Raw genomic sequence first — 122944 nt, forward strand, 5'->3', positions numbered from 1 at the left:
ACTCTTTTTATGTTACTTAGTCTTTTAAACTCTTTAGTTGTTCCTGGCCCAGCCTGGTTTTACAATGTTATTTTATTGTAAATTAATTATTTTTTTGAACTCCTTGAGATTTCAGAGATTATGAGATTATTTTTAGGTGTGATCCACCTAGTCAAAATGGTCTGCTTCTCCTTTCTCTTTTATAAGACCTACTTCCCTCAACCAGGGTCAACGACACCAAGGACAAAGACCAGCAACACCTTGTTCAGATGTGTGTGCAAGCGGGTGTAGGGGAACTTTGAACCAGTATGATGGTGGGGATGTGATCGCAACGAGCTCCAATGAGAAGGGAAAATGTACTACAGCAGAAAATCTCATTTTCTAACATCTTTCCAAAAGCTAGCCTTACCACTGCCAACAACTGGAAAGATCAAATGGATGAAGCAAACAAAATCATGCCACGTTCCTAGGTACTAGGTGTAAGTACCACTAAGCCTGTAAGCTTGGAAGCTTGCAAGCCTGTGAGGCTGAGCTGGTGAGGTTTTACAGGGCGCAAAGTACAAGGCATCACTGGACAAGATAAAAAGAGATCTGTTAGATCCACTACTGAAGCCACAGAGAAAGCCACCAGGTAGGTTTGGATTAAGAAGACAGATTAAGCGCCTTTAGGCAGCTGTTGTTGTGATTTGATGTGAAATAAATAAAACTGAATTGAATCCATTGATACCTGCTGCTGGGACATAAGCTGGGGTCTGATTAGCTCCAGAAGATGGCCTGGAAAAAGTCTGATGCTGAAAGACTGCATTACTCCAGGTTACATCACTCATCATGCATCTTTGTGTATCTGTGAGATAAACCCTTCTTCCTCCATGCAAGCTTGATTGCACATTTGTAAATGCATGCAGTTCATGTTTTGTTTACCATCATCATGATATTGAGTGAGTGGACTAATCTGAACTAAATCTGCATTAGAAAACTTGTATTAGGTTATGTTTCTGGTATATTGCACTGTCACTTTTATTTATTTATTTATTTTTGTCACTGTGAGAGGACACAAATTATTCATCCGTTGCTTTATCAGTTTAATAATGCAGCAACTGAGGAATTTGTACAAGACACAAAAGCTGTCTCCTGTTATATCAAGCTAAGCGACATTGACAGTACATTTACAATATGAATGTGAATAGAAGACGGCATCCTTATCAGTGTTACTAGAAGCCTTGAAATATTGCAGTTTGATTATAAAGTAACTGTCTGTGTCTTGTGTGAACTATTTTTTTGGTAGCTGTAAAAGATTTTAAATCTGTCAATAATAAACTGCTCGGCTTATTTACTTCGCCAGCCTTCTGCCCAGTTGTGTAATATGGCACCAGACTAATTAATAATAATACTGACTTTGACCTGCCATAAAACAACAGGTCACAGCTCATCGTATTACTCCACTTTCTCATTCTATGAATGCTGAGCTCTTTATAGCTGATTAATAGTACAACTATGAAAATCAATACTTCTCTCTGATGTTGGGTCCTTGGATAAATACTTGCTTAACATTAGCAGCATACTGTAATATGAAGCGGATTTTCTGTTTTGCAACACTGTAAAGGTAATATAAACAAGGACAGATCTTATCTTCGTGCATGCTATGTAAAATCTGCATGTTCTTCTTGTAACAAAGTAGTCATTCTCTTGGATATCTTTCTTTCATTTTCAGAGGTTGTTACTGCCAGAAATTGCAGTATGTTGAGGAGAGAGGGCAAACAGATAAGGGGGAAACCACACATCTCCACAGGAAACAGGTTAGTTGTTGGTCTAATAAGAGGACTTGGTCAAGATGGATTCATTGGATAAGTTGGATAGGTCAGTAAAACATACTGACTTGAGTCCCATTAGGCGATCTGGCAGAGATGCAAGTCTATGATTAAGAGCTAGTCTATTTGTAAGCGATAGAATCACATCAAATATGTTGCAATATATTTATGTTTTAGGTCTTGCCAAGTCACGCACCAGTTACATCAGTTGAGTTATGGAGCTTCTTATTTCAACTTGCTGATTTGCAGTTACACAACAAGGTTGTTGTCTGTTACATTCTGCTATAAAGCCATGCTATGAAAGGTGTCTCTAAAGAGAGGTACACAGTTTGTTGGCTTTGCAACTAATGGTACAGCTACACTCCTGTGTAAAAAGCCCTAACATGACTGCCGTTCAATGCATTCATCACAAATTAGACCCTGCAGTCGATGCTGTAAAACATGCTCGAGAAGCCATTTTTACATATTTGCTGATGAAACTCAGAAAGTCCACATAATAATGAATAAATGGGCTTGCAGGTGTGGGTAAAAGAGGGCCACATGCCCCAGATCACCCCTCCACAGGAAGCAGAAAAAATAAATCATCAAAACAGACGATACAAGTACACCCTTAGTGCTTACATAGGAATTAAGTACCAGCCAGGTGCTGCTAATCAAATGCATTTGATTAACCGAAATATCAGCAATTGTGGCCACCTCCATAAAAGCAGAGGTTCTGGCAGTTTGCTGGTGTGAAGCATTCAGGTGTGTTTTAATGCAATGCCAAAGAGGAAAAACATCAGAAATGATATTACAGAAGCAAATGTGCTGCCCATCAATCTGGGAAGGGTTAGAAGGCCATTTCCAATTCATCATTCTACAGTGAGAAAAATTATTCACCAGTGCAAAACATTCAAGACAGCTGCCAGTCTTCCCAAAAGTGGACATCCCAGCAAATTCACCCCAAGGTCAGAAATAATATGCAGTGAAATTGCAAAAAAAAACCCAAGAGCTACATCTCAGACAGAACAGGCCTCAGTTAGAAATATTGAATGTTACATTTTATGAAGGTAAAGTTAGACAAACACAAGAAATGTGTCTGTTTGGAATGCTTACTAAGAAAAAGCCTCTCCCAAAAGAAGATGGGAGCACAGCTTGGATTTACATAGTTGGATCTCGACAAACCATAAAACTTTGGAATTAGAAGAATTATGAATTATGTACTATGGACAAAATGCATCATACTACAGCTGATGAAAACCAATCACAGGATATAAGCAAAAACACCTCATACCAAATGTGAAGCGCTGTGGTGAAGGAGTAGGTTTGTTTTGCAGCCACAGGACCTGAGCACATGCAGTCATGAAGCTGACCATGACCTCTTTTGTTTACCTGCATTGAAGATTCAAATGTGAAGCCACCTGACAGGGAAATTATGTTATACAACAGGAAAATGATCTCAAGCACAGATGCTGCAATGAGACCTTGAGTGCATAAACAAAGACCTCCAAACCTCAATGAACGAAAGCAATGTTAGAACAAAAAGTGGACCAAAATTGCTTTAAAATCATGTGAGAGACCAATAAAGTCATATATAAAAGCAATAAGAAACCACCATGAGCTATGGGGGAGTTCACACACTTATCTAGAGTGTAATTTATTAGCAAAAAACAAATATTAAAAGCAAACAAACAACTGATCGAGTAGTTTTTTTCTATTTAAATGTGAATTTTTAATTTAAAAGCTCCTTAAATTTACATGGAATCTCTTGACACTTTAAGACATTATGTATTTTATATATTTTTTTTTTCTTCAGTGAATATTAACTTCAACCTTGCTTTACATGCAGCAGTAATAGCGTTAATTATAACAATGTTTGAAATAAGTATGATGACAGTTCTTGTGATTTCGAGAGTCTGCCTCTGTGTGTGTAACTGTGCTACTGCTATAGATAATGAATGTGCATATGTTGATTCCTGCAGTGACTACTGTTCCTCTGCCAATAAAAGCGATCACAGGCTGCTACACACGGACTGGAACCAATAAGTGTTTTAATGTTAGTTTTACTTGACTTGTTTATGAGGCTCATTTTTAAATCAGTGATCATGTACAGAAACAATCATCTCAAAGATGGACAGATTAGAACAGGATCTGAAAAGGATCTTTTTTTTTCTTTTTTTTAACAAAAGCACTGACCTCTTTTCCTTTGAGACGTATCATCTGTTTACTATTATATAAACTATAATGAACCCAGATACTCACTCAGCAGCAGCAGCAGTTCCTGTGCTACTATATGGAACAGCTTGCAGAGCTGGTGATCAAGCATCGTGATTAAGCACCAACTGCGAGGAAACTCTCCGTGCATTCAGTCCAATTCAGCCCGGCACTGATTACACTCATCAGGGCCCCGTATGCTGCAGGGTTTTGAAAGAGCACCAACTGCTGTTTGAAATACAGATTTTTGTCAAAATTATTTAATTATCAGACATATGGGCTGCAATAAAAAGAGTGCTGCTTTAAAAAACAGAGAAGTTGGGCAAATTGGTACATCAAATAAAATAACACACTTCTACATCGACCTCTCTGCATTCTGTCTGTAAAATTATTTTTCTATTTAAGTGTCAGTTGAGTTTACAGGTAGCTGGCTTGCTTGCAGTACCATTCAGGGCCTGTGGGTGTCGCTGTGGAACACCACACAACACAAAGTGTAGACGAAGGAATCGGTTTCATAACAAAACGTCACATCCTCTGACCGCTAACAAAGGTAATTCATTTTTGTTTTGCAAAGGTTTCCCCAGTGTTTCTAAAATGTATACATCTTTTGTCAGCAAGAATGAATAAATATTATAATAAATGAGCTGTCAGCTGTATATTGAGACTATCTCGCATAGTTGTTAGCTCAGCTGGCACGCTCTGTACCCGGCATGACTCTTCAAATGAAAATGCTCGGGTCAGTGCAAGAAGGGTTGTATTTTGACATGGTCAAATAAATGCCGTCAGTCATACAAGCAGCCCCTGTGAAGATGTAACGAACATGTTTATTTACAGTGCTGAAATAAAAAGCTTTGAGTAATAACAGGCTGCTTTCAAAGATGCTATCTACAAATAGTCGTCAACAGTGTCAGGTAATCGAGTTGGCTCTTGCTTTCCCCCTATGAAACATATGGCAGCAGCTGTACAGAGAGGCCATTAAGTTCCGATAAAAAGCCTCTGTTATGCATGCAAAGATAGGATGAGTGACATTAACCAAAGGAGCATGAAGCAGTGGAGTCAGAGCTGGAAGATGATGGTACAAAATGAGATGAAAGATTTAAAGTGTGTCAGTTTAGAAATAATAAAGGTAGATGAATCAATACAGGTTGTGCTTTAGAAATATCCCCCAGCTCTGCGTGTCTGAACCTTGGTTTTATTCGCTTAGAATTTCTGGAGTTAGAAAAAACATTAATGTTGTTCTGTTGTCATGATGGGCAAAACCTCACAGAGCAAGGGTGACCACAAGCGTTAAATAAATGTAAGGATTGGTCTGTGTGCTCTGGTTACTTATGTAGTTTCTTTTCCTCCTTGTGTTTAGGGGATTGGTGTTAGGAATTTGCATCAATGCTGCGTTCGATCGCGACATTCCTGTGCCTCCGGTGCCAACCTGTCACAGCTCTACCTTTAAACCTCAGATCACGTGCGACACATAGTGTAGCAGAGAACCAGCAGACTGTAGAAGCTCTTTATGATCTATCTGTGGACATCCAGAAGGTCCGGAAACTTAAAGGATGGGTGCTGCTTCAGAGTCCAGCCTATACAAAAGAAGTAGCTGAACTCCTAAAGAACATGGGGGCCTCGGGCCCCATCATTGCTCATATTTTAACAAGTCATCCTGAGGCTGTCCTCTGTAATCCTGAGCAGATTTACACTCAGAAAGAGCTGTGGATGTCTGTGTGTCCAAACCAGAGGGAGCTGGTTGGTGTCATTGAGAAATTCCCAGCCTCATTTTTCACCTCCTCCAGTCACCATGACAACCAGCGAAACAACATCTCCTACTTCCAGAGTTTAAACCTGAACAAACGAGTCATCACCAAACTCATGGCCAGCGCTCCTCAAAGCTTCAGCCGGCCAGTAGAGCAGAACGAGCTGATGGTCCACACTCTCCAACATGCCTACCAGGAACTTGGAGGGGAGGAAGCTAACATGAAAATCTGGCTTCAGAAGTTGCTGAGTCAGAACCCGTTTGTTCTTCTCAAGCCTCCAGAGGTGCTGAGGGAGAACTTCCTTTTTCTGAGAGACAAGGGCTTCAGCACACCCCAGCTGCTCCACCTGCTGTCCAGGCTGAAGGGCTTTGTGGCTGAGCTGAACCCAGACAGTATGCGTCACACTCTGCTGTACTCTCAAGACACCATTGGGTGCTCTGAGACAGAGCTGCGGGGCATCATCCTCAGGTGCCCAGCTCTTCTGTACTACCCTGAATCTACTCTGGCTGAACGTTTTGAGGGTCTTCTCAGTGCTGGGATCAGCATGTGTCAAATCACAGCGACTCCAACTGTCCTAGAACTAACTACGCAAATAGTAAATTATCGCATCCAGCAACTGAAGGCTCGAGGTTATGACATAAGGACAGGTAGTCTGGAGGTGCTAAATGGCACTAAGAAGGACTTTGAGATGAGCTTTGGAAAACTACAGCTCCGTAGGGAGAGACCACTTTTTAATCCTGTCGCCCCTTTAAAGGCGGATGATTGACACGGGTTGTATGGACGAACACTAACTGGATCCATGTCGTTCTTATGGGTATTTGTACTTTGTAAAAGATTAACGTGTCTTAATTACAAATGTGCTTTCACTTCCACTTACATTATAATCATATGTTTGAATTTATTGCTTTAGTTAAATTGGATTAACTACAATGATGCCATTTAATCTGTACAGTGAATTTTGCCTGTGAAGATGCCTTAAATTTGAATCTGAATACTCTGGAAAACAATCTATTAAAGACTTGCTTCATAATTTATTTATTTTTTACTTGTATGTTTAAAACTGGGTTTTAAAAACAGCTGAAGGTACAATGGAGAGACTGTTTCATAGCCTTTCTCTTGCCAAACTCTCCAACCTCGTGGGATGTAATGTAATTAAAATCCAGTTAACAAGCTATGGTGTGAAGTGTTGTGAATGTTTTTTTTGTCAATCTATTTAGGCTGTGTGAATTTTTCCCAATTGTAAAAAAAAAAAAAAAAAAGAAGTAAAATTTTCACTTGTAGTTCAGACCAAAGAGAAGTGTGATTGCACCCCAACATTCAGTTTTTACAAGTCTGAGGTGTTACAAAGAAAAAGCAGTGCACTTTCATGTAGGTGTAAATTCACACTGGAAGAGATGAGAGCGGCTATGTGCTGATTTATCAGACTGATATCAGAAAGTGAGACAAATGCAATGGCATCTTAATGTGTCAGTTTTTAGTGAAGATGCAGTCCCTTGTCAAAAAAAACTCCTTACAATAACGTCACATAAAACTCTGCATGACATGACAGCTCGGTGACAGACGTGCTGATTGGTCTATCAGATGTATCATGGAGAACAAACAAAGCCTTTCTAACCATTTTATTTACTGTCTGTGCAAGTGTCTCATTTTCACACAATGTTCTTGGCTGCACAACTGTTACCCTCAGGGATGAAATCTAACTGCGCCTCCGATTTTTATTGTTACTCTACAGATGGAGACACTTTATTAGAAGCTATTTCACTTCTAAAATGTCACTTCATTATCATTTCAAATGAATTCAAATGCACCCACGCAAGATAAAAAAAATAAAAAAAAAAGGAACAAAAGTGATGTGCCTTTGATTTCGGACTGGACCTTTGCAACCTTTCTGGCATTCAAAAAAAATCAGTAGACTTTCATTTCATTTAGACTAAATCGATTTTCCATAAGGTTTGACTTTATTAATTAAAGGTTTTCATGTCTCTGTGTGTCACGTGGTTCTAAAAAGGCTTTTGGATAAGTGCCCATGTTAGCATAAGCCACAAAATCAATATACAATCATACTAGGCATTGTCTAAACCAAGAGAGGGGACCATAAAATGTCTCATTTTGAATGTGTCTTAATGTTTCAAAGCCAGCAAAAGCCCTTGAAACATGCTTAAGAGTGCCTTTTAATGGAAGCGAGCATCACAGCTAATGAAGTCATGACTTTATGCCTCAAGGTCCCCTCACTCTTATAATGTAGACGATGGGGGTCACAACAAAGAGACTGAGGACTTGTGTGTCTAGAGGGGCGGGGGTGTACGTTAACAACCTCCCATCTGCTGCTGTCTGAATCACTCACCATGGTCCCGTAGACATGGCCGTAGCCATTGGGCAGATGATTCAAAAAGTGAGTGCATCTGGTAAAGAATTTGAGCTCAGCAGATGGATGTTTGACTAGTTTATTTTCCAGCCATTCACAACACAGAAGCCCTGAGGGGCTGCAGCGTTACCTCGAGTAAACTGCAGCTGACAAACTAAAGGTTTCTAACTCTGCACAGCGCTGACATTTGCTTTAATTCATCATGTTGCAAGGTTACAGTGTTCGTCTTTAGCCGATGCTTAGTAATGAATACGAGGGAGTTAATCGGGACATATCAAGGCGAGGCAGATGAGACGAGGTCTCAGGTGTATAAGTGGAAGTCATCTCGATTTCTTACCCGGTGTCCTATTGTCCTCAGTGGACACCCTCATCCTCCTGTGCTGAACGCTTGAATTACACGGGCAGGCCAGAGAGGTTAATAAGTAGGAGTATAAATTGTCCTTTTTCATTTCAAACACACCAGTGGTTGAAACTCCCCGTGCTTAACATTCTGCTTTTATGGGTCATATCTCACAGGAAACAGATGACATCTGCAATTAGAAGATATGATTTCCAGCTGATGCAGGAGCTCAGACGACCACTGCTGCAGTAAATAGTCCTCATTTGAAGTCAGTGTGAGTTAAGCCCTGGCATTTTCATTTAGAAGTCTATTCTTCAAAAGCAGCGAAAGGAGGTGGAAAATGAGCTTCTTGCCACTTAAATATTCCACTAGGAATATTTAAGTGGCAAAAAAAATCAAAATGTCTTATGTTAACCAGAAAAGAGAACCAAACATTAGAATATTTAAAAAGTAATGTTTGGGTTTTATTCATACTAATGTCACTTGAGGATTTTCAGCTTTAAAAATGTGTTTGACTCCATGCTGTGAGTTGTTCTGGTGTATTTACATTTATATCATGAACTGGAGATGCTGCGTGCTCTCATCTCAGTTTCTCTTTCCCCACCTACACTAGAAAGTTTGTTTTCTGTCACCCTGATGACACCACACAAATATACTTTACATTCTGCAGGAGGGAAATAAATGTCACATTGATGGATGTTCAATAGCAAGAAGTAAATAACTTTCTATATTGAACGTTCCATCCGAGATTCAAAACTTTGAAGCAGAGAATCATCTGTCACTTGGTGAAATCTCACCTGTTGAGGGCTGTGGTCTGTTAGACAGCACCATCGTTTATTCACACATGACTGAATCTATCACTTGATCAACCACTTGAAGCAACAGTTGCCGGTGCCTAAACCTGAGACAAGTTAAAATATGCATGCCTTTAAATAGCAGTCTTTTTTTTTTACTGAGTTTTTACTGTTTCTTCAAATAACTCTTGGGCAGTATCAAAAATCAAATTTTTGAAAGCAGGAGTAGGTTCGAGTCCTATGCTTCTACTGTTCTTACTAGGGCAGCTTATGAAAGAAGATTTCAACCAATCATGTCATCAAGCCCTGTCTTTTTAGTAACATATGTTGTATATACAAAAACGTGTGCACACGTGCTTTGAAAATGAGTTCAGAGGAGAATTGCCAGACTGCTTTGAGCTAGTAGGAAGGCAACAGTAGCTTAAATAACTACTCATTACAATCAAGGTGTACAGAACAGCATCTCTGACCACACAACAGACCTTGAAGATGGGCTACAGCAGCAGAAGACCACACCAGCTCCCACTCCTGTCAGCTAAGAGCAGCAAACTCAGCTCACCAAAATCAGACAATAGAAGATTGGAAAAATATTGCCTGGTCTGAGTCTCGATTTCTGCTGCAACATTCAGATGGTACAGTCAGAATTTGGTGTAAATAACATGAAAACATGACCCATCCTGCCTGGATCAACAGAACCCCTTTCATTTAAATGCCACAGCCTACCTGAGTATTGTTGCTGGCCATATCCAACCCCAGTGTATACCCATATTCTCATGGCTGCTTTCCAGATATTGTGCTGTGTTACAAAGCTCAAATCATCTCAAGCTGATTTCTTGAACATGACGAGGTCAGTGTACCCAAATGGCCTTCAAAGTCACCAGATCTTTTTCCAATAGAGCACCTTTGGAATGTGGTTGAGCAGGAGTTTTGTTTCATGGATGTGCAGCCGACAAATCTGCAGCAACTGAAAAATGTTTTTAATGTTATAAAAACAGAAAAGAGCCGCCCTGACTGTTAAGTAGTTTTCTTATCATTTATTGTTTCTGACATGTGTAGTGAAAACTGCACACAGATCTTGTCAAAGTTTGTTACTGTGCGTAAGATGGACTCCAGGACCAGTGCTTTGTGCAAAAGGAAAACGTGAAAAGATTTTCTTCTAGAGGGATTCAACAATGAATGATCTGTCTTTTCATTTTAAAAGAGAAAAGACTTGGAAGGATGAAGACTGAATGAATGCTTGGTGACCTTTTTCTTGACCCTTTGTGACTTCCATGCAGGGGATGAGACAATCCAAAGCGTGGGTTGGTCATGCTCTTATTCAGGAATGGGCATTTTGGGCTGCAGACTGTGACATTAATACCAGTGTTAATAGCATTTCTCTTGCAACAGTAAACTAGACATGTGCCAAAAGCCTCCTGTTCTAGTTAAAAATATTTCCTTGGATAAAGACCCCTTTGTATTCCTCATTCTTTTGGGCTTTTTAGCAACAAATGTTCCTCTTGTAATTGGATTAGTGAATAACTGTGCCACTGTGTATCCTGTCCCCGTATGCTCATTTCATTGGCTCTGATTAGATATCTACTCAGGTGGTGGTTGGTTTGAGATAAAGACTGCATGAAGTCATCATAACAGAGGTCTAAGCAAAGTAGTGATGGATGCTAGACAGGAAGATAAAAACTCCCAGAAAACTCTCACTTAGGTTTGTAGTGAAACACTGATCCATGAAGTCTTTTTCATAGACAGTCATACACCCACAGACAGTCCATGGAGCTTTTTAGTGCTAAAATATATACATAGTTTACTCATAATTGAGGTGTTTTCTTGTTCTGATTAAGTTAGATTTATTTACTGAGCAAAAAAATGCACTGGCTAGAAACAAGAGGTAAAATATTGATAATTAGTTAACAGCAGCGTGCTCATAAGCTTTTGGTCTCTTGCCTCATTGATATATCTCCATCTACTGGCTAAAGGGATCACATACAGCCAGATAAGAGTAAAGTATTTTATTAATACTGAGAAAAACAAACAAACAAACAGTGTCAATTACTTCTCCATTAAAAATTCACCGTGTACTTATGGTTCCGTCTTTAAAAACATCCCAAGAAAAGCCGGTATCAACAAATACGAGTCTCACTATTTTGAACTACCATGGATTTAAGCAGTAACATTTTAAATAAGACATATTATAATGTGAAAGCACACAGGTGGAGTTATTAAATCATCACTTTCTAAACAGGCACCTGTCAAGCTGACTGAAAGGGTAATAGATCTACTGTGATACTTGGAGTACTGGCATTGATGCAGGCTGCTGACTGACTCAAGCACATTTTCTGTGCTTCATTAAAATGACTGAGTGGGAGGACGAGATAGGAACACTGCCAAACGACAGGACAACAGGAGAAAGTGACATGCCAGATCTGATTATAGTAGCTTAAAAAAGAGCAGAAACTAAAAAAAGTAAAATAGTTGAGCAGCAAGCACTGCAGCACTGTTGGAGTGTCTGTACTTAAAGTGGCTATGGACTGCAAAGACAAAGAAGTCACATTTATACTGTTTGAATTATTCATCGACTACATTACTAAAAGTCTTTTTTAAGACATTGGCATTTCTTTAATTAAAAAAGGTATTCTACACAGTGTCGGCAGTGTCTCTCTTGAATACTTGGTATTTGAACTTAATGCCGTTCTCCTCTTGAATTTCACTTGGCACACCGGGAAATCTTATTTGAAAACACGAGAGAGAAAAAAGGTTAATTAGAACAAAAACAACTGATCATAATTTAATAAAACAATCAAAATGCAAAAGGCAGATAGGCAGAGTAGAATTATCCTCACATTCATTAAATCGGATATTAAAAGGTTGATTATAAAACTCCACGATAATCTCCCCTAAGTAAACATTTGCCAGTTTACTATTTCAATTCAGTTTTATTACAGTAACAAAGCTGTTCAAACCCTTGGTAAGCAACCTGTTAAAACCAAATGTCTCAGGCTGACAGATGGTGCTGATGTTGACTTTGTAACAAAAAGCAAAAATCACTTCCTCACTGGCGTCACAGGCTGGCTGGGTGCACATAAAAAAAAAGCAAACTATTTCATAAGAATTTCAGTGCCAGCAAATTCACAAAGAGACACTGAGCCTTTGGGATCAGTGTGCCCTGCACTTCAGATGAGGTGAAAACTTACCCTTCCTGTAGTTGAAATAGATTTTTGTCAAATTCTGGGAAGAAAACATCACAGTCATAGTCAGCCATGACGTCTGTCAGGTAAAGCAGGTCACACCAAGGGTGGTTTAATGCATCCTGGTTAAAAGGAAAAGGAAGAGAAATGCTATTCACATTGAGGATACTAAAATACAGTTTTCCCCAAAGTAGATTTTAGGATGTTGTTGGTGGATCTTATTCCCTATCATATGTATGATAGCCCTGAGAAAGATACTCTAAATGTATGCAAATATCCTCTGACAACCAGAGAACACAGCTAATTGCTATAGCCACTGCAACTCTGTTAAACCACTAGAAACAAATGTGTGAAAAGCTGATCAATATATCACCCACTCAATATAATTTAACTTTAATGAGGTGCTGAAGCTTACAAAACAAGAATGCTGTGTGTTAACATGTCACTTTGGAAATAAGGCACTTTGTTATGCAATGGGAGAAAATCACCATCCACTTAGAGCTGAGTATGTGAATAATGTTCCTTGGTGCTAAAACACACCAAGGAGCCACATTTAAAGCCTCTTACTTTAAATGTGGGAAACTCTAAGCATACATTTGAATTTTTCACCTGTAACTCAGGATGTAGAGTCAGTAGTTAGTTTCCCGGCTCCTCCAGTCTGCAGACTGACATAACCTTAGGTAAGATACAGAAGCCTGAATTGCCCCCAATGCAAACGTGTGTGTGAATGTTAGGTAAAGTGCTTGGATATAGAAAAAAGCCCTGTGTGTGTGTGTGTGTGTGTGTGATACTGGGTGAATGAGGCCTCTAGAAAAAAAACACTTTGAGTACGTACTTAGACAAGAAAAGTGCCATATACATACCAGTCCATTTACAATTTATTCAAATATCACAGTAAGTTAGGACAGTTCAGACACGATCCATGTTAAAAACTAGCTGGAAGGTGGATGAATTGAGGGCTTACACCAAAGTAAATATTCTTTTTGACTCCAAATCATGCAAGTCTATTATAGTAGAGTCCAAGAATAAAAATATGGAGTCGTACATAAGCTCCAGTCTATGGTTTCTAAGTTATGGCTTCACTTCTTTACACATGAACATGTGAATAACAGGTCCTACACTTTAAATACACTGCAGTCTAGGTGGATATTGCCATACTGGTTTACCTTGTAAAGCTGCACTCCACCAACAATCCAGATGGTCTCTATTAAGTCAGCGAGGGGGGGCTCTGCAGCCAGGCGGATGGCACTGTCAAAGTCTCGACACAGGAAGTGTGCGTGATCGGGAACCGTGCTGAAATCAAGACCGCAAAAAGAAAAGATGATGAAGAGAAAACGGGGAAAAATAAAACTGATTTCTGGATGATCTGAATTTGTGTGTCTGTGTAACACTCACTCCAAGGTTTTACTCAACACCACATGCAAAATATTGGGAAGTGGAAACAAAGATTCAGGGTGGGAGTTCCAGCAGAGTCTACCCCAAACCATAAAATTCATCCTTCCTGTGTTTTACAGAATAAAACATAATTAATATCTTGGCCTTTGTAGTTTCTGTTTCTTTTTAAATTATTGAACATAATATAGGACTGGGTATCAAAAGGTTCTAATGAATTAAGCCGTCCTCACAGAATTTACACAACTACAGTAAAACATTGACAAATCCCTCAGTCCTAATGCCAAACTGAACTGAAATGTGTCCTTATTACTTGCTTTTTTATGAACGCTTCCATGATTTATTAATAATAATTATTATTTTTTGAGAGGGTGGCTGTAGGTCAGCATGTAGAGAGCTACATAGGAACCAGTCCATTTACCATTTTTTAAATGAATATTATATTTTTTTTTAAATGTGCTCATTACGTTTTGGTCCCTAAAGGCAGATGTGGTTTTGGAAGCAGTGTTTCAAAATTGTGAATGACACCCGGACCTCTATGACAAATGTATGATGGGATGTGAAGAATACCTGGTCTCGACACCGTTTTGACAGTGTTCATAAAGTACTGGAATTCAGTCCTGTGAAAGTCACATTTCCAGTGTTAAGTCAGGCAGAAAACAGTTGCATTTCACAGTAAGCTCATTATTCTGAGAAAGCTGACTGCTGCTCACAGGGTACATCTTTTATTATCCTCAAACTCTGACTTCTAGCACTGCTGCCCGCACTGTTACAACTTAATGACACTGATATTTACAGCACATACTGATTGTTACCTTTGTAACTTGCTGTTTGAACCATTATAGATAAGCAAAAGGTAAAACTCTCATCAACTGTCGCCCATGCATAGACTACTTATTCTATTTGATTTTTTAAAATTAATTTATTAAAAGCGTCACCACAGTGGTTTAACTCTTACGGTAAATCCCAGGGCAGTTTTCCATCTTTCCCGATCCCCATGTCGTTGCAGGCTGCTGCAATGAGGCGAACGGGTTTCTTTTGCAATTTTTCCCAGCTCGTTTCCATCTCCAGCAGCACTCAAGCCAAACAAATCAGAAGGGATCAAGCTCTGCATCGAGAAATGCGCCTGTGTGGGAACAATTTATTGGGGTTTGGATTCTATCGCCGCCCACCGAGTCCAAGCTCCTTATTGGACACGGTCAGTGCATCCACAAGAGGTTTGTTCGCGTTTTTCGCAGCAACGTGACTCACGAGGTGCCCTCTTCGCTAATGCACAATAATCCCCTAAAATATTCAGACCCTTGTGTTACTCTAGTGAAAACAAAGTGAACGGTTTAGTTCAAAATCTCAACACAGCTGCTGCAGACACGAAAGCTGGTAAGTAAACAAAGATGAACTTTGATTAAATTGCAAAGTAACAAAGTGTGCTGCAGGGTTCAGACAGGAAAGTCAAAAAGACAAAACAACAACAACAACAACAAAAAAACAGTCTCCAACAAAACATAATCCAACAGAAGAACAATGTGAGGCCAGAAAGACCCCAAAGCACTTTTGGATAAATGCGTAAAGGTGGATAAACGCTGAAGGAGAAGACGACTTGGAGCGAAGAACGATAGAAAGCAGAACCAATCAAATGTTCACTAATGAAACTGATCAGGAGCACACAGACAGGAAACCAAACCAACAGATATGATTGGTTAACTAACTAAAAGGGGGGTTATTCCCGCTTTGAGTTACAGGGATTCTTAATCAATTTAGAGATGTAGACTACAAAACATATTTTGCAGTCTTGAGCCACCTTTTCTTTTTCTTTTGCTTCCAAGGAGTTATGTTTTCTTCTATCTTTAAAAGTGAGCAATGGTTCTCCAGCTGTTCTAAATGTCTTTCAGTTTTTCTTTGGTTCTTTGGACAATATAGGTGGTTTTTCTGTACAGTCCTTGGACCTGACTATTTTCAAAGAAATTTCGGGTTTTTTTGTCCACTTAGCACTGACATCTCAACCATCAAGCTTAAAAAAAAAAAGGTATCCAACTCCAGGGATAAACTAGGGTTGTGTGTTGATTCCCAAATGGCTACAAGCTGAAAACATGGCGTGGTGTGCAGCACATCCAAGAAGCCCAGAAACCCATTCCTGAAGTCTCCTTGGCTAAGCTTTCTTATTCAAGTTTTCAGGCTGTGCTGGCTTATATGCCATGTATAATGTATACATACACGTTTCAACAAATCAACTATTTTCCTGTAAAATGAAGAAATGAGCCTCAGTTCTGTATTCTAAATACACACAACTGCTGGGATAGTTTCAGTCTTTCACAATATCTGTTGCAACATTTACAGCCTGAGTTTAAAGGTGGACAAACTTCATAAAGGATGCCGAGTGAACAAACTCTGGTTCAGACCAATATATAACTTCTGTTTAAATGTTTTAATGCAGGGCCTGACATCATTTCTTACTCGTAGGTTTCAGACAAGTTTAGTGCAGATTCAGTAGGTCAGTGAATAAAGGGAAGGGTCTTTTGGCTAATCTGTCACCATGTAAATTGGATCTAAATGGTGGCTGGATAACTCCAACTTGGCACCAACCACACATGACTTTTCATAGACAAGTTGAAGTTTCACAGCAGGAAAAGCAGGTGTGTTAACGACAGCTTCATTCCTCTTAGGGGGGGTGTTGCCGTTATCCATACGGTTCCCTGGGACACTTGGAAGTGAATCATCGTGGTTAAAATGCCACAAATGCTTAATTTATCAAGTCAATATGTCTGCTGTGAAACAAATTTGAGGAAGTGTCTACTTCAGGTTGGAATATTGAAGAAGGCAAACAGTGAATAAAATTAGCATGAAATGAGTTACAGGAACAAACATCTGAGGTATCATAAGAAATGAGAACGCAATAATATTTCATCCTTTATTTCAATACAATTGTAATTTGGTAATTGATACAAAAATAACAGATTTATGATCACATGGGAGAAGGGGGGAGGGGGGGCTTGCACATTTTCAGAGAACTTTTTTCCCCCAGAGTTTTTTTTGGTAGCTTTATTTACAAAGGAATTTTGAGATCCTGTTACCAAATATACAAAAGTTGGAAATTAAAAAGAAATATTTACAAAACGTATGACGCCTTTTGTATGGCCTGCTTTAACAACGTGCTAACCTTATTTACAATCAATATTGTATGGCTGTAATAATGGTGCTAAAGATACAGAGGGCTGTTAAAAAATAAAAAGAAAGTTTATCCAGGTCATTTTACTTTAAGTCAGTTTACTAAAAGTGAGTGATAGTGTCAGCTGAACACACAAAAAAAAAAAAAAAAAACTCCTACGGTTCTGTCACTCTAATGGGAATAGTTTTTTTATTCTGACATTTTTACATATAGTGTGGAAGCTGAAGCATCAGATCAGGCTGTCTGAAAATCACTGATTGTGTTTCACCTTCCAATCAGAGCCTGATCATGTTCTGACCTCATTAATGTGGAGTGTAGGGGGGGTAAAGCGCACTGGCTACTAGTTTCAGCATTTGTGCAATTACATATTGTAGTGGAAGACAATAGGTAGCTTCACAACATCCTGATGAGAAGATTTTATACTCAGCTGTATTTGCTGCTTTACCCCTTTTGCAGATTCCTTCTGTTAACTTTTCATCTGTTCCTGAGATCTATAATGTATCCGATCGAGTCAAGTCCTGATAATTTGAATGTCATGTACTAAAGAGTTTTTAAGACTAAAAGTCAAAAGATAGAAGATAAATCCAGTTCCCCCCTCCCTTTCGTGCTCTACAATGGTTGGTACTTTTAGCTATTACTGTTCGTTATTTGGGGCAATGCAGGGGGGATGCTACCCAGATGATACAGACAGACTGAGGAATCCTTGTTCTGTCTTCAGCACCCTATTTACTCTGCTTCCAGGATTTAGAGCTGCTTTCAAGGGGAGTCTCTTCATGACGACGCTTCTGCACAGACTGTGCTCGTTCTGTTTTAAAAACATAACATACAATTAATTTGCAAACAAACTGCATACATGCCTATTCGCAAAATGTACAAAAATGCTAAATGTTAATTTTTTCAGTCCACAATTTTAGCTCGGCTTTATCGGTTTCCAGTAGCTTCTCGAGAACAACAGTAATTCAGCTGTCCTCTGTAATAAAGCCTAATCCTCAGTTTCTAGTTCTCAACAGTTATCAAAAAGCCTACAGGTAGGGAATTCATATATTTAACATTACCCTTCCTACCACTGCAGTCTCATGAGTATTTATTTTAGTGTGAGTCTGATGACTCTCAGAAATTGTATTTTGCAATAAATCAAGATTTTCAATGTTGTAGGTGTGACTATAAATAAATATTCAATACGTACCTGTTTGAGACATTCCCACCTGCACAGAGGGGTCTTTAGAGGACCCTCCTGCACCTTCATTGGTCACTGTGCAGACTGCTCTGGGATTAGTGCCATTTCCACCAAAGTTGGAATTGGCAGGGACTGTTGCCAGCAGACCTGTGAGACAACAAAAGGATTTCAAATTAAAATAGTTAAAATATTAACTATTGGGCTATTTTAAAACAAACAAACAACAACAAAAAAAACAAAACAAAAAAAAACAAAACAAACAACAATTATATTTATTATTATTAGCCCTGCAACAGAGTGGGTGATAGGCTCCAGCCCACTCACGAAAATTGGAAGAAAATGAATGGGATGGATATTATTATTACTACTACTACTACTACTACTACTACTACTACTACTACTACTTCTGGGTTCAAACTGTTACCATGTGTCGAACATATTCTCTGTGTCAAAGGAGCTTGCAAAGAAAAGCGTCTGGACTTCTTTAAGTTACTTGAAGACGTTTCACCTCTCATCCGAGAAGCTTCTTCAGTTCTAAGGTCAAATGGTGGGGAGTCCCAGATATAAACCTAGTGGGAGTAGTGGGAGATCTGACCTCAGGAATTCGCATGATAAGGTGGGGCCAGGTTTCACAATGAACACACCCGAAACTCTGGCTGATTGGGACCCACGCCCAGTTTCACACCTTGGCTCAGGCGATTAGAGGATCATCAGGGGGTCCTTTTGTCCCTCTGTGGGGGGTTACTCCCACTAGGTTTATATCTGGGACTCTCCACCATTTGACCTTAGAACTGAAGAAGCTTCTCGGATGAGAGGTGAAACGTCTTCAAGCAACTTAAAGAAGTCCAGACGCTTTTCTTTGCAAGCTCCTTTGACTACGATGACCTGGATGACTGAGAACCTTCACAGACATATTCTCTGTGTGTTGAGTTGCAGATGTAATTTAATACGATGGTAGGAGTATTATGGAGATTCCGGCAGTCACCTGTACTTATGAGTTAGAATTTATCCTAATACATCCTAATGAAGGTATAATAAGGTTCTGTGCATTTATCAGGAGAAAAAAAAAAGTCATAGGACAAGATCAGTCATCCTCACAAACAGCAGATAAAATGTTTATCTGAATGGTACACTTAGCAAAATTAATAATGCCATGACATTTAATTAGTATCTAGCTGGCATCCATACCCAGTCCTCTGTAGCAGGAAAGCTGCTGGTAAATCTGCTTCATTCTCTCAATGTTGATGCGACTGGCCTCAGCATGGTTCACCATGGGTTTGGGGTAGTGGACTCCTATGATGCACTTGGCTGCCTTTTGTACTTCATCTGGGGCATTCCAAGGGTCATAGATATATTTGGCTGGAAAACCCCTCAATATCGGCAAGTAACGCCTGCAAGCAGACACAAAATCAGATGAAGATGACACAATGTAATGTAGACTAATGTAACAGACTGGTCCAAGTTCATGGATGTACTGCATTTCATGTTACATTAGCTGGCACACATGCAGTTAATACTGTGGCTCAAAGTGCATTCTTTTTGTCCCATGACAAATTCTCATCAGTGTTTACCAATTACACCACATGACTGTATCACATTTCATATTCAGGAGAACTTCTGTGGTGCAACACAGGCCACATTATCCCAAATACACTAACAATTATATAAAGTGCTAAACAAAGTTCAATGTTCTCTTTTGTAACCTCACCCATGTGACACTACAAAAAAAACCCAAAAAACAAAACCCTCTCCACAAGTTAACCATGAGATTGTACTTAGTTACTTGAAATGACTGTAGGGATACACAAATACCCACACTATTGTTCCTATTTTCATGTGATACTTCATAAAATGTCTCGCTGACCGTATATAGTCGCCATTTGGGTCGGTGCGTCGTCCAAATCCCACGGGGCAGTAGCAATGAAAAAACTGCTGGAAAAATGAACTGCAAGAAAGCCACATCCAGCTGCCAGCATTTACACTCCAGTCTGCATCCAGAAGCAACTCTTCAAAAACCTGTTTTAAAAAAAGCAAACAGAAAATGGTCAACAACAAATGAGAGAAAGAAGACAACAGCAAGGTACCCAATTTACTCTGACTCTTCTTTAAGTGCACTTTTAAACAATGAATAATAACCAGAGTGACTCATGTGCACTTAAATCTGGTGCAGGAAACATGATTTTGGCTTCACTGGACATAAAAATCTATAATAACCTTTCAGGATATTGTTCTTCAATAAGGCTGGGAATAAACCTGACTCCTCTACATCTTCAGATTTATTATTATTTTTGGCTTTAGAAAATCTAGCCTCATGTAAGCACTTGTTCCCTTTTCTCCGTTCTTACCTTCATGCCTTCTTCCCAGCTGATCCAGAGGTCTCCCCTGGTGAGGAAACAAGCAACACCGTGCCTTGCCAAATGATGGATCCACCCCTCCTGCCTCAGCTGGGTCATAATAGCATCTATCCAAGGAAAGCCCGTTCGTCCTTCTGCCCACTTGGCCAGTGCCTCTGGGTTTCGGTCCCAGGGTATCTGGACACAAATGGGGTTGCCATCCATCTTGTCAAAGCAGGGGTTGTTGGTGGCAGTTGTATAGAAGAACTCTCTCCACAGCAGCTGGCCGTATAAGGACAGTGGTGGTGTGTGGTTCTTCTTGACCTGATGGGATGATGGACAGCTGATTTAGGCTTATGAAAGAAAAAAATACAAATTTGAAAACAGACGCTAAAGCCTCTAAGCCCAACAAATATAATACTATGGCATTAGTACTTTTCTGTAGAGATCAGTAAGTTTGAAGTAGAAGAGCCGGCATGAGAGACATCCAAAGCGCAGGTAGGGGCTGAGGCCTGTTGGACTGGCCAGCAGAGAGTTAGCGTTCATACGTGGACGCTCAAAGTTTGCAACCCAGGCCTGTTTAAAATAAATAAATAAATAAATAAATAAAAAAGGTTAGTCAGCTTCATCTGAATAACTGACAATAAATGAGATGTTACATTTCTGAGTCTCCGACAGCAAAACTTAACCTTCAATAAAGTCACTACTGAAGATCATTAATGACGACATTTGACAGATATTACACTCTTGTTGTAGCTCAGTACAAAAAAAATAAATTAATAATAATTAAGCGCAAAATAATGCAAGAGGAACTCAGCTGGTTTGATACTGGAAGTAATGTGAGGAAAAAAGAGAAAACACAAACTGGATTACTGACCTCTATGCACATGATGTACTATGTTAAGAGCAATAAAGAAATGTAGTCAAAAATCTGAGAAATAGCGATCATCCAGTTAAAGTGCATATTTCTCTTACACCTGTATATACACTGAACAATTCACTGCACATGTAAGGAAGACATTTCTTTTTTTAAGACATAAAACCCGAGGAAGTTTCTAAATTAATTTTTCACTTTGTTCTCAGTAAGATGTATTTTTACCTTCCGCTCGAGATGCCGCTCTAGCCTCATGAGGGCTTCAGTTTCTCCTCCAGGCCACACTGCTGTGGTTAAACCCTCTGTCTCAAAACCTGAAAAAGTACCACATTCAACTTAAAAACTGCAGTTTGCCCCCAACTCTGATACAGATGGATGATAGAAAACACATAAACACAAAAACTTACCAAGCTCTTCAAGGGAGGGCACCCCAAACTTTTCATCATGGTCTTCACTGATTGGTGTGACACAGTTTTTAAGAACCTCAGATGTGATCGTCTCCGCTGGCATCTCGACGGCATCCATTCGATTTATTACAGCCTGGAAGCGTTTGTAGGTGAGTGGAGGCTGATTGCCATTAAGTTCTATAATCCTATGAAAGAGAAAAATGTATTAAAAGGCAGTCCCTGCAGAGACAGAGTAGGTGGTCACAATCTGCCTTAAAATTGGTTCATTACTATGAGACTTTCAGCTTAATTACTCTATACAGTCACTCACTTGTCCAGATTGTAGAGGGTGTGTGAAATCCGCACCGTGACCTCCACCCCAGCCTCATTGGCTAGTTTTTGGATGGCAGCGTCACGTTCCTTGCCAAAAGGCTCAGAGTCATATTCATAAGATAAACGGTTTATCTGCCATTCCTGGGTAACAACGAAAAACAGTAGTGTTTACACATCTGCTGCATTTTATTGAATGCATGCAACATTTGAAAGTCATTGACAGCAAAATGGAACGGTGATTAACTTAAAATCGCATACAGTTCATTTCATACACAACTAGAAACATGTGTTTTTCTAACAAATATATACACACACACACACACACACACACACCCCGATATTTGGGAAATAGATTTTTCAGTCTGAACATCCATGTAATAACTTTGGATCTCCTTTGTTTAAGTTCAGCAGACACAATTTTGCACCTTTTTTATTTTTATTTTTTAAATCCCTTTCATTATATTAGGTTTATTTGAAGTAAAAGTAAAGTGCAGGACTGCATCTTCTATTCCAAAACTCGTACCTTAAACAGACGAGGGAAGACATCTGTAGGCTGGCCTCTAATGACAAACAAGCGGGAGTTGAGTTTGCGCAGGCTGGCATCCAAGTCTTCTAAACAATGCAGCAAAAACCTATTTATTAAAAAAAGCAAACAAAAAAATTAAAAGAAAAACCCCAGAAGGATCAAATAATTGGCTACAATTGATTGATTAAGTAAAACCGTATCAGTCTCATATGACCAATGATAACAGGCACAAGGAATGGAAAAGTTGTAATAGACTACAATTAATAAATTCAGTATAGAAATAGTTTTTAGTAGATTAACCATTTCTCCCATAAAACAACATGCAACAAGCTCTCCGGTACCCTCACTCATGACTTTTGATACCTGAATATAGACGTTTTCTGATGACTATGAGAGTTTCCATTTTTTCAAGGGCAGAGATCACCTTCACTAATTTCTGCTATCATTTTGGGTTATCTTAGCAGGTTCTAAGGTCTAAAGAGCTAAATATTTGACAATATGGTGCCAGACGTTTTTAAAAGTGGAAAGGTTCAAATGCACCATGTTGCACTGTTGCATGTCCAAAAATGCATTATGTTGGATTGCCAAAACTTGATTATTTTGCATTTGTGGACAGAAAACACAAAAAAATCTAACATATTTCCATTTCATTACCACCATCATCATAAAAATATATATAATTTTAGAACATCACTGATGACATCATGAGATATGGACAAAACACAATAAATAAACAGCAGACAGTTTCTTTCAGCAACATAGATACTGCAGTGTATTCATGTGAACATGCAGCCCTCTTCTGGTGAAACTGCTGTAAATATTACTGGCAAAAAAGCAGAGCATGTATACTGTAGGAGCACTCATGACTTATGCCTTTAAACAAACATTTTCTCAACAATTTATCTACAAACCCAGCAGCAAAACAAAACTAAAAAACAAACAAACAAAAAAACAACATCTAACATAATTAAAAAAAAAAAAAAAATCCTTAAGTCACGTCCATTGTCTTCCATTAACATCCGAGTGGCATTTATATAGTAACTGACACCTAAACCACAACCTAAAAATAATAATTGCTTTATTACTAGTATTTCATAATATAATTCAAGATCTAACAAAGAGTTTGGCTTTGGCAAGCAGATATGGAGTAAATTTTAAAAATCAGTTATCAGCACACTACCTGTATCTTCTGACAAATACTCTCATGCCTTCATATCCTCATTTAATACACTCGAGTTATTATCCACAAGAGTTTTAATAACGGCTCTCTTATCTTCTAATTCTACAAATTAAAAACCCTTTAACTGTATGGAAGTAATGAAGTAATGATACATTATGGAAGTAATGTATCATAATATTCCCACAGATTACAGTATTTCTTAATTTCCCATTGTTACACTGGTCTTCCCTTCTGACACTCCCTCGATATTCCTTTCTGGGTCACACTGACCTATAATCACTTCTGGAGTGGCTTCCCCTCCTCTCTCTGTGCTGCAGTGTGCGTCTGCTGTATTGTGGCAGTGGAAATGGGTGTGTTTGATGGTTAGTGGAGTCAACGATGTGTCAGAGCTGAGCTTGAAGAGACTTGAAAACTGACTAATGTGCAGCTGGTGAAGTTCTGCTCCAGTTTAGTGTCTCTATATGCATGTGTGCAGTATTAGAAATTGTGCCGTCTTCCATTTACCTTGCAAATCTTCCTGCTCACTGCAGTTTTCTGCTACTAGATTTAGCTTAACACTCTGGCACTGCTTGCACAGATCAGCTTAACTCCCTACTTTCTGAATTCTGTTCTGTCTGGTCAGCTTCCCTCAGTAAACCTCTGCTCCACTAACCCCAGTATGCTTCTCTGTCTCACCACTCCAGCTCCCATTCTGAGCCATTCCGACCAATCTGAGGTCTCAATAATCACCTTTTATTTACAGCCAGCTTTTTCTCTGTGCCTAATTTTCCCTTTCAGTTTAGTGCTTTATGTAACAGAGTGTATCCAAGGTTAAAACATGGGTTTTCTTCAGCATTTATTGAAAATAAATAATCCATCATTTTTTTCCATTAAGGTTCACAAGCTACAAAGCACAAATTACTGACCAGTTTGTATTGTTTCAGCATGAAAATGGAGACAAGACAGGGAGAGCACTTCCATAAGAACTCAAACATATTCCGTTCAATCTAAATCAGTGTACCAGTGGTAGTAAAACTAAGCAGTTATAGTTGCTTGCAACATTGTGAACAAATGCGGCTGTATAGACGTATGGGATAAGCTAAAAATAGTGTGCATGTAATAACACAAATGACATGGTGTAGTTGACTAAAGGGGTGTGTGTGTTTAATATAGGTCAAAGCAGTGAGGATGGATGATGTAATGACCATAACAACATACTGACCCAGATTTGCAGCCCCTAATTTGCAGCCCCTGATTCAGAGTTGAACAGCAGAGTCAGTAAGCAGGAAAAAAAATAGCTTGTCAGAGTAGCTGGGCAGCAAGCTTACTGCCTGCAACCTTTATATGTCCTTCTTTGGATATAAATGGTGAAAGCCCTCTCTTTCACACAGACTCAGCAATAAATAAATAAGTAATAAATATTTTTTTAACCACAGTGAACTGATTTTAAAGACAAAAAGAGCTGGACACTGGTGCAACATGTGACTAGTAATGTAATGTAACATATGAACATCTGCAATAAATAAATATAGCAAAAATAATTCACTCACTGCTTTCTTGTAACATATGCACTGTGTGCAGCTTCCCCCAAGATCCACTATCAAACTGAAACTAATGTCAAAGGGTGGGTTTAAAGAGAATGAATAAAGTTTTGGAGATTTTTACAATTAACCATCAACAATATCATCATTTATTTTTAAATTACTAAATCTGATGAAAATTATTTGAGCATTCTGGGAAGAAAAAAAATACTATAAAACAAGAAAAAAAAATATTACCAACTAGTTGGAATTGGTCAAGATCTTGGTCACTAAAGCAGCTCAAGGTGAAAACCGTTGTTGTTTCAAGACAAAAACTGCCACACCTGACATATCCTCTACAAAATGCCCTGTGTAGATGAGTTAGTGAAACAAACTGATCAGCCATCTTATCGCGTCTTGTCGTGCAACATACATCCTCTTTATTGTGGGTGCGAGGGTGTAGCCGTTGGTACCCATGCATCTGCTTATTGCCAGCGTGTATTTTCTACAAATCTTGCCAACTCTTCCAGGTTTGTGCGTTTTTTCCTTCTGGCCAGATGCAGCTTTCTGCACCATCTTTTCCAACTCATCTACAAAAGGCATTTTGTAGAGAAAATGTCAGCCTTGGCAGTTTGTCTTGAAACAGTAATGTCCACACTTTGAAATTTTACTCAAAATAGTATGTAGTAATAGCAGCAGGCTTAAAAAAACAACAACATTAATCATAATGTTATAGTTCATTCATACGTCTGTTAATGCAGTGTTACTCATCCACAAAACACCCAGGAAACTTCAAGCTGCATGGTGCAGAAAACAGGTGTGACTGGCACATGCAGGTGCTGATTGAGGCTCGATTTAGACTTCTGCAGGGGATCCTTGCAGAGCCTACAACATGACCTATGTAAGTGGCTGAGGACGTTGCCGTGTGCATTATGTATTAATTGTCATATGGGCGTGTACTGGTGTTTTAGCCAGTAGAGACAGATAAAATGATGGGACTTTTCACCTCCTGGGTCCCCTACTGTTTTTTATCACATTTTTTTTTAGATTCTAGATTCCCTCACATCGATTCCTACAGTTTCAGCAATTTCACTCCAGGAATTTGCTGATATGTGCCCTTATATTAAAGCTATGATTATTATCCCTTGTACTGAGATGATGATGATGATGACGTCGCTAACCTGGTCACAGAGGGAGTACCGGCAATGTAGCATCATCAAAGTCAAGTCAAAGTCAACTTTATTTGTCGATTCTGCCACATGTACAGGACATACGGAGAATAGAAATTGCGTTACTCTTCACTCCCTAGATAAATAGCAAATGAACATTTAAATATATTTAAATATAAAAGTGATTAAAAAATGCAAGTAAAATAATTAAAAAGTAAAAATTTAAATAAATACAATTTTACATATAACAAGAAAGCTATATAATATACAATATAATGGGTAAGTGACATTGAGTGTAAACCAGGCAGAGTAGTGCAAATAGGCAAATAGTGCAAATGGAGATTTGGTAATGTACGGTAAGAGAAAGTGTAACAACAAAGTCTTATGAGGTAATGGCAGTCCAATGCTCCACAAAGTGACTGGTAACTGGTGCAGGCCAGTGAGTGAGTCAGAGAGAGTGTGTGTTTGTGTGTGTGTGACAGAGTTCAGTGAGACCGTGGAGGAGAGAGGGGAGAGGGGGCAGAATCGGGAGGGAGTTAAGCTTCCTGACAGCCTGATGGATGAAGCTGTCCTTCAGCCTGCTGGTCCTGGCCTGGAGACTCCGCAGTCTCCTCCCCGACGGCAGCAGCTTGAAGAAGCTTTGCATTGGGTGTGTGGGATCAGCCGCTATGCAAAGGGCTTTTTTAGTGAGACGGGTGCTGTAAATGTCCTGGAGGGAGGGGAGAGAGACACCAATGATCCTCTCTGCAGCTCTCACTATGCGTTGGAGGGTTCTATGACAGGACGCATTGCAGGCTCCAAACCACACAGTGATGCAGCTCGACAGGATGCTCTCGATGGTGCCTCTGTAGAAAGTGTGCATGATGGAGGCTGGTGCTCCTGCTCTTCTTAGTTTGCGGAGAAAGAAGAGACGCTGCTGTGATTTCTTGGCCAGTGCTGTGGTGTTGTGCGTCCAGGAGAGATCCTCTGTGATGTGCACACCCAAGAACTTGGTGCTGCTCACTCTCTCCACAGACGCTCCGTCAATGGTCAGAGGAGCATGTTGGGTGTGCATTCTCCTGAAGTCCACGACAATCTCCTTCGTCTTCTCCACATTCAGAGAGAGATTGTTGTCAGCACACCACGTGGCCAGGCGTCTCACCTCACTTCTGTAGTCGGTCTCATCCCTGTTGCTAATGAGACCCACCACCGTTGTGTCGTCCGCAAACTTGATGAAGAGGTTGGAGCTGTATGATGGGGTGCAGTCATGGGTCAGCAGAGTGAAGAGGAGGGGGCTCAGCACACATCCCTGCGGGGCCCCCGTGTTTAAAATGATGGTGCTGGATGTATTACTGCCAACCCGTACTGCTTGAGGTCTTCCGGTGAGGAAATCCAACAGCCAGTTGCACAGTGAGGTGTTGAGCCCCAGCTGGACCAGTTTTTGAATGAGCTGTTGGGGGATTATGGTGTTGAATGCTGAACTGAAATCTATGAACAGCATTCGAACATATGAGTCATTTTTGTCCAGGTGTGTGAGTGCCGAGTGGAGTGCAGTGGAGATGGCATCATCGGTTGAGCGGTTGGGCCGATAGGCAAACTGGAAGGGATCCAGGGAGGGGGGCAGGACAGTCTTGATGTGTTGCATGACTAGTCGTTCGAAGCACTTCATCAGGATGGGAGTAAGTGCAACAGGACGGTAGTCATTAAAGCAGGAGGGAGATGACTTTTTTGGAACCGGAATGATTGTGGTGGCTTTAAAACATGTGGGGACGACAGCCTGGATGAGTGATATGTTGAAGATGTCTGTGAAGACATCAGTGAGTTCCACTGCACAGTCTCTCAGTGCACGACCAGGAATGTTGTCAGGACCCGGAGCTTTATGTGCATTGATCCTGCTGAGGGATCTCCTCACGCTGTCCGGTGACAGAGTCATCACCTGGTCACCAGGAGGGGGTGGGGTCTTCTGTGCAGTGGTGCTGTTTTGGACTTCAAAGCGAGCAAAGAAAGTGTTCAGCTCGTTCAGCAGGGGGATAGTGCTATCACAGGTCTGTGGTGGGGGCTTGTAATCTGTGATGGTCTGAATGCCCCGCCACAGGCTCCGTGAGTCTCTGCTGTCTTTGAAGTGATGAGATATTTTCCTGGAGTACTGTCTCTTAGCCTCTCTGATGCCACGGGAAAGGTTGGCCCTAGCTGTCCTCAGGCTTGCCTCGTCTCCATCTCTGAAGGCAACATTCCGAGCTTACAGCAGCCTGTAGACCTCTCCTGTCATCCATGGTTTTTGATTGGCCCGGACAGTTATGGTTTTCGTGACTGTTACATCCTCAATACACTTGTTGATGTAGGCAGTAACAGTCTCTGCGTACTCCTGGAGGTCAGTGGTGTTGTTGTAGGTGGCAGCCTGCTTAAACATGTTCCAGTCTGTGGTGTTAAAGCAGTCCTGTAAAGCCTCTGAAGACCCTTCTGGCCACACTTGTATCTGCTTACGAACCGGTTTGGTGGTTTTAACGAGCGGTCTGTAAGCAGGCATTAGCATGACAGTGATATGGTCTGAGGCGCCGAGGTGGGGGAGGGGAAAAGCTTTGTAAGCTCCTCTCTGGGTGGTGTAAACAAAGTCCAGTGTGTTATTTCCCCTTGTTGGAAAGTCTATGTGTTGTTGTATTTTTGGAAACACGCACTTTAAGTCTGCATGATTGAAATCCCCAGCCAGGATGAGAAAAGCATCAGGATGGGCTGTCTGCTGCTCACTGATGTGCTGGTACAGTTCATTCAGTGCCTCATTCCTGTTGTTGACATTGGAGGAGGGAGGGATGTACACAGCGCACAGGAGTATGGCTGTATATTCCCTCGGTAGATAGAATGGCCGGCACTTAATAACCATTAACTCCAGCACTGGTGAGCAGTGTTTGCAGACCGCAACAGCATCGCGACACCAGGCATCATTGATGTAAACACAAAGTCCTCCCCCGCGGGTCTTACCTCCCGCGACGATGACTCTGTCAGCACGGTAGCATGTTAGCTGGTCGAGCTGAATGGCGCGGTCCGGGACACTGTCGCTGAGCCATGTTTCCGTGAACACAAAAGCACAGCAGTCCTTTACATTCCTTTGAGATGAACGTAGCAGTCGGATGTCGTCCAGTTTATTTTCTAGCGAGCGTACGTTGGCCAGAACGATAGAGGGGATGGCGGGTTTGTGTGGGCTAGCCGCTAGCCTAGCTCGGATGCCGCCGCGCTTACCCCTCTTCTGCTTCCTCTCACACCGCTTGAGGCGCATCCATTGTGGGCGAAGTGCGGGAGTGGGGGTCGGTGATTGAGTAGGCCTTCGGAGCAGACCCAGATCTTTCAGCTTCTCGGTGTCCACAGGGTTTAACTTAAAAAGTTTGTTTCTGCCGATGTCGAGAAGAAGTGTTCGGGCATATCCTCGCTTGCACACAGATAGACGCGACAAAGACTTACAAAAACACTGCAACTTACAGGACGAAAAACACGAAAAAGTAGTTTGTTCGGGAGAGAGAGAAGCCGCTGCGTGTGCACGCGCCGCCATGTTGGATCCTATGATGCTATGATGCTATGATCATGATGCTAACGGAGTCGTGGCTAACATCGCTAACTCCGGACACAAGCGTGACACTACCGGGATTCCAGCTGCTGCGAGCGGACAGGACCAGAGACAGCGGTAAGAGGAAAGGAGGGGGACTGGCAGTTTTTGTGAACGACAGATGGTGTAACCCTGGGCACATCACTGTAAAAGAGCAACTCTGCAGCAGAGACATTGAGCTGTTAGCCGTTAGCATGCGTCCGTACTACCTGCCCCGGGAGTTCTCGCATGTTATCGCGATAACAGCGTATGTCCCCCCCTCGGCCAACGCGGATGCAGCCTGTGACTCTCTCCACTCTGTGGTCAGCAGACTGCAAACACAATCACCGAGAGCCCTTCTCATAATATCAGGGGACTTCAATCATGCCTCACTGGACTCCACACTGCCCACCTTCACCCAGTATGTGACCTGCCCAACCAGAGTCAATAAAACACTGGACTTACTGTATGCCAATGCAGAAGAGGCATACAGTTCATCACCTCTCCCTCCCCTGGGCAGATCTGATCACAACCTGGTGCACCTTGTCCCTGTGTATGAGCCCTTAGTGCGCAGGGAGCCACCAGCCACCCGCACAGTACAGAGATGGTCAGAGGAGAGCGAGGAGGCTCTTAAGGATTGTTTTGAGTCGACTGTGTGGGAGGTGATTTGTGATGACCACGGAGAGGACATCGACAGCCTTACTACATGCATTACTGACTATATAAACTTCTGTGTGGATAACACCGTACCTACCAGGACTGTACGGTGTTTCTCCAACAACAAACCTTGGATTACCCCAGAAATTAAAACCGTCCTCAAGCAGAAGAGGAGGGCCTTCAAATCCAGAGACAAAGAGGAGTTGAAAAGGGTGCAGAGAGAGCTGAGGGGACTGATAAGGAATGGGAAGGAGAGCTACAGGCAGAAGATGGAGAACCAGCTTCAACAAAACAACGTTGGTGAAGTCTGGAGAGGCCTCAGAACCATCTCGGGCCACAAACAGCAGAACTCTCTGCCTGGGAGGGATGTGAGATGGGCAAATGAACTGAATCATTTCTTCAACAGATTTGATTCAGCCATGAGGCAGTCTGCAACATCGGCTGCAGACTCACCCACCCCCACTGCTGCTGCTCCACCTCAGACACTTCACACCTCCTCTATTCACCCTGCTCACTCCCCCCCACCCCCAACTGCAGCATCCAATACACACTCAACACAAGGCTCCAGCCTGTCTCTCTCAACCACCCAGGTTAGGAGGGAACTGAGGAGGATTAATGGCAAGAAGGCAGCGGGTCCAGATGGCATCAGCTCGAGGGTCGTCAGGTCCTGCGCGGACCAACTGTGTGGGGTGATGGAGCACCTCTTCAACCTGAGCCTGAGGTTGGGAAGAGTCCCACAGCTCTGGAAAACCTCCTGTGTTGTACCAGTGCCAAAGACTTCACGCCCCAAGGACCTCAACAGCTACAGGCCGGTGGCTCTGACATCCCACCTGATGAAGACCCTGGAGCGGTTGGTCCTGGCTCAGCTTCGGCGCCTAATAAGCTCATCACTGGACCCACTTCAGTTTGCCTACCAGCCTGGCATTGGAGCGGATGATGCCGTCATTCACCTCCTACATCGTTCCCTCGCTCACCTGGAGACCGCTGGAAGCACTGTGAGAATCATGTTCTTTGATTTCTCCAGTGCCTTCAACACCATTCTTCCCTCGGTTCTAAAGGACAAGCTGGTGAACTCTGGAGTGGACCATCACCTCACTACCTGGATCCTGGACTACCTCACCGACCGACCACAGTATGTGAGGACTCAGGGCTGTGTGTCGGACAGGGTCGTCTGCAGTACGGGGGCCCCACAGGGAACGGTTCTGGCTCCGTTCCTCTTCACCATCTACACTGCAGACTTCTCCCACAATTCCACCCAGTGCTTCCTGCAGAAGTTCTCTGATGACTCTGCAATAGTCGGCCTCATCACTGATGGGGACGACAAGGAGTACAGAGGTCTGACCCAAGACTTTGTGGACTGGTGCCAGCTGAACTACCTCCAGATCAACACCAGTAAAACCAAGGAACTGGTGGTAGACTTCCGCAGGCACAAGCATTCTCCACTGCAACCACTGAACATCCAAGGTATGGACATTGAGGCTGTGGACAGCTACAGGTACCTTGGTGTTCATCTGAACAATAGACTGGACTGGACTCATAACTCAGACGCCCTCTACAGGAAAGGGCAGAGCAGGCTGTACCTGCTGCGGAGACTCAGGTCGTTTGGAGTGGAGGGCCCACTCCTGAAGACCTTCTATGACTCTGTTGTGGCTTCTGCTATCTTTTATGGTGTGGTCTGCTGGGGCGGCAGCATCTCTGCTGGGGACAGGAAGAGACTGAACAGGGTGATCCGAAGGGCCAGCTCTGTTCTAGGATGCCCTCTGGACCCAGTGGAGGTGGTGAGTGACAGGAGAACGGCGGCTAAGCTGTCATCCCTGATGGACAACATCTCCCACCCCATGCAGCAGACTGTGACAGCACTGAGCAGCTCCTTCAGTGGGAGACTGCGGCACCCACGGTGTGGGACGGAGAGATTTCGCAGGTCTTTCCTCCCCACTGCTGTCAGACTCCATAATAAAGACTTTAACTGATCAAGCACACACATCCATACATATGCAATAATACTAAGTGCAATAATCCTTTCTGTCATCGTTGTATTTTTACTCAGTTGTATATAGTATTTGTATTTGTATTCTATTTTTATCTTATTGTATATTTATTTTATTTTATTCTACTGTATATAGTATTTTATTCTATTCTGTACAGTTGTGTACTGTATTTATTCTTATTGTATTCTAATTTTTGCCTCATAACTTTTGCACTGTCCACTTCCTGCTGTGACAAAACAAATTTCCCACGTGTGGGACTAATAAAAGTTATCTTATCTTATCTTATGATGATGATGATGATGATGATGATGGTGTGACCGTCATTCTCTCACTGAGGTTCAAAAAGTGTGGCAAAAAAAAAAAAAAAAAGCACCTGGAGATGCACAGCAGAAATCAACAATAAATTTCCTGCTGAAATATAAATCCCCATTAGGTAGCATTTTGTTTGTTCTGAATTCTATTAACAAATTTTTAATATTGGTTGGGGCTAAAATTGTGATCAATATTAAAATTTGATTAATGTCCAGCCTTACAAGGGAAACTAGTCGGGCAGATTTATGCTTTAAGGGGACAAATTCAATATTTTGTCCATGACATGACATGGTCCTCTCTCAGTGTTGTACTCATTTTCCAATTACGTGTACCTTTGCTGTTGGAAGAGGACCAAATAATAGGCATAAAATTATAATATTGCAGCAAATCAATGCTTAAAAAACAGCTGCAAAGTACCACCCCCTAAAGAATGAATGTAAATATTTTAAAACTACTATTTTAACGACTTGTCTGCCTGATCAAAATGAGCACTTTTTTGTTCAATCAAATTCCCATCATCTATGGAAAGATGTGCAATTACATAATTCTCCATTCTGAATTAGATAAGTGCTTCAGAAAACAAACCAAACGTTTTTTAATAAAACAGTATGCTAGTTAGTTAATGTTAGAGAGCCACTTTGCCCTGCTTCTCTCCCCTAACTCTTCTACAAAACGTGCTGGAGTAACACCTTGCTAGTACTGTGTTGGTTCCCCCCTTTGCCTTCAGAACTTTCTTAATTTTGTGCCAGTTTAAACAAGGTGCTAGAAACATTCCCGAGGGATTTCCATATTAACATGACAGCGTCGCACAACTGTTGCAGACTGGGCAACTCCACATCCATCATGCAAATCTCCCATTCCACCACATCTCCAAGGTGCTCTACTGGATAGAGATCTAGTACATGTGGATGGCAACTGAGCACTGTGAACTCATGTGATGGTCAAGAAACCAGTTTGAGATCATCTGAGCTTTCTCACTTGGTGGAAGCAGCCATCATAAGATGATCACTCTGTGGTCATAAAAGGATTGACAACAATACTGAGCAACAATACTGAGATAGGCTGTGGCATTTAAACAATGGTCAGGTACTAAGGGATCCAAACTGTATGAAGAAAATACCCTCCACGATAAACTCATGCTTTTATGTTGTTTACACCAAACTTTGCATAGCTTGAGTTTCTCATTTTTAAGCTTAGGGTTGTGGCACCTGCTGAAGTCTTTTGTTGTTACAGTCCATCTGCTTCAAGGTTTGACATGTTGTGTGTTAGAGCTGGGCGATATGAGATTTTTTCATATCACGATATGTTTTTTTCATTTCAGGCGATAACGATATCTATCACAATATAAGCCAAATAACTATATTTGTAAGATTTAAATGTGCCGTTGCTCACAAGTAAAATGTGAAATAATCAGCAGCTTGTTTTTATTTAAATATTTATTTCCCATAATAAGTTCAACAGGGTAGATGTACTTAAGGAACATGAGACTTTTTCAGATAAATAAAGGCAAATATTGCAAACTACACAAAAGGCAGCCGCTAAAGCGTTTAAGTGTCAAAATAGAACAAACGAAACAGACTAAATTGTCAATTCCACTTAGAAACAAAATATTAATTCTAAAAATAAATCTTAGTTTGTTTTACAGAAGAACAGACAAAACTGACTAACTTTTGTCAATATCAAATAAACTGAGAACTAAAAGGAAATTCTCAATCTCTCCTTGTTGTATAGCTTAGCTTTTCAAACAGTTTTAACAGTTACTTTAGTCTGACAAAAGCCGAATGACGAATTAGCGCTTCCAGTCAGAGACTGAGGCTACGTCCACACGTACACGGGTATTTTTGAAAACTGAGATTTTCCGTTTTCGTTTTAAAAAATAATCCCGTCCACACTTAAAGGGAGAAATGAAGGAAAACGCTGCTATGAACGTGCCAAAGCAGCAGGTGGCGCTAGATTCCTAACCGTGCAGAAATGTTGGCCAATCAGAAGTCTAGAAGCCTCGGTGGGAAAAAGTAAACAAAGCTGGGGCATAGAAGCAGAACAGAGTCGTATGTGTGGACGGACAGTAACTGTGTGTATATGTAAGCATTTAAACACTGCAGAGAGTAGAATTAACAGTATTGTAGAAATTCATTTCACCGAAACAATAACGTGGCGCACAGTGTGACGCATGCACCAGTTTATTGTATTTCCAGACTTGCTTTCGGCACAATTTACAGTGCACGCTACTGTTTTTTGTCAGACTTGAAATAGCCGAAATACCTTCAGACTACGGAACTTCTATGGCTCTTCCGTTCGACAATCTCTCCGGCATTGGAACCATCATCTGTTTTCTCTTCGGTCACGCTCGGTTGATTTTTCTAGTCGGCACACTCATTTCCTCCATTACGCGCTGGCTCCATTACCCGCTGGCTGCTTCCCAAACAAACACACGTGCGGCTTGGCACTTGTGCTGTACGTAACAAGTCACGCGACGTGACGCTGCGGCTGTGATTGGTTCGGCTCTGCGCCACTTAATTTGGATTGGCTGACCTTTTTTTTTTTTTTTTTTTTTTTTTAAAGAGGACAAGAGCAGCGAGGTCTATCGCGATAGCTTAATTTCTCTATCGAGTAAAAGTTATATCGCGATACATATCGTTATCGTTCTATCGCCCAGCTCTATTGTGTGTTCAGAAATGCTCTTCTACATACCTTGGGTGTAATGACTGGTCACCTGACTTGTTGTTACAATACCCACAAGTGTGGTCATTCTCCTCTGATCTACGCAACTCAGCCTAACTGGGTATTTTCTCTTTTTCAAACAACTGTCTGTAACTAAGGATAGCTGTACTGGAAAATCACAGTAGATCAGCATTTTCTGAACTACTCAGACCAGCCCATCTGGTCTCAACAACCACACCACATTAAAAGTTACTTAAATTATGTTTCTTTCCCATTCTGACGAGTCACTTAAACTTTATCAAGTCATCTTGACCCTGTCTATATGCCTAAAAGCATTAGGTTGCAGCCATGCAATTGTCTGATTAGATATTTGTGTTAAAAAGCAGCTGGACGAGTGTAAGCAACGACGTGAAGAGAGAGTGTATGCAGTTAGTGAAGATAAAGGTTACAACTAAAACAATATTAAGTTTTGATTGGGTGATTGCTAAAAATACCACAAGTCTTGATACTAAGCAACTATAACCAGGGATTAAGTTTGACCTAAACACCCTTTGACAATTGAAAGCACACCATATTGTGTGGCGATGCAGCTCTCCACAGGTCTTAAGAATCTAAATAATATGAACTTTGTGACAGGCGCTTAAGGATTAAGTGACCAATTGTTATGATTAGGTTTATAAAGTAAATGAAGATGTTTGCCTCAAAGTCCATGTTATCTAGATTCAAGCTTTAAACAACGAATACCAAGAACAAACCTTTAACCCACATAACACTCCTATATACCCATACTTAAAAGCTAAAGCAGCATGTGACCCATCTTACCTCCACCTGTTGATGCCCACATTGGAGGATCCAGCGAACCAGGGGTCTAGGATATAAATACAACGAAGGGTGTCTGATCCCTGGATAGAGTCTTTCAGAGACGGGTTGTCATGCAGCCGTAGTCCCTTCCTGAACCAATGGATGGTATTGACCACCATGTCGCCTCCCTTATTTTTTATTTTACCACTAGTGGGGTGAAAAAGGTATTAAGGAGTTCCCACAAACAACAAACGACGCCCTCTAACGTTGTTCTGTGGTAAAAACAAAGTCACAAATACACATCCAAGGCCGAAGTAGCTTTAAAGCTGCTCTCCGTTCCTGGATGGCGATAAAGGTTTGTCGGACCTTAACCAAGCTCCATGAATTTATCCACAGCGTTGGGTCTGCTGACCAGCAATGAATGCATGTGTAGAAAGGTGGAAACCGCAGCTGACGCAGAAAGGGGCTGCAACTCTTCTCTCAATTAGCAGCAACGCTGAAATTGAATAATTCAACATGATTAAGTTCGAAAACAGAACATTAACAGAGTCAAACGATGTTTCAAATGTATTGTTTTGATGAGCTAACACACGGCGCTTGGGCGAAGGCCATATAAAATATGCTAGTAGTTAGCAAAACGTACAAACGCGTACATACTTACGTTTCGTTTTGTTGCCACAAACGGGGTTAGTCTGCACAAATTCAACGCTCTCTCGACCTTACTAACATATTAAACACTGTACATAAACTACATCACCAGCCTAAGTCGGCCATGCAAGATGTCCTCGCTATCAACATCTCCACCCACAGGAATACGCAGGGCTGAAAGGAGCGACGTGATTGGCCAGGATTAAACGTTATGCAACGTGTTCCCCGTCACGTTTCCATAATGTGCTTTCTTACCTCTGCTTACGCGTTATCTGCGGTTATTTTTAAATGTTCCACCATCGATTTCGATGTTTTCTCGATACAATCTCTGACAAACTCCGTTTTTAAGCGAAAACCCCGAAAATATCGTCTAAACTGGGAGATTAAAGGCAGCTAATGGGAGACTTCGGTTTCAGTTATGTGGTATACCCACAAGTACCCGGATGATCACATGCCGCGCGGCAAGGCCAGCTTCTGAGCAGGTGTGCTCGATTCTTTCTCGTGACCGCGCCGCAACCGTGCGTTTGGTCGGACATAACTAACCCCGCCCATTGTCATCATCAGCGGTAATCTCTTAACCAATGTGTACCCCGTGAGCCACGTTAAATTACATAAAAACTTAAGATGTGACATGACATCAGCAGTTGTTAATACATAACATTTGCTGTAGAGTTAGGTACTACTATTACTATTGCACAGAGCTTCTCTAATTGGTTTGGACAGAAATTAGATCGTTTTTGTGTGACAACTTTGATTACAATAAAGAAATTGCAAGTTTTATTTGAATTTTGTCTTAATTTCATGGCAGTTGTGTCTAAAGTCTGTAAAACGACACTGGCATTACATGAAAACTGGGCAAATAAGTTGAACATACCCTTTAAATAATACTGGCAATTTACACTCTGGCAAAAGCAATGTAGCTGTTGGTCACGTGGGTTGCTAATGCCACATTAGAGTGCACAGTGAAATTTTTTTGATATCACACATTTGACTTGACAAACTGTTCATTTCACAGTGAGCAAAACTTTGAGGTGATGACGTACGTTATCATTTTTTAATGATAAAGTACAAACTTACACAATAGTTGTGATTTAATTGAATTAAATGACACTTTTATTAAATAACCAAAACTGGACCCACATAGATCATACTCCTAGCAGGGCTCTGGTGTACATTTGTCATAACTGGGTATCCTTTGGCTCTGAGTGAGGTACAGGGTTACTATATCAAGACTAGATTAAAATAAGGTGTTAAGAGGTATTCATTTCTAAGTTTTTGATAGTCTATCTGGTAGATTTTAAAATGTTATACGTTATGTAATTACTTTGTTTGTTTGTTTTTACTGTAACCCTGTTTGTAATTATAGGAAGAGGCAGCCTCATACATTTGTTAGAGTGTCATTAATGGTAAATTACATTTTGTTATTATCAATTGGAAAAATCAGAAGGATGATCATTTTGACCTTTGGTTTAATGATGGAATGGTTATCGAAGGATATTTCACTCAGGTTATTGAATTTTAGGTGTAAATTCAAGCAATAGAAGTTTAATTTAACTTGTTAACAGGTTTTGTTTAAAGAACAAAAATAAATCTTTTGAATAAATAATTTCTGTGGGATATATTGCATGCCACAGAAATGTCAGGGTTGGAGCAAAGATAGCACACTGTGCTCGGTAAGAAGAACATGTTGTATCACCCTGGGGCAGAATGACAAGTTATATCATTGTCGCACAACCAGATCTGTGAAGCTGTGCAATATGCCTCCTTTTTTTCCCTAAGTATCGTGCATGCATGATAAAATGCATGCATGATAAGATTAAAAGCCATGGCTTTTAAAGTACATTACACCTGAGCATTTCTGTTTCTGCTTTCTAAGGGGAAAACAGCTTGAAAAATCCTGCTCAGTGAAACAGAAAATAAAAAAGAAAGTAAATCTTAATGTAAGGGAGCAAAGTCTGGACTTTAGCTGTTCTGTTATAGGTGTGGATATGAGAGGAATTTCTGTCACTTTCTGACCGTTTGTTTTTCTGTCTGCTTGCTTTAGAAGTCCTTGGTTGCACATCTCTGTCTTCTGGAGAAAATTACAGTATGTGCAGGAAAACCACAGGAGTGTGGTTAAGGCGTGCAATGCTTTTCACAATTATACAGTCAAAGTATTTGTTTGTTTTTTGCTTGTCTGTCTGTATTTTTTACTGAGTGCATTGAAAAGTAATTGTTTCCAATGTCTGATGGCTTTTTCCACTGTGACCTTCTGGCTTCTCAAGGATATGCATCAAACATTCCTGAAAAAAAGTTATTTTCCATCATTCATTCTCTGCTAAGATTTGAAAAATTACTGTAAAATCAGAGAAGCCTAAAGATTTCTCTGGCTATAAGAAAGTTAGGTTACTCTAATAATTATGTTGAAAAGGGTGGTGGGGATGCAGTCAAAAACATCCCATTACACTTATACAAATTGCCACTAGATGGCAGAATTAACCAGAAATTGTTTTTGTAGAGGATCAAAGTGCACTTTAACGTTTTTGCCTTTGAGTCAGTTTTCACAAACTTTGAGGTTTTTCTGTCTTAATCTTCCTTTTTGTTTTATTAGAGCTATCTGAGCCTATGATAATCTATTTAACTGGACACGAAGCTGTGATGTGATTTTAAATGTTCTGAGCTTCAGTAGTTTTAATCAGTTAATCTACTTTGCTTTTAAACACAAAGGTTGAGCAATGCAGGTTTTTCCCTTTGTAGAGCAGCTATAGACCAATCATGAAGGTTATAGTGCAGACACAAATCAATCAGCCTTTTGCTCTGTTTTTCTCAGTGAACTTGGAGAAAGAGGACATATACTGCAGTAAACATTTAATGTGTGTGCAGCCTTCCAAAATGTGTGACAGGATGAAGAAGAAGAAGAGCATGCATACTTGATCTTGATCTAACCCTTAATCTACATCAGGCCACATCACAGTGGCCCAAGAGCACAAGATTCCTCATTGTTACTGATACAGCCGCTTCTCATTTCGGTTACATTTAATGTGTTTCTAAATCATCTCAACCAGTTTGCTTTTCTTCTGGGCTGTTGAACATTTTTTAAAACCTCTCTATATAAGGATATTATTCTATTTACCCCATTTACATGAGGACCAGAGAGAGAGATCATAAGACAGCTTTAACGTGTGGTTTTGTAGAAATATGACTTTGTTTGCTCACATCCCATAATCACAGAATACAGGATTATGCTTTTCAGAAATATCTACATCATATGCTTGTATATACTGTATTTACCTTAATAAAATATATATTTTAACTGAGCACTGATTTTATGAATTAATTAATAATGACTTTGCATAATATTGACTTGAAAATATGTGCTAAAATGCTGTGACATGCAGTTATGTGTTGGCAAAGACACAAAAACGAAATCAGAATGCCTCAGAAGGAGGTTTTACTTTATAATAACAAGTTAAAGTACTATAATAATAATCAGAAAGTCAGTTCTGTGTGCATCAGGGTAGCTTATTAACCAAGCTCCTTCATCTCTTTAAATGGAAAAGCTTTTGGTCCCACATTAATTAGGGATTTTGCAAACTAGGTGTACTTAATAATATAGATTGGGAGTGACTGGAGAACTGTGGGTGTTATCCTGCCAAATGCAGCATGGTGCATTTTAATATGGACCACTATGCCGCACAGGTTTATGTTACATTGCCACATTAATTGTACAAAGCAGTCATCGTCCAATCCTAGTTGTGTGATGAAGTTGTTGTTGGAGCTTGTGATTGTTTTAAAATGTCAATCTCAATAAATTGAAGTTTTATTAGCTAACACCAGGGTTCACTGTTGCTCCAAGCTGCTGTCCAGTGCAGAAAGTACTGCAACTAAAATGTAAATACCACCAGTTTAGGTTAATTACACTCAACCATTTTTTGTTACACTGAACCCGAACCTTATTTTTTGTCAGCCTTACATTTCTTTCATTAGCCTACATTGTTACTGTAAATGCACGATCATCGCTGTTACTCCAAAGTAAAGAATACTTCTACAGTGTATCGCTCGGTGTTGCTTTATTTAATGTATTCATGCAGATCCTGCAAAGCCGTGATGGCCCATGGGAAGGGCAAAAAACTAAACGCAGAAACTAACGTTAGACCCTGAGGGATCCGAGATAATGACCTTGAAAGTAATTCCGATCTTTTCAACGAGTTCTCCTCCAGAGGAACAGAGAAGGATACATTATGCATGCAATCTATTATTAATGGTCTTGAGTCATGTTACGATCAGACATGGGCCCTCAGAAAATAACTGAAAAGTCTGTGCCTCTGGCCGGTTTGTCCTCTAAACACAGTTACATAAAAGCAGTTGCTTTTATATTAAAATATATATTATTCAGTGCAATTTGTGTCTTTTGTCTGACTGGTCATTTTACAGGATGTGCGGTTCAAGAGTTTTGAGGAAGCAAACTTTTATAAGGAGTAGACGACAGAAAGGGGGGAAATGAGCGGAGTACTCCCGTCCTTTACTGTTTGTATTCATATTAACAATCTTTATCAGGAGCTATATCGATGGGTTTTTTTATTGATCCAATTAAAACGCTTTGCTGATTCTTCCCGAGAGTCCATTGGTTGACAGCTGCGCTCTGTTTTCTCCGGTCCCGCCTCCATCTGTCAGCCTCTGCGCTTGAACGGCACTGTATGACTGTTGATGCACTGTAGGGAGATACTACTCTTAACTTTATGCCTGCATGGACAGTTCCAAAAGAAAACAAAAGAAAAGGGAAAAGAATAAAACATTTCAGTTGACAAGCTCGTGGAAGGCGCTTGTGTATCCACACTGCGTCTTCGTCGGTATTTTCCCCCACTTTTTCCAAGCCCTCTTTTTACAGTATGAAGCGCAGTTATGGCAAGGAGTAGCAAGTCAGTAGCAAGGACCCTGGAGGATTTGACGCTAGACTCGGGTTATGGTGGAGCCGCCGACTCCTTCAGGTCTTCCAGTGCGTCGCTGTGCTGCTCAGAGGCACATGGAGGGAATTATTGGCATTTAACCGACTCGATGCACAGTCGACACAACAGTCTGGACACTGTTAACACGGTCCTGGTCGAAGACGCCGAGATCCTGGAGTGCACCGGGCAATGCGCTAAACTACCCGAGCTTGAGGATGTGCCGTGGAGCCTCGGGGAAGTGGCGAGCGCTCTGAGCAAGGACGAGGAGATGAGCCTGCCGACACCACAGCAGGACGTCCTGCACAGGCTTTCGGTTCTGGTCAGCCGGGCCCTGGTCAGGGTCGCCAAGGAGGCGCAGCGCTTGAGTTTGCGCTACGCCAAATGTACCAAATATGAGATCCAAAGTGCCATAAAGATGGTCCTGGCGTGGACCGTGTCGATGAACTGCATCAGCGGGGCCCTCAGTGCATTGTCACTGTACAATATGAGCACAGAGGACGACAAGTTCACCCGCGGCAAGTCGGCGCGATGCGGACTCATCTTTAACGTGGGGAAGTTCTTCAGGTGGATGGTCGACAGCAGGGTAGCAGTCAGGATCCATGAGCACGCGGCGATCTACCTGGCCGCGTGCATGGAAAACCTCTTCCGTGATGTGTACGCGCGGGTGCTGCGCAGTGCGCTGCTGGAGCGGGATAACGGGATCCCCAAGTTTACTGTGGAGATCCTGGAGCAGGCCGTTAACAGTGATGCAGAGATATGGGGCTCTTTGCAACCCTGGCAACACCTGATCTGCGGGAAGAATGCAAATGGTAAGTTAAGGATAAAGCAGGTCAATTTAACAAGAACCCCCTTTCCACTTTGCATTCATACATGTACACATTTTAAATTATGCCACTTGCAGAGTTACTTCTCTCTCCCCACAGCAGGTTTTAAAATCAATAACAGACTGCACAAATGTCAGAACATTGAAGATTTATATAGATAAGTAGGCTGCATTCTCTCAGTTTCACTTTCTGCACGATTCCTGCAGCTCCTGCCTCCTCAAAGAACTGTGAAACTTTAAGTGACAGGAGGAAGGGATTCCTCCAGCTACAATAGTGCTTTTCAAGAGTACTGGCGATGCAAGCAATTGAACACTGACCAGTTGGTCTTCGTGTGAAACTGTGATCCCCTTTTGTCCAGATTGCCTCGTTTGTCCTCTGTGCAAAGTTAGACTGGAGCTGCTGTTCTCTCATATACTTCTCATACTGTATGTGGCTGTTTTGTTCAAAATGGGTGAGCACAGCATCCCTGGGTTGAGTTATTCACTCTTTCAGTAAAGGGGGCTCTGCCTGCAGTGATGCTATGCAGAGATGAGTTTCTGTTCTTTTCACCCAGAGCGAGGATTTTTATTTTCTGGGTATAGCAGCTGATTCTATTACAGAGTACCCAGACTTTTCAAGTGTTAATAATACTTTTTGTCTGGTGTCTTTGAAAATATCTGAATTCAATGGACAAGTCTAATAGTATTCTGACTTCACTGCCTTTTAACCAATACATCCGTAACCACTCTAAGACATTCTTGCCCCTGTTTTGATGGATGTTGTAAAAGCGCTGCTGTGACTCCTCTTGCAACAGGTTTACGTAATAAAAAAGGCCCTGGGGACGTATGTGCTGTTGTGCATTATGCAGAGTGATGCAAATAAAACTGAGTTATAGAAAGAGAGGGAGAATGAGAGACAGAGAGACAAAGTTAGAAAGACTGTGACTGTATTGATAAATCACCCACAGAAGAGAATAGTACTTCATTTTTACTGTGCCTTTTGTTTTAAGTGCATGTCAGTTGGTTTGCAATTTTCTTGCTTATTTGTTCACAGTGGTACAGGATTGTAGTTATTTAGTGAGACTCGTTTAGAGACAGGTGACAAATTACTAGAAAAACAAAGTACCTTAGTATGGTGTAAGGCCACCATGTGCCACAAGAACAGCTGTACCTGGTTCTCCAGTTTTCTTGGAACTCTGCTTTAGGACTGAAACATCATTCTTCCAGCATTCCCTAATTTGGTATTTTGATTATCTAACTTGTTTAGAATCTTCCATAAATGTTCAATTGTATGGTTATGAGGTGACTGCAAAGGCCATAGCAAACAATCCACATTTTCATACTCATCAAACCATTTGATGACCCTATGTGATCTATGGATGGGGCGCTATCATCCTGGAAAAGAGCGCTCACCTTAAAGATAATTTTCGGTGTAGGGGTCAAGCGTTCAGGCCTACCACAAACGCTCTCACTCACTTGTCAAGAACACAATGAAAATAATTCATCTGGATGTAGCCACATCTCTGTAGACCAGTGCCTAAGCTTTTTTTTGCACCACTGAACTGTCAAATGTGCATTCATCTTTGTAATGAGGGGTTTATACACTGCAACCCATCTAATATCCCTCTCTATGTAATTGTCAGGGCTGTTCTTGCTGACAGTCTGATCACGTCCTGCAAACATATTCTCAGTCACCTGAGGAACAGATCTTCTGCTTTCATTCTGCTACACATCACACTCACACAAGCATCATGTTTATCACATATGTTCTATGTTCAACACTGATTACTGATGTCTTTCTGATAGTTGTAATGCAGACTGAATTTCTTAATGAAACTCTACTCAGTTGGATATTCTTTGTGACTCCTGCCATCTGTGCCCCCTCTTTAAGTCCCTTAGTTTTTTTTCTTATGCTATCTTGACACAGAATCAGAATCACTTGAGCATGCTCAGCAGTTTTATACATGCTACATTGCATGATTGGATGATAATTGTTTAATTGTACCATGTAGTGCACCTGTGTGGAAGCATCTGCATTTTTGCTGCGTTTATCTACTCATTTATAAAAGCTTTTTTGCATAGCATGTGCATTTATTTGTAGTGATTGCAACACACACTGAATCTACACATGCAACAATGCCAGAATCGCCACATACAATTAAAAGTAGCACAATAGAACGTCAGAGCTTAGAGTATGAAGACACAATGCACAGTACTAAATATCAGGATTCACTCAGAAGGCACACTCAGGCCACTTGGCATGCGGTGAGGCTCCAGCTGTGGAAGAGGTGTGATGAGTGCTGACTGGTGTATCGGATTAGTGAATTGGATAAGATGCAAATATCTTGAGCATATGGAATATTGACATAAAGCTCAAGGCTAGGAAAATAACGTAGCGAATGAAATCATGCAATACCGTGTAATATAGCATTTTCTTAAAGGGTTAGGTAGTAATTATTGAAACACTAGCATAAAAATAAACATCAAAACACTAAAAATCAATATTTTAGATATGAATGTTTGAAAAGGTTTACAGCTTTACAGAGCTTATTGGTTCACCTATCTGTATTAGTGCATTTTTTGTCAGTTTTCAAATACTTTTAGCCTAGCACCTCAGCAGATACATGTTAGTGGCAAGCTAATGAACACAGTGAATCATTTAACAGCTACACAGAGGAAAAAACAATCTATAGCTTAATGAATCTTTAGAGGCAAAAGCAGTCTTAAAAGGAAAGTAAGAGTAGACCTACAATGAGGAGGTGGCAGGAAATTTGACTCCAAAATGAAGACATATTTCTGTATCTACATGATAGGAACTTGCTAGCAAACAGTTGCCTAAGAGGTGATAATATAACAGAGTTCAAAAGCTCATCCCTTACCACATTTTCTGTTCTAATGGCAAGATTTCTAAACCTTAAAGCACCCTACAGAGACAGAGAAAGCTGAAACACAACATCATTTGTTTTCTTCCTACTAAAACCAAACAGCCATCCAGTCTGAAGGTGGTTTGACCTTACCAGAGTCGCTGCCTGCCAAACTGAACTTCTATATCACTCTATCCATTCTCTCTGTCTTACTCAGCCAAGTGGGAGTAATTTAGGACTTTATGAATATCTTGAGCCAAAGCTTATTTCTGTTTCTTTGTTGTCACAAATTCAATAAGGTGTTTTTCTTGTTTTAAGATTTAGGTTCAAATACCTTAATGATTTGCAAAGTCATTTTTAGAAGGGGGCTTCAGTTTCCCAGCAGCTTATAAAAGCTACACAGTTTGCTTTCTTGCAGCCAGATATATTAAAGGCCTGCTTGAAATCTATATAGTCAGTTTTAAACTTTATCTAAAATACATATATATATATTTGGGGGGGAAAAATTCCCAGCACGCCCCTGCGGGCGGTTTATCCTTCAAGCTCAGGTCCTCTACCAGGGGCCTGGGAGCTTGAGGGTCCTGCGCAGTATCTTAACTGTTCCTAGGACTGCGCTCTTCTGGACAGAGGTCTCCGATGTTGTTCCTGGGATCGGTTGGAGCCACTCGCCTAGCGTGGGAGTCACTGCACCTAGTGCTTCGATTACCACTGGGACCACTGTTACCTTCACCTTCCACATCTTCTCGAGCTCTTCTCTGAGCCCTTGGTATTTCTCAAGCTTCTCGTGTTCTTTCTTTCTGATGTTGCTGTTATTCTGAACCACTACATCGATCACTACGGCCGTCTTCTTCTGTTTGTCTATCACCACTATGTCCGGTTGGTTAGCCACCACCGGTTTGTCCGTCTGTATCTGGAAGTCCCACAGGATCTTAGCTCGGTCATTCTTCACCACCCTTGAGGGCATCTCCCATTTTGACCTCGGGACTTCCAGGAACAGCTAAGATACTGAGCGGGACCCTCAAGCTCTCAGGCCCAGGCCTCTGATAGCGAACCCAAACATATATATATATATATATATATATATATATACACATATTCATCGAGATCTCAGGGCCTCCTCTCACCATGTGTGACTGTGTGTTATTTGCATTTGCAGGTGGGTGTTGGGTTTCCCTCCTTCAGCTGTGGTATCTTGTCAGAACAGGAAACTATTCTATATGGTGGGATATTTCTTATGGCTCCCGCTAGAGCTAGGACACAGTGATTCTTTGATTACCTTAATGACGTGTGCATGTCAGAAAATGTCTAGTGGAACGTGATATCCACCACGCAGGGATATCTTCCACCCTGGGGACCAGTTTGTAACCACACTTTATGTGTGAAATGACTTTCAAGTCTGGGCAAATCTCATTTGGTTTTTCAAAGGAAAGTTTCACCCTAAAGACATTTAAATAGTTGTTGTTAGTGCACTTTGATATACTTGATCTGCTTTATTTGTATATTGGTGGCATTTCTCTTACCCTTACTCAAATAATTATTAATGGCATACAAATTGGACCAAGTATTCATAACCTCATGGCTAAATAGCAACCATTTACAGCTGCTATATTCAGCTTTTTATGTTTGAAAGGGGCTACTCTTTACTGTGTGTATATAAATGTCTTTAAGATCATTTCTTTGGTTTAATGGGTGGCAACTGTCAATGTTGTGGAAATAGAGTAGTCGAGCAATTACAGCCGAGAATGAAACAGATTTTGGTGCAAAGCAGAATACAATGCAAGAGTACTGTGCTTATTTTATAGATTTCCAGTAGCCCGACTCCAAAAACGGCAATCAGTGATAACATTAGGGGTGTTGTCTTACAGCTGAATCTACTTTATAAGCATGATTATGTAATTGATTAATAACAAACAGACCTTTTATACATTCAGCTAATGATTACTTAATGATCTTAACAGATGGAAAAAGACAGAACATCTTCTAATGGTTAGTATATAGAGTAACCAGAGATGCAAAATGATGTAACATTGGATTTATCAACAGAAATTCAATGCAGCAACACCTTGCATCTTTGTGGAAGTGTTGCCAAGTGCTTGGGAAATACAACACTCTCGAGAGGTAATTTGAGATCTTTTAAACAACAGGCGTGCTGCTCTGTGGTATTGTTCTGCATGCATCCTTACTTTTTCTTCCATGATTAAAAAACAAAAAAAACAAAAACCTTTGTACTAACCAATGCACACTGTTTTTAACCACACCAAAAATAATACAACTTTCTCAGTAGGGCATACTGGAAAAATGTGTGAAATCACCAACTGAAAAGACAAATACAGAAAAAAGGGTTGTACAAAAAAAGTAAATTACAGCACTGAAGCACACCCATTGGAGAGCATTCTGCCATTACAGTGTGAAGTGCATAACAGAGGTGGGGGTTTCCTTTTAAAGTCTTAACAGCAGACCCTTCACTTAACATTTAACATTTACATTTACAAAATTTTGGTCATCATGCGAGACAAGCAGCTATCCAGTCGCTGAGTCTACAGTATGTGTGCTGTTGTAACAAGAATGCTTTACTGCTGTACGTTCAGATGTTTTAATTACGTTGGATCTCATCGCTGAAGTGCAAGAGCACTGGTCCAGCTACATTCCAGGTTTTTTGTTTCTTATTCACTTGCTGGTGTAGTTGTGCAAGGCTGGTGCCTGGTGCACATGTGTGTGTGGCGAAGGCAGGGAGACAGGAATGACTGCGGTTAGCAGCCGTACCACTCTGTACTGGTGGAGACCAGTCCCAATTATGTCTGGAAGAAAGATATAATATATCTGTACTAGGGAAACCCTGACACAGCAGCATAGACTTGGTCATGTAAGGCAGCAACAGACACTGGCGAGTATTGAAACACACGCTCAAAGAGCCACACATGGCCAGGGGTAGATCTGGTTTTAATTGTAAGTTTTTAGGAGGGAATGAGGAATGCTGATGTGACATGGTGTCTGGCACAATGAGGGGGAGCTTCAGCCAAGTTAGCTTCAGTTGATTAAGAGGAGACAAGTGATAAAATGTAGTTAATTCTGTACCCAGCTGGCGGTGCCTGCAATGGGCTGTGCATCATTTTTTTTGTTCTTTAGCAGCCATCCTTTTTTCTTATGCACTTCACTGGATTGTATAAACTTTCCATTGCCCGTGCGAGCATGTGTGTGTGTGTGTGTGCGTACATACGTGTGTTGGTGCATTCGGCTAGTGAGCTGCCATGAAACTGCAGTCACTGCACACTGAAAAGGAGACACAAAAAATAATCGTAATACTGTTAATGTTGTCCCCTATGACTTTTCAATGATGAATTGATGAAACTGCGTCTTGTTATTGTTATTTTTTCTGAAGAACAAGAGCAGGACAAAACAATACAATCGCCTCCAAAATAATCAATATTTATGAAAAATCACTTCATGGGTAAAACCCCCTGAACCACTGAGTGATGAAATTTAAGAAAACACTACTGGAGCTGCGGCAGCATTGACTAATTTAGCTCATTTTTATGCTTGACCTTTCCTACCAAAAAGAGATTTACTCCATTACAGCCCTGGCAGTGTTAACCCAGAAAGTGTGCACTTATTGCTATAAACTCACTCAGCATAATGTTTTTAGTTTCATGTTTACTGCCCGTGGAAGAGCTTTGCTATTTTTTCATGCCAGGATGACAATATCAAGGGAGCTTTAGCCGTTTTATTTCTGTCTTTGGGGTAAATTTGTTTCCCTCTGGACCAAATTGTCTGAGTGTTTTTTAGTAGGTTTTCCCAAAGCACAGATGGAAAGTTTACCTTTTGCAGTGTAGACACTAAAAATATGCCACTGCTGTGCAAGAATAGTTTGATAATTACTCTGCATCCAGTAAATCTGTGGCTAAGAATGAATTGTTCAAGATGTCGACTTTGGAAGAAAAGCAATGAGAGAGGAAGCGGCACAGATGGCAAGGATCAAAACAGGAAAATCCATAAGAGAAGCTGTGGGTGACAGATGAGACCTATACAAGCAATGTCTCCTGCTTATTATAGCAGGAAGAAAAGTCTGCGCAAACAAGTACCAGCAAGTGGATTAGCTAAGGTGAAGCATCAGTATCTATTACATTTTTTTGCAGCTCTGAATTCCTTTTGTTGTATAGAGGGAAATGATCCTATTTAAGTAACATCCAGTGTGGCTGGAAAATATGAAGAAAATACTGGTAAACAAGCTTTGAACTTGTTTTCCCTCTTTGATGTGAGCCGAGCAAAACTCGAAGAAATTGTCTTGTCACTGGTAGAAAAAGTGATTTGTGTGTTAAAGACAGCTGCATGTCAGGACATACCGGATTCACAGTTGGTGAACTGTGAACCAAATTCCAAGATATTTACATAAACAGATTCATGCATGCATCTCACACACACAAATACACACATACAACACTTCCATCGTCTCCCATCAGATAAATGCTGCAATCAGCAGAGCGTGCTTTCGGCTAACACAATGCGCCATCCCGTGTTGTGAGCAGCACCAGTAACAAGCTTCGCTGTGCTAATACATTTAGGCCCGTATCATCTAACCTGTTGTTGTTTGATCACAGTAAGACAACAATGAGAGGCAGCAAATGTTGCAGATCATTTCATTGCGAGAAATCCATTTGCAGTGACAGTTAGCTTCCTCTAGATGGGTCTGGTTAATGTTTAGCTGATAATATTAAAGAAGTTTATTTGCTCAGAGGACCTAGTGACACCTGTTTAACAAATGTTTAGATGATTCCTTTGATTTAAACGCTCACACTTAGAGAGAAACACCCAGTTTTTCTACTACCTCCCCCACTCATGAAACTTTGTGTTGTTTCCCACTGAATGTCAGAACTGTAAATAAAGACTTCTTGATGCATGCTCAATCATCCAGGTAAGTAAATCTCCAAAAGTTGATTCTGTTCATCTGGACGTAGTGTTTTGTGGGCTGGTTTCAGTCATTATGCAAATGTACTGTTTATATTCTTGTCTTATATATAACAACAGGGCGAAGGCGCTGCTCTTGTGGCGACCTGCAGCAGGTGTTTATTGGCGTTTTCTTTCTCTTTTTCTTTTTAACTTTGTTTTAACTCTGTTCTTAACCGTGGTTTTAACTTTTTGCCGAGATGGAGATCTTCTACAACTTAGTTTTATTGTTGTTGGCGATATTCACCTGGAGTCATTCACTCTCACTGACAATCACTTATACACGCGAAGAACTACTTGGATTACGGTGGTCCTGTTTGTCTATCTACGACTCTTCTAATGCTCGGACAGATGTGATTCTTGGTGAGGATTTATTTTCCCGGTCAAAGACTAATTTTGGAAAGCCCCGCCGCTTGAGAAAACGCGGAAAGAAAGGCGGCGTGCGTCAGCGTGTAAGAAAACTTCGGAGGAAGAATCGTGTTCCTCTGCCTTCTATGATTCTGGCCAATGTCCAATCCCTTAGGAACAAAACGGATGAATTACAAGGAAATGTGCTTCATCTACGGGAATACAGGGAGGCTTGTCTGATGGTGCTTACCGAGACGTGGCTGACCGATATGGACAGTGACACTTCACTGCGAATCAGCGGCTTTGGGACCCCTGTCAGATTGGATCGGAACTGTGGAGTAACACGCAAATCTCACGGAGGAGGGGTTTGTTTATATATCAACCAGGGCTGGTGTAATAATTTTACTGTGCGGGAGCGGTTGTGTCTTCCTGACATCGAGCTCCTTTCAGTATCTGTCAGGCCTTTTTACTTACCGAGGGAGTTCCCTCAAATTTTTGTCACTGTTGTTTACATTCATCCTAAGGCTGACGTTAAAGTTGCTGCCGATGCCATTTTTAAAGTGGTACGCAATCTGCAGACTCTCTCACCGGATGCTCCTAATTTTATTCTTGGTGATTTTAACAATTGTAATCTTAAGAAATCACTGAACAATTTCTTTCAATATGTCACTTGTCCTACAAGGAATAACAAAACGCTGGATTTGTGTTATGGACCAATTAAGGCGGCATATAAGTCTGTGGCTGGACCTGCGCTAGGTTCTTCGGATCACAATGTTATTCACCTCCTCCCTGCTTACAGAAGTGAAGCGGACTAATGTCTGGACAAAAGACAGTTGTGTAGCCCTTCAGGGGTGTTTTGATTGCACTGACTGGTCCTTGTTTCAAGAGAGCACTTCTGATTTGGATGAACTCACTGATGTGATGTGTAGCTACATCTCTTTTTGCAGACTCTGTGGTTCCAGTCAGAGAATTTAAGACTTTCCCTAATAACAAACCGTGGCTCTCTAAAGATATTAAGGATCTGATTCTTAAAAGGAAAATTGCTTTTAACAAGGGAGACGTTCCCACTATGAGAATATTGAGGAAGGAGGTGAGGGCTGCAATAAAGATCGCCAAGATGAGGTACAGAAATAAGATTGAGGCAGAACTCAGCAGTAACAACCTCAAAAGAGCTTGGCTTGGTATGAAAACAATGGCAGGGCTACACACGAAAGGTAAAACTAGCATTACTGGCTCTGACTTCTTTAGTGATGAAGACATTTGAGAAGATAATTAAGAAGGAGATTTTAATGCAGGTTGAACACCATCTTGACCCCTTCCAGTTCGCCTATAGAGCAGGGAGAGGTGTGGAGGATGCTGTTGTCACACTCCTGCATCTCTTGTATAAGCATCTTGAGGCCCCCCACACCCATGCAAGATTATTATTTGCATTTAATACAATTCAACCCCTCTTACTTGCTGACAGGCTTTACAATCATTTCAAGCTTGACACTAGTCTGGTCGGCTGGGTGACAGACTTTCTGATCAATAGGTCACAATGTGTGAGGGTGAATCATGTATTTTCTGATGTGCTTTCCTCCTCCACTGGATCACCCCAGGGTTGCTGCCTCTCTCCCCTTCTGTTCATTCTGTACACGAATGAGTGTCGCAGCAATTTCACAAACAGACACATCCTGAAGTTTGCTGACGACACAGTAATCGTCAGTCTTCTAGTGGGGACGAGTCAGGCCATGGACAGGTTGTAGATGATTTTGTGAATTGGTGTGATGGGTCCTTCCTTTCACTTAATGTGTCAAAAACTAAAGACATGATTATTGATTTTAGGAAGTCCTCTTATAGCTCATCACCCACTATCATAAAACTGCCGATATTGGGATCGTTGAGAGTTATAAATATCTAGGTGTGGTACTTGACCATAAACTGTGTTTTGAATCTCATGCTGATGCCACTACTAAAAAAGTTCAACAAAGACTGTTCTTTTTAAGAAAAATGAGATCTTTTAATGTCTCATCTGAGATGTTGTCCTTGTTTTATAGAAGTTTTATCGAATCTGTGATGTCTTTTTGTATCGCTGCCTGGTTTGGTAACCTGACGGTGAAGAATAAGAATCGGTTGGGACTTCTGGTAAAAACTGCTAGCAAAATTTCAGGGCGCTGGCAAGATGGACTTTTGGCCATTTACAATAGAAATGTGCTTAGAAAGGCTCATTCTATTATTAATTGTGTGAACCATCCACTTCACAGTGAGTTTGAGTTGTTGCCTTCCGGTCGCCGTTTTAGAGTACCTCTGAGGAGGACTAAAAGACTCCAGGTCTCTTTTATCCCTACTGCGTCTTGTCTCCTTAATGGCAAATAATTGTCCTTGAACTTTCTATCATTATTATTGTTATTATTATTTTATAGTATTGTTCTGTTTATTTTTATCCTCCTGCTGCTAAACTAATTTCCCCTTGAGGGACAATAAAGAAATTGAATTGAATTGAATTGAATTGAATTGAATAAGATTGGGGAAACCTAGAGACCCGGTGCACCTAAACGCGTAGTGAGGGTGTGCTGGGAACGCCTAGCAGAGGCCCCAGTCTGTGAGATCAGAGTTGAGCAGAGCTTCAACAGCATTCCAAGGGAGACTGGGGACATTGAGTTCGAATGGACCATGTTCAGCATTTCCATTGCTGAAGCTGCTGCATTGAGCTGCGGCTGCAAGGTGGTTGGTGCCTGTTGTGGTGGTAATCCCCAAACCAAATGGTGGACACCAGAGGTGAAGGGAGCCACCAGGCTGAAGAAGTCCTATCGGGCCTGGTTAGCCTGTGGGATTTTGGAAGCAGCTGACAGGTACCGACAGGCCAAGCGGAATGCGGCTCAGGCAGTGGCTGAAGCAAAAACTCGGGTGTGGGAGGAGTTCGGAGAGGCCATGGAAAAAGACTTTCGGACTGCCTCGAAGAGATTCTGGCAAACCGTCAGGTGTCACCTGAGTAGAGCCACTGCTCCTCCACATCGAAAGGAGCCAGCTGAGGTGGTTCGGGCATCTGACAAAGATGCCACCTGGGTGAGGTTTTCCGGGCATGTCCCACTGGGAGGAGGCCCCGGGGCAGACCCAGGACACGCTGGAGAGATTATATCTCTCGGCTGGCCTGGGAATGCCTTGGTGTTTCCCCGGATAAGCTAGAGGAGGTGGCTGGGGAGAGGGAGGTCTGGGCTTCTCTGCTTAGGCTGCTGCCCCTGCGACCTGGCCCCGGATAAAGCGGAAGAAGATGGATGGATGGATGGATGGAAACCTGCAGTCAGCTGAGACTGAAGAAGTCACTTGGATGAGTGACGAAACATTTCTCCCATAAAACGCTACGTCCAAATGAACAGAATCAACTTTTGGAGATGTAAATAAAGACGGAAAAAAAATGTGACTTGTGTTTATTCTCTTTTGTCTTGGAAGTTAGATGAAAAATATCCAAGTTCATATACCTTTTGCAGGGTAAATGTAAAGGCACAGCTTGTGGACTGGAAGCGTCACATAATAATAGAAAAGGAAAGGAGCTTTGCCTGCCTGTCTAAGGAAACCACATTCACATATTATCAATTTTACAGCTTGCTTAGTAACAAAAACTGTGTTATTGTAGGATCTACCTTATTATATAAAGCACCTTAAGGCCACTGTTGTTGTGATTTGGTGCATATAAATAACGTTGAATTGAACTGAATGGAAGAAAATAGGTTGGCTGTGTTTTTACTTATGCTAGACATTGCTTAGTTGCAGTCAAAACAAACAAATGAACAAACATAAGACCACTTGTATCCTTTCAGAAATAATTATCTTATTGTATCCCCCAAAGTTGTCAGTGTCCTGAACATTTACTAGGGATTAGTCATAGTGGACACACTTTTGCGGTGACTGAGTCATTAGGGTGAAACTGAGTTTGAATTTCTGAATTAACATACTAACAGTATTCTGACCTTTGATCAAGAAACTAAGCTGCAAAGTTGGAAATTTTCCACTCCTGTGAAAGAGGAAATACATAGGACGCTACATGTTAGCAACACTGATGCTTGTTTTTATTTACACTTTTTCATATACAGAATTTTTAGCTTACGTTTTGATGTGACAGAACCAATTACTCATTCAAAGTTACATTGAATGTAAAAGCACTGGATACAACTCAACAAGCCTTTATCTGAACTGCAAGATTTGTTATGTAATATTTGAGGCCAAAGGGTCATATTGGATTATACTTTTTTCCCTTTGATATCCATTTCTGTAACTTGGGTCTGTATTGACTGATGCTGAAAATTCATTTTGATTCAGTACGTCACATGCACACTCTGCTGGGTTAAACACTTTAAATACTGTAAACAGGTTCCACACTGATTTGCACCAGTTGTTGTGTAAGAACATAACTTTGCATGCTGATAGTAGTTTGGTATCAAAATGCAGTGGGACCCTTAAAATCGGAGAAAACAACCAAACGTGATTACATCAACCTCAAAATGTCCACTTTCAATCAATCTGCTTCACTGGCAGTACTTGTAAATCAGTAACCGTTTTTCTAGCATTTCTTAGACTTAAACTCTGCAATCACCTGCATGGGTCTTAATTCAGTTCAATTCAATTTTATTTATATAGCACCAAATTACAACAACAGTCATCTGAAGGCGGTTTATATTATAAGGTAGAGACCTACAATAATGGAGAGAAAAACCCAACAATCAAGATGTCTATGTTCTAATCTTATATGGAGAGATTAGGTAGAAATGTAACTTTCTGGGGAAATAACACACTGGACTATAGGTTTGCAACAAAACATCGTCTCAGCTTTGAAGCATGGTAGAGGGAGCGTAATGTTTTGTGGCTCTCTTGTTCAACAGTGCCTTCCAATTATTGGAGTAACTAGGAATTCCAACCAAATCAATTTTACTCAGGAGAGGTTAAACAAAATGGCAAGACAATAATTAAAAGCACAGAAGTAAGTCAACAACAGAATTAATGATAGTTTGATGTTGTGGAATAATCTGATCTTAATGCAGTTAATGGCCTGAAGAACTCTTTAACCAAGGTGTTTATTGTCCTTGACGATATATTTCCCTTCTGCTGTTATTTTTCTTTGTATGTACTGACTCTATTGTACTTTTTAGTCATTTTTTAATGAAGTGTGTACAGTTGTCTTTGAACATTGAATTGACTACAAGAGAGCTACATATTGGGGCTTAGTAGTCCTCAAACAGGCAGTAGATTTGCTGATACAGTACCGATTCTTTCTGCAGGACCAGTATCCTATTACCACCCATTTGAGCTCATACCATTGACCTTCAGAGTATGCGTGTGTCACTGCATATACCGTCAATGTATACCTGTTTGCACAAAGTGAATGCACTGTTTCTCATTCTGTTTTTCTCTGTGAAATTGCCTCAATCATAGTATGTTGCATAAGCGATTTATCCAGCTGATTTTCCTAGGCCTAATCAAGATGTGAATGAACTGATGTCTTCTACTTGTCTGTCCTCACTTATTTCTCTGTCTTTTATCCTTTTGTCTCATTTATGCTGCTGCCCGATTTTTGCTTCTTCAATTTCCCCTGTCTGTTTCAGTCCGGCTTTCTCATTCAGTGCAGAGTGTGTGTGATAACAAATCACACAAACTCTGCCACTGCCTAGAAGGAGAACTGGTGCCGAGCTGAGGTAACCTTGTCCCGTCCTACATATCTGGCAGGGCTCTTAAAGTTCTGTCAATGTAGACATGGAAGGCCCCATTGGGGAGCCCGGGGTGAGCACACGCTACACATGCAGACATATGTGTCTGAACCGTGACAGATCTCCTCCAAATTGAACCGCAGTCTGTAACTATAGTCTGTACTGTGGAGTGGAGTGGATGGTGGCATGTGTTGGTGATGTAAGCGAATTGGAAAAGTGTCAGACATCAACAACAAAATAAGCTCCACACATACAACACCAAACAGTTGGTTTTTGCTCGAAATGTGTTGAACATCTTTTTAGTCCTTCAGTCCAGCTGAATGAGTTTGCTCAACCCCCGACTGAACCAGCAACATGTGGTACAGATTACCACAGGAGAAGGTACATGTCGATTTTGCTCATGACATTTTTTATTACTAACATATGCTGGTTCCTGCTTTACTCCCACAGCATTGTCAAAGCGGATCAGAGACTGGCAGAACAACCGCAGTGAAAAGACAGATGCCAACAGTGACTGTAATGTCTACTCTTTTCTGAAAAAAAGAAAGAAAGAAACACTGAAACACCACACTGTACCTTTTGTTATTGCCGGCATTAGCGGTGAACAGTACCTAAACCCACATGATAAATATAACCGGGCACTAATGTGTCTAAGTCAGAGTTCTGCGTATTGTAATCATCATTCCTCTAACTTTCCTGTGGATAAATTATTTTCATTGCCATGTTGTGCTCTGCTAAACCCACTTTGTCCTATTTTCAAAAACTTTAGAGAAATTGGTAATTAATGACACACTTATGTGATGGCTACACATGAAGAAGATCTTTCAGAAATCTCTGTGGCAAATGGATTTAGACAAAGACTTACAAGTAAAATACTGCGAAAGGGTTAAATATCCTTTTTTAACCCCTTTTTGACAGCCTCTTTGCAGTTCAGCTTTATGTCTTCATAGTGCAACATAAGACAGCTTGTGTTTATACACTCACCAAATTATTATCTTTTACAATACGCACTCACGTGAGAAACTATAATTATGTCTTTGGGTTAGAGTCAGTTTAAAGCAGCTGTTGATTGTGTCGTTTAATACTGCCTACTTCCCAATTAAGGAGTTCAGTGTAATAGAATTTATTGTGAACTTATCGACAAAGTGTAGAAACACTTTCAGACGATACTCAGCTCATTTTCTCTGCACCACTAATTACGTCATTGCTCACAGCTAAAACCTGACAGAACACCTGCTGAAAAAAGTTAATGTGGCATGCTTTTTTTTATTATACTGAGTGTGTTTTCTCGATTAATTCTTAAAATGATCTTAGAATAGTTCATGTTATGATATGCTCCTCTCATTCCTTATTCCGCTGTGTTTTTTCCATTGTTGGAATACATGATGGTATGTATTAACATTTATTATTTGGACAAAAAGTATTGGACCACATCTCTTAATCTCTCACTTCAGTTGTTTTTAGTCCCATTGCCAAAGTTGTATAAAATCAAGCACCTGGCAATGCACTTTACAAACATTTGGGAAAGAATGAGTCGTTCTAAAGAGCTCATTTAATTCAAGTGTGGTGCTCTAAAAGGACGTATGCACAAGTCAGTCTGTGAAATGTATTTCCTCCTGGTATTATTGAAAAGTGTTTAGAAACCACAGCAACTCAGCCACAAAGTAGCAGACCATCTAAAATCACAGAGCATGGGCAAGTAGTGCGTAAAAGTCGCCAGCATGGCTAAGTCAATAACTACAGAGTTACAAGCTTCCTCTGGCATTAACGTTAGCGCCAAAACTGTGCACCAGGAGCTTCATGGTTTCTATGTCTGAACAGCTCCTTCATGTGTAATGTGTAGGTGGCCCACTACTTTTGTCAGAATAATGTATTTGGTTAGCATCCAGTAGTTTTCATCAAGCATTGTGGGATACTTTGACTCCACTATCCATGGGGCATGCAGTCAGTTCAAGTAAGGCGAGCTGCTTTTAAATCTCTACACAAATTAATAAAAATTAAAAGGTATAATGACAACCACTGTACTACACTAGAAAGTGACAAAGTGTCTGACACAGTTGATGTCTTGTTTCAGTAACAAGCTATATAAAGGATAGTGTTTAAGTTTTAATAATACTGTAAATACTGTAAGTTAGATCTGTTCTGATAATCTGATGGTCAGGAACGAGCTGAACGTAATTAAACACCATAATAACAACGATGGTGCTTCTGAGGTGCTGCTACAATCAGCTGTTGCTGCTTTTTCAAACACATTGTCTTGGCATGAAGCTTTAAACTTGCAAGTCATATAATTTGTTTCAGTGCAAAATACTGAAACATTTACAGACATTTTTGTTAAGAGGGTTTTTGACCACAGGGTGCCTTTAATAATTAAAGCTAATTTCTGGGAAACACTCACACTGCTACCACAGTACAATAGTGGTAAAAAGCCTCTAAAATGAGTCAACGTCATTATTATACTCTGTTGTTTTAGCTTAGCTGTTGTCGCTTGTTGGACAGACAGAGGTTGGGTGCAGTATCTGACTCATGGGATAGAAAGGAGTTAAGAGGATGACACGATGCTGCTGAGACAGGTGTGTCTGTCAGTTTTATACCTAGCATGATGTTGTACCAGCTCTGATGCACTAGAAGGCTGTTCACTTTCAGATTATCTTCAAACCTAATGAAAGATGCATGGATTGGGGAATTTTCACGATTTCCAAGAATCACATGACTATTTTGTATTTGAGCATCTGGAACTGAATCATCTTTGATGCCTCAGAGTTAAAGTATCTACACTTTCTTACTCATCTCATTTAGCTCGAGGCTTCTGTTTTCTTATGGGAAATATGCCGAATGTGATAATTCAAACATTTTTTCATCCTCCGCTGGAAGAAATAAGACATGGTTTATCCTGTATCTGATTACAAAGATAAGACCTTTGTCATTGGGGTTGAAGGAGATTCATGCAACAGTTGCACCATTAGTTAGATCCCCATATACCGTTCCAAACATAAGTCTTCAATACATGGTGTACACGAACGGAGGAATGTAGCTCCAAAGAGTTTTGAAATAAGGCTTACTGGCATACAAAGGCCCACCTCAGAAAATTTCAAAATCAGACTCCTTCTTCTTCCAGGATATAAATTATTGATGGTCTCCAGGCGATGATGACTGCAAAACCGATTTCTGCTGGTGTAACCTTTTGCACACCTGCAGAACATATTGTGAATGAAGTGATAACTTCAGCTGGCTGCACTAGCACAAAGACCCCAAGCATAATTTTCAAGCGTGTGTTGTGTACTTCGTGAGATCATACGGCATTATTGAAAAAGAGAAGGGGGGAAGAAGAGTAGCAGATAGAGGGCAGGGCATAAAAACACTGGGACCGAGGGCTCAAAAACAGAAGACTGCACATTTTGTATGTCAGATGACAGAGGGCTGAGTCGAGATCTGAAGTGAACTATTAGGGCTGACACTGCTGGCAGGGAAAGCTGCATCCATCCAGTTTTGTCTCCTTGCTTGCCTGTCAGTGGCTTGAACCAAGCAGTCTAAGCGCCATCGAAAACAGCGCAGCCACAGTGACAGTAAAGTCCAGCACTCAAAAAAGATGCATGACAACTACTCAGAGAGGGAGGCAGGAGCTGCAGCAGTACAATGAACTACTGATGAATGCACTTATTCAAAAGGAGACAGCTGGACGTATAAGAGGATGTCCTTTTACGTACCAGCTGTAATAACAACACAGCAAAGATTTGATTTTTATGTTTTTCATCTCAAACACGCTCCTACTGATAATGACCCCTAATTAGTAGGCTTCATATTCTATCAGTCCGTGCTTCTGCCTCACAACATTACGAAACCGAGATCAAAACTGTGATACAGATGTCCGCAGTATCCTATCTTGGCTCCATTTTTCTGTACCGTGATACCCATGTAGAGTTGTTAATGCTTTGGGATGGTTAAATGGTAATAATCTCTCTGGCAGCAAGTGAACTGGAATTGCTCTAAAGTAATAGAGATAATTTTTTGTTCATGATCCAATCATAACGGAGCGATCAGGCCTGTGGTAAAATTTGTAATCCATTCCTTCTAAAGAAAAAAACGAGGGACGAACTAAACCATGGTTTTGGAAAATTGTTACACTCCTAATCTGTGCTGCTCCTTTGCACTTTACAAATGGCCTGGTGTATACATTGCGTGCCTTACATAATTACGTTGCATTTCTGTGCAGAAGTGAGATAAACTTAACAGCACTGCCAAATAATTTCTTTAAGCACCAGTGTTGTCTTGGCCTTTTTTATCTTGATGATGCGCTCTCACACCCAAATGCTCAGCACAGTTTTAAGTTGTAAGGCAAATTCCTCTGTAAAAAATGGGTTGCAGGCACTGGAGATAAAGACCCTGCCCTTTGGCCTCTGCTGCTACTTCTGGCTGTTTGATAACAAAAACAAAGGCAGAGAGAAAAAAGCTCCTCGGGGTTGACGAGTGATGTCGACCCCAGTGTGACCCTCTGTGGGGGCAAAGAGATTATCAGATAGACATCATAGTGTCTGTTTTAACTGGTGCAGCTGAGGAGGCGATGCTTTATCTCGAACATCAGAAACCGAATACTCTGCTTCTTCGTGCTAAGCACACTGTCTATACGTAGCGCTGATTTTCAGACTGATTGTAGCTTTAATGGATAAAATGAAGCCGGATTCACGCTGATCAAAAAGAGTGGGAGCATTCTTCTTGTCAACGTTTGGAAATTGCAGTGAGAGAGTTTAATGCTATATACCGCTGTAGACCTACATATTTAGATTTAGCTTTGTGGGCTTACCCATGCCTTACAGTGACTGATTTGAGTGATAGCGCAGCATATTGTTCTGAAGAAGAACATTCTCGCCGCTGCTCTAATGTCAGAGCGTGTACTTGGATCAGTCAAGGATCTAAGTGTATACTATGATATGATTTTCTCCATGGACAAGGATTACTGCTGAAGATTCAAAAGAGATATGCGTTATTTGCATATTAATTCTGACAGGATGAGAGTGAGTCTGTTTCTTTCAAAAGGCATACTGGATTTTACTGACTTGCTTGTACCCAGATTCATGTTAAGCACAGATATTTCATTTCATTTCATTTCATTTATTTATTCATTTTCAGGCACAACAAATACCTATATTGAACATAAAATACACAAAACAAAAAACAAAACTTGCCTGAAAAAGGAGTGGGACGAAGAAAACTTATTAAATCCCACCCCTATACTCACTCATCAACAAAAAAAAACAATAAACTTCCCGCAGCTACGCCCATCATTGCATACAGACCCATCAACAGCCCCGGGCAGATACAAGCATCTAAGCGGCAGCTCGCAACCAACAATTAGAGCCTTCATAACTGAATACAGAATATATAAATTATAAATTGCATTACCACAGGTAACAGGCAGTAATAACTACAAGTAACAGACACACATACATATACATACATATATATCTACACACACAAGTACATATATGTACATACATACGCACACTTTATTTTTTATTTTTTATTTTGGAATCCATACCAGCAATGGTAAGAGGACAGACATTACAGAGCACACTAAAACCCATCATTGAGTATACTGTGACCAGACCAACTGTTTGTAGAGAAATTTAAATCTATGAATATTTTTGCATTGTTTCAATTGTAAACTCAGACTGTTCCAGATTTTCACACCACATACAGACACACAAAAGCCTTTACGGGTTGTTCGAGTTCTGGGTAATTTGAATTCTCCAAAGCCTCTCACATTATAAACCTTTTCTCGAATTTCAAATCTAGTTTGTAAATTTGCCGGTAAAAGTTTAGTAAAAGCTTTATACAAAATTATGGATGTATTGTAATTAACCAGATCCTGGAATTTAAGTAACTTTGCCTGAAGAAAGAATTTGTGAGTATGATCTAGATAACCAGCCTTGTGAATAATACGCAGTGCTCGTTTCTGTACTGTGACTAATGGATTAGTTGTATTTTTATATGTATTTCCCCACACTTCCACACAATATGTAAGATATGGAAGAACCAGGGTACAGTACAGAGTACGAAGTGCATCTTTATCAAGGAATTGTTTCACTTTGTTCAAAACTGCGAGGCTTCTTGAAATTTTGGTTTTTATGTGTCTGACGTGGGGTTTCCATGAAATTTTGTTATCAATTATAACTCCCAAAAATTTGTTTTCACTCACATTATCAATTGGTACACCTTCAATGATAATTGGTAATTCTATATTATATTTTAAATTACCAAAAAACATTGCTTTAGTTTTATTTATATTTAATGATAATTTATTTATGTCCATCTATTTTTTTATTAATTTTAGCTCCCTGTTTACAGTCATTACAAGATCAGTATAATCATCGCTACTGAAAAATATGTTGGTGTCATCTGCGAACAGTATGAGTTTAAGTACTTGAGAAACATCAAAAATATCATTTATGTATACATTGAAAAGTTTTGGTCCCAACACTGACCCTTGGGGAACACCACATGTAATACCAAGTTTCTCTGAATGGTAATGCCCTATGCTAACATATTGTTCCCGACCTGTTAGGTAACTTTTTAACCAGTTACCAGCTTTCCCTCGAATACCATATCTTTCCAATTTATCCAGTAAAATTGAGTGATTGATTGTGTCGAAGGCATTTTTGAGGTCAACAAAAATACCAACTGCATATTTATTTTTATCCAGTGTATCAGTAATTTCTTCTACTGCCTCAATTATCGCCATTGAAGTGGTTCTTTGCGTTCTGAAACCATACTGACCAACATTTATTATTTGATGTTTTTCAAGGAATTTTTCTAATCTTGAATTAAAAAGTTTTTCTAGAATTTTTGAGAATTGAGGCAGTAGAGAAATAGGCCTATAATTGGTAAAACTGTGTTTGTCATTACTTTTATATAGTGGTATTACTTTCGCAATTTTCATTTTTTTTGGAAAACAACCGGACTGAAATGATAAATTACAGATATATGTTAAGGGACTAGCAATATTCAGAATAACCTGTTTAACTACAGACATATTTATGTCATGATAATCCATTGAAGACTTACTTTTACATTTTAATGTGATATTTATTACTTCTTGCTCATTTGTAGCTGAGAGGAACAGTGAAAAGGGATTTGATTTTATATTACTGATATTTTCATTTTTATGACACGGGATGTCCGCTGCTAGTTCAAGGCCAACATTTATGAAGAATTTATTGAACCCATCGACAATATTACTCATGTTGTGATTTTCACCATTTGCATCAGTAAAATATTCAGGATATGATGTTCCAGAAGATCCTTGTTTAATTAAGTTGTTTAACACATCCCAAGTTCCTTTTATATTGTTTTTATTTTCATATAATCTTCTTCTATAATAAAGTTGTTTGCTCGTTCTTATAATATCAGTCAATTTATTTCTATATGCTTTATATCTTTGTTCCACTTCTTTTGTTTTTACTTTGATAAACTGTTTATACAGATTGTTTTTCTTTTTGCAAGCATTAATAATTCCTTTTGTGAGCCAAGGACTTTTTATCTTTTTTTTCTTTGTCATGTGTTCGTTTACAGGACAATGTTTATTGTACCACATAGTAAAAATATCTAGAAAATTATCATAAGCCTTGTCCACATCTGACTCTTCATACACCGAACTCCAATCTTGTTGTGCTAAATCTAAACTGAAGGCATGAATTGCTTCTTCATTTATTGTTCGCTTTGCTATCATGATCTTGGTATCTATTTTTTTTTAAATCACAGTCACACAAAGTAAAAACTGGTAAGTGGTCAGTTATATCACAGACAAGCAGACCACTATTAATTTGGAAATCCATGACATTAGTAAAAATGTTGTCAATAATAGTGGCGCTATGTGAAGTTATTCTGCTTGGCTTTGTTATTGTTGGATATAGTGATAAGCTGTACATTGTGTCAGTAAAGTCATCAATGGCTTTTAACCTTGTTGGATTTAGCAAATCAATGTTAAAATCACCACAGATAAATAGTAATTTTTGGTTCACCGAAGCAAACGTTTTTTCTATCCATTCATTAAAAGTGTCAATACTTGAACTGGGTGTCCGATATATACAACTTATTATAACATTTCTCTTTTTTTCATTCATAATCTCAATAGTCAAACATTCCAAAATTCCATCAATAGCCATAGACATAGTTGTTACAACATTATATTTTATAGAGTTATGAACATATATAGCAACCCCGCCGCCCGCCTTATTTAATCTATTCATGTATTTTAAATCATATCCATTCAAACAAAAATCTATTCCTTTATCGACATTGAACCAAGTTTCAGTGATGGCTATAATACTAAAGGGGCGAGAAAATTGTTGCAAATAGTCCTTAATGAAATCAAAATTAGAGTACATACTTCTGCTGTTAAAGTGAATTAATGAGAGCTTCCCGTCTAGGTTAATTTCTTTTTCATATTGTTCCTGAGTGAAATAATTACAATTTTTAACAAAAGAAGAGAGAAAGTTACTTTCAGAATCTATTTCTGGATCTATTATATTATGCTCCTTATATTCACAATCTAGATCAATTACTTTCTGTTGAAGAACTAATTTCAACGTGTCCATGTCATTTCCTGGTGTAATTGATACATTGGTGTCAGTTATACTTGTCCAGATCCTCCATGTTCCTCACTATCAGTACTTTTGCCTCTTCTGGTGTCCCGTTTAGCTTAATGAAAATCTTACAGTTTGTTACCCATGTATGTTGTATTTTACCGTTCTTCTTCAGTTGCCTTGCCTTCCTCGCGATGTCTGCGTTTTTTCGTGTCAGATGCTCATTAATGAAAACGTCCGTGCCTTTCAGTTTGCGTCCTTGTTTCAGCAGTGCGACCTTGTTCTTCCGATTGACAAATCTCATAATGATGGCCGGCAGTCTGTCACTCCTCCTGGGCAGTGAGTGACATGCTTCTATGTGCTCCAGGTCCATCTCTATCCCCTTGCTTTGGAGGAAGGACGCCACCTGTTGCTCTACCGAGCGGGTCTCCTCGTCGCTGGGCTCCCCGACGTTCCCGGCCACCGCGCGCGCATACGAGCGCGGCTTGATTTTAATACCGCTGATGACCACGTCGTTCGTACGGGTGTACTGCTCCAGCTCATCCACCCGCCGCTCGAGATCCATGATCCGTCTGTCCTTCTCGGCATTTTGGAGGCGTAGCTGTTTTACCTCCTCCAGAAGCCCCAGAAGCAGCTCCTGCTGTGCCCTGACTGCGGCCACGTCTCCGCACAGCGCTCCGAGGGAGGTTTTAATGTCCTCAACCTCCTCTGGTGTTGGGCCTTTCTTGGGTGGCATACTGAAGCGAGAGCACGAGGCGGCCACCACGAGGGACCCGGAAGCGGAATTTCTGATGATGGCGCCTGGCTAGGCCTGCTGGCTGATGGTGGAGCCTGGCTGTGGCCTGCTGGCTGATGGTGGAGCCTGGCTGGGTCTGCTGGATGTGGCCTGCTGGCTGATGGTGGAGCCTGGCTGTGGCCTACTGGCTGATGGTGGAGCCTGGCTGTGGCCTGCTGAGCCTGGCTGTGGCCTGCTGGCTGACAAACGATACGAGTTTGATTTGTCAGCGCTTATTGTGAAGGTTACGAGCAAACAGATGCTTGACAGAAAGGGTTATTTTATGTATAATCGAAGTCAGGTAACCATGAGTGTATAATTTGTGTGCAGAGATTTGAAATGTGTCCCCTTTGTGATGCAGATTCATGCAAATAAATCATGTCTAAGTTATCACATGAGGTCTGCCTCTCAAGGCCTGATTGTCAGCAGGAGAAAAACGAGAGCATTGCAAGGATGAATTTGATCTGCTCAGAGACCTGGGACAGATAAATCTTTCAGTTACTTCAAGATGACAAAGTCACATTTTCAAGATTTTTTATTTCTTACCAGAAATGTTGACATTTGGGATCAAGTAGATGAGTGTGATAAGCTTCGTGATAAGCACTTATATAGAGCAGCTAATGGTTTGAAATGATTGAAAGTCCTATTAAAATGTCCCCTCCTAGGAGTTAAAGGTCAAACAGTTATGACTTAAAGCAGAATTTGGATATCTCAGTATAAAACAGGTTTACATAGTATATAGAGTCACACCTAAACAGACCAGTCATAATTTTTAGATTTATTGGGCAATGAGAGTTCAGCCTATCATGTCATATTTGACTTCAGATTCAGAAGTGTAAGAGCTCTAGTATGACTCCTTGAAACTGTCAGAAAAGACTTATACAGCTCATCTTTGAAGCAAAACGCTTTTGTTTTTTTAAGTGTCCACCATTTTTGAATTTCTGAGTGATATTGGATGCATGGATTTGATGCAGCTTCCCTCAAAACCCTATAAAATTCACACATCATAAGTACAAATCATGACCAGAGGAGAAGTAACTCTAGATATATCTAGTGGATTCACTCTGCACCGCTGGCAGGGTCTCAGTGGAATTTAAACCTCATTAAGAAACCATGAAAATATGCTTTACTTTGAAAATCAAACCTACTATATTTCTGTACACATGGAAACTGCATAACACAGCTAGCACTCTGATTTGCTGAGCTCTTCTCGTGTATTGCAGGCGCATTGGAGCCACTCTGAGAAAAATTATGAGGTGGCAATAATACTTACTCTGTACCAAGGCGGCTGGCTTCAACAGTCGAATTCAGTGGTAAAATAATATCCTCAGTCTGTGTACAAGCTAGAAATTCTGCATTTAATATCCTAAAAAAGCAGTTTTAACCAAACAAACACACTCACATAGCCACTATTACACTGCCTGTGTTCTCTACTGTTATTTTGTATTTGCTAGAAATGTTAGCTGTTCTATATGAGGACTTTGTCTGGATCATCAAATGTGCTTTTGATTTGTAGTCGATGGCCCCGAAGCCCATAATGATGTGTCTTTAACAGCATACAACAGCTGAACTCTGAGGGCCCAAAACCACTGCAGTGATATCACTATGTTGCAGCTCAGGATGAAGGAAGCTTTAAAAAACATCTTTTAAAAAAAAATAAAAGCAAGCCACATAATATTATCTGTTCTGTGTTTATGAAATGAACTCCACTTAATTAGTTGATTCTGTCCTTGTAAGTAAACACAAGCTGCTCCTTCACAGTATCAGTGCTGCCTGCAGGGGACATTTTCTCATTTCTAATCATTAATTGCTCATTTGCGTCTGATTCGTATGGGTTTCACATGTTCACTTGGAGCTTTGCTAATAAAAAATTGCCCCATGACATCACAGCACAATGCGCCTCTCCGGATCCATTTGGATGAGACAGCATACCGAACAGAGAGGACCCACATGCTTGAGTTGTGGTTGTGTTGGTTTTGGGGTTTTTTGTCCCATGGTGTAATGAGGGAAAAATGGCAAAGATCCACATGAAGAAAGATTTGTCATGAGAACAACATTCAATGATCCACAAGCAAGAAGCCCCCCAAGCACGCTTTGCGATGACAACATTAAATTTGCTCATGCGGAGGTCTTTTCTTTCTTTCTTTAGTGAGTTATTCAAGAAATGCATCTTATAGGAAAGTAAGATGAATTTCCTGTCCTTGATCATGCCTTTGTGTGCATGAGATCAAGAGCGACTCGTGACCCCTCCTGATCTGTTATTAAAGTTTCTAAGAGGAATATTGTGGCAACATAGGACAACAAGAAACTGCACAGACCCATCGCTTATTTTTAATAGTTCTGTTTGACAGAGAGATGATTTCTGACACTGTATTATTTAGCATTATAGGCACTCTTAGATTAATTGCTTCTCCTCATGTTTCATGTGAGATTATTTAGGGTCATATTAACACGCAGACACAAAACTGACATACATCTGCTTCAAGGCTGTTAAAAAAAGCAAATTGAAGAATATGTCGAGACCTATTCCAAATAAGAAATTTGAACATTTACTACAACAATGAGGTCAGGGTCTAAATTGCTTGCCTGGCTTACACTGATGATAGAAGGGGAGCTGATATAGGTCACCTGGTTGAGCAGGTGAATCATAAGCCTGTTGCAGAGCCTGCTTTGAATCTTCCCTTATGCCATGATTCCCTGAGTGTCTTCCCTGCTCTCTCTCCCAGCTCTCCAAAAAGCGCCCCAAAAATAATAATGGTAGATGGGGAAAGGCACAGATCTGAGATTTGGCAACAAAGCCTGTGCTGATGACCGCAAAGTGAATTTTCTGTCTTACCTGTTCTGTTCTGCTAGTGTCAGGTTCCTCGAGGGGGAAGGAGATTAATATGTCATACTGTGTCTCTGATCCTTCTCCCTGTGTGCACTTTTTAAAAGTCTATGCTGTATTACCTATCCCCATATCCTCAATTTGATCCAGCTTTTAACTGAACTTAACAAGTGCAAAATTGCACTGAAGTAAGAGTACAAAAAAGCTTCATCACTCCTCTTCCACAAAAAAAGAAAGCTGTTCTGTTAGTGCCATCTTCACACTGATAGAATCTTCTTTGTTGTGTGCTACGACACGTTCCTAGAGAAAAAGGGAGAAAGAGAGGCCTTATGAGACACTTGCACGTGCCTTAACATAATGGAATAGTCCATGTTTGTATGACCTTTGCACAAAATACAGACAGCCAATCAGTTTCTGTTCTTTTCTTTTCTTATTGTGAACTTTAATCATCCTAAAATAATAATGTGACTACAATAAAAAACAAAGAGAAAAAAATCAGTCCACGATCAGTAAAGTCAATCCTCCAACCCTTCAAGTAGCTACACAGTGGTGTTTGATCAGCATGTGTGGGATCAATGAGAATCGTCCTGTGAGTATTCAGCTGTGTGCGGATGTGAAAAATCATGACAGCGTACTGGCTATGTATGTCAGACTGACTCGTTATTGGGGCTACACAGATTCAACACACAGGAACACAATATCAGGAACACAAAAGTCCAGTGCAATTTCATTTTGGCAACGTGCAGACACCAAAATTGGCATATGTTCACACACAGAATCTGTCACTAAACATAGCCACAAGACCCTTCATAGAGGCAGTATTTATTGTAGAGCTATTTTATTGCATTGCCTCATATTGTATTTGTTTTGTTTTTGGGTTGACTCCCCATGGAGGCAGCTGTTTATTTGTGGCAAGTGTCATTACAGATATATGGAACAGAGAAAGGGCTGAGAGAGATTTCCATGCTCTACCTTTGTGCTAAGCTGAGTGTCTATTGGCTATTTATCCTACATATGGAACAATAATGGCATCGAATCCCAAAAGAGAAAAGGCGGAAGAATATTTCCCTCAAACATTTCCATTAATTGCACGGTTCCATTTTTTAAAACTAAAATCCGTATTGTAGTTTGTATTATATTAGATAGTGTATTGAAAAACTAATGTTAGCTGGAGCAATATAAATCAATTTTTTTCCATGCCTATTTTTGTGTAATGCTTCCAAAATATCAGAACACAGAAATATACTATATGTTTCCAATAAGTGCCCATATGGTGATTACAGTTTAAATCATACTTTGAGTGACTGTCTCTGTTGAAACATGACTATTATATGATGTAAAAAATTACATTCATGCCACATAAAACACAGAAGTAGCAAGAAGTACTTTTTCACTAAATATCCAAAATCATTCGCGATTATGCAGTGATGCTGAAGTAGGATTTTTAAGTCTCCCACCTGCTTCAAACACTTTCTGTAGTATCATAGCCTCTCCTCAACAGCCGAGGCCTGTGGGACATTTTCCCTTTTATATTTGGACAAGGACAAACAGGCTTTTCACACCTGAACACCTGCAGGTTAGAAACTGTACACACCTGCAGAGAAAATCAGCGTGTGACCTTTTGAACTATACTTCATTCTTCATTGCTGCTCTGGCGGTGTTGTTTCTTGTTATCTTCACCTGGTCACATGGCAAGTGCGGGTTGGCAGGTGTTATGGGTGGTATCAGATATAACTCTCCCTGCTGAGGACCTTAGACAAACCACTCAATTAATTTTTGAGATGAAAAGTGAACCAGAGAAAAGTCATCCCTGCTCATTAACCGCTGTAGCTTAAAAATCTGCATTAGCATAATACTGTTGACTTTGACGTGACAAGGACATTAACATTGTGACTTTTGTAAAGGTTGGATCAGGTTCCAAAAAGTGCAAACAGAATAACTTTGTGTTCACTGTAACTTCCATAAATGACAGCTTTGTCCTTTGTTTTTTGTTTTTTTGTCAAGAGATGTGGTTTTTCCCAAGGCCTATGCAGAAAGTGGGAGAAAGAAAAAAGGGGGAAGGAGGGACTGTGCCCAGCAGTTTGCATGCTGTAGTCATTAGTTGGTGTGGTGGGAAGTTTTATTGCTTCCCACTTTTGTCAAGTCAATCCAACAATTTACTCTGCTGCACTCATTCCCTTTCCCCTGTCAATTACATGTACAACTCTTTCTTCTGTGGACATTTCTGGTCAATCAGTGTAATGTTCTGGATGGGTGACCCAGTGGTCTGTCAGCCCTCCGGCTGAGGCTGCGCAATTCCTCGAGTCAACATGAGGGTGGTTGGAGCTCTTAACTGGATGGCTGCAGGCCAGTGGCTAGGATAACCTCCAGCAATTGATGTCATTGTGGCTTTTCTGGTATCAACGCCCTCTGGATGTATGCTCAGCCACGGTAGTTTGTTTTTGCAGGGCAACAGAAAGTAGAAACACCATCCGAGCATTTTTTGGAGGCTTCCTTTGTCCCTGTCTTCTTATTTCATCCCACATGTAGCCGCTGTTTTCTAAACACATGCTAAGCTAGATGGGAGAAAAAAAGCTACATGAAGTCAAATGTGGACTGTGGACTTTAAAACACTGATTACAGGGGTTGACAACAAAGACCTATTTTGGTGCTGTAAAACTTGCTGACCTGGAGCTGACGGGGAACGATTGTGTTTCACATTCTCCTGCAGGCTGTTCTGCCCTGCTCACACAGGCCGGGGGCAGACACACTATCGCTTTTTCCAACCAAAGAGCACTGGCTACTGAGCCCCAACCTTCAGGATGTATTTTTGTCACTTCTGCATGTGGACTTGGACATCACAAGGTCATTGCAAGAGACAGCAGAAGCCTTTTTACGGGTGATTGATAGTCACATCTTGGCAGGTTGTATCTCCACGATACGTCAGGGGAAGTGACTGTCAGTAGCTGGCTGTACTGTCTCCAGATCCTCTCAGGTCTATTGACTGTCAATCACTGTCTCCCTGTTTTCATTGATTTCCTCTCCACTCTTCCTATAGCCAACCCATCACTCCTCACATTGTGATCTAGCTCTTTACTGGTTTAAATATGAGTCAGGAGGGTAATGGCCTCATTTCAAACACCTTTTTGTCAAAAGAGGAAACAGGCTTTTCTAATTACTGCTGACCTGAATGTGTAATTCAAGCCCCTGAATTTCAGCACATTTCATATGTAATTCCTGCAATTTTGGATTACACACATCACACTTCCTGTGTTATTAATGCTTTATTATCCTCTTCGTCCTGTTTTAATATAGGACAACAGAGTCTTGTTCATTTAGCCAGAGTGTGTTACTCAGTACAGTCGTTTCAACACAGCTAAAGTAGAGAAAACACACACTTATCCATTGCATGTTCATGCATGCGTGCACAGTCACATGCACGCATGCACAAATCCACAAGTGTGGAAGCCGTCTGGTGTGAAGGCGTGTCTGTGGAGTCACATTACCTGTCATTCAGGAGATTGTTGTTTGATGAGCTGAATCCTGCTTCTCAGCTCTCTGCTTGTTATTTTCTACTTATGGACCCAAGGTGCTTCTTGCATCTGCGACTGATATCTTCTCATCTCCCAGTGCTATGGCGACTGTATCACAGACTTTTCTTTGTCTTGACCTAGAGTAAATAACTGGATCACCGGCTCCATCCCCTCAGGGAGGATATGAATGGCTTGCCAGTCATTCGTTGGCAAATAAACATTCTCTGGCAAATATAAATTCGCTGCAGGGGTGAAGAAGCACCGGTGTGACACAAGCTGCTATTCTGACAGTCCAAAGTCCACTGGCTTTTTTTCCATTCACAAGCTGACAGTAGAGTCAAATGAATCCAATCATTTTCTTCTTATATTCAGTGAAGTACTTCCTGTAATAAATTCCATTTCTTTTATTCACTAAACGCAGTATTTAGACCATTAAACTATCGTGCTTTAAAGATCAGGCTCTTTGTTCTCTCATTACATTAGCATAGCAGTGAATGGCACGGTCTTTCTTCATCTAAATGAACTTTATTGATCATTTGAACACAACAGAAAATAAAGCAATATTAGTTAAGCATGCTTACACATCACCAGTGCCCTTGATGCTTCTGTTCCATTTAAAATCACACATAGATGATTAGCAGTGTAATTGTTATGCAGCATTTTCTTGTAATTTGTTGTCCTTGTTTTGCTGTGTCTGTGGATATTGAACTTTTGTCTGTGTATGTAGTTTTCATTATAGTTTCCCCAAAATCGAAACTTAATTAAAAACAGGTACTTAAGGTACTTAGGTTTGCTCAGTTTTTTTTCTCTTTTATTAGTTCAATGGAAAGCAATAGGCTGCCAAGCATACATCTTGAATAGCTCCCATTAATTATATGAGATTCAGTACAAATGCATGGAAATGATTCTACATTATGAGCATTCTGCAACTCCTTTAAATGTGAAAATGTAACCTTTGAATGTGCATGCAATGTTTTATTTTGCACATATTTAGTTTTAGCTTCAACATTAAAAGGTAATGAGTCAGTGTGGAAGTATTTAAATGTCACTCATATTATTTAAAATATAAACAAACCTGAGCATTATTTGTTTTCTGTCCAAGCATTTCCTGGATTGAGAGGATTTGTTAAGTACCTTCATTAGTTTCTTGGTACAAATATGAAGCTTTTCACTCATATTAAGGTTAAAATGTAACAAAGAAGTAATGCATTACTTCAATCCCTCAGCCTTAATCCTGTGTGCTTCTTCTTGTCTGAGATGACAGTGTATGTGGTGTAAATCAATACGTTTCAATTTGTTCTCTTTGTAATGGTGACTGGCTGTTTGTCCTTCTCGCACTGAGGCATTTTTTTTATTCGAAGTGGGTGTGTGGAAGGGACTGTGAGACTGGAAATAAAGGATCAATGAATGACTTAATTCAACAAACAATAGCTATATATTTCAGCAGCCTGCTTCACATTTGGAGACAAAGGTATTAGTGACCGCATACACAGGTATCCAGGCTTTCTGTGATAATAAGGATTTGGAGAAAACACCACTTCTGTTTCTTTTGTGCTTAAACAGGATCATGCACACCACTTGCAACTGGACTGAGCAGAGTCACATGGCACCATGCTTTATTAGGTTAAGGTTCCTACTTTCTTTGCAAACCTTGCACACTGCCACTCTATACTTACAGGTTTGTCAGGAGTTAGGGGTCCCAGTCATACCTGGGGCCTCAATCAGTTGTTTGCCTTGCCTGATGAGAAGTGGTACCTCAGCTTCTAAGTATTATTTTTGTATTGGATGTGTTTAGCTGAATTTAGTGAAGGAGGTGCAGGACACAGACTTTGTGAAAAACCAGAGTTTAGTCATAGCAAATGGGAATTTCACACTAAAGATATTGTGCAGGATTTTAGAGGTAGCTGCGTTACCTTCAGGGACACACCAGCTGTTTTGTTTTACCAGTTAACACTTGATTTAGACATGCAGGTTTTGGTTTGATAACATGTACCTACTTTATAATCACTAGTATTATTAGTCTATAAAAGAGAAACTGATATCAAAACACACCTTGAGATAAAAAAAAAAAAACCAGTATTAGTCTTGTCATCTAACTCTTGGGAGGGAGTGCTTTTCCCAAGAAGTTCCTTTAAAGACTGATCCACTTACCTGTGAGTAATTGTGGTCTCCACCCAATCTGCTACATTGTGCAACCATCAAACACCTCAATGCAATCTACATAAATCACTACATATTGTGCATGCCAGCAATGCGTATGTAAACATATAACTGCCAAAGAGGCAATCTCACACTATTATCTCTTAAGGAAGTGTCTCTAGTGCCCTTTTCACTCCAGCAAACTGCTCAAACACTCCTGCTGCTCCCTCAGGCACACCATATGCTTTAACGTCCTCTCAAGAGTTTCTAAGTCATTGGCTGGTGCTCTTGAGCTTGATTTTACAACAAAGTGTTGCTATTCAACTGCGACTTAATCTTTCAAGTCTTGCTGCTTCACCTCGACTTTCAACTCATTCCTTACACCTAAGTATTTTCTTTTCACACACCCCCTCTGTGCATGTGCCCATCCCAAAGTGAGCTCCTCAGAATTCACACCCACCACGATCGACAGGTCTCACCAAAACAAATGAGCCTTTCCCTTGCAATTTACCTGCACACTTTTATGTTTCATTAGTGTCCTCGTCAAAGTGATGGTTTTCTTTCTGGGAGCTAACAAATTAGTTTCATTTCCTCTCAGTTCTAGCTTGTTACACTGTTGTTGCTTGGTGTCATGAGACAGACAAATTTCTATCTAAATGCTATGTTGTAGAATAGATCCCCATCTAAACCAGCTGTATTGCTACATTTACACACACAGCTGCTAAAGACACGTTTCTCTGTTGATGGCACCTGACGTATTGAAATGTTGTTTAGTTGTCAATCATCCGTTTACTTTGAGGTGACTGGGGGAGTGAGAGAACCACATAGAGAACATAAATTAGAAAATGTGGAAATGCATGAAGTGGTTAATATAAACTATTACTACCCTTACAAAGCACCTTACATGAAAGGAGTCATGTTAGCAGACTGTGTGCAATCAGACATGCTAATCTCTAGAAACCCCACCCCTACCTTTTTAAGGTGCTCACACGCTTCGTTGACACGGCATGTTTTTTGTCCCTGTGCAAATACACGTACTAATACCAAATCTACACAGAATAATTGAAGACCACGAGTGTGACTGATCGAGCAGCGGTTTAAGTTTGATCTTCTCTCTAATTGGAACAGGCAGCTGAGTATTTTGGAAAACTCTAAGAAAAGGCGGATTTCAGTTTAAGGCGTTGGTCCTTCATGCTTACACTCTCCATCAACTCCTTGGCTGTAATACCCCTGGCTGCCAAGTCAGCATTATATAATGCATATGAGAGTGTGTACTGTGAAAACACAGGAGACTGCTCTTATTAGCTTAATGGCAGTAAGTAATGCAAACAGAGAAAATCATTTACAAAAGTCATTACTTTTCAAGCAGTGCAACATGACTGAAGAATGGATGGGAAAATCAAAAGTCTATTAATACCAGTGCTCAGACTTTTGCCACAAGACTGTTGACAGCATGATATTAAACTGTGACAGGCCCTTGGGTGTTTCTACTCTCATTTTTGCTGAAGAAGATATAGGACTCATAAGCATTCCACAAGGCTTATAAGTAAATGGCCTGTATTTGTATAGCGCTTTACTAAGACCCCAAAGCACTTTTAACACAACCAGTCATTCGCACACTGGTGATGGCAGCTACATTGTAGCCACAGCCACCCTGGGGCGCACTGACAGAAGCGAGGCTGCCGGACACTGCCGCCACCGGGCCCTCTGACCACCACCAGTAGGCAACAGGTGAAGTGTCTTGCCCAAGGACACAACGACCGAGACTGTCCAAGCCGGGGCTCGAACCGGCAACCTTCCGATTACAAGGCGAACTCCCAACTCTTGAGCCACGATCGTCCGTACAAGAATTATTTTGTCCTTTGTGCAATTAACTGTCCAACAAGATTTTTGTGCATTAGAAGTCAAACACTCATTGGCATCTGTGGAGAACATTTGAAAAGCAAGCTAACACAACACCCATTTGGGATCATTCGTTGTTCTTCTTCATGCGTAGCTTCTCCAATATACCTTGACATGGATACTTTCTGTTAATGCCTTTAAGGGGGGTTAATGCAAGTAGCTGCAATTTTCAAAACGTGTCCAGTGTGCAGCCCTTCTCAGGCCGATTCACTTCAAAGTCACACTATCATTCTCCGTGAAGAAACCCACACATATGCAGATTTAATTTCACTTTTAAAAGGTCAGTTTAAGAAAAAAAAAATCAAGCTCTTGGGGTTTGGCCCCTTTCCATTTCTGGCTGCGCAGCCAAGTGTATTAAGCTGCACAAATGAAGTGCCACAGTCAACCAAGCAGAAAAATAACTTGTGCTTGCCTCTGTTAGCTAGGGCGGGGTCGGTCCGGGTCAGCTTTGGACTCTCTAGTGCCTGGGGCGGCTTGGACCTGAAGACTGTTAATTACCACTGATGAGTTGAGCGTGAGTGACCTGATGATGATGGACTATATATCTTCCTCACAGAAAAGGGAATGATATGGGAATCAGTGCTTTGATGGGACATGTGGGGAAATGTGGCTGCACTGGTTAGAGGGGTGTAGCAGCAGATATGCATTTTGATGATGTATAAATAATTACTGAGGGAAGAAGAATTTTGCACTGATGAAGAGAAAGGGGAACCACTCCATAGCTCCCACAAGTGCTAGTTTCTGGTGCTGTATATTTTATTTCTCAAAAAACACATAGACCTTTAAATAACTTTAATGCACTCTTTGAACTACACAGTGCACTCCTGTTTGTGTCTTTAAAAGACTCCAGTATCCTTGTTTTGCTGTTTTAAACTTTTGAGTGAACCCCACCTCATAAACTAAGTTAAATGCTGCACTTGGCCATTTCAACAATGACTCCCTTTTTTGCATTTATATTCCTGGCACGCAATGGGTATGAATCTACAGGGTGAAGCTGGAACAGAGGAAAAGTGTGCATTTGCATGTGCGCATGCTACAGATGTGTATGTAGGCAGGGGTGTGTTTGTATGTGAGCATGGCGTGCACATTCCCGCTCCATGTCCATGTGTTTGGATTTGAAGCGGGTGCTCTCTGCCAGCTGTTTTTCCCCACCCTTTTTTTCCTTCTCACAGCAGAGCTAGTGTACCTGGGAGAGAGAGGATGAGAAAACTTGTGGGGGAGAACTTGATGGAGCAGACGGGAGACCCAGCCTACCAACTGCCTGCAGCTGACTGGAGTCAGTTGATGCAGGGGAGTCACCCAAAATACGATAGGCTCAATATTTGCTTTGGCCTGGTTTCCCTGTTTTGGTAAAATATGGACTGTTGGCATGAGCTGTGACAGTTTTAACCTGCAATAACAACTACTTAGGGAGCACATCCTTGGTTGAAACTTTACCTTTCCTGCTAAGGCCTCCATGTGATGCACAAAGTAGCAGCATAGTTTGTAGCTCTTTTGTGTTTAGTGTGCTTTTGAAAGATGGCCGATTTAGTGGGCGATATTGCAAATTGCTCAATTATAGTTTGGCCGATGTTCATCCATATGTATGAGTGCGCTTGTTCATGCACAAGACTTAACAAAAAGCCCACTGTTTTCCTGTCAGACTTTCCACATTTTCCATAATAACCAATACAGCTGAGGCAACCAGGGCTCTTCCCCTGAGGTTCTAATATTGCTGAAAATTGAATGATTACATGTCAGACACGAGTGCTCTCCCCATTATAAAATTGACAGGAATATTTGAAGCCTTGTGAGGGTCATCCCTCGATGGAGGGTCAGAGGGAAGTGTAGAAGCAGCAGGAAGCGGCACACAGCCCCAAGCTTCATCATTCTCTGCCAGGCATGGCCCACTTCCATGCTGTGTCTGTGCTACAAGCAGCCACTTTGCAGAGTCAGAGTGATAGATTACGCTAGGTGAGTTAAACAATTATGGAGTAATTTGGAACTCAGTGCCTCATAAATTGTTAGTCCCTGACCCTGAAACAAGTCTTGCAAGAGTAATGATTCAGTATTCTCAAAAGAAAGTCAGATTAGTCACTCAAGCTAATCTTTGATGCTAATAATGACAGCATTTGGGGCGTGTCAGGGACTCCTGTGCTGTTTTAATGGATTGCATTTATATAGCACCAAAATTCCACTATTCATTCACTCTCACATTCACACACACTGCAGTACGCAAGCTACAGTTGTAGCCACAGCTGCCCTGGGGCAGAAGCGAGGCTGCCATATCGCCTACTGGCCAGAGGGGCCATCACCAGGTGGTAGGTGAAGTGTCTCGCCCAACAACAACAACCGGGACTGTCCGAGCTGGGGCTCGAACCGGCAACCTTCCGGTTACAAGACAAACTGCCAGCTCTTTGAGCCACGATTGCCCGATTGCCATATCTGCTGTGTTGGAAGGTTTTAAAAGAAGGCTTGCAAAACCATAAACATTCAAACTTACACACTTGTGTCAAGAGATAAAGTTAAACACACACACACACACACACACCACTGTGACATTGCATTTTTATCCTCAGAAGAATAAGAGCAGAGTAAGAAGACCGTCGTAGTGTACACTGTGCAGGATGTTATCATGCAGGTGGCTGATAACTGACTCATCTGTCGACCGTAAATATAATAAACTGGCATAAATCGGGTATGAGGGAACAGGACATGCCATAGACGTGTCTCTGTAGTGACGCACAAGATGGCAGGGGTCTAGCTTGTCTGCTGGGATGGCAGCAGTTATCAGATTATTTCCGCCAGTTTTCAGACATGAGACTCCTGGGAGGAGCAAGGGATAAAAATAGAGATAAATTTTGTGGCCAGCAGTTCCGTGGTGGTAATGATTGGACATCACACATAGAGTAACCTTTAGGTGTAAATTTGTGTCTTAACATTTAAGATGTCGACACAAACAACAACAAATAAACCTAACCAATCACTGGATTCAGATGACCAAGTGGTCTGTGTTGGAAGCACAAAACAAACTGTGCTCCACAGGAGAAGTAGAGGAAGCATAACGCAGGTGTTATTCTGTATTATTCACATTGTTAATAAAACCCAGAAAAGGCCAAAACTGACAACATATTATTCAGCCTCACAATATGTTCTGACTTCACCAGACTGTGGCCCTCAGCTTCAAGCTTATTTGTTTCAACAGTGGCCTGTAAAATATACCTTCAAAAACCTCTGCAATGGCAGCACCCCTGCCTCACAACAAGTAAGAAATATGAAATTTCTATGATTAAAAAATATGACAATTGCACAGAGAATGTTATATGGTATTCTCTGCACTTTGAGAGCCAAGGATTGTGTGAAAATAATATTTGTAGACGTTGAAGGGGACACCCCAGTAGTGTTATCTTCCTTGCTGATCTACAGGGTACAGGGTGCATTACAGGTGGAAAAACTAAGTGGGTGCCTACACACCCAAACTAGAATTACTCATTATGAAGTGACGTCATGTGTTCCACATGTTATCAAATGAGAGGACTGTACTGCAAAGCAAGATTTCATCTTACCCAGTTAACTTCAGGGTTCACCCTGTGACTTCAGTAGTACTAATGCTGTCTTACCTGGATTTATTGGCACGGTAACTTGCTGCGAATCTAACTGTGGAGCAGGTTATCTATTAGAGATCAACAGGCATGAAATCACTGCCTATTGACCAATCAGTTTTCTGGAACTGAGCGCTACATTTGAATTCTGTTTTTTGAACCATTAAAGAGCACAAAGGCTGAAGCTGAAATAAGTCTTTTAACCAGCAGGGAATTGATGAAGTGGCTCTAGTTGTATAAACAACTCACTTTATAGATGATCAACAATCCTGCTGTCGTATGATGCTGCTTTTTTCATGAACTCACATCATCTCTGCTGAGGGTGGGCTAGTTACAATCACAGGAAACCCTGTGATAGTGTAATGAGGAGTCAAACAATAAAAGTACTGTAACTTTGTAGAAAGCCCCCCAAAAACATTTCAAAGGAAAATGACCCAAATGAAAGACACTCAAAGGTAAAGCTAAAAATGCAAAATCCAAATCTGTATTTTGAGAGGTCAAAAACATGAAGCTACCAGCGAGGAACATGATTCCAAAAAAGGAACAGGCCGTGGAACAATCCAAAAGAGCTAACACAAAGAGATCAACAGTAATGCTAGAAAGTCCAAAAGAAAACACCGGGAATGCAGAGGGCAGTACAAGACTTGGGGAAATAACTGAGCATAACAATCTGCCACAGTGGGATTGGGAAGAGGAAACAGGTGGAGAACACAGGTGATGCAGGCAAAACAAACAACGATAGAAGATTACTAAAGGAAATGAAACTGACAAATGGACAAACCAAAAATTACAAAATAGGAAAAGAAATATTTTAAAGTAAAACATGACAACAATGCAAAAACATATCACAAACATATAGTTTAAAATGAGGCTTAATATTTTCCTTTTAACCACTGTGAACTGTAGTTGTCATCAAGTGTTACTCAGGCAGGTGTAAAAGTGTAGGGGGAATGTTTTCACATTTGAAATGTTCAAGTTCTGTTTTATAGCAGCTGAACCTCTGTGTTGAGTCAAAATAAACTGCTCATTTTCAGTGGGATGATTGTTGACTCTGGTCTCTTCATGGAATTTGTTAACAGTAAAAATATTACCACAGCTGCCCCGTGTCTCCGTGATGACATTTCAAATATAATTTCTCCTATACATCATCCACTGATGTATACAGCGTCCCTGTGGATTACAAATCCCGATGTCATCATTCGTCACTTGTCCTTACATCCATCGCCGTGTCTAATGGAAGAACTCAACTCTGTTTGCAGATATGAATCTACACTTAATCCCAGTAACATGCAACAAACATGGCATTTCCAATAAGGAGGCAGAGAGCATGATTCAACGTATTCTAGGCAATACTATCCTGACCAGTAATCTAAATATGTGCCAAGCACTTCCTGGGAAACCTTCATCTCATAGGTACACGCACATAACAGACACATGCAGTCAGACTGAGACACACACATGTGATGCAGACACTCATGGACAGAAATAAACATTGAACTGTGCATATATTGCACACAGGCAGTGACTGCACCTTTGCTGCCTGAAGCACTTACTGTCTTATCTACTTTGGGCTTTGCTTCACATTTATGGAATTTTAATGTCCAAGAGCCTTTTTCACTTAAAAGCTCCAAATGTTTACAAGCAGCTCCAAATGATGTCATCCCATTTAAAAATGACCCAAAGGGAAAAATCCCCTCGCAGCAAATCTCATTTTATGACATTAGTCATATCCTTTAATTACTCCAGTGCCCTCGGTGCTAAATGAGCAATTACTTTAGAACACTGTTGCATTTAGCATGACTGCTTCATGTATTTGTTGAAAATTCAGAGTCTTCTCTTTTTTTTCTGCATAATTCATATGTGCTCTCTTTTTTTATTTTGACTGCGTGCAGGAGATTTCATTTTTTCCCCCTTAAATTCCTACCTACATCAGATTATGTGAGGTAACGGCAAGAAGGAAAATACCATTGCACTTATTTTTAGGACTCTCCCAAATGCTTGTAGAGAAGCAGTGCAGGACGAGCGGAGAGATTACGGCTCAGTGACTTCAGATTTTTCCCTGCTGCTGATTGCCAGTGTTGTCTGGAAAGCATCCTGCGGGAAGCGTGCAACTCACGGATATTACACACAGACTTATTACCCTTGACAGAAGAAATGAGATGAAAAGAGAGAAATAATAGTGAAAGCAGCACTACCTCAGGGTGGAATAACACACAGCCAGCAGGCAGTGCTGGTTTCTCTTTGATTGGAGAAGATTGCATAATTCTAGTTGTGCCCTTGTTGTGTGTCGGTCACCCGTCACAAGTCCTCTGTGTGTGTGTGTGTGTGTGTGTGTGTGTGTGTGTGTGTGTGCGTGTGCGTGTGACTTTGGGTGTAGGGTTTGTGATTTTTTTGTTTACTTCTATGGTATGTTACTCTCTGTTTCCTTTTTTAGCTCTTAGTTCCTGTGTGTTGCTATTTGCAGCAATTTCGCAGGCACTATCTTGAGAAAGCCGGCATTTATTCCTTAAAAATTGCAGATTCTGGGACTCTCCTCAGCTCTTTCTGGGACAGTGGCGCAGCTGCCCCTCTGTTGGTCTTCCTTGGTCTCTTGTGTTCTGGGGGCCTCTGGATGTCTGGAGTTTTGATCTCCTCCATACCTGCTTCACACCCTGGAGGATGGGGCTGTGGCCCCCCCACACCCTCTAGCTGATCATTACATGAACCTTTTAAAAACAAGCACGTTCATGCTCACAGGTGTACACATGGGTGCTCACACACACAAACTACACCCTCCTTGGCTCCTACCTCAAAGCACACTGTGTGCTGTCGATATTACGTGCTGCACAATAATGTTTAATATTTAGTATTTACTGTTATATTCCCATATATCATCGTGATGTTGTTTATTGTATTGCTCTCGTTTTCTTCTGCTTGTTTTCTTTTTTCTTTCTCAACAGGTGATCCAGGTGATTGATAGATGTATTTTTTTTGTCTACTTATTTAGTTGGTTTTTGTTTTTTTGCCCTTTATCCCCGTCCCTCCTCTCCGCTGTTTTTTCCCCTCTTCCTTTCTCCCTTTTCTTTTCCTCATTCAAGTCTGTCCCGTATCTAGCAAGTGAAAATAAAAAAATAAATAAAATAAACAATAAAAGGTGAATCAAATAGACCATTACGGCAAAGCTGGGATGGTCCATTTGGTAAAGTAAATCCGTTGGGCATCTTTCCTCGCCTTTAGACAATAATTCTGATGGCAAAAGAGCCAAACGGGACAGGCAAAGAAAAAAAAGAAATTGCAGATTTATTATCCATAGTTCAGTCAGCTTTTGTTATGCTGCTCAATTAAGTTTACTGTTTACAAGACGTGAGATTTCTACAATTTTGATGTCTAAATTGTAAAAACAAAAAGCAAAAAGAAGATACTTACTACCAGATACTACTAATAAAGGAGAGTCTTACAAAAGCTAGCCCAGTTAATGGCTGAATAGTCAGTATAAGAGCTTAACGAGCTGTGGTAAATAAATGTGGAAAATATTAGTGAGAAATTTGAAATTCAGATTATCTGTGTTTAAGTGAATTTATATTAAAAAATTTGATGTCCATGTTTTTCCAGTATTTCTTTTAATGGCACCCAACATGAGAGATAGATTTGAATTAATTTGCATTAATGTGCAATTTCTTCATTAAATGATATGTAATTATAGTGGAAAAATGCACTACAGCTGAGAAAAACACTTCATATTTATAGCTATAAACTTAAAAGATATTGCATTTACAATTAAAAGTACAAATGGTTGCCCATTTGTACTTTTAAAAGACCTGGTTTCATTTTGACCACTTGCAAACTTAAGTTCACTATTCTGTCTCCATTAGTCAATTTTTGGGGTCTATTTTTCTGTCCGTTAGCTCCAGAGGAAAATATCTAGGCCTTTACCTTCAAAAATCTCCCTTTTTTCTCATTTTCTTTTAGAGATTTACAGAAAGCATCCAACAAGTTTATCAGAGTGTACCTGCAGCAGCCTAGGCTAGAGGTTTTCAGGTTGGCCTGTAGGCCAAATGTTCCTTTATTGTGAATGCAATATGGTAAATGGCCTGCATTTGTATAGCGCTTTACTTAGTCCCTAAGGACCCCAAAGCTACATTCTACATTCAGTCAGTCACCCATTCATTTACACACTGGTGATGAAGCTACATTGTAGCCACAGCTGCCCTGGTGGCGCACTGACAGAGGCGAGGCTGCCGGACACTGGCGCCACCAGGCCCTCTGACCACCACCAGTAGGCAACGGGTGAAGTGTCTTGCTCAAGGACACAACGACCGAGACTGTCAGAGCTGGGTCTCGAACCGGCAACCTTCCGATTTCAAGGCGAACTCCCAACTCGTCTACATATTAAAGGCAGAATGCACTGAATTGATTGTAATCTGTCTATTTGCTTCCTGATTTGTCAGTGTGTAATGGACTTGCTTCAAACAAGGTCAATGATGAGGTGTGACCTCAATCAAAAGAATCTAATCGAAGACAAGAGCGAATCGCGCTAACAACTGAAGCAGAAACACTGTAAAGGGCAAGGTGAAAAAAAGCTTGCCACGTTGTCGAAGCTTCAGAAAGCACGAGCTAATTGTGTCCCTGAAGGTGTGAGACAGTGACTCTATCAGCTTGTAGTGGCATCATTGTTGTATTTCTAACACACCCATGACCTCTGTGTGGAGGAGGGGTGTCAATAAAGGATCAATGTAATGCTGTATTCATTTTTAGATTCATTATATGAAACAGGCGCAGGATTTGTTTTCAGTGGGCTCTCTCCTTTGATCATGTGCAAACAAAAACAAACCTAAACCCACAGTTGGGACGTGTTTCCTTCGGCGGTTTACTCATACTTGTATAAGAACACATCAGGAGGCTTGTGTGCTTCCTTCGGAACAACACATCACGTAAACTCGGGAGCCTTTTCCATTCTGCATTCTGGATCATCAGCAGACTGTATCTTGAACGTGACTACAGAAGAGGAAATATTCAGTTTGGGTTTAGCTGAACACATTGTTCTACCAGCAGATCACATCCCCATGAAGTGTCTGGGATTAAGACTTTTTAATTACTGATAATTATGTGTGTGTGTCTGCTTTTGTGTGCACGCTCTTCAGCGTTGCATACAGCGTGACTTGTTATTAACTTGTTTGCAGCTCCTGTAAATGAGCATTTGTGTGAATGTATGTGTGTGTGCGTGGTTCCCTCTGCCAGTTTCCTAATTTTACCAGACATTTTGAAGGGTACATTTACTTTTTCACAGAACTCCTTCACACCCGTGTGGTGAGCACAGGTCTAAAAAATTGAAAGCTTGTGGCTACCTCAGACCATACTGTGGTTACCTGAGAACCCAAGCCAAAACCATACCTCTGGAGATTTACAGTCTACCCATGCATACCTGGTCTGTAATAAAAAAAAAATACTAGCTTTATATTTACGCCCCTTTTCTTTCTGCAGTTCAATTACTCTTGATGGCAGCCTTCAGGAGTAAGAAAGGAATTTTAACACATTTCACCGCTCTGTTTTCTGCTTTCTGTCGTGCTATGTCTCCCTCTATGATCACTTGCTCAGTATACATATGGTGGCCATCTGGCCTGGCAGAACAGTCATGGAGCCTAGCGTGGGGCAGCACTACTGTGATCCATGTACAGTAACAACATTATTAACCCTTTACAGCCAAAAAGAGTGTTTATGTCAGGCCTGTATGATTTTTTTGACTGTCTGCCCTTCTGCTTTCTTTTTCTCACTCTGCTATTTAAATAATAGGTCAGATCATCTTGTACATTTGCATTGCTTAAAGCGCTTTTTTTCTAAAACAAAGCCCCACTCTGCTTTCTCTGTACCTTATCTGCATGTAAAAAACTGAAGCCAGCGTTCCTGCAGAGCTAAAATATGTTTAGAGAAGTGCACTTCCCTGTGCGTCCCTCCAAAATAGATTTTAAATGCAGGGTAGGAGCCACATCGAGGTCAGCATTCCTGCCCCACTGCTCTAGTCAACCCTGAGAAGAGTCAGCAGATCCATACTACTACTACTACCACTGCTACTACCACTACTACTACTCCTTCCACTACTGCTAATCAAATCAACAAACATTGCAGTTTTTTTAAATTCATATACAGACTCACAGTTTAGGTAACATTTAGTGATATTTTGGGGAAGTCCTTCTAGCTGAAACGTTAAGAAAAGAAGACTAAAGTTTCATGCTTGTACATTTCTGTGAATTTAAAGGATTTGTGGTTTGAGCGCATCCAAGTTGTCACTGGGTGAGAAGTGCAGGTTGCCAGTCCATTTCACTGGGAAGATTAAAATGTGTTTATTATTGTATAAAGATTTATTTTAACCCAGACTATGAAAAAATATGAATTCACCAGGCAGGAGTGCAATAGTACACATCTATCCAAAAGTTAGTCTTGTAAAATCTAAAAAAAAACCCACAAAAAAACTGTGAATTAAGAGTTTGTAACACATGTCTCATCTCAATATATTTTAGTGGCAAACATGAAATACATTGGACCGTGCAGTGGGTCTGTGCAGCTGTCTATCACTGAATATGACTAAGGTGCATTCTGTGACATCTTAATGGGAACTCCTGCACGCGTTACTTCTTCTTCGTTGACACTGTCTTGCCTGGAGGATCATCCAGCCTCATCTCTTCAGCAACACTGAATAGCTGCCATATGGCAAACGCAACCGGCCCACTTAAAGAGAGGCAGGTGCCCGATAGGATATCTCAGTATTATATAACCTAGCGTGGTTGCCAACTATTATTTCTTTATGATTATGCACAATAATAAACTTAAAACATTATGTGAGGTAATTGAAAAACCTGAGAGCATTTCCCAAGAGATTCAAAGTGTAAAGACAGAGTGACATCTGGAGGAAGATACTCACGCAAACATAGACACAGAGAGAGCAGCCGCAGTGGCTGCCTGGCATGTAAGAGCTCCATCAGTGCCTGCCTGAGGTTAGACAGTGCCTTGCATTAGGAGGCAAAGAGCCAGTGAGTCACCTTGCCTCAGTCTATACTCAGAGCAACCACCATCACTGTCAGCTGGTTCTGCTATTTCCCTGAACGAGATTAAGGAGCATGACAGTTGAAAGATCAAATGTAATGTATGTTTGTTAGATTTTTTTTTTTACTTCTATGTTTATACACAAGTTAAAAAAGCCAGAATGATGGATCTCATTGCTTATTTACTTTTACAAACTAGTTGGCAACTTATCACGGAGACAAAGTCTGACAAACACTTGTTCTGCTGTGATGAATGTACTGTAAACAATACAGTCAGAGCAGCCATGATAATACCATTTCAGAGTTTTCTGCGTGACATTCACTAAAATTTTGTTTCTTTTGTTGGTGAATATCTAACAATAGATATGTGTGATAAAGCAGTAATACTGCAAGCAGTCCAGGGTGTACCGCACCTCTTGACCAACGACAGCTGGAATAGGCTCTGCCCTTGCTGCAACACTGAATTACAAATATGTTTAAGAAGACGGATGGATGGATGGATGGATGGATGGAAAGAATAATAGGAAGTTATGCCATAAAGGGTTATTTACGACCTGAGAAGATTTATTTATTTAGAAGTAAATGAAAGACTGTCAATGGACCAAAGCCTACTGCATCCATAAACACATATTTTTCCATCACTGTGCTATGGGGATGATATGGTGACCACTTTGGTATAATAAACAGGTTGCTGTAATATTTTGTACAAATATTGTACAGTTCCTGTTATTTTTGCTGGCTTGATGATAAATTGGCTGCATCACTTGCGGTTTATTTCAGAACTTTTGTATAACTTTACTGTGAAGACTAATTTACAGCCATCCAAAGTTGTGAATTTCAAGAAGAAAATGTAGTTGTGATATTTCTGTAATACCAGATTTATTTATTACTACAAACTATTTTTGGTGTAGTAAACCTAATACTGATGGTAAGTAGGTGTTAAGTAACTTGCCTTTAAAAAGCTGTATTCTTTTTTTAGAGAAAAAAGATATATAAATAATATGTTATGTATGTTTATCATTATCATAACTTTTTTGACAAAAAGTATCAAATTGAATTCTTTAGCCTTTTCTATTCATCTTCACAAGATGAACAAATAAATAAATAAAATTAATAATGAAAGATTTACTGGTTTAAAATGAATTAGGCTTTTTTGAAATCATTTTATTATAATTGTTGTATGTGTAGTGCATTATTGTGCTAGATCACAACTGGATGCCTTTAGTCTGGGCACATCAAAGGAAGTAGGTCATGAGTCCTGTAGGCACACTGAATGGGCTATTTACTCTGATGTATAATTGTTTGAAAGGAAAGTAAGAGGCTGGAAGGTGCCAGGGTATCCCTCCTGCTGGTTTAAATGGTTTAAGATGGATTTCCAGCAGTTTGCACAACCGCATGTCAAAGAAGGCACATTGTGAGCAATAAAAGCAATAACAAAGGTGTTTTAAAGAAATCCCTGTAGACAGGTTCCTTATGCAGAAACAGAAAGTAAGTTTCTTTTCTTTATACTCTGTCTTGCTGGTTCATGTTGGACTCTGACTGACAATGGAAGCGAGTAAGACCACCTGACACTGGTGCAGCAGATGATGACATTTTGTCCCTCAGGCTGACAGTAGCTCTCTGGTTTTACAAAGATATAGATTAGATAGTGCCAAGACTGCTGCTCTCTAGGTTTACAGGATAAGCAACTGTGACTTATTGACTGTTTTTGCACCAGGATTTTTTATTCCTTGTATAATGCACAGTGAACCACAATCATAAATAATGTATGATTACAGGTATTACCTCAGATGAGAGCTGAAACATCTTGAAAAAACTTAAGGAAGTTCAGTCGCTTTTTTTCCAAGCTCCTTAGCTCACCATGACCTAAATGACCGAGAACCTACAGACACTACGATTACAAGTATCATTTTATAAACCAGCACATTTAAAGAACTTCTTTGAGTTGATTATTAAGGCTGTTTGGGTTTTTTTTTTTTATCTCTAGGTGTTAGTAGTAGTGCTACACTTGATCTTTCTATTTGCAAATGTAAGTGAACATGCGCTCATATGTTAGAAAACATTTTTCAAAAAGTAATATTCCATGAACAGTGCATTAATTTGATGATCATTTAGATTGTCCAGTCAGTGTGTAAAAAAAACTATTACAAAAACTATTTATGTCGGCCTTTTGCATGCATTTTTTCCTGCCTTGTGAAAGTAAAAAGAATCACTTCATAAGTAGCTGCCTGCTTCCTGCACAACAGAATAATGAGTGCCACATGTACATGTGCATTTAACTTGGAAGAATATTCTAATAGACATTAAAACCAAAGCTAATTTTCCATCAGTGATTAGAGGGCTAAGCAGAGAGTCGCAGCCTTTAGTCATTTCATAAGTTGACACCCTGCGAACATTGAGAAGGCTGCAGCACAAAGCTGCAGAGGAATCAGAAACTGTCAGCAGAGCGAAATGGAGAATCTGCCTCATCACTCACAGAACGAGGAAGAGCTGTGAATAATGAAACCACATTTTAAATATTACACGTTATTACCTTTGGGAGAAGTGTCTGACAGGTGTAGCTAGGAGGCAGAAATACTACATTGTATTGCTTCCATTGTTTTCACAATCAAACTCTCACTCTGGATATAAATAATTATGCGCGCAGTTTCTAATATCCTGAACCTTTGTGTTCTTTCCATTTATATGATAGGAGGAAAATGAGATATTAATGACATTTTAGAATGAATCTACCAGTTTTAATCCTTCAAGAATATGAGAAAACAACGCAGCATATTTATTGTATTTAGCAGGGACATTTCTCCAGAAACAAATAGTACTGGATATACAATTGCTAAAAAGCAGTTTTTGCACAGGGGGACTCCAAGCACAGATGACAAAGATAGAAGATACCACTGGGGAAAAAAATCAAACCTGGAAACATTAAAAATGCAGCCACAATAAAAACACAAAAACTGTGTCCGATACATAGTTTAAATGATCCCTTTTTAGAGCGTGCACGCCTGCCTGTGCTATAGCATGAGTCCCACATGTACATGTGATATTCATCTGTTTTTCTCTCGCTCTCAGGTGTGCTCAGCCTACCCGAGGGTCTAACTCTTCAAAGGGACCAGCAGCAGCAACGAGCTGGGAAGAGTGGAGAGGGAAACACCTACAGTCAGTCCGAACTGCGCTCCATTGAACAGTGCTTACTGGCCACGAGAGTGGGCAGCATCTCTGAACTGAGTGAGTCGTATATGTATGTGTGAGCGCATGCATGTGGAAAAGTGGAGGTGCAGAGGTGAGAAAACTATTATGTACCCCTCCCCTCCAGAGCCACTATGCATTTGAGCAAGGCATTTGGTTATTCGGCTCTTTCTTTGGAGCCGTTTGTGTCCCATAAAAATATTACAGGGCTTGTGATGCTTATTCAACATGCTTTTCTGTTTCTGTGCACAGAGCCATAGAAAGTTGTTTCCCAGCTTCGGTTTTGACAGTTGACTGAGATGTTTTTTAAAAATGAAAAAAAAAAAACCCTCAAGTAAAAAAGTTCAGTCTCCACCAACGCCTGTGGGATAAATTTGCAAGTGAGGTCTTATCATCCGACTTTCCCAACAGTGAACATTTTTCACAGCAGACATTTTGACTTGTTACAGCATAAACCTTACTGATGACTCTGTTCTACACAAATGTCCCAGTAAGCCATGCAAATGTGACCGTGAGACAGCATACCCAAAACTCTTACTGCTTGAATTCAGCTGTTATTATTAAAATTATGTTGGAGCGAAGCAGGACAGCTGCATTTCAATATCTTGTCAAAAGACTTTGCAGAACAGTACGGCTTTTATAGCATCACATTCGTGTTCACAAGTCACAACTGCAGCTGTGATATTTATAAGTCTGCACTTTATATGTTAGCACAGTTTTGGATACCTGCTTCATATAACACGACAAGACATTGCTTGAGATGAGTACTTTAGTTCTTTTTAGAGGCCTGAACTTTAAAAATACAGTGTGTGCATCAGTCTTTAATCACTGAGGTTTGAAAGCCTGCAGAAATCTTGCAGGCGATTTTCAAAACGATTCCAAAACACAAGGGGAGAAAAAGGAAATTCTCTTATCACTTACAGGTATTGTAGAAAAATCTCCATCCTTGAGGTGATGGACATGTCAAAATTCAAGTTTTATCTTTGTGATTCCTGCTGCTTTTACTTATGACATTTTATCTAGCAACAACTTAAGGATGGAGATTCCTTCCTACAGCAGAAGTTCCCACTTCAACCCCTAAGATCCCATGGTGATCCACCGCCCCTTTGCACACTGAGGAAAGTTGCTGTTAAAGTTTCAACTTTGACTCTCCCATAGTTTTGCTGACAATAAAAATGGTGCTGGGCTCTAATGGGTTAATCATGACATGATCAAATTTATGTCATAACATCAAAACTCAAATCTGTGTAGCCAACTTTAAAAAAAAAAATCAAAAGTCATGAAGGGAATTTAAAAGCAAACAAACAAAAAAATTGGCAGGCCCAAGACGTGATATTTATATTAGTAGACGTTTAACCATATTATCCTTCTTTGATTCAATTATCATGTGTAGATCCAACATGCCTTTGCTTCATACAAACAGTACTGTGCAAAAGGCTTAAGCTGGTCCTCATTTCTTTATATTTTGCTTACAAGGAGCCAGGCTTTACTGTAATTTTTTAAAGCAGTCTTGAGCAATAGTTCTCCAGGATCAAAGTTTTTTTTCTTTGGAGAAAATGAATTGTATCTTTAGGCACTTTTTACTTGCTGTCTGTTGCAAAAAAACCCCCCCTCAAACATCATATGCCAATGGTAACACAGGTTTAAAACAGTACTTTTGCACAAAGAGCTATTAGCCAAAACTATAAGCCAAACAGAAGTGTCAGGCCTAAAAACAGATGAACGGTATCTGAAAGGCATGCCATTGACAAAAAAATAAGAAATCCAGCAAAGACCTGACTCTGTACCTGCAGGATGCATCTGATCATTTCAGTTGATTCTTCTACTGTTCACTGAAGCCTCATCAGAAATGGTCTGAGTAGAAGGGTAGCTGCCAGGAAGCCATTCTTAAGGAAGGGAAACAGGGAGGAAAGGCTGAGGTATGCCAAACTGGACTGAAAATAGGTGGTAACAGGTCTAATTAAGTGATGAATCCAAATTTGCCATTTTTGGTTTAAAGCATTGTTGGTATGGAAGGTGTCAGGAGAGAGGTACAACAGTGAGTGTCTACAGCCATCTGTAAAACACGGTGTTTCTGTCATGGTTTAGGTTGCATTGCAACCAGTAAAGTTTTCAATCTTGTCTAAACTGATGCATTTAAAAAATACCATAAGATTTTGATCCACCATGCAATACTATACGGAAAGCATCTGATTGGCAGCAACCTTATTTCTCAGCATGGCAATGATCCCAGACATAGTACCAATGCATTAAAAACATGCCTGGATAGAAAAACACACTGTAACACTAGTGAAGCAGCGTGGGATCATCTTGAGAATGGAACAAAAAGTAGCCAACGTTCTATGAAGAGCTTTCAATGTCCTTTAAGAATCCTGGAGAAACATTCCTGAAGACTGCCTAAAGAAAAGACAAGAAAGCTTGCCTGAGAGAGTTCAGACTGTTAAGGAATAACAGTTTTCAAGTTGTTAGAATTGCACAAACTGCATTATATGTGTATTTCCATGTATGTTTGTACACTTTTCAATAATCACTGCGCCAACTTCCCTACTTGCACAAAGAAATGAAAGAAATTTACACACTACTGTATCTTACTCTTATTCTTTTTAGTGAAGGTGTTCAGCTCTGGAAAATCTTCACATTCCAGCTAGATGACATTATCATCTAATGTGATAATCTGATGTTTGATAGAGCAGGAATATTGTCCCGCTCTATCAGTAAATCACTATATTATAATCTGACCGCAAGTGTGCTTATTTAAATAAATGTGTGGGAGTTACACTGTCAATGGGAGCAATCCTAATGAACCACAGCCATTCATTAAAATAAATGATTTTAGCTTATAAGTTTGACAAGTCCTCCAAAAGTTAATTGAATGCATGTCCACTTACAATGTACTCATTATTTAAAGAATAATGGGCGTCATAATGCTGTCTGCGTACGCTTATACAACATGAAGTTATTTACATAAGCCTTAGTTGTCAGTTTTCTCTCATTGTAATAGGTTTTCAGCATTACATACTGGTTGTATTTGACATTTTTGTCTTTGCTCACAAAAATTGGACAATATGCTATAGAACTCAAACAAGGTCCAATATAAAGCTTTCATAACAGTTTCTACTTTGGGTTCTGTTTTAAGGGGAAACTTTACAACAAATGATAATGGCGCTTGAAGACATCTGCAAGCTGTGCTGCGAACCACTGAATACACAGCGGCACATATTCCCATTTGATTTGATCAGATATAATCACAGAATCGGGATGTTCCTTTTCAAGTGCTGAACAGTTGCGTCTTTAGTTGCAGCTCTGCAAGAAAGAAAGGACAGCAGTGTCAAGAAGAATAATGGTGCATACGCTGAAAAAAGCACAGATTGTGTCCTAATGTGCATGACAAAAAATTTAAAAATAAATCAATCCCCAAGCCAAATAATGTGGGAAGGGTCTGTTTCTGTTGCTATAGCATCAGCGTACTAAGAAAAGACTCAGAAAGTATTTTCTGTATATCCAGCGTAAATATTTATCATCACAATAAAAACTGAGACAGTTCTCTTCACTGCATGCTGTTCCGACTGCAGGGCAGCTTCAGTGATGAGCCACATCGCAGGGCCTCTGTCCGTGTTGTATTGATGAGGTCAAGCAAGGACTTGTACTGTTATGTTGACACTGCAAACACACTGTGAGACAACAGAGCCGCTCATGTCTAATAGGACAGCTTAGTCCAGTGGTAATGTTATCAGCTCTGGAGAGCAATTCTGTAAATAACTAGAGGATTTGCAGCCAGTCGCTCAGCTCAAGCTGAAACAAAATGAATAACTGTGAAAAGCAGCAGTGATTGCACTGTCAGGCTGTCACAAAGTCAATTTTTTTGAAAGAGACTAAGATATGAATGAAGGAGTAAAAGATTAAAAGGTTAGGGGGAAAGAACAGTAAGAGTTTCTGAAACCAGTTTCCTGGAATAAACCAACCTTGGCTCTTCCAGCACAGTAAAAATATGAATCCTGCAGTGTGAGTTTTTCACACTGGCATTTAGACTCAATTTAAGAGGTTTCTCGCTGATTTACCTCTTTGTTTTTCCTCATCTCTTCTAGCAAAAGGCCATATTAGCATATCTGAAATGATGGCTCCACAAATGCTGCAGTTATTAGGACTATGGGTGTGTCATGATCACTCAGTCATGCTGTCCTACTTCAGATATTTTCCACATATTGCTGTGTGTGTTGCTAAATCTGAACTAGTCTTTTCACAGAAGTGGCAATGGATGAAGGATACGTGTCCGTGGAAACTCTTTACTCTTTACACCACAAAGAGCAGACGTATGTTTTCTGTGCAAACTGCTTAAACATAAATTTGAAAGAATTAGTTTAATATACTGGGAAATATACAAGAGTTACGTGAGCCAAGCTTGTCCGTGGTATTTAAGCTAGATTAAGGTAACAGTGTGCTGTCGGTTGCTTCAAAGACTATTTTTTCTCTTTGAATTTTACTATATGAAACATTACACTTCCTTCCATAAATCAGTTTTAATAATAAACTGAATCAATCCTAAAGCCTCAAGGTTGTCAAATTCTCCCTAAGTGAGTTCCCCATTTTTTTAAGAAGTCAGCCTGAATCTCTCCATCTTTTCTGTCTTTTTGCTGAATGCCATTAATTTGGAAATAATGAGACTGACAGCCAGACCAATTAACAAACTGTTGGAGTTGTTTCCAGAATGCTAACTAATATGATGCTGTGTAGAAAAGAGTTATCCAATCAGTATTTGAGCAAATACTTTGCCTTATTAGACCACATAGTGCAAAATGCAAACATGTGAAATTTCTCCAGCACCAAGCTGTTTTATTTTAATTTATTTTGTAACTTGTGTAAAGGTCAAGCTGTCTTACAGTTTTCCAAAATTCATTAACTCAAGTAATTTCAATAGTATCCTTCAGTGGTGTTTAAAAATGACTATATATAAACCATACCATCAATTTTATATATACTAAACACAATTTAGAAACAGAGAAACAAGAGTGAAGCAGTCACAGATTACCTCTATTCTGTCTCTAGTTTTATATGTCACTAAAATAATAATGCCTGTATTATCCATTCATGTTTCAAAGCTAGCCTTAATTTCCTTTGTCGGTACTCAGTCCTTTATTATTAGTTAATGTCGCTGATTAAAAAAACATGCTTCAAATGTCATTATTCATTATTATTATTAGACTTTTGTCTCATCTCTTTCTGTATGTCTTTACTCTAAGTCGAGCGTGATTGTTTTTCTATTCTCCACCAAGAACTTACAGCAGGTTCTGCTAATCAGCCACTGATGTTTAAAGATCATTTTGTTCCTGTAGCTGTGAAAATGTCTTGATTTTCTCATTTATCTCCTCTGGGGTTGTGTTTTTTTGGGGGGGGTTTTTGCCACATTCCAAATAAAACAGCAAGTTAATTATTTTTTGTGGTTTTCTTTGCACAAAGTGTTAAAAGTGTTTTGCTCTGTGGTCAGCTCAACCCTTGGAATTATGTCTTTACGGCCTCGATGCTAAATGATATCAAATGAGGTTAATAAGTGTCTGTGTGATGGTTCAGCTCTTGTTCACCATTTCTCTCAAAGCTATTCTATATCTACAACTATGTATGTCAAACCTCTGCATATATATTTCCTTCTTTACTAAAAATTCTCAAGTCCTCTAACAGCAAGAAATGTTACTTTCGGATTTTGTCCAAACTAACCTGACTAGATTGAAAGATGGCAGAGTTCGGACTCACACAGATTACTGCAGGGACACTGTGTGCTGTGATGGCCCCTCAAAAGTAAAGCAGAGGTAGTTAAAGAGTAGAAGTTCCACTCACGACTACACTAACAGACAGTTTGTGCCCTCCATGCTATCCGCTATGGGTGGCAGAGAGTGCCTGAGAGTTCTGGATGTTGTGAAATGGACAAAACTAATAGCAAAAGAATAGCTTAGCATCTTGTTGAGGCAAGATGGCCACAGGCGGCTGTTATAATCACGACGTAGTGGCAAATAACTGAAGCACAGAACGTGTGATGATGGCAGCAGCTGCACAGCGAGAATTTCTACATTTAGTCTGTTCCTTCCCATTCCATGCAAGGCCACCTGGGTTGGCTGGAAGACTGTTTACTTAGCCTAGCAGGGCGAAGGACACTGTCTCAGCTGAACTCTGGACACGCACACACATAGGGTCACAGGGTAAGATGGCGCCGCCATTGCGTGCAATAGGTCGGCAGCCTTATGAAATTTCCCCTCATGGGACTAATAAAGGTATATCAATTCAGTTCAATTCAATACATTTATCTCGCTCACTGTTGAACATTACACTGCCTTCAGATTCCGCAGTAATGAGCAGGGTGCTTGTTATGTGGGTCCTGCATTGCTGTTTACTGACCTTAAGCCAGCTCTCATAAAACCCCATCTAATTTAAACCAGTGCCATTATACTCTGTAAACTGGTCGATTTGTGTGATTTTGCTATTCGAGGATGGTTATAAAGCTCTGAAAACATGGAGAGCATGACCCCACTGCTAAAAGGTAATTACTGAGAACCTGAGAAGCAGGATCTGCTGTGTGTGTCCTCCACCTCTCCTCTTCTTGTTGGTATAAAGAATTAATCACCAAGGATGAGGTATTGATTAAAAGCTTGGATCTTGTCATTAAAAGTCTATTGACATTTTAGCTTATTAAACTGTCGCACTTCTGAATGACCTTCCAAAGAGAAATCTTACCACTTTGTGCTGCACCTACACCTGCTACAGTGATCTCACGTGAAGCTGCACTACTGTTGGACTTTTTCAGCTTTGAAATAATCTACATTCTTAACCTCGTGAGCCTTCTCAGCCAGGAAAGGAAATGTCACAGAGCAGCATAAATAAGACATGAAAACTGCCTGCTGCTGACCACCTTGGCTCCCTTACTGAACTTCAAAGGGAACTGTTACCAGCTTATCTGTATTCCCATTGGTACAATTAAGAGAAAGAAGGAGTAACAGAGAGTAACTGGAACAGCAAAGCTTAAGCTAAAAGTCTACAAGAGGTGGTCATTCCTGGCATAATTTTCCCTGCTCATTGAATCACAACATGATTTCTCTATCAGTGCAGCGCCACTGTTCCCAAAGGACAGTTGATTGTTTTATTGCATGAATGCTCCTCCCTCATTCAGCCATCCTTTTCACACTTGCCTCTCACATTGTCAAGGCTAAATGGAGTCTTGGCAAGCGCCAAATAGCACAATTTTGATGCTAAACAAACCCTTTTGTGTATGAGAATGGCTGTTTGTTCCCTCTCTGTATCGAATAGTCACACATACAATATATTCCATTGGAAACAGGGAACCAAGTGTCATCATGCTCTATTGCTTTTGTGCCTTCAACATTATCAAACTGGCCAGGACAATATGTCACAGTGTGTCTTTCTTTCCTTCTTTTTTTTAAGAGCGACCCTGCTTCACAATTTCATCACATTTTCTCATCACGCGGTGGGTCTAGACAGGAAGGGAGAAGCGACGGTAACCTGACAGCATTCAGCAAAATGGGATTTGAGTCCAGCTGTAATAAAACAGGGTTGTTTTTCAAGTAAGCATTCAATAACTAACCAACCACAGTCACATGAAAGAATTGGGCTGTCTGTTAAAGAAACTTCTAGGCCAGCTCTTGATTTCTGATTAACTGAATTTGCTCTACAAAAAGGCCATCTGTCTGGTCCCCACGGCATAAAAAGCTGGCTTGAACATACTTTTCCAAGAACTATTTACTTTTTTTCTAAACCAGCTAGGAGAACGTTCAGATTTTTATTAGCAAAACCCTCTCGAGTTTGGAGTTTTGAAGCCCAACTGGATGACCTTAAAGTACTGACAAATTATGCAGGGGAAATAGCTTGGAGTAGCTATGTTTATCCATAAATATTCATTCTTCATCCATTGCAGTCCTGGGCATGCTTTTTCTCTCGCTCTCCTCCTGTGAGCTGCACAGAAAGAACTGGGATGAACCCTGTCTTTTTCCTGATTGTGGTGCATGGAAACTCTCGATTTCCCCTGACAGAGTGAGCTCCAAGGGGGCTGGGAGGAATAAAGATAATTCCCAGATGTCTTTTTAAAGGCCATGTGCTTAAAATATTTCGGTCTCATCTCTCTCATCTACTGAGTGAACCCGTGAATTCGTTTCTTACTGTCTGTGTTCCTTTTGTGTTTTCCTGTTTGTATTGTCTGTGTATGTGTGTAGGTGACTTGGTGTCACGGGCTATGCACCACCTACAGCCACTGTATATGAAGAACCACAGCAATGGGACACCAATGCACCAGAAAAGCGGCGTGATACTCTGGGCGCCGGAAGCTATCTACACGCTGTGCTACTTCATGCACTGCCCTCAGATGGAGTGGGAAAACCCCAACGTTGAACCCTCCAAGGTTACCTTACAAACCGAGAGGTTAGAAGCAAACACGCAAAATAAAGGAAATGCACGTCCACATTTCTCATCAGCAACACTCAGCAGTAAAAGAAAAAAGTCAGAGTAACAGAGCGTCACTGCATCTGGTGGCTCACGGAGCCAGTGAACCACAACAGTTAGTCTGCTTTTCTTATTCGCACTTGTTTTCCTATATTTTTTAAAAAGAAAAGAAACGTCTAAACATGTCTTTAAAGCGTCAAAACACACAAAGCCTTTACCTACGGGAAGGTTTACAAGCTGTTTACTAGATTTGTACCTCAAGAATTAGCAGACAGCATAGATTTTATAGAACAAGAGGGTTATAACTGAACTGATTTCACCTTTTGGTTTGTGGGCTACCATTTTAAAGTCATATTGTTTGTATGATAACTGGCAAGAAAAGAAACCAGCACCACACAGATGGTTGAGAGCTCCTGCCAGACTACAGAGCACCAGAAATGCTGAGTTCCCCCACCTGTCACCCAAAGCATCACAATATTGGTAAATTATAGGAAATTCCTCCACTTCATTGAGTCATGAAAGGGAAACTTTCTTCTGCTTTTGTTCATTTCTGTCCGTGGCTGTTTAAGGGACTGCAGTTTTTTACACTTGACATTAGATTTATTTTTGAGCCCTGCGATCGACGCTTTATCAAGATGAAAACTGAGTGAATGTTTATCTTACCTTCATCAGAAGGACATATACAAAATTCTCCTCGATACCTGTAAAGGTTGTCAGCTTAATTTGAAAATCTATGTGCTATAACAAACTATGGAACTGAGATTCAGTTTCAGTCATCCTGCATCAAGACCTGAAAAGCAAGTCAGGTGAGCAGCACAATGTTAAGCCTTTATTTGTCTACCAAAAAATAAAGCACTACATTATGGAGGTAAAACAGGAAACAGGAAAGCACATAAATATTGCAATTTATTAGTTTAGTAGTAATAATAAAGGCACACCACAAGTCACTGGGACAAAAAGTGGAAACTGCCTTTGGTTAGACACAATCAAAGCTTCTGCATGTCTCTTCCTCCTCCTCCTCACCTTATAACACAGTCCAGTGGTGATGCTGCTTCTGCAGAGATCATTCTGCTGCAACTGTACACCTCTGCTGACTGTTTTTTTTCTTTATTATTGTATTTCTGGCTCTCTGTGCTAAGCCGTGAAATGGCAGACCAGATGTTTTCCTCTGGAAGGAAAGTACAGTGAATTGTCAACGTCTTGGCTACTTGAGCGAGCCCTCTGGGTGACCTGAGTCGTGGAAGGAAGGGGCAGTTGGAGCAGCCGTGAACAGACTTGCATTGAGAATTACCACCACTGCCCTATTGGGAATTTATATTCAGGAAGCTGTGGGACTCTGACGGTGACACATGTGGCATGAAAATTAGGCAGTGTTTCCATAGTGTTTGGATACATGTTCCCACAGTGTTCACTTTCTTTGCCACTTCTACTCATGAAACATTTATTCGCTGTATGTTCAGTATTTCCTCTGCTTTGGTAGAAACCTCTGTGGAATACAGAGCTGACAGTTGAGCCTGAGCAGTCCAGACTTTCATCACCTGTCGTGGAGCAATTTATCAGTTAATGTGTGTCCCAGATATCCAACTTATGTCTGCTTTAGCTCCACCGTTTGTAACCAACATCATATTTAGCGCATGTTATTATATATTTTTTTAGGTCATTTTAAATCCAATTCTGGACCCAACATTAAGGAAATCCCTCTGATTTCAACTGTTTCCTTGCAGAATGTCTGCACTTTTAAAGAGCACTGCATGGAAACAGGGCGACCTTGAACTGCTTGTGAACCAAAGTTTCCATTGGGCTTGAGAAGGAATGCATTGGCATTATACGTTTCCTGACTCTTGATTAGGTGTTGTGCAGAGCTTTAATGAAGTCTGCAGAAGTAATAATGTCACGTGGCTGTAGGTCAGGCTCCTTTGAAGTGAGTAAAACACAAACACAAGGGTTTGCATTTCTTAGCATATCAAACTAATATTGAGTGACCCTCCTGTCAGCTTAAAGTAGCAGAGATGAGAGAGTTGTGCAATCAGCGTGTGTCAAGGGCAGCCCAGCCATTAAGACATCCTTTGTAAAGCGACATACTGATTAATAAATCCGCAAAGAGCACACAAACACAAACACATAACCAGCTTCTGGATTTGGCAACAGTCAAATAATCTGTCTGAGTTTTTTTAAAGAAACTAAACAAATTGCTACTACTGTCGTCCAAATGCTGTTATAAAATTAAAATGATACATGGTTTAAAAAGTAAATATCAGTTTGTTTAAAAACATTTTTGTTTGCATTCCAATAGCGTGTGTCAGACTTTTGTCCTATTATATTACATAATAAGGTCTTGAAAAGTCATTGTTCTTCTGTAGTTATAAAGCACATGGGTGTGTCATTATGTTTTGCATTACCAACTCACTTAAGATTGCTTTTGTATCAGTCAGTCACAAAGGTGAACACACATATTGTATATGTATTTCCATTCATATGGATTCCATATGGCTGTTGTAAACACTGATGCAGGATGAGTGGAGGAGAGAAGGCCAGAGGTAGAGGTTTTGAATTCTTCTATTTTACATAATTAAAACCAGAACACGGCTTCAGGGATTAACGATGGGCATCTCTTGTTATTACTGACATTTTATACGCTGAGCAATCAGGCTGTTATAGATGAAAATGATTGCCACATGTATTGATAATAAAAAAAAGTTACAGGCTTTGGGTGATGGTGGAATAATAATACGACCTCGCCTGAGGTTTTCTCTGTGCTGTTTACTGATTACATGCAAAGAGGACAACTTTAATAAAGGTGAGCTCAATATAAACTGAAGCATTTGTGGTCCTGGCGCTGGGTTTTGATTCTCTTTTCTCAGCTGTGGTCAACATGGAGCATGAAGGAGCTAGACTCATTTGAAATGAATCTAATTACATAAGCCCAGATGATATGTAGTAAACATAGCTTGTTTGAGAGCCCATGGGGGGTTTGCCTGGTTGGTAATGCAACCTAGATTGTTTGCTCTGTGCAAATACAGCTTTAAACGCCTGTGTGCTCTCTCAGTCTTCTCTGTCAAAGAACAGGATGTATGATGTATAATGGTTGTTACCTGCTGCCGTCTGAACGCCGCAGTACTGTACATTTCCAAGGAAGCAAACACACGATCAGTTTACCTTAACTGATAATGATCTTTTATAATTACTGAAATACGTTACACGGAGCATTATAGGAAAACATGAGGAGGAACTGCAGTACTTGATCTTGTGAAGTGAAAATGATGACACATGTAATTCCTGGCAGCATTATGACATCACGATTCTTTTAAAGGCATATAAGTCTTATAATGCATCATCCCCAATTTGCAGTGCATTGTGTTGGTTTATATGGTGCATTGTGGCATATGGGTTTATGTTCTATTAAACAATAAGCAACAGCGGGGCAGTATTTTATGGTATTATGACAGACTTTAGATCATTAAACAAGAGCAGAGCAGATTAAAATGATCATTTTCTTTCAGTTATATGGTCTACAACCTCTCTACATCTAAACACCTCTTTTATGTTCTGATTTAGGGTCTTCAAAGTGAGTTAATCTTTTTCTCAATAATTAACAGTGGCAACAAAATAACATGCAAATTCCGTTTTAGTGAAATGCCTGCGCACACCAAGTGCGACTTCACTGTGTTTATGGTGGCAACTACGTGTGCTTCTACCTCCCTCTATAGGCCATTTCTGATCTTGCCGCCTCTGATGGAGTGGGTGCGTGTAGCTGTGGTTCACACCGAGCACAGACGCAGCTTCACTGTGGACAGCGATGATGTGCGGCAGGCTGCCAGGCTGCTGCTGCCTGGAGTGGACTGTGAGCCCCGCCAGCTTCGGTAGGCCCGGGAGTGAGTGGGCTTGCGCTTGAGCTGCAGAACATGTGTGCAGGCAACTTCTTTATCTGAACCCACAAAAAGCATACACGCATACATGTCAATTATGCATGCAGGGAAAGATGTGCGTGTTTCACGTCCTCCCTGTAGTGTCAAGAAATAAAGCCTGCAAGGTGTTTAGGGAAAACACTGCACGTAGCAAACAGTAATACTTGTCAGCTTGCACTCACTTTGTGTGCTATGCTTTTCAGAACGGATGACTGCTTCTGTGCCTCAAGGAAACTGGATGCTGCCTCTTCTGAGGCAAAGTTCCTGCAGGATTTGGGCTTCCGCATGCTCAGCTGTGGACGCACAGACCTGGTAAAGCAGGCTGTCAACCTGCTAGGGCCGGATGGTATCAACAGCATGAGTGAGCAGGTTAGAAACACAGTCAGCATATTTAATAATGCATATACCGGCACATTTGTTCTCATGAACACATGAACACACACACACAGCCTGTGGAAGTGTTTATTTTGTTTGTTTTGTAAACTGAGGTTCCTCCGCTTCTGAGCACAGTGCTGACTCTTGAGCTAAAAGGCAGTTATGCATATTAAATCTTATTTTGACATATATTTTCCTGCATTAGAGCTCTGCACTATATCATGACTTCCACCTCAAGTACAATAAATCATCAGGGGAATACTGCAAGTGTAGCTCCTGATTTTCCTTGGGAAAATCAACATTCAGTTCAGGGCTGAGCTTAGCAGAAGCTTTCACATACAGAGCGCTGTACTGCATGTGTCCGTCAGACAGCCTCAGGTAGTGTCCCAGATGGCCCAGAGGAGATCTTAATTCATGTGGTATCCTTTAAAATGTTCATCAGAAGCAGAATATCGCTGCCATCGAACTCTACCCTGAATTTGAGCTGTCGAGAAGACAAGCAGACCAAGCATTAAGCCTTGTTCTGTAGCTAAAAACAAATGGTATAACTCAAGTTCACATTACTCAGTGGGGGGATAAGAAATTCCCTGAGAAAAGTGCTTGAAAATGGTGTCCTGAAGCGAATTTTTAGGATTTGGTTATGCCATTGAGTGTTTCAAGAAAATGAAAGATTAAATCGCAGCTGCTTTCGTTCTCTGTGCATCTACTTGTGTAGGGTATGACCCCGCTGATGTACGCTTGTGTCCGTGGAGACGAAGCCATGGTGCAGATGCTGCTGGATGCAGGAGCAGATATTAACAGCGAGGTCAGTGGTTAAAAAGAAAGAAAGAAAACGTTTATGTCTGCTGTTCTGCTTTTGGCATTGAGCAGAAGTCAGCAGAACTGAACCAGGCTGCTTTGATTAGAGAAATATCGTTTACCTTTTTTGTATTATAAGATTGAGCTGCTGAGTATAACTGAAGTCTCTTTGTCAGACATTAGCACTCTTTATGCCCATTTTATATGTAGACAATTTAAATTAATAGTACTGAAATAACGGTACACATTAATGTAACAAATGTATTTGTATTCTTATTTTTCCTTTAAATTGGAGAAAACCAAACATGTCATCCGTCATTTCCTCTCGTTTTCTCCCATGTGTCGTGCAGCTAAATGTACAAGAGGTGAAGATCATGAGGCACTCACTGCTGTGCTCTTATACGCTGAAATCTATTTGCATTTCAGCAGTTAGAGTGTGAAACGTGACACAGAGGTTTCCTGCTGACTCATTCTTTTCTATGTCCGGGAAAAAATAGAGATCAGCTGACTTAAAGCAAGCAGGATTCCTCACAGAGTCTGCAGAGAATCGTGACGGCATCCTTTGACTCTGCGCAGACATGAGCGAGGTCATTCGGTTGAGGTCTCATGATCCTGATCTCCGTTAGTCACTTCAGCAACAACATGTCCCATCAGCTATTGTGTCAGAGTTGATTTGCAGCCCACTGCATTCATGACAGCTGGCCAAAGCACAAAGCACTGTCAACGACTAAAACCTAAAGACCCACTTTAATATTCATTTCAGGCATGTGTATTTCCATTTTTAGAAATGTATTATGTATGAATTTTGTTTCAAAATGTATCGTGTACTTTCATTGCATGAATCGGGTACCAATGATAAATAGGAAATGACATCAGAAAAAAAAAGACCCTGCGGACTAATACTACAGGTTCCAGTAGTGGGAAAAGTTTAAGTGAACTAATAATTTTCCGATCCAAAATGATCCATAATTACTTACTAATTATGGAATATTGAATAAGCCAAAATAGCAAATGGGAACTTTGGGATGATCTCCCCAAACTCAGAGGATGGTGTTCTCGAGGGACATGTAGAAGATAAGGGTTATGTCCCCAAAGTGCTGACAGGTGGACTCATGTAAGGATGAAGGACCTGTCATACTTAAGGGGAATTTCCATAATGCTTGCCTATATAGTCTACATTGACTTCAGTGTTGGTTCAAGTGCTATTACCTTGTGCTCTTGACACTTATTATGTAAGATTGCTCCAACAGAGAATCTCTTCTCAGTCTGACATAGACTGTAGCTCTTGCAGAGGAAAACCTTGGCCAGCTTACACAATATACAGTAACTACAATAAGTAATAAAAAATACTATTATTGTTTCATTGCACTTCACATGCCCCCCTCATGTGTATTTCGCCTGTATACTCTTCTGTATTCAGCTGGTACCTGATTCATACAACAACATGACACTATTAAGTACCAATTCATAAAATCTAATGGACATCCCAGCCTCGTTTTCTCCCAGAGCAGTCTAAGTAAAAACATGTCCCTTTGTGCTTTGTTCATGCTCCTGTGTCTCGTGTATGTCACATTTTTAGTTTTTAACCCTTGTATGGTGTTCGGGTCTGTGAGACCCGTGTTCAGTTTTTTTCAAAAGAAAAATTAAACAATTAATTATTTTTTCACGTGTAAATGTGTTGTGTCTTTCCACTCACTCCACTTGATTATAACTGATTTATTTATAACATTTTATATAAAAGAAAAACGAGAAGCACATTAATTCATAAATGTGATCTAACAAAGGTAAAGGGAAAAAATTAACCATGTTTGCTGTTCATATGTCTTGTAATTGGGATGAAGTAAACATCTGTTGAGTAATTTAACATAAAATTGTTTGATAGTGTTAATTTGGAAAGCCAAAACTCTAGCGGGTCCACCAGACCCATGAACACTGGCTGAGTAACAAAAATACGAACACCACACAAGGGTTAAATCTGGCCAACGAGCTGAGCCTGGGAGAGGTCAATTCAGAGCGCTGTCAGAAAAAGCCAAAGCAGAGGGTGAAAAGTGAGGGTGGAACCATTAGGACAAGGCCTAACTAGACAGATCAATTCATCGTGTTCATTAGGAGGCAAACACAGTGGCGGGATGTCCTCTGCAGCCCCATGATTCCTGGTTAATTACTCTAGTTTCTCCTGTAGAGCTTGCTCTCTCCCCTTCCCCGAGGTCATTCGGTTGAGGTCTCATGATCCTGATCTCCGTTAGTCACTTCAGCAACAACATGTCCCATCAGCTATTGTGTCAGAGTTGATTTGCAGCCCACTGCATTCATGACAGCTGGCCAAAGCACAAAGCACTGTCAACGACTAAAACCTAAAGACCCACTTTAATATTCATTTCAGGCATGTGTATTTCCATTTTTAGAAATGTATTATGTATGAATTTTGTTTCAAAATGTATCGTGTACTTTCATTGCATGAATCGGGTACCAATGATAAATAGGAAATGACATCAGAAAAAAAAAGACCCTGCGGACTAATACTACAGGTTCCAGTAGTGGGAAAAGTTTAAGTGAACTAATAATTTTCCGATCCAAAATGATCCATAATTACTTACTAATTATGGAATATTGAATAAGCCAAAATAGCAAATGGGAACTTTGGGATGATCTCCCCAAACTCAGAGGATGGTGTTCTCGAGGGACATGTAGAAGATAAGGGTTATGTCCCCAAAGTGCTGACAGGTGGACTCATGTAAGGATGAAGGACCTGTCATACTTAAGGGGAATTTCCATAATGCTTGCCTATATAGTCTACATTGACTTCAGTGTTGGTTCAAGTGCTATTACCTTGTGCTCTTGACACTTATTATGTAAGATTGCTCCAACAGAGAATCTCTTCTCAGTCTGACATAGACTGTAGCTCTTGCAGAGGAAAACCTTGGCCAGCTTACACAATATACAGTAACTACAATAAGTAATAAAAAATACTATTATTGTTTCATTGCACTTCACATGCCCCCCTCATGTGTATTTCGCCTGTATACTCTTCTGTATTCAGCTGGTACCTGATTCATACAACAACATGACACTATTAAGTACCAATTCATAAAATCTAATGGACATCCCAGCCTCGTTTTCTCCCAGAGCAGTCTAAGTAAAAACATGTCCCTTTGTGCTTTGTTCATGCTCCTGTGTCTCGTGTATGTCACATTTTTAGTTTTTAACCCTTGTATGGTGTTCGGGTCTGTGAGACCCGTGTTCAGTTTTTTTCAAAAGAAAAATTAAACAATTAATTATTTTTTCACGTGTAAATGTGTTGTGTCTTTCCACTCACTCCACTTGATTATAACTGATTTATTTATAACATTTTATATAAAAGAAAAACGAGAAGCACATTAATTCATAAATGTGATCTAACAAAGGTAAAGGGAAAAAATTAACCATGTTTGCTGTTCATATGTCTTGTAATTGGGATGAAGTAAACATCTGTTGAGTAATTTAACATAAAATTGTTTGATAGTGTTAATTTGGAAAGCCAAAACTCTAGCGGGTCCACCAGACCCATGAACACTGGCTGAGTAACAAAAATACGAACACCACACAAGGGTTAAATCTGGCCAACGAGCTGAGCCTGGGAGAGGTCAATTCAGAGCGCTGTCAGAAAAAGCCAAAGCAGAGGGTGAAAAGTGAGGGTGGAACCATTAGGACAAGGCCTAACTAGACAGATCAATTCATCGTGTTCATTAGGAGGCAAACACAGTGGCGGGATGTCCTCTGCAGCCCCATGATTCCTGGTTAATTACTCTAGTTTCTCCTGTAGAGCTTGCTCTCTCCCCTTCTCCCCTCCCTTCAGCTGCTTGTCTTGTGCCTCGTAGGCCATGCAGTAGATTTAATGGCTTCGTATCTCTCTCCCTCACCTTTGTCCCTCCTACCTACCCAACCCACCTACCTGTGTCCCTTCCCCAGGTGCCAAACTCAGTGCACAAGCACCCCTCAGTCTTTCCCGAAACACGGCAGGCGACGCCCCTCACTTTCGCTGTGTTACACGGACATGTGCCTGTGGTGCAGGTAGTGACATTCTTTCTCACCTGTGATTCTCTCATCGTGACCTTTTGTTGTGCTTCAGCTCATGGTTGGTCATCATTGCCATTTCTGTCATCAAAGCTTCTCAGTGGTGATGATGACTGCTCTCCACTAAGAGTTTTCTCCTCTCTCTCTCTCTTTCTCTCTTTATTTTCCATTTGTGAAAATGACCTAGTTGCTAAATATATACAACATGAGCTTTACACATTTAAAGAGGGCAATTGTGCAGCCATGCTTTAGGTCAGCACATGGCTACCTCCAGTCAATTTGCACTTTTGAGCAAATGGATCAAACTGAGTTTAGCAAGTGGAAAATGGAAACACAGCAGCCTAATTGTTATCGAACTCATTTAACTATTTCTGTTTGCCCTCTGAGGGATCTGATTTTGAATCATTAAAGTCCAGCGGAAAATGTTTTGGTAGTGCTACAGTTTGGTCTTTGAGGGCATCAGAAAACTGAAACCCTGAAGTTAAAAAAGAGTCAATTTGGTGTAAAGTCATAGAAAGTATTACCATTAAAATGTAACAAATTCATGAAATATCTTTCATTAAGGAGATGGTCTAGATCATTATCTCATTAAAAATAAATAAATAAATGAACAATTTTAATGAAATTGATTTATTATCATCAAATATCCTGCAGTCAGTGTCATTTTAAGTCTTCTGTTTATTTCTGATAGGATCTGTTTATATGAAGAACTTGAAGAGCAGTTTACTTTCGCTGAAAATAAGTCTTCCTAGAAGTATAGTACAGGTGAATTATCTGAATGTTGATAAAGTAAAGTTAAACTGGACTGGCCTGAAAGGGTCCTGAATGTAGGCTGGTTCAATTCTTATTATAATCATACACATCTTAAAATGGCTAGAAATATAACAGGCAACCTGCACATTTCTGTGTGTTCTCTGGTTTTTGGGGAAGAGGTACTGAAAGACACTTGAAGAGTGCCTCAAAGAACCTATAACAGCATCCCATAAGTGTATGTGCCAGGCGCTAAATCTTTCAAGCCTTCAGAGCTTGCTAAAGCAGAATTTGGGCCGACAGTAACAGATTTTGCTGCAGCAGCCAGGTTTCTTTTATATCGCTGAAACAGCCTACATACGGTAAAGTTAGGAACATGTCTTTAGGTGTGGAAACATTGTCTGTATGTATTTAAAATATTCAAGAAAAAAGGATTCAGTTCCTGGATTGTCTGTAATTGAGTTTTTCCAGCTTTTTTGGTTGTAGTTTCGCTTCCTATTATATATATATATATATATATATATATATATATATATATATACATATTTGACACTATATGTATATATATATATATATATATGTATATATATATATATACATATTTGTACAATTTTGTAATGTGAAAATAAAGAAACTAATGGAAAATTAGCAACCTTTAACATGCAGACAAAAAGAAAACTAAGCTTAAAGTTGGCCAAAATTGACGATCATACATTTGACTTTCATCTATTTAGTTTATTTCTCCAAAAGTAGCACTTCTGTTTTAAAGAGGTAAAATAATAGGCAGTGTTTTAAACTAGCCAGTTTTAAACTAACCATCCTGACATCAAATTAGACTCATTAGCAAATGACTCTTCCTCTCCCCCTCACTCTGCTCTCTTGTCTTCTTCTTTGTCTCTCTCTCTTTGTCAATCATGCTCACCTGCATCCTCACCTGCAGCTGCTGCTGGATGCCAAAGCCAACGTGGAAGGCTCCCTGCAGGATGGGATGGAGAACTACACGGAGACACCGCTGCAGCTGGCTGCTGCTGCAGGTACTAAGACACAGCAGGACTCCCATCTTCCTGCCCAACTGTATCACACCATGCTGTCAGCAGCAGCTGGCCATCTATACTCAGCTGATAACAACACCTGAGTGTCAGCATGATCAGTGGCTGAATTACAAGTTTAGAAGCTTGCTTCTCCTGGGGGCTGGAAGAATAAAGACAAATAGAGCCATGAATGTGGAACAAATGATGAAACGTGTGCTTCTCTCTCATCTTTCTCTCGGTCTCATTTTCGTTTAATCTTATTATTTCCGTGTGTGTGTGCGTGTTTAACTGAGCCAGTCATTTTTCATGTGCAGGTAACTTTGAGCTGGTGAGTTTGCTGCTGGAGCGAGGCGCTGACCCCATGGTGGGAACTATGTACCGCAATGGAATTTCTACTGCACCACAAGGCGATATGAACTCCTATAGCCTGGCAGCAGCACATGGGCACAGGTAGGTGACGAATGCATTCATGTTCCCTTCAACAGCAAACATACAAGCACTGTGTACTGTGTACTCTTATTTATGTACAAACACAACTTCCTTAGAGGATGTCTGTAAAATTAGCACCACAGGTCTTCAGTTTCCTGCATGAGTAACCTCCTGTTGTCTTTCTGTTGTTTTCAAAGTATTGTTAAGACTTAAAACTCTCCAAAACTATTTTAAAAGTTTGGCTTAACAAAATGGCAAAACTGACAGGGTTACACTGCAAACAGTGTACTCTGTACAATACTGTATTGTCTTTTAATAATCGATCCAGAATAGTTTCTGTTAGTACTTTGCTTTACGAGCTTATCTGTATAAACGGTCTCTGTTTTTGTGTCTTTGTCTTTCTTGCTGCCAGTAAGCAAAAATTGTAATTAGCAGAGAATTTTCCATTTGAATGATATGTTTCCACTTCATTTTGTGTCAAATTATGTGGTTGTTCTTGCAAAGTAGGTGGAAATCATCATTCTGAAATATAGACCTGTAAAATATAGCATTATGTCAAAACCAGCAGTTTTTTTGTTTGTTTTTGGTTTTTGCTAGTTATTTTTCAGGCTAGACAGCTGTATTTTTGGATTTTAAAACTAAAAGCATCTTTATTTATATTTTGCATGAAATTGTATAAAAGCCCATGTGTGTAATTGCTGTTTACCACTGAATATAGTATACTTTACATGCCACAAATATAAAGCTCTTTGTATAAACCCTCTGGGTTTTTGTTTCTTCTTATGGACTCGTTCTCCCATTCATCAAAATGCAGCTATTTCCATTGATTTATTTTAACTTGCCAGCAGACTACAACAGTAACGACCCCCAATTACTATCATATCATGTTTAAGTCCTTCCATTTAAATAAAAAAATCTAGCCCACTTCTGATTCAGGGCCGGAGATGCAAACGTATTTTTGGTAAAAAAAAATCAGTCAAATAGAGTCCTGAAATCCGTTCAGTCTAATCGCAGTTTTTTTCTCTGCTTTTGTTCTTTTGCCTTTTTTGATTTGTAGAAATGTGTTTCGCAAGCTGTTGTCCCACACAGAGAAAGGGAAAGGAGATGTCTTGTCATTGGAAGAGATTCTCGCAGAAGGCTCAGAGCTGGAAGGCAGAAGCATGTCTCAGATGGATCTGATCAGAACTGGAAAAGCCAAACTTAAAGCTCTGAAGGAAGCCATGTACCACAGTGCTGAACATGGGCATGTAGACATCACCATAGATATACGGAGTCTTGGTGGGTTTTCTGGAAATGCATGCATGCGACTTCTACAGTATCTTATATTGTATGAAATGTATTTCATATTGGTGTACTTGTGAAACTTAGGAGTCCCATGGACTTTGCACACTTGGCTGGAGTCTCTGCGCACATGTTTCCATCAGCACCGCCGACCTCTGATCCAGGGTCTTCTGAAAGAGTTCAGCTGCATTGAGGAAGAGGAGTACACCGAGGAGCTCATTACGCATGGCCTGCCTCTTATGTTCCAGATCCTCAGAGCCAGCAAGGTACTGCCCTGTGTGTGTTTCCTGTTAACATAAAACACAGGCAAGTGTCACGACATATTGGATCATTACCGTAAAAGTAAGAACATTTTCTTCAGAGCTACACTTTAGTCTCCATCCTCTTAAGTGTCTGCTCTTCACTAAACCACAGTCATGTCCTCCTCTTTTTTTGTAGTAATGCTATTACATAGTCAGGTCATTAGCTTCACGGTGACCGACAGAGCCCCAGTGGCTTACTCAATATCTATTACGTAAAATGATAATGATTTCTGATAGACGCCCGTTCCTCTCTGTTGCAGTTTATCATATTAGGCCCTCGTCTCATTACTTCAGCTTAGGATCCCTTGGTAGGCAATGTTAGAGTTCACCCAGCTCATTGTTGTCCTTGTTCTGGCACTCATCTTAGCTTTGTCTGCTGTGACTTAATCTTGATAATGCCCTGATGGCATGATAGGTTAGCTGTCATTGCTGATATGAGAAAAAAAACACTGCACAGTTTCAGAGTGTGAGTGTGCATACACTCATATAACTGAAATACACAAGCAGAGCCACAGAGACTCACGTGCATGGGTCTGATACCAGCAGCATACCTCTCTCACATGCACACACGCACATACTCATATACTCGTACACTCCAAACATGCTATGCTTCGCTGGATTGCTGCAGTGTCAGTCCTTGTTTCTGTCTTGGTTGATGTATGGCTCGGGCCACTGGCCCTCATCTCTGAGAGAGGCTCTGCTTGCATCACCTTGAGGTCCACAGACATCAAGGTACAGGCCGTTTGTCTTTTCTGTACCAGACACTCTGTTGCCATGTTCCTCTGAAGCATTCATTCAGCCTCTTAGTGTTTAGTTCATTTTAGATAACGTTGATTAAATGTATATCTGTATATCTCTCTTGTCAGCATAGAAAATTTTGAAGACAATGCAGAAATACTTATTTGTTAGAAGTTTGTTACATTCAAGCAGGATGACTGCACACATGAGGCTTGTGCTGTAGCATGCCTTACCTTCACTTTGCCTCTGCACACACACAAGTGAAAAGTTTAGAAGGGTAAGAAAATCTCCTGTCTTTTCCTCTTAATCTCACTCCTACAGTAGCTCAGCCTGTCGCTGTATTTCCCACCACAGCAACCTCTAAGGACGTGTGGGTGTGAAAAATAAGTCTGATATCTATCTGATCCCCTTGTAATGTGTGAAATATCCATAAATACAAGTTTTACTGGAACGACTGCTTGAATGAAGTGGATGCTAAGCCTGGTAAGGCTGCAGAAGTTTAACCTCTCTTGGTATTTGCGTCGGGGCTGTTTGTGTGGGAGAGGCGCGCCGTGCAGTATGTGCTTATGCTCTTACATAACATAGACTCCTGGATGCTGGCTTAGCATGATGCATCCAAGGTGAGCTCTGCTTACCCTCTTCTGTCACTCTGTCTGTGTTTTGTCAGAATGAAGTGATCAGCCAGCAGTTGGCTGCGATCTTCACTCAGTGTTACGGCCCTTACCCCATCCCCAAACTGGCAGAGATCAAGAAGAAGCAGTCATCACGTTTGGGTGAGCATATTTCTTCATCATTTCATTTAATTATTAAAGTGTATTCACATACATACAGGCACGCAGCAGGAGCATCAGAATCATTTGTCTTGTCTTTTTTAGTCTGCCCTTACTAGTAAATGCAGATTAGAAAGTGTGCACGACACCATCTAGTGTTCAGAAACTGGAATAGAACTTTTCAGGTCAAAATTCCGAGCTGCAGAATTTTGAAGAAGTTGGAGTTCATAAACTCCAACTTCTTCAAAATTCTGCAGCTCGGGTCATAACTTGCACTCCGTTAAGTGCTCATATTACCGCAGTTCTTCAGCAGCTTCACTGTTTGCCCATAGAAGCCAGGATAAACTTTAAAATCTTACTTCTCACGTTCAAATGTATCCATAAATCTGCTCCTTCATATTTGTGTGACCTGCTCCATATCGCCACTGTTTCCCGCCCTCTCAGATCATCATCTGCTATTCATCTTACCGTTCCGTCCTCACACCTTATTACCAGAGATGGGCAGTAATGCGTTACTGTAATCCGATTACTTTTTTCAAGTAACGAGTAAAGTAAGTGATTACTATGGCAAAAAACGGTAATTAGATTACCGTTACTTTCCCGTAGGAACGCTGCGTTACTAAAACCATGATTTTTTTGCGAGAATGTCTCATGACAGTGACGTAAGCGAGTGCGACGTTCGTGACAACAGCTGTGTGCAGATCAACAATGGATCATATATCGAGTGCGGGAGAGAGTATGAGCGTGCAGCATTTAAAGCGTGGAAGTACTGACCTTACTTTGAGTTTGATTCCATAAAAAGTGACAAAAACATTAGTGTCCCTTGTGCGTGGGAAAAAAACTTCTTTTTACAGCGAAAAAAACCCCCTAAACTTCCAAGCAAGCACCGAGTAGCTACGACATAATGGGAAACTCACAGAGAAACTCGCAGATTCTTCCACTGACCGCTGCGGCACACCTGCACCAGGGTAAACCTCCGCCTACCCAACTCCTGCTTTACAGGTGAAAATAGAGCAACAGGACCGCTGAGTCTTTGACTTTATTTATTTTCTGCTGTGTTTTACTTGCATCTATTTGAAAGACTGAGTGTAAACACACACACACACACAAAAAATTATGTGCTGGAATGTGCAGAAAATAGGTTTAAAAGGTTTAAAACAAATTTCTTCAAGTCAGAGAATGTTGCAGATAATTACATTTTTTGCTTGATGCATAAAGTTAAAAGATTAAAACTAATAAAACAAGTTTTAAAAAGAGACTTTTCCATTTGATTACATTTTGTATGATGGATTATGCAGAAAAAGTAGAATTGGGCTGAAAGATCTATCGCTTTATCACCTATTCAGGTTGTAAATCGTGTTTTTAAAAAAGTAACTAAGTAACTAAGTAATTAATTACTTTTGAAAATAAGTAATCAGTAAAGTAACGGGATTACTTTTTTGGGGAAGTAATCAGTAATTAGTTACTGATTACTTTTTTCAAGTAACTTGACCAACACTGCTTATTACTATGGGGTACAGAGCTTTCAGTCGCTCTGCTCCCCGGCTCTGGAACTCTCCTCCTCCTGCACTAAGAAATATTGACTCCCTCTCCGTATTTAAGACACAGCTCAAAACACATCTGTTTAAACTGGCTTATTCGCTTTAATGCTGATTGTATCTGTTGTCACGCTCAGTTTTGTAATTTTAACTTATTTTATGTATTTTATGACTACTGTTCCTTTTATCAATTGTGTTTTTTGTAAGGTGACCTTGGGTTTCTGAAAGGCGCCCTCAAACAAAATGTATTATTATTATTATTATTATTAATACAATCAGCTGCATGGAGCTGAACTGGGTGTAGAACGAGTGACAAGGCTAGGTTGAACACTCCATTTGCTCTTTTTATGAAAATCAGAAAAACATAAAGTTTTTCTGGTCATGTGTCTTTCAGATCCCCACTTCCTGAACAATAAAGAAATGTCTGATGTGACCTTTTTGGTGGAGGGGAAACCTTTTTACGCCCACAAAGTTCTGCTTTTCACAGCTTCCAACAGGTATTTAAACCTCTGCCTTTAAAATGCACATGTTGAATGTTTACACAGTATATTTTGTAACCCTAAGGTCCTGCTAAATATGATTACCCCAACTCTGACTTGTTTTTAATATAGCAAAATACTTTTGATTTAATGTGTTTGTGAGTTCTGATGTTTTGAACTTTATCAGGTGAATCTCTAGTCTTTTTTTCTTCTTCTGTAATCTTGAAGGGATTTTTAACTCTATTTTATTTTATTTATTTATACCAAAGTAGGGTATAAGTAAAGGCACATAAGGCAAATTACAATATTATAGAAAGAAGTAATAGAATGGCAGTTAATTTGGTCTCCACTCTTGTGTATTCTCCCTGCTGTTGTATGTTAGTAGTGTTTATTTCCATTCAGTGAGTTCTTAAAACATGACCAAGTTAACCAACCCGTGATATTTCTCTCCTTTTGTCTCTTTATCATTCTCTACAGATTCAAAACTCTTCTAGCTAACAGACCATGTGGTGAAAACACATGCATTGAAATCAGCAATGTCAAATTTCAAATATTTCAGGTAGTGTTATTATGTTTTGATAAGGCAGACATTGTAAGTAAATGTTAGCCACATGTTCCTTTAAATATATATGTTGTGTTTTCTTTTCTATGTGCACTCTGTAAATTATGGATCTTATCTTATCAGCTTGTCATGCAGTATCTGTACTGTGGAGGGACAGAAGCTCTGCACATCAGGAACACTGATGTTATGGAGGTTAGATCATTAGTGTCTTGAGTAACGGATCATAAACATGTCTATCATCATTTCTTTTTAGTTAAATAAAAAAACTACAATTTGAACTTGAATTTTGAGTTGTTTTGTTGTTGTTTTTTCAGCTTCTGTCAGCAGCAAAGTTTTTCCAGTTGGAGGCGCTGCAAAGGCATTGTGAGATTATCTGCTCTAAGAACATCAACACAGACACTTGTGTTGAGATCTACAATCACACCAAGGTAAAAAATTAATACTGTGCTGTGAAGCATTTTGCGGTGTTGCAGTGGTGCTCAAGTGACGTAAAATCAGTGATATTCTGAAAAAGTTGATATATATATTCTCCCTGTCCTTCAGTTTCTCGATGCTCCAGATCTAGCATCCTATATAGAGGGTTACTTTCTGAAGAATATGGTAATCCTGATTGAGTTGGAGCCCTTCAAACAGCTGCTGTATGACGCACCACCCGACAGCCCCGGCTGTGACATCCTGCGAGACTTGGAGAAAACCTTAGCTATTCGCATCCAGTCCATCCACCTGTCCTCCTCCAAGGGATCAATTGTCTGAACTTCTGAGTTTCCTAAACCCAGAAACTAAGAAGATTTAGCAGAGAGCAATCAGAATTGTGACATTATATTTATATGCATCTGAGCAATGAATGATTTCGAGGTGAAATCAGGTGTCGTGATCTTGCTCTCCATGACGCTCATCAGTTGCTAAAATGCTTCTTGTTAGCACAGATGGTTAACACGTCTGTCTGTCTGTTTGCCTTGTTGATACATGTCTACTAACATGACATTCATACGATAGCTGTACAGTATTATGCCACAACTTGCCAATAACATATATGACTGTAACTGTGTCCCTTATTCAGCAAAAATCTATCAGCTAAGTAGTGTTACACTCTGTTACAAGTCAAACTGATCAGGATCAGCTGAGGCTACAGAAACTCAGAGGAGAACATTCAACCGATGTAATGAGGTAATAAACAACATCAGCATAATGTGATAAGCCATCAGTTTATCCCTGGATATGAGGAAGGAAGTTCAGCCTCACGTTTTTATTTGCCTACACATGTGGCCCCTGTACAGACAAGTTCATTTGTATATTTGTCAGTCACTTACTGTAGACCTGAGATGATTAATCCCTAAAGCCAAACAAGACAACCAGCTGTAATGTGACTGAAGCACGTAACTTTAGGCAACTTGGTGGGAAAGAGGACTTGTTCTTTTACCGTAACTCTGTAAATATTGTTCATAAAAACAGAGCTATTGATAATGTAAGTTAATGTATATATCCACAGATGTTTTCTCATGTGTCTTACTGTTACTGTATTGCTGTAAAAACAAAAAGCTCATCTTTTAAATATCTATGCTTAAATGTTGCATGTCAGAGGAGTGACTTGTTTTTATGTTTGAACTGTTGGACGATTACATTGAGGACCTGTTTCCACACTACCTTCGTCCTCAGCATGGGTCACTATAAATGTGTTGTGGTCACATGGTGTCATCATTGTGTGTGCAAGAGGCTTTGGGTCTGTTTAGTCCTAAAACTGAGAACGTTACGATATCAAATGTTCTCCAAGGATTGTGAAACCGCATTACTTGTATGTGTGTGATCTTTCCTCTATAAAGATTAATATCTATGTATTTGCTTTCAGATTTATTTGATGTGGTCTCTGGCCTAAAAATCTGAGCATGGGGACATCTATAATTCTGTCAGATGTAAAATTTAAAGGTTCCCCTGTTAGTATTTTGTTCTCCACGCCTAGAAGGTTAGATCGCAGCTGGTAGGCAGTTTAATGTGGCATCACAAACACATGTGCAAATAAATGAAAAGACACACACAAAACATGTTAATTCCTCACAACACGCTTAATTCATGGAGTCTCTCAGCTGACTGTAAAATGTAAATTAATGTTCATACACTGCATGCAGTGCACTACACCTTGGAAAATTTGTAACTGTTAAAAAAAAGACAACATTTCAGGGTCACATTCCAATCAACCTAATATACTTGTCTTTGGATTATGGGAGGAAACATTGAGAATCATAAAGTCAAAGGGAGAACATGCAAACTGCACGCAGGAAAGGCCACAGGACTTCAATACAACAGTGCCAACCATTACAGCACCAGCTGCCAACCTATTGGAACCCATCCAATTAATTTGCTAATGTGAGGTTTATAAGCACCATGCTTCTGTTTTCACAGCACCTTAAATGCTGGCTGTACATATTTGAGTCACCCCCAGGTCAGTGGTATCCCTGAGGGCCAAAAAACTTTAAAACCTCTTAAGCCCCAAAGAGGTTTCTGAGCTTCCTGCTCGAAAATGAAATGCCCAAAATTAATTGATTATTTCTCTGCAATTACAGACTCTGTGTATACAATCTTGGTATCAAAATAAAGCTAACACTTGTGAAATTTCATCAGAGGTATAAATATTGCAGCAGATATTACTGTGTCAAAGTTACTGGGACTGAACACAGAAAAAGTAAGTAGATCTTATCCTCGCCTAATTTTTTTATTTATTTTTTAGCATATAACCCTTTTAAAAATATGCCTCAAATCACATTTAATTCCAGAAATTCAGTAACCAACATATAAACATAATCTGTGCAAAGATTTATGTTTCTAAAGTGAAGCAGTGAAAAATTACAGCACTGTCAATACATGAATATCCAGACGTTGTATAAAAATGTCAAATTTTGGCACACATTGGACACTATGTCAGTTTAATTCTTTAGGTATTAAAGAGCAGAAATTAATTAATTTTACTAAGAGGCCTAAAAATGCTTGTTTTTTCAATATGTATTTTTGAAGAATTAACCACGCATTTACATGGCAAAGGGCCTTTTCTGCCATGTGCATGGAGAGTTTAATTGGCCTCTGGCCCTTTAAAATCTGAGGGGCTGTAACTTTGGTTTCTTTTGGCCAGTTAGCATGATTGACACTCCTTTTTGATTGTTTGAGCCAATAGGGTCACAGAAATTATGCCATGTTCACTCACTTCAACCAGTCAGAAGTTGCAGGGCCAAAACCCACATGGGACCAAATTTACTGCATTTGGCGCCTGTCCAGTCATGTGTCTGTAGGTGGGTCTAAAATGGAGGTTGTTGACGGAAATAGCCCTGGGGAAGTTGCCACAAAGCTGGAAGGAGGCAGTGATAATACCAATACGTAAACCAGGGAAAGAAGATACGAAACCAGGAAACTACAGACCAATAGCATTAACACCCAACGTCTGCAAAATAATGGAGAGAATGATAAATGAAAGATTAGTGTTCTATGTATGTCTGTGAAGGCTCTCAGTCATCCAGGTCATCGTAGTCAAAGGAGCTTGCAAAGAAAAGCGTCTGGACTTCTTTAAGTTGCTTGAAGACGTTTCACCTCTCATCCGAGAAGCTTCTTCAGTTCTAAGGTCAAATGGTGGAGAGTCCCAGATATAAACCTAGTGGGGGTAACCCCCCACAGAGGGACAAAAGGACCCCTGATGATCCTCTAATCGCCTGAGCCAAGGTGTGAAACTGGGTGTGGGTCCCAATCAGCCAGAGTTTCGGGTGTGTTCATTGTGAAACCTGGCCCCACCTTATCATGCGAATTCCTGAGGTCAGATGGCCCAGGATGTGAGTGGGCGTTAAGGCGTCTGGGGAGGGATCTCAAAACTGGATTATAGATGGCAGAGAGTTGGTGTCGTAAACCCCGCCTCTGTTCAAAGATGGTCGCTCACAGTGGACATAGATGGATTCTTTCACTCCTCTTTCAAACCATCTGTCCTCTCTGTCCAAAATGTGAACATTGGCATCCTCGAAAGAGTGTCCTTTATCCTTAAGATGCAGATGGACTGCTGAGTCTTGTCCTGTGGAGGTGGCTCTTCTGTGTTGTGCCATGCGCTTGTGAAGTGGCTGTTTGGTCTCTCTAATGTAGAGGTCTGGGCATTCCTCGCTGCACTGTACAGCATACACCACATTGTTAAGTTTGTGTCTTGGCGTTTTGTCTTTCGGGTGAACCATCTATGTCCACTGTGAGCGACCATCTTTGAACAGAGGCGGGGGTTTACGACACCAACTCTCTGCCATCTATAATCCAGTTTTGAGATCCCTTCCCAGACGCCTTAACGCCCACTCACATCCTGGGCCATCTGACCTCAGGAATTCGCATGATAAGGTGGGGCCAGGTTTCACAATGAACACACCCGAAACTCTGGCTGATTGGGACCCACGCCCAGTTTCCCACCTTGGCTCAGGCGATTAGAGGATCATCAGGGGTCCTTTTGTCCCTCTGTGGGGGGTTACTACCACTAGGTTTATATCTGGGACTCTCCACCATTTGACCCTAGAACTGAAGAAGCTTCTCGGATGAGAGGTGAAACGTCTTCAAGCAACTTAAAGAAGTCCAGACGCTTTTCTTTGCAAGCTCCTTTGACAGTGTTCTATGTAGAAAAGAAAGGATATTTGGCTCAGTATCAGAGTGGAACATGAGATAAGGAAGGCACAAGTGAATAAGGAGAGTGTGCTGGCGGGCTTTTTTGATATAGAGAAAGCGTATGATATGATGTGGAGGGAAGGTCTATTGATAAAAATGAGGGAAATGGGTATAAATGGTTGAATGTTCAGAGGGGTTAAGGATTTTTTGGAAGGCCGACGAATAATAGTAAGGATTGGGAGGAGTTATTCGGAGAGTTTGCCAATAGAAAATGGAACGCCACAAGGAAGCATAGTTAGACTATTGTTTTCACTGCTGATTAATGATGTGTTCCACATAGAGGGTGGAATGGGGTTTTCACTTTTTGCAGACGATGGGGCAATGTGGGCTGAATCGTAGCATAAACAATCACTCACTCACTCACTCACCCCCTCCCTCACCCCTCCCTCCTGGCTCACAGCTTCTTCTTCTTCTTCTTCTTGGTTGGCAAACAATGTTAAGGAACAGCTCAGTGGACATTTAGATGAGAAAACATATTTGACACATTTGGGGAAAATACTAATAAAATAAAAATAAATAAAATAAATGTTCCCTTTAGAAATCTTTTTTTTTTTTTTGCTCTATAAAAATAGTTGTTTTTCTTTTTCAATCACTCATCTTAGCAGTAGGATTTACATGAAAAGAGAAACAAATTAAGTTTGAGTGAAAATGTACATTTTTTGCACTCTCTGGTCAACTGACTCAGTGACTCAAATGACCCAAAAATCCCGATTCACTTTGGTTAGTGACTCATTCAAACTCAATTCAGTAAAAAGAATCACATTTACCATCACTACATCCAACTTGGTCTTGAGTACTGTTCCTGAAATAAACATGGTCTCTGTTATTTCTAGAGTAATAAAGTTTATTTTAATAAAGACAGTCCAGCTATATGCTATCAAATATGTTATGAAAATAGGAAATATGGTAAAGAAAATACATTATTGTGTATTAGAAACTGTTTTTCAAATTTCTAGAGCATTTCTAGAACACCCATTCTGTTGTATTTTTCAGACCAGTGTTAACCAAAGTGTGAGCAGTCACCACCTCATGGGCCATGAAGATACTGCAGGTGGGCCCTAAAAATTGCAGACGTTTAAAAAAAGATAAGATAAGATAAGAAGAACTGTATTTATCCCGAGGGAAATTCTTTTGTCATACACATGCTCAATGTAGCAAGAGAGACAGAGGAATAAGATATACAATATATATAATAAGAATAGTAGTATACAATAATATACAGAAGGATAAAAATACGTTTAAAACAAAATCAGTTAACTGAAATACTCATTTATTACAAAATGTAAAAAGATTTAGTAGACAGGGACATATCCCATATGGAAAAGATATATATAAATCTTATAAAGTTTGTATCTGTCTTGTGTGAAACTTGTATGAAAAGCATACAAGAGTGAAAACAGATATAAGATCCCTTGAAATATTATATAAATGAAACTTGTATGTTTTGGATACTTCCTAAAACAATATATGAAAGTAATGAGAAAGTGGCCACTTTCATGAGTAAATCATATAAGCCTTATATGATTCACTATATGAAATAGGCCACATCTTATACAAGTCTTTTATAAGTTTTTACTATTTCTTTTCCATATGGGATAATTTAACAAGTAAACTATTGTAAACCTTAATCCTCTTGGATCTTAACCTGAATCTTAATCTAAAGCTGTTGATGGAGAATCAAGTTCAACATCAGTCACGAGTAAAGACTTGGGTGGGCTGCAGAAGATATTTGCATTTCAAACTCGGGCAGTGGCAGTCTGAGGTTTGGGAATGATTGTTATGTGCAAATTTAAGCACTGGTCAGATGTGCTTGAAATGTCATAGTAGTCTGTGGTGTAGAATGGAGTTAGAGTGGGAAGCAGGCAGATGCTAATCAGAGTGGAAAAATTTGTTAGACTTAAGTATATCCCTAAAAGTCAAGAGGAACAAGAGAAACAAAGGCTTTTAGAGTGAACCGATAGTTTGTTCTTTTAAAGTTTACACTTCTACAAAAAAGGCTAAAAGCGTTTGTTGCAGACATGCATCCATTTAAAATTACTGTCAAGACAATAGCAGTGCCATTAGAGTAGCTGCTTTTTCATGCCACCCTCCAAACCTAATACTGACATTAATTTATCTTCATTGGACATAAATATCACGAGTAGCATAATACTCTGTTTTGATTTGTTATATTAATATTTGGATATTGATTTGTGTCTCATTCAATCAGTGTTTTCCCAACCCTCTGCCTTCTCCAAGGGCAGTTTCAAAATGCTCTCTGAGTGGTCATGGTATTTGCAGTGTGTGTGTGTGTGTGTGTGTGTGTGTGTGTGTGTGTGTGTGTGTGTGTGTGTGTGTGTGTGTGTGTGTGTGCGCATGTGTGTTGTGTTTTGGGCAGGGAATGGCAAGGGCTGTGGTGACAGCAGTTGTTAAGGAGTCGCCATGGTTACCACCACCAAGGAACAATGTTGAACTGAGAATGCTTGGCTGTGTTAAAGACTGAAAGGAATCCCGAGGTGCTCACATATGTAGACATTTAAACACGGACACAATTAACACACACCCACAAAATGTTGTTATCCAATTGGATTTAGTCCTTAATGAGTCATTAAGAGATTCTTATATGGAGCAGAAATGATCCATCATCAGATTAGCCGTGTCACACAAGGGACCATGTGATTAGGCCATGGAAATGTCTCTGTCGCCTCTTTTCTAAA

General features: G+C 40.3%; 5 protein-coding genes across 6 annotated transcripts; 2 read left to right on the forward strand and 3 right to left on the reverse strand.

Annotated features, from left to right (window-relative positions):
• Positions 1 to 4435: 4435 nt before the first annotated feature.
• Positions 4436 to 6897, forward strand: mterf2 (mitochondrial transcription termination factor 2). Its single transcript, XM_082540005.1, has 2 exons — positions 4436 to 4530; positions 5338 to 6897. The coding sequence occupies exon 2, from the start codon at positions 5364 to 5366 to the stop codon at positions 6489 to 6491; it is 1128 nt and encodes a 375-aa protein (XP_082396131.1). The 5' UTR covers positions 4436 to 4530; positions 5338 to 5363; the 3' UTR covers positions 6492 to 6897.
• Positions 6898 to 11212: 4315 nt separating this feature from the next.
• On the reverse strand, positions 11213 to 14977 carry LOC309710496 (dihydrofolate reductase). Its single transcript, XM_082540019.1, has 6 exons — positions 14754 to 14977; positions 14366 to 14415; positions 13799 to 13904; positions 13570 to 13696; positions 12410 to 12525; positions 11213 to 11943 (listed from the first exon to the last, which is right to left on the reverse strand). The coding sequence occupies exons 1-6, from the start codon at positions 14858 to 14860 to the stop codon at positions 11853 to 11855; spliced, it is 597 nt and encodes a 198-aa protein (XP_082396145.1). The 5' UTR covers positions 14861 to 14977; the 3' UTR covers positions 11213 to 11852.
• Positions 14978 to 16686: 1709 nt separating this feature from the next.
• Positions 16687 to 37558, reverse strand: cry1b (cryptochrome circadian regulator 1b). Its single transcript, XM_082539982.1, has 12 exons — positions 37311 to 37558; positions 36429 to 36903; positions 22585 to 22693; positions 22060 to 22202; positions 21750 to 21934; positions 21568 to 21656; positions 20904 to 21044; positions 20481 to 20792; positions 20000 to 20151; positions 19324 to 19526; positions 18145 to 18282; positions 16687 to 17763 (listed from the first exon to the last, which is right to left on the reverse strand). The coding sequence occupies exons 2-12, from the start codon at positions 36584 to 36586 to the stop codon at positions 17681 to 17683; spliced, it is 1713 nt and encodes a 570-aa protein (XP_082396108.1). The 5' UTR covers positions 36587 to 36903; positions 37311 to 37558; the 3' UTR covers positions 16687 to 17680.
• Positions 37559 to 41524: 3966 nt separating this feature from the next.
• On the forward strand, positions 41525 to 117415 carry btbd11b (BTB (POZ) domain containing 11b). 2 transcript variants are annotated; one of them, XM_082539938.1, is made up of 17 exons: positions 41526 to 42789; positions 90017 to 90172; positions 98344 to 98548; positions 102277 to 102429; positions 102678 to 102843; positions 103565 to 103654; positions 107596 to 107697; positions 109391 to 109484; positions 109796 to 109931; positions 110968 to 111188; positions 111279 to 111457; positions 112899 to 113004; positions 114934 to 115036; positions 115496 to 115577; positions 115704 to 115772; positions 115895 to 116008; positions 116124 to 117415. In XM_082539938.1, the coding sequence occupies exons 1-17, from the start codon at positions 41937 to 41939 to the stop codon at positions 116331 to 116333; spliced, it is 3039 nt and encodes a 1012-aa protein (XP_082396064.1). In that variant the 5' UTR covers positions 41526 to 41936; the 3' UTR covers positions 116334 to 117415. The 2 variants fall into 2 exon arrangements, with proteins under 2 accessions (XP_082396065.1, XP_082396064.1); XM_082539939.1 differs by lacking the exon at positions 107596 to 107697 and having other exon boundaries at positions 41525 to 42789.
• LOC309710494 (uncharacterized protein) lies at positions 64311 to 66547 on the reverse strand. Its single transcript, XM_082540017.1, has 2 exons — positions 66517 to 66547; positions 64311 to 66170 (listed from the first exon to the last, which is right to left on the reverse strand). The coding sequence occupies exon 2, from the start codon at positions 65929 to 65931 to the stop codon at positions 65239 to 65241; it is 693 nt and encodes a 230-aa protein (XP_082396143.1). The 5' UTR covers positions 65932 to 66170; positions 66517 to 66547; the 3' UTR covers positions 64311 to 65238.
• Positions 117416 to 122944: the final 5529 nt, after the last annotated feature.

This window comes from Aulonocara stuartgranti, assembly GCF_965226115.1.
Source record: "Aulonocara stuartgranti genome assembly, chromosome: 7".
Taxonomy (NCBI): Eukaryota; Metazoa; Chordata; class Actinopteri; order Cichliformes; family Cichlidae; genus Aulonocara; species Aulonocara stuartgranti.

Excerpts from the sequence above, each read along its gene's own strand:
- mterf2 (XM_082540005.1), top strand. The coding sequence starts at position 5,364 with ATGCTGCGTTCGATCGCGACATTCCTGTGCCTCCGGTGCCAACCTGTC.
- LOC309710496 (XM_082540019.1), bottom strand. The coding sequence starts at position 14,860 with ATGGAAACGAGCTGGGAAAAATTGCAAAAGAAACCCGTTCGCCTCATT. Across the intron at positions 14,416-14,753 it reads AAACTGCCCTGGGATTTACC|GACTGAATTCCAGTACTTTA; the intron begins GTAAGAGTTAAA and ends TGACTTTCACAG. Across the intron at positions 11,944-12,409 it reads CTATTTCAACTACAGGAAGG|ATTTCCCGGTGTGCCAAGTG; the intron begins GTAAGTTTTCAC and ends TTTTCAAATAAG.
- cry1b (XM_082539982.1), bottom strand. The coding sequence starts at position 36,586 with ATGGTGGTCAATACCATCCATTGGTTCAGGAAGGGACTACGGCTGCAT. Across the intron at positions 21,935-22,059 it reads ACCCTCTACAATCTGGACAA|GATTATAGAACTTAATGGCA; the intron begins GTGAGTGACTGT and ends TCTCTTTCATAG. Across the intron at positions 18,283-19,323 it reads TTCCTGCTACAGAGGACTGG|GTCTGCTGGCAACAGTCCCT; the intron begins GTATGGATGCCA and ends GTTGTCTCACAG.
- btbd11b (XM_082539938.1), top strand. The coding sequence starts at position 41,937 with ATGGCAAGGAGTAGCAAGTCAGTAGCAAGGACCCTGGAGGATTTGACG. Across the intron at positions 90,173-98,343 it reads GGGCAGCATCTCTGAACTGA|GTGACTTGGTGTCACGGGCT; the intron begins GTGAGTCGTATA and ends GTATGTGTGTAG. Across the intron at positions 102,844-103,564 it reads TCAACAGCATGAGTGAGCAG|GGTATGACCCCGCTGATGTA; the intron begins GTTAGAAACACA and ends CTACTTGTGTAG.
- LOC309710494 (XM_082540017.1), bottom strand. The coding sequence starts at position 65,931 with ATGCCACCCAAGAAAGGCCCAACACCAGAGGAGGTTGAGGACATTAAA.